At 40.1% G+C, this 144,179-nt stretch overlaps 2 protein-coding genes across 4 annotated transcripts; both read right to left on the bottom strand.

Moving 5' to 3' along the window:
- Window positions 1-62,724: 62,724 nt before the first annotated feature.
- tbx15 (T-box transcription factor 15) lies at window positions 62,725-103,775 on the bottom strand. Its single transcript, XM_069155067.1, has 8 exons — window positions 103,273-103,775; window positions 96,411-96,618; window positions 92,660-92,761; window positions 82,665-82,836; window positions 75,206-75,373; window positions 74,475-74,539; window positions 68,041-68,138; window positions 62,725-64,669 (listed from the first exon to the last, which is right to left on the bottom strand). Exons 1-8 carry the CDS (start codon window positions 103,457-103,459, stop codon window positions 63,843-63,845), a joined length of 1,827 nt encoding a protein of 608 aa, XP_069011168.1. The 5' UTR covers window positions 103,460-103,775; the 3' UTR covers window positions 62,725-63,842.
- Window positions 103,776-108,939: 5,164 nt separating this feature from the next.
- Window positions 108,940-134,252, bottom strand: wars2 (tryptophanyl tRNA synthetase 2, mitochondrial). 3 transcript variants are annotated; one of them, XM_069155064.1, is made up of 6 exons: window positions 134,103-134,252; window positions 121,050-121,310; window positions 116,978-117,058; window positions 115,070-115,152; window positions 113,128-113,246; window positions 108,940-110,201 (listed from the first exon to the last, which is right to left on the bottom strand). In XM_069155064.1, exons 1-6 carry the CDS (start codon window positions 134,250-134,252, stop codon window positions 109,753-109,755), a joined length of 1,143 nt encoding a protein of 380 aa, XP_069011165.1. In that variant the 3' UTR covers window positions 108,940-109,752. The 3 variants fall into 3 exon arrangements, with proteins under 3 accessions (XP_069011165.1, XP_069011166.1, XP_069011167.1); XM_069155065.1 differs by having other exon boundaries at window positions 134,148-134,252; XM_069155066.1 differs by lacking the exon at window positions 134,103-134,252 and adding an exon at window positions 133,978-134,098.
- Between the last annotated feature and the right edge of the window lie 9,927 nt (window positions 134,253-144,179).

Here is a 144,179-nt window from a genome sequence, read left to right as displayed (position 1 = left end):
CAGCATTAGAGATCAAGTGTCAGAGAAACATGACGTCTGCTGTGGGGTTCCACAGGGAAGCTGCTTCGGTCCTTTACTGTTCTCACTCTACATGCTGCCACTGGGGAACATCATTAGAGAGCACAAAGTCTGTTTTCATAGTTATGCAGATGATACACAACTGTGCATTTCTTGTATGAAAGGTGCTACATTTTCTCAACATAGATTTGTTATATGTTGTGAAATCAGCTGTTCACATGTTGTCTATGAAGTGAATGCCCTTTCCACAGCTGTCAAAGGTCTTTTATTTATTTTTTAAGGCTTTTTATTGAACGAGGTCAAAACTAATCATATAACCACAGGCTTCAAGTGCTTTACTTTGGCGGGCAGATACCAGGAAATACTTCCTCATTCTGTCTCTGTCTCCACTGCAGGTGCTTCTTGCCTGTGTTAAAGTGAATAAACACTATTTTATGAAAGTGTCTTGAATGAAAGTACAATATATTAAACAGATGACATGAGACAACAGAGAGGATCTGAGTCTGTGCAAGGATTTTAATTTATTTGTTTTTAATAACAGATTTATGGGGCTCTAAAATCTTTTTCCAGCTCTGAAAGGAAAATAAGAAGGAAGCGTGAATCTGTGAGAATTTTCAAGCCAGCCAAACTGAGAAACATCCAATATGGAGCCAAGTTACAAAATACATAATTTAACTCCAAAAATGCAGATTTAAATTGCTGATCAGCATTTAGCCTCATCACTCGTACTGTGAGCACACACCTTGAGCAGCACTGATATCTATATGTTGAAGTGAGCAGATGTGTCAAGAAGTGTGAGCGGAGGGAGATGTGGTGAGTGAGGACTCCATGTTTATTCCTCCACAGGGAGAGGGCTGTCATTGCTGAATTCCTTTGAATGAAGTATGGCGGCCAATTCCTGTGAGCTGGATAATTCACCTTAGTTATAGGTCTGGTGTATCCAACGTGGACATGACACTTCCACAAGAGTGTTGGAGAATTCACACAAGGCCCGAACACGCAGGGTCCTGTGGAGACACTAATACTGGCAGTTTAAGGGGGACAGTCGTCAGCAGATTGGACGGGGCGGGCTGCGAAGGTGTCGAGTTATTTAGATGTTGTAACAATGGCAGGATCGGCCGAGGATGAATGTCTCTCTGGGGAGCTTTCACTAACAAATTAAACAGGGTAAATATAAAGCAGCACCTGACCTGATATCAGTGTGCAACTGCCATAAAACAACTAGAAAAGATGAATATACACAAGTCCATGAGGGTTAGGTAATATTTTGATATGCCATTTATTTCATTTCCTGGATTACTGCTAAATGAGCTAAGGTTTGCAAATGTTTGACAATCAGATTAATGACTCTTCAGTGATGAACATGTGGAAATGTATGATACAGTGTGTAAACATGTCAAGGAAGAGGTATGCTCTCTCAGAGACTGCAACACTGATGGATTGTGCCCTCATTTGACCATCATGAGTGTGAAAGATGTTAACAACCGCCTCTCATTGGGGAACCATTGACACATTCCCACATCACTGTCATCACTTACAGTCACTTAAGGTTATGAGAGCGTGACTTCTGCTGTCTGTTTTGTATTTGCCAACAATACACAAGCACTTAATAACAAAATAACATCCGTTGCTTGTTTATGTATTCATCCACCCACTTGGTGTGAGGGAAAATAAAAAAAGTCAAGTAGAGACTGTTTGTCAGATTATTTTTGCTGTTGTACGAGGTGTGATCACAAAGTTGCGAGACCTGGTGGACATGAAGCAGAAGACATGAAGCAGAAGGAAGCTATAACTTTGGTTTGTAAGTGTTTCAAGTTATGTCACTTGGTCACCATCAGCACCTGAATTACATGTGTTTTTGTGACAGCTGGTCCGTGAGCATTTGCAATTTCTCCATGAAACTGAGCAAATTTTGTGTCAAACTGGCAACGGAGGCCCTTCAGTTGCTTCAGGAATTCTAAAGCAGTGAAATAATGAGCTGGTCGAGGTGTTTTAAGGGACATTCATGTTTAATGAGGGGCAAGAACATCACTGTCCCAAGACTGAAGAAGGTGCGTCAGGTCGAAAGTGCAACCAGGTGGGTTTTTCTTTTGGGTTTGTGCAGCGTGAATTCCTCCCATCAGACTGTCAACACCAAGTAAATCTCTAGCTCGTAACAAAACTATTGTTGCTCCTCACCACCCCTACTCACTAGATTTGACACCCTCTGACTTCTTTCTGTTTCCCAGAAATTTTAACACAAAATTTGAGGTGCACTGTGGTAACGTTCAGGGTGGTTGTAAAATCACAAATACATTACACTCATACCAGTGGTCACAAAAACGTGTGTAACTGCTGACGTTGATGAAGCTAAATTAGAATATTTACCAAAGTTACAGCTTCCCCCTGCTCCATGGACATATCTATGCAACTGAAATATGTATTTCTTTTTTCAACCTTGTTTTCCACAGTTTCCCTGTGAGAGGAAATCTGTTTTTATAGACTGATAAATTGACAAACGTAAAATAGACTTATTCAGACATGAGGCTGATGGGCCATTGAATGACTAATGATTGATGCTCTGTCACCTGAACGAGGTAGTTGTTGGGATGAGTGCTTCTTTAGGGAAGGCAAACTAAACTGTGTGTAAACCAAAAGTGGTTAGAATTCACATTTTCACACAAAATACAGACAAAAGAATGATTTATGTTTGAGTAATTTTTCATAAAGAGTAAACATTACGCAGGAGGAACTGATTTCCTAAAACAATGGCAATCTGCTCATCATTTGGAGTTTTATCCTTATTTACTGCCTGCTGACAGCCAAGGTCGCCTTAAAGTCACTCAAGCAGCCTCTGTGAACCAAACCAAACACTGAAGATGTGTTTTTGTTGTTACACAGTGTCAGACTCATCATCTTTGAGTCTGCTGCATGTGGAAAAATTTACTTTTTGAGACAAAACATTTATTCACAAACATGTTTTTGCATAGTTTTCAAAAAATATTGGCTGGGATTAAATGCCTTCTGAAATATCGTGTCATGTGAGGACTGATTTTAAGTAGATTTTTTCACAAAAAGAGTAGTTTAAGATGATAAAAAAAAACAACGATATAACTAATATTGAATCAGACTTGAAATAAAAGCTACGTGACTTCTGGTGCTGCTGTGGGGAATCCCCTTTGTGTCTCACTAACACTACTACTATCTAATACAAATGTATAAATGTTGAGGAGTGTTCTCCCTTTTTGTGATTCTCTTACATTCACAAAGACAGCTTCTCTCCTCACACACAGACATTCCATATCAGATATCACACTCGGTTATCTCTGCCGGGTTTCCTGCGGTTTCCTTGGCTCAGAGGCAGAGCGGAGGCTGGATTTCTCGATTCTCCTGCCCCCTCTTGAAGGCCAAAACCTGGAGTTTTAGCTTCCCTGTTCTCTTACAGTTCTCCTAAGTGATTGTGAACCTGCTCAGGTTTTCACCTGCTGTGGCCATGAAACCCAAACTGGCTGTAAAAGTCAAAAAATAAATAAGAAAAAGAACCCAAGAAAAATTATTTTGGCCTCGTTTCCCTCCCTGCTTGGAGGGCAGATTAGAGGTAGTTTCAGAGATGATGTACTGTGTGCTCTCAAACACACTCCAGAAATCCCTCCTTTGCCACGTGCTCATGTGTGGGAGGGCGTTTGGACTGGAAGTGAAGGCGGAGCGCTGCACTTCACCTCTGTGAGGGAGAAAACATTTTTTCCAGTAATCGGCGTACCTCTGGATATGTATCAGTGTTGTTTAGTTTTACGAGGAGAGACAAGGATAGAGTTGTACTCTATGAAAGTTATTTAAAAGGTCTACACCCTATGCTCCCACACACACACACACACACCATCACCCCTTCATCCGTGGCATGTCGGACCTGCAGTGGAGCGTGTAATCGTAACACCATGTCCAAGGCTGGAGAGAACTCACAGGCGAAATTGTCCATGTCATCGCCCGCTCCTGGCTGTGAAATACTGGATCTGACATCATCACCCCTCACGGAGGGCCACAGAGGGACTGGAAGAGGGATGGGTGGGGGTGGGGGGTTGCATAGGACACAACAAGATGTGGGAAGTGAAGCTGCTGGAAATGTCGTATCTGTGGAAGTAGTTACGTCAGATTCCCCAGGCGGACATCTAAAATGATTACCTGGTTCCTTTAACTCTCTCTTTCTGTCTTCCCACCACTCTGCTTCCCTCCATCTTTCTGCTCATCTATTTTCATTAGTCACTTCCTGACTCTGTTTTTTTTTTTAATGTTTAACGTGACAGAAGGACACATCTGGAAGGTCTTGTCAAGGTAGATTAAATAAAGTGAACAAAGTCATTTGCGCTTCAGGTAGCTTTAACTTCCTGTTCCTACACTTTTGTACATCACAAGCAACTTGGGGTTCAGTTTCTTTCTCCAAGGAATTTTTTCTGGCCAGCAGCAGAACCAAGAAAACTAAACCTTCCAACACCTGAGCTACAGCCACCACATTTTAAAGAGAGATATTACCACAACAGCAAACTCTAGCTATTTCTAAAGTTCCATTACATCCAGACTTTTTAAATGCATTTTTTTTTATTCATTAAATGATTGTAAATTAGAATGCTGATATGTCCAAAAAGTACATTCGCTTTGAATTGAGATGATTTTTTTTTCTTCATTTAATTGCGCTTCATTGTCCACATTCAAGCTCCTAGTATTTCTTGTATTACTGGAGAGTTTGCTCGTTTGCAGTTATCTATGAGAACTTGGGCCATGTGTAAACATCATTTAACAGTTAACAGTTAAGAAGGCTGATTGCAACTAAAAGTATTTACAAGTACCGCACCGAAGCTGACTTTTTGCAGATGCCCTCTCTGCAAAGAGTTCCTGTTTTCTTCGCTGCTCCCTCCCTCTCTGTATCTCTCTGGTGTTGGTGTGAGTGCCTGTGTGTCTGTGTGTCTCGCTCTGAACCAGGGTAAACAAAAACCATGTAACTGCTTTTTGGTTGCAACTCATCACTTATCGGACCTTAAAAAAATTCAAAACTGATGGCCATTTTCAAAGAGAAACTCATTGATTCAATGGTAGAACCTGCAGCCACAGCACCAGAGCTGACAGGCAGCCGGTGTGGACACACACACGCAAACAGGCTGCAGCTGAGCAGCACGTGAAAGGAAACGCACATGCCAGGTCGGCAGTGTTTTCCAGGCCTAAAACTATCTTTTACGCAAAAATATCAACATCATTGAGATGGCAAAAGGGTAAATATAGCAGGGGTTTGATTTCAGGTCTTCAGCCAGCACACTCACAACCAAGGTCTTAGAGCAGGCATTAATGAACAGCAAGCCATAGAGTCCACAATGCCGCACTGGCATCTCTTATTGATTGGTTAAGATGCCTATATAACGGATGCGAAGTATAATTAAATTAAGTACAGACAATGATCTAAAGGTCTGTTTGTATCATGTTGACAAATGTAATGTTTTACAAGTTGGTGTCCTTGGTGTACTTCACCTAGCTCATCCCACCATGCCCTGTCTTTTGGTCCTCTGTGACGGCGGTTGTGGATGGGCAGCTGTGACCTCAGGAGACCCATTGGCTCACATGCATCTCTAACCGGCTCTCACTGTTCCTTTAAGTGTTTGACAGGTGAAATATGACAACCTAATCTCTCTGCCCCCCTTAGGGACACAGCCAGAGAGAAAAACATCAGTCCTGACCTTGGAGTTTCAGATGCAAATACATTCTTGAGGAGACAACCAGTCGACCCCCCGGTGACCCCCACAGTTTGCAGCGGACATGCACGTACACACATGTATGTGGTATAGAGGCAATTTCTCAAAGGCAGACAATCACTCATTTCTGTTGAAAAAACATGCCCACACACCAATAACACAGACACACACAGGTGAGTGTGTACATATTGATACTTTTTCATGCCTGTGTAGAAGAAGCACACTGTAATAAAAATTAAAAAAACAAAACACACAAAAGATAAAACCACAGAAACCAAATTTAACTCGTGGTTTATTTCTAAGTGAAGCCTTGTCTTCACATAAACACCTGAAATGTGAAACCCGCTGTGTTATACACAGCCAAGAGCATGTTGCTGGGGAATAAATAGTCCCATCTTCTCTTCTATTTATAAGGTGGTTTTTTTTATGTGACAGAGTATGACTCACTTTAATATATTCAGCTACAGTGAGAGAGCTCACATCAGCGAAGAGAATCACAATACATGGCTATGAAGACAGGCTCTGTTACATGTTGGCCAGTTGACCTGGAAACCCAAGAAAAGGGCTGTGGCATATTTCTGTCTCAAAGTTCCCATAAAATTGCTCCAGTTCTATTTAAATGAGGCAAAAACACAAATCATTTGCTTCTAAAAAACAGTGGTGGAAGTCCTTTGCTACGGAAAATGTATGTCAAAGTATCATCAGCGAAATTTAGCGCTCTTTGAAGCATTGTAAATACAATATTCTCCAACTAATGTTGCAGTTTCCCCTCCTCTCTTCAGGGACTACTATTCCTCTTTATCTTAAGATGACCTTTAATATCTTGAATTATTGCATGTAAGTAGAGCTTTTACGATGGTAGATCAATAAGTTCAGAGAGCACAGCACCCTGACGTGCACGGAGCAGAAGGAAGGTATAACACTAATGTGTAACTGGTACAAACTCCGTCGCTTCATCGTCAGTTCCTGAGTTGCACATGTTTTTGTGAGCAAGTGTTCTGGTTCCGTCAGAAACATCGAGTGACATTCGCATTTCCGAGGAGCGGAACGGAGTGGATTGCCCAAACATACCGGGTGAATGTATGGGTCTGGTCATCCTCTCCTCCTCATCCATGTGGCCAAGAAAATCCTTTCCAGTGGTTGCTTCCCACTGGTCGCAGACCTTGGGTTAATTTTTACATTGGACTGCAACCACTGAAACTACTTTCAGAAAAAAAAACACTTCATTCAACATCATCACGCTGAGCCACACCCACTGGTCGCTGATTGGTTCGCCTTCCGAGTGGCTGAGTGAACATTAATGTGGATACGGTTTCCAGATTATTATCACGGCGAGGAGAAATGAAGGTGTGAGCAACAATCTGGTAACAGCAGACTAGCAGTGACAGTCTGACAGTCTCGAAAACCTGGTTTCAAATAGACATGGTTCCATAGCCACCTAAGGAACCGAACCTCTCAGGCCAGGCAGGGACTGTTTGCATATTCATAGCTACGCATGTACAGTATGAAGCCACTTAAGTCACTTAGGAGATTTTTTTTTTAAGTTGGAAAAAAAAAATCTTAATATGTAATATTGATGAACAGACATGAGTTATTAGAGATGTAATCATTGCCGGGGACAGTACACATGAATGACCTTTGCAAGTTAGTTAACAGGCAATTTCTGTACGAAATGTTTCATCTGTTTAGCTAACCGTTCAGAGATAGACAGGGACAGGGCTATTTATACCTTTGTGTAGAAACTACACTGTAGATACAGCATATTCACACCTTCGATGACCGTGACAACAGTGATTGCTTCACTTAATAGCCACGCCTTTCCTCATCCAAGTCTCTCAGTGGCACAAAAGAATTAACCCTCCCTCTTTTTCAATTAGTTCAATGGTCCCCCCCCTCCCCCCTCCATCTCCTCATGATGTATTGTCTTTTCTGCTTTGTTGTAGTTCCAGTAAATGTTGTTCAGCTCATACATGACTCGCTCAGTTTCAGCCACCAATGTTCGAAGTACACAAAGCTACTGCATAAAAACCCTATACCGTCAGCTTGTGTTTTGGTAGTGTAATTGCAGAGTGATGCATGACACACCAGGGCACAAGTATAAATGCCCGCAAACCTGGCATAGACTCAGAATAGAGCACATACCAAACTATAAACCAGCCTTCAGGCTGTAAGGACTCTATATAGGCGTTTTAAACTGCTTGGAGTTGTGGAAGAACTTTTCATTTACCAAACTTTGGTTTGGTAAATGTCACGTGGTGATAGAATGGGACATTTTCATTGAAGGAATAAGGGCATCTTACACCCATTAAACCACCGACCAATAAACGTGCCCCCGCCCCCATACTCACACTCAGATTAGTTTTTGTGGGTCTGTAAAGCTCGTTGACAAGAGTTTAGGGATGGAAGGCCGGCTGGCTGAGTCAGCTTGGGGCTTGTTAACTTGATTTTTCTTGAACCCGCAACATGAAATCAGGGGAAAAAGTCTTGACATTTCAGGAATTTAGCGGCTGTCGTAAAAAAGGCCATTTAATGAGGAGGTGGGACTTGTCTTTGTGGCAAGCTCTGACTGGTTGTTTGATTGATTGTTGTTTTCAATCATAATGTAGGGCAACACCAAGACAAGGCAAGTTACATATTTTAGTGATGTGAATGAAACCCTTTGGGCAAACAGACATTTCAAAATGAGCCCTTCTTCGAATGTTAATGCAGTCACTTTCATTTAATGGACAGTGATTGTGGCATGTGCCAAAAATGTTTGGGCACCCTGCCAAATCAGTGCTTAGTAATCACCTATTTGGCAAATACCACACCTTGTAAATGTTTTTTTGGAGCCAATCAAGAATCTTTCTAGTCTTGATTTAGAAAATGTCCGCTGCTCTCCCTCACTGATGACTTCAAATTCTGAAATGCCTTTAGTCTGCCTTGCATGTACAGCATGTTAATGCATTACCCACAGATTTTGAATAAAGCTCAGGGCCATCTTGAGTTTGAGGAGGTAGTTCATGATGGATCTGCTTTGGATCCTTGTCCTGTTGTAGAAGCCGGTCTCCTTTTAGTTTTACTTTTTGTTTCCTGCACCAATAGCTGCCACAAAACCCCAAAGCTTACACACCTAGTCTTAACAGTTTGTATTCTTTTCATCAAACAAATCCATTTTTCTGCAATTACAATGGTGATAGTGCCTGAAGAGCTCGGAGCTTAACTTCATCCTCAACAGTACTTGTTTCCAAAATGGCTCTGGCTTACCCAGATTTTATGGTGCAGACTTTTGTGATGATGTCACAGGCAAGGTTTACCTCTGATGACTCTTCCATGTTGCCCTGTGACGGAGTGGTGACCTGTTCAGATTGTACGCTGCTTTCATCCAAAGTCAGCTGGGATAAAGCTGGTACAGATAATGATTGGATGGAGAGGAGGTGACCATCGAAATTTTGAAATAATGGTCAAATCTGACAGTTTCCTGCCTGAGCCTAAAATAAATCCATGTTGACTTTTGATTTTTCATGGACTCCACGCCTGTCTTCTGGGTAAAAGCCTCATGTTTGGACCATCCAATCACCTCTGACCTCCTCCCTATGTGGACTTTGATGCTCTTTAAAGTCCGTCACCAGACACCAAAGGCCACTTTGGGCATTTCACTGTGCTGCTTTGACAGAACGACAGCATTCAATGCCCTGGGAATGAGAAGGGTCTGTTCATTCCCTATGGTTAAATTATAAGTACTATTGTTTTATGTTGTTGTTTTATTGTCCTTGTCTCATAAGTTTTGTACATGAGCTTTTGTGTAGTCATTATAATTGAAATGTCAAAGTATGGATCTAAAAATAGCTGGTAAGAAAATGGATTGCATTGGTGCAAACAGTCAGCACCATTTAGAAATGTTATGCATTATAGACCGTATGGATACAGGTATCATGTGTTTGACAGCTCAGCTTGTGATTGTATTTCACTGGTTCTGCTCCATCTGCCTGATCTGACACAGAGGGGCCTTTTAGAAAAGTCTTGTGATTTCAGGTCGGGTTTGTTTCAGAGAACAGGTGGCGGGCACGTGCTGAGCCGCCGATGCTCACATTGCTTTTTATACATCTCTGTCATCAAAGGAATTTTTGTAAATTAGGGAGTTTCCTTCTTTTTTCTTTAAAGGAAAAACCTGGATGCCGAAGGAGCAAAAGGAAGTTCTGCTATCAGATTTCTATTCGTCATTCTCTTTGAAAATTACAATCTGTCAAGATGGATATAGTGAACATGTCTGTGGTGTCTTGATAGAATTGAACAAGAATGAAGAACGGAGAATGAAAAGGAAGTGGAGAAGATAACAGGAGGCGAGATAGAGGAAAGGAAACAATATCCAATGAGAGATATAAAACATGAAGAACAACTCCCCACTTTACTCTTTTTCTAATGAGGGATGATATCTGAGTGCAGAGATTGAGAGAAATAGTGGGAAGAAGGGAGGACCACACAAAACCTCTGCACAACTCCTGCTTGCCCTGAATCTCAAGGGAACCCTAAACCATACAGTGAGGTAATTCAGACCATCTGCAGGAAGACCCGGCTGAAAGGGGGCCCTCCATTTTAGCAGGGCTCTATAAAACAGGTTTGGGGGGTGAAACTGGGTGCAGTAGCTTTGTGTTGCATATAGACACATCAGACGGAAACCTTCAAAACTTTAGAGAAGATTTCATTAATTTAGTCACAAACTAGAGCTTCAAGAGGGATGACCAACCCACCTCCAGTAACTGAAGCACTGCTGGTTTTGTCCCCTTTTGGCTCAGATTACATTCCTTAAATTATAAGTTTTGTTCAATGAAGGGAAACCATTCATTTTTCTATTCTTCCTTAAAGAGATGCCACATTTCAGTGTTTGCACATGAACTGTCTGTCCACTGAAATTGACCTTAATCATGTGGAATCACTCTGACAAACACGCGTTGTAGTTTCCCTATCACCAGTGCTATTAGGAACAAAGTAGCCAGCAGGTCATACATGCTCACATGATGGGTTTCTTAACGCACAGATCGACAAAGGTTTTTGATGCCTACTTACCATTCATTTGAAAGCACTTTCGGGATTGTGATGACTATATATGTATATGTATATATATTAATCATAATCCCTAAAGTGTTTTCAAATTGTTAAAAGGGAGTATTCCCTTTCCCTCTGTGTGGAGTTTTCCTGTTAAAGGGGAGTTTTTCTTTCCTGCTGTTGGAGGTTTTCTTTCTCTTAAAAGGGAGATTTTGCTTCAAGCTATGGCTCGTGGGAATTGTTTGGGTCCTGTTTTAAATTCCATGTTGTGATTTGGCACTAGACAAAAAAAATCTGCATATTCTGCCCCATTACCAGCATGTAGGCTTGGGAGTCTTGTCCTATCTCCCACATCCATTGGGACATCGCTCTACAAAGCATGAGAATCTAATCACTGAAACTGATTACTCAAACTGTCATTTCTTAAATTATTATTCACCTCTAATCTCTCCTGTATTTAACTACATTTTGTCTTTTTGCGGTCATTTTAAACATAATGATGTTGTTTGCTCTACTTACAAATTTGCCAAATGAATGGAGATAGGATTCTTTTCAACAAGAACTCCCTGTAAATAAACATCTTTACATTCAGAGTTACTCCCAGAGTCACATTATGCACATTTTTGAAGCATACATTTTTTTTAAATGTGTTAACTTCCTCTTAAATCATTTATAAAGTACACATATAAAAAGTATTTTAAATCCTGATTTGCTTACTCTCTTTTTTTCATCACTGCCTTTGTTGGGTGCATTGCTTTCCATCTGGTTTACCACTACCCATTTATCACTGCAATAATGTGGCACTAGATGTGTGCTTGAGCATATGAAAATGACAAATAAACTTAGTTTCTATAATCTTATAAAGTCAAGATCACAATGTCACAGCCATCTTGCTATGTCCTGTTTTACATTATGCCACAAGAAATATAAAAAAAATAGTTGGTATACTTCCACAAGTGCAAATATTATGTGATTTCATGATGTGTTTGAAGTCCTGTAAGTTCATTAAATATGATTATCTTTCCACCTTCTCTCTCACACACACGCACACATGCACGCACGCACGCACGCACACGCACACACACACACACACACACACACACACACACACAGTTGCACAGGAGAGAACAGACACACAGTCAGGCTCACTTGATCTCGGAGCCTATCAGTGCGCCTCATATAGAATGTCCCTCACCGCAGCCAGAAGTCACATTCAATTTGGTAATGATCCGCCTGTGGATATTCTTGGAAAAGAACATATAGTGAATATGTGCATACCAAGTGAAATGCAAGGAGAAGCCTTAATCTTATTTTCAGGGGGGGATTAGTGGTAAGGTTAGCCATGTTAAATTATCAGTCAGCCTTTCTGAGCATCACTTTAGAGTAATGGTGTCTGTATCAGGGCAGTTCTACAAGCTGCTTCTGCCTGAGTCAAAGAAACAAACTCCAACAAACATATCGCACAAATTATAAAAAATAAAAACACCCCCACAAACAACACACACACACACACGGACGATACAGAATTTTTTTTATCTAACATCTTAAAAGAACTCTTCCGAAATCATAAAGTATTTTGAATGATAATTTGATTAGACCATGGAGCAGCTCTGGATGATAGCAGACGTCATCTCAGCTTTCATTTCCTTCTATTTCCAGGCCAGTCGCCCAATCAACATCTATTCAACATTAAAATTCTTCCCGGCAGTTCATAGTGTTTAATCACTTGGTGATGGATAGAGTTCAGCAAATGTAACGTGCAATCAACAAGATGAAGAGTATTGACTTTCAGGTGTGTCTTTGTGAATTTCTGAAACATACCGTATTTAATGCACCTGTGCGACAAAACAAACCCATCTGAACTATAACAATGTTTAAACAAACATTAAAGTAATAAGCATGATTTTTCAAACTGCTCAGAGGGTGTCTTTCTTCGTTTCACGTCGTACAGAATAGTTTTAACGATTTCACTGCAGTTAGTAAGGATGGCCTCATATTATATGCAAAGATGTGAATTAACCATCTTAACAGTGATTTGTAATGGTTTCTTTTCGATAGGGTCATCTGATTAGAAAACGTTTCAATGACCACTTTCATATATCAGATGTGTGTATGACGTGGGTCTACTCAGTGTGTTGTGATAAAACCACGAAACTCTTTAAGTGTGGCAGTTTAAAACAGCGTATCAGCAGTACAAATAACTTAAGAGTGATTAAGTTAAACTTATTAGGCGATGTCAATTACACAGCATTGCTGATCTAAAGTCTGCTTATATTGACTACTATTAGCGGCATGAAAGCGGCGAAAATTCAATCCCCATAAATCCCTGTTTTGGTTTCTATTTCTAACTGCCTTATTCGTGACAACTGAATGTTTACATAACTCTCATTCAAAAGGTATTAAGGCTTAAAATGATGCATAATTAAGGGTGCGTCTGTTTTGAGTGACAGGTGGGGGTGTCAAAGTTGGGTCTAGCTGCCTGCAGGTTTCAGCAATCAGGGTTCATTTGGCCCACCTCAGGTCCCCCTACACACCACCTCTTTGCCCATTTTTGGATTAGCTGTGAATAAGACGGGGTCATGCAGTGCCAACATGGAGACGCCAGAGACACCTGGAACTGGTCTTCAAAATCATTCGTTGCGCAACCAATTGGTGATGTCACAAAAGCTAATGTCCATTTATAAAACACAGCCTGTGGTTGTACCGCACCAGGAAAGGCTTTAGCGGGAAAACCCTTGTGTGTGTTCAACTGAATAAGGGCGTGTTTTACTTCAAATTAACTCATTTCAATAGGAGGTGCAATATTTTATCTTAAAAAAGTTCTACTTTAATTGTTGCCCACCTTCAGCCTGAAATAAACCATTCGGTTAGTAAGTTTAATTTGAATTTATACTTTTGATTCCTCTCAATTTTCAAGTCCCTTCTTATTGTCTGTTCCCACGCTGGTTCACACAGTACCACCAGGCCACCTCAGAAGTGACTGGACTTAGACAACAACAATGAATAAAGACAAAAGGATTGAATAAGATCCAAGCGGTTTAGCACCTGAAACCTCGTGAGTACAATAAACGTCACAGGGATATTTATAGCGCAGTATATGGAGAATGTCCAATTCCCCTCTCCGCAATAACACACATGCATCTGCTAACGGCATCAGAGCAAAAACCCTTTCGCTCCATCCGGGCTGAGGGGGGGAGTTTGGGAAGTGAAAATAGAAAAGTGCATCGCGTCAGCTCATCTCTGTGCCACTGCGCACTTTCTATTAACTTACACTTTAAGCCCCTCGTAACCCAAACCCCAGCCAACTGCAGGCCACACGGCCCTGCAGGGCCCCGAGACCAAGAACTATATATATCTAACACTCACCTTTACAACTGCCAAGAGAGCACACCACACAGCAAGATGTAACTCCATCACCCCATACAAGAGCTGTCCGGACAAAGATCCTGAGCTGAACAACTGCCAGAAACTGCACCAGAAACATTTAATAGATAAAGTACAGCATATCCACAGTCATCCTAGAACATTGAGAACATGATAACCTTAATATAAATTTAAAATGTCAGTAGATTAAAAGAAACAGACATTTAAAACAATGTTTTTTTTTTTAAAGGGAATCCTATGATTATGTCACATGACTAAAGATTGAACCATCTAATCAAGGATGAAAAGCAACGAAAGGAGGACAAAATAAGGAATTACATTTAAACACACAATTTTGCTGCAAAGACAAAAAATGCCTTTAGTAACATAAGATTGCACATCTTTTCAAAATCCCCTACTTTTGTGAAATAACACCAAGGACTCCGGAAATCAAAAGGAAATCAACTTGGAATGAAATCTTCTATCAAACCATAGATTAAAAAAAAACAATGCTATAAGACAGATAATTATACTGATCATGCTCTTCAAGACTAATTCAGCATGTGTCCAACATTAAAATATGCCAACTTGACACCCACATGACAACATAACAGAACAAATTTTATTGACTCTAAATGGAACAATTCAGGGGGACAAAGACAGCAGACATTATCAGTTACAGTTTGTACTAAAACTAACATCTGTGCGCACGAAGGCTTTTGTCTGACTGAGGGCAGCTAATCACCAAACATTGGATGCAACCAACCAAGAGGGGTAAGAGATGATGTTTGTGTTGTGCTGTGATTAGCAGGTTAATTGATTGTTTGAATTCTAAAAGAAATGGAGTCAGTAAGTGTTGTAATGAAGGCTGTCCTTGAAATATCCATTTATATTCACCATGAGAGATTAAATCCCCCATGTTGTGTAAGTTAATGGTACATTCAAAATGCAATTTAAGTTCAGGGCAGGGGAGACTGTAACATGTAGGTTTACTGATATTTCTGTTTATATAAAAGGCTTTTACAATTTGACATTAACCACAGCACTTTTCATAAAAAGCTGAAAAAGGGTCTGTCTCCTTCATTTTCTCCCACGCATTACTTTCACAAGTGTGGTGAAATAAAATAAGTAGGGAGAGCACTCGAAGTTTCTTTCTGAATTTTCAGTGATCAAATTTATAGCAACCAAACACTTAAGTGCAATGAAGGTGTTTGCTGATGCGACGTCTGGAATGATCATATTGACTCCAACCCCGACAGTCAGTGATCAATAAGGGCCATTGCAGAATTTCCCGAAACATTCCTTAAGAAATATTAAATGATAAAATATTCTCAAAATCAAACTTATGCAATGAGTTTTTGAAATGTCCAGGTACAGCGAGGACTTTTCACAGTCATACTTTCCCTTGTAAGAGTTCTTAAAGCTGATGTTTAGCAACTGTAAATTTAAGTTCACTTTGTTTTTCATTAATTCAGTTGGTCTTTGCTCCTGTCTGGCACCAGCCTTCTTTAAAACATTTCATGTGAAGGTGATATGTCTTCATGTTTTCATTATTTTTGCATGATGAGGCAGACTGTGAGTGAGCAAGCTGCTGAAAGGCCTCACAGAATTACGTTTTGGTATCTGAGAAAGTGTGGATGTGGTGTGAACGTGACAGAACTTGGTGTGCTGATAGCGTCGGAGATCCACCCATGGTCTCACTCAGCCTCTTCATCCAGGACATCAGCCCGGACAGACTGCTGTTCAAACCTTGTAGGTGGATACTGTGTGTCCAGATTATGTGTACTCTCATTTCACACCTTCACAAAAACATCTGAAGGGACAACTTGTAATCAGGTTTCATTTTCACCTTCTCATTTGGTTTTGGAAAGATCTTTTATCAGTTGAAAAAAGCACGAGTCAACATCAGTGGATGTTTAGGAAGAAGACAAGTATTAAATATTGTTAGAATAAATCTGGACACCATCTGTTCTGAGTGTTGCCTTTTGATGCCGTGGATCTCTAGATTCTCTTCAGTAGATTAAAGGGGGAGGTTTGTCTGTTTTAACCATAGACTGCATATAAAAGTGGATGTACTGTAGCTTCCAGGTCTGAAAAAGGAAGCCGATGCAGAAGTGTCTTAAGTTGTAACACTACAGAGGGCCACTAACGGCCGGCGTCAAAAAGCCTCCGGCTCAATCAGCTCCCATTCACCTAGTCCCATGAAATTCTATGTCGAAAATATGCTTCAAAAAGATTATTTTGGGGGCATGTATGTTTGATTGACAGACCTGTGGTGCAGACAGGTTACGGCGATCCGGGGGAGGGATGTAGTATCGTCAGATTTCCAATCAGATTGAGTCAGATCCAAAGCTCACTCTCTTCCAACTCATCCAAGTGTGGTCACTTTTAGCTCCAAAACATAGCTCCGAGCTAGCAAGATGGTGCCGGCCGAGATCCGGATTTTCCTAATTTCTCCTAACAATCCAATTGGTGACGTTGGATTGGCTGCCGCTTGTTTTTAACTGGTTTACCTGTTATCCTTGTGGAAGAAAATCTTTACTATCAATAGACCATTCCTTTAACCACTGAAATTAACAATGGAGTACTCCAAGGATCAATTTGAGTACGCTAACTTTGGAATTAGTATTTCACCTTTTCTTAACTGACATGTCTATGTGCAGGGGAACATTGCCATGTCAAAACAGGAGACAAACACAAGCTGTTTTCACAAATTTGGAAGAATATTATTGTGTCAAATGTTTCTGTAGCCTTATTTCATTAAGTGGGACAAGAGACTGAAACATGTAAAAGAACATATATGTCTAAGTATTTGGCCCGGGCTGTACACTTTGGTCCATATAATGCATTCAGAGTTGTTTAGTAAAAACAAAATATAAAGGTTTAGTGCTCAAATAAGGACAGCATATGTTTGGTATCTTTATTACAGCCTACTCAATAACTGCTACAGTTATTTTGGGGTTGTGTGTGTGTGAGTGTGTGTGTGCGTGTGTGTGATGAAGTCAACTGAAACTGGTCTTTGAAATCATGAACAATGACCATCTGCAGATAAATGTAATAAATGCTGCTTTCTCCACACTGTGACCAAACAAAGGTAATAATCTACTTACATTATGCTTTCGACACAGACAAATGTGCAAATCGATTTTACAGTCGAGTGTTCGTATCATGTGCAATTCCACTGCAATAACATGCACTTGTGTTTCACACACACTTGCACACGTCTGTGGGTACGGGCTTTGAAAAATTGCGAGTGTGTGTTTCTGCTGATATAAATCATTTCAGCACAGCTGCAGTCTGCTGCTCTATCTATCCTCAGATAAGCCTTCTCAAATCTCCCTCCAACCATCATGTGGCCTCGCAGCGCTCACAGCCTGGCCACCTCTCAAAGCTCTCCAGTGTGTGTGTGTGTGTGTGTGTGTGTGTGTGTGTGTGTGTGTGTGTGTGTGTGTGTGTGTGTTTGTTTGACAGCATGTGTTTTCCCTTGTGTTTAAGAGAATGTGCAAGTGCACTGAGTGCGTAACAGTAAATGTGGGTTTGAACGTGTTAGTGTGAGTGAGTGTGTGATTATGAGCGTAACTGGTACCTACTAATCCCTGAGAGCTGAAAGCATCATCTGCTCTTTCTCTCTTGGCTTCGACAGCTAATGTGACGACACTTTTCTGACCCGTATGACATTCAACATATCAAATACTTTTAAATAAATGTATACTTATTGTCAGCCTAAATATCACAAATTGATGCTTCATAATGTCTATCGGTTATAATAGAATAAATGCTCAAATCTGGAGGACACGAGTTGGAGTTTAAACAAGAAGCAGTCAGGCTATAAACAAACCAACTGTTTAGTCATATTATTTAATCTAAACCACTTTATTTGGAGTTTATCTAAACAAAAAAAGGCACAAGCAACCTGAGCAACTAAAACAGACTAGCAGATTGTAGAAAGTGTGGAAAAGTGAGAAATGAATATCTGAAGAAAGGGGGTGGTGAGAGAAAACCTGTGTGTGTGTGTGTGTGTGTGTGTGTGTGTGTGTGTGTGTGTGTGTGTGTGTGTGTGTGTGTGTGTGTGTGTGTGTGTGTGTGTGTGTGTGTCAAGGGGGTGCACAGAGGCCACAAAGGCAGATGGAGTTTGGATTTAGGCTCCTGTGGACAGACCTGTCACATTTCATTCTTCACTACTGCTGAGTATGCTTAAACACACATACATATATATACATACACACACACACACACACACACACACACACTAAAAACATGCAAACTCATGCATTCAGATACAACCTACCATGTACTATACACTATACTATTATAAATAAGTGCGCAGAGTATACTTAACTTACATATTCAAAGGTTCTTGCAAGTTAACATCACAAATATGAAACATAAAATATGGAAGAGGGGACAAAACTGTTTTTGTCATTTTTGAGAACAAAAGGTGATATGACATTTTTTGGGCAGTGACATATGGTGGCACTGAGGTGCAAAACACAAAAACAAAAATAAAATGCTAAAACAAGAGAGAAGTCCTAATGTGCAAAACAAATACATACAAAAAGAAAACGCAACCACAAAAATAAGCAGCCCTTTAGTGCAAAGCGCAAAAAGAAAAAGCACAACAACATTAAGGAGGAGTCCTGAAGTGCAACTTGCAGCCCAAAAATTACAGAAATAGCGTCATCAGCTGTTCCGTCAACTCTAGCTCCGTTTCCGGAGGATTTCAGGCAGCAGCACCGAGATGGGAAAGCAGCTGTTGCATCAGTATAACAATCACTTCAGCGGTACCTCACTGCTATGCACCGATCCCTCGTGGTATGCCACTTCTTTACCACCGATAGATGTGCCAAAAGCAAAAATGAAAGCTGGCTGTAGTCAACGGAGATAATGTTAGCCGAGCCTCCATAGACACTCGGACCAATCAATGACAGAAATTCCGTCACAAAAAAGGCTAAAACTTGTATTGATTTTGACACGTTGGCTTTATTAGTAAACATGATCTCACATCACAACAGATAAAACTCCATGTTGCAGAACATTAACCAGGCATATGCATGACATCATATTCATTATTAACCATAGATACAAGGATGGATGAATAATCTGCTCGAGCGCAGATTTTGAGTCAAACTCTGGAAATCAGCAAGGCTTGACTTGTATTTTTTTGTTGTTATTGTGTTTTGCACTTCAGTGCCACTGTAGTGACATGAAGAATGATATCTTTGTTTGGGGGAAAAGTAAAAAAAATAAAATGTATTTCTTTAACACTGGTTAATGCATGCAGAAGTCCAGAGGAAAGAAAGGGGTGTTTTCGATTCACAACGGAAATATGTTACAAAGTTCTTCTCCTGTTAATATGATCCCATTATGAGAATAGGATGTTGTAATGTTGAGAACTTTCTAATGCTAACACATGACTGGTATTGTGGCAAGATCTTGTCTCCGAAAATGTTTACTTTAAATTACCAGAAGCCACTTTTTAAAGGTGTGTTTGAAGATGATGTGCTTCTGTTCATACAAAAACAACACATGATAAAAAATGCTCATGGTCATATCAGTACATTTATTTAGTTTGAAAATGGTGTTTGTGTATCACTTTCACCTGAAATGTTCTTTCCTTCTGTTCACTAAGAGCAACACTGTTGTATGAATCAGTCAGCATTGTTAGTGTGCAGAATACACACACACACACACACACACACACACACACACACACACACACACACACACACACGCACGCGCGTACACACACACACATGCTCATAAACACATACAGCAAGCTGACATATGCTTTCAGTTGAAGCGGCCTGGGTGAGAGCGAGTGGTTTTTGGATGAAGGCCTTTTCCACGCACAATATAGCTCAATGAGGATACATTGGCCATTACCTTCCCAGCAGCGAGTCCCTAATGAGCTGGAGAGAGCTCAGCACCTCCACCACTCATATGCAGTATGCAGTAACACTTTCAAAAGTGCAACACACTTTTAAGGAACGTATGCAAAGACACACATAGCTTTAGCCGTGTGGGATTTTGCAAGGCAGAAAGTGAAAACATGCCTGGGGCAGGAAAAAAGATCCCCACCCTCTTTCTTTTGGTAAAATATATCAATGTAGGTCTTCATAATCTAATAATCTAATCAACAGCAAGTGGTCTAGTGTATTCAAGCTTCTAATAACATAAGGAACACAGTGAAAAAGAAGACCAGGCCAAATAATAAAGTATGGGATTCTGTATCACCAAGTCTCCGGAGGCAAAATAGTGATTCGGAGGAGGACGTTAAGATCCTTTTTTCCATTTGCATTAAGGAACTTGAGCAATTTAGTATCGCACGTTCAGTATATAGAGTTGGTTCACTCAAAGGTATCTTAAAAAAACGCTCAAATCCATCCACCACTGCAAGAAGTTGTGACTTTTAGTGACTTTAGGCAGAATCAAGCTCCAAAACATCTACTGGAGATCAAACATTTCCCATAATGCAACTTCAAGAGCGTTCGTTTTAAAGTGCAATACCACTGAGGGGCACTAGGGGTTGGCTCTGAAAAGGCTCGGGCTCCATAGATCAGACCCGCATTTCGTCATCCAGGGCGGGCTCTCATCACCACGACACTTTCCTGGGGGAAAACATTGACATTGCGTTGCATTGACAGCAACAGATAAATGGAGGAAGTTGAGACTTTTCTCCAAACTTCTGCTTTAAACTAACTGGTTTAAATATTAACAATATGCTGAAGAGTTGCTGCGTAGTTACTTGCACCAACAGTGATGTGAAAAACTATTATCTCCGATTTGTTTCCCTGTTATGTCCTAAAAAAGATCCTGATAGATGGGTTTTATGGCACCACTCTAGAAGGGAAGACTGAAGTTACATGACTAAGGAGGGATAAAATTAAACTTTTTTTTATCTATCTAGCTTGTTCTCTGGCAGGCAGAGTGGAAATATGACCGCTGGACATGGTGCTGTTGTGTCATTTTTAAAGTAATTTTGATCCGTTGGTTTACGACAAGAACGTGTCTGTTTGATTGACAGGCCTGTGGTGCAGTCAGGTTTCTGCTATAAGTGGGCGTGTGAAATGTCCTTGGGTCCTAAGTCAGATCTAATCAGATAATCCTTCGTTTAAATATGATCACTTCTGGCTCGCAATTCACAAACGATTGGGTGACGTCACCGTTGGTACCCGCTTGTTTCCAACACAGCCTTTCTGTTAAACAATTATAGTCCTCCAACATCACCAGGGGTCATTTCCTTAGATGTAAAAAGCTCCTCTATTGCCAAAGAGGACATCATACAGAGGGATCCGTATGATGGGCAGCAATTGGTTGGAGATGGAGCCACTTTTGCTTGAAAACCCATTATAATGAATATACCTTTTTATTGGTTTTTTTTTACCTGACCTGAGTTTGGACTCATCTGTTAAGTCTACTACTAACCCATGATAGAAAGCAATCATTGTGATTTTTGGCATTTTTCAGACACTTTTATTTCCAATGTGACTTCTTTCTACTAAAACACCCCATCAGTATTAATCCATACAATTTCAAGAAAGACGTTTCGTTTGACTGAAATTAAAAAAAATTCACGACATCAAACTTCCATTAAGCTCCATTGTATTAAAGGTGTACAAATGATCTTAAAGATAACATGGTAAGATATAACTAGGAATGAGTGAGAGACTAGATTTTATTGTAAAGTGGGTGAACCAACCGTCAGACTCGGCTCCTGGTACATTCCCTATAGAGCTCCATCATTAACACGTTAGAGACTGACTGCCCTGTTGCTCTTTCACATTTTACTGCAGCTGTGGACAGATCCGCTGGACCACACCTATCCAGAGTTAACACATAATAAATGAACAACTGAATACTGATGCTGGGAACAGATATGTGAATTAAGATTGTTTACTATATGTCGCATTAGATGATCAAGGCCCTTTAAATGTCTGCCGTGACTTGGCGAGGACTTCTTTACTTTGTGGTCTTTCACAGCCTGCTGAGGGAGGGGAAGACGGAAACATCTTCTTTCAGTCTAAACCCATTGAAAGGGATCAGACATGGCTATTTTTCTGAAACTTTAGAGTCTATAGCTTAACATTATTTCCTTTACCTGCATGAAGCTCAACTTAAAAGACTGGCTTAATAGAAGTCCTCTTTTTAGTTCTCATAATACAACATTACACAACACAAAAACACATGTAAGAAGAAGGGAATGTCACTGATCAGCACAAAGTCACCAGACTTATCGCCCCTCATATTTAACCGCTGCGAGCTGCGGGGCTATTTGGTTCCTTCCCACAGGTGTTAGGAGTTAATGCTGGCGGTCATGTGATGGGTCGCTTGGCTTTGGTCCCCCAGGATGCCACAGAAGCTTCGGGGCTGTGAACAACCAGCCCCGCGGCCTTCATCTGGGTTAGGAATAACGGTGTTAACAACTTCTCACACAGCACAGCCATACAGCAGCACTCAAGCACACAACAAGGGAGACGGTGAAGCTGGAGGAATTTAAAAAAAAAAAAGAAACTTGAAACATACTGTGTGTGACTCAGTGAGGGAAAAATCAAGCACTTCATGAGGTTATTTTTTTTTAATTTAGATAATCCTGTGTTTGTGTCAGATTGAGGACTGAATGGATTGGAAGGTGTTGGACAGATGCCTCAAGTTCAGATGCAAATTTCCACAATAAGATTGCTTCAAACTTGCACAATTGTAAACATTTTGACTTTCAGAGAACACCACAGAGCTTCAGAACAGCGCTGATTACAAACAATGGCATGGAAGTGAAATTAACAATGTCATAATCTCCTTCCAGAAATCTTTTTATTCCTGGGAATCTTGTCAACAGTCTTTAAAGGGCAAGTTCACCCAAACCATTAACTTTCCATGTGTTTGCTCAGTGACCTGCAGGTGCATTTGTGTGTTTCTGTAATTTTACACGTACAATAAGTGCCAAAGACTGACTGAGGGAACTGGTTACTGGTTATTCAACCACACTGAACATCACAGATCAGGTGTCAGTAGAATTTTATATTGTATAAATTATACTGTATATGTTCATACATGCCTGATCCTCTGTTAATTCCCTTGTTTCCTCCCTCTCACATGTTGCAGGAGTTTGATTACCTTTTTTAGAAAAATGAAAATGTTTATTATTTGAGCTACAGCTATTCTCTACTGCTTGATTTATACCAACAATTGGGGCTGCAGCAGCCAACTTCAAAAATGTATTGGCTTAGTACACATCTGTCCTCAAAGGTAGCCCTGTTTACATCATTAATTTGTACACAAACAGCTTCAGGGCCGGACTTTTTGAAAAACTATTCTTTTACAAGTAGTTAGTGTTTCCCTCTTAGTTCTATTCTAAGGGTAGAAACTATTCTCAACATAAAATACTACAGTATGTAGATTTTGAGGAATTGAACCTCATCATTGAAAATAAGAAGGATAATACTACAATCATTGTACTTTACTAAGAAATAAACTAACACCACACCTATATATTGGTTTGTAATTATAAACACTTAAAGTGCATTTAATAATGTGGATTTGCGTGTTTCCGGCAGTGTGCTGCTACAATAATACACTGCAGTAAAAGATGAATCTATAATCAAAGAACTTGTATCTTATACTCAGTTTCTTTTCAGTTTTAAGCATCACTTTTCTTGTTTCTTGACTGTTGTGATTCTTGAGTGGCTGCAGGATCCTTTGTTTACCTCTCAATGCTACCGTGTTCGATCATACAGCAGTTTTGAAATGTTTGGCCTTGTCTCACCAGAGTTGCACAAGAAACTTTTTTTTTTTTTTTCGCTCTTGCGCAATTCTAAAAATGAAATCCACTCGGGAGTTGACCCTTGTGAGATTTATACTGTTACATTATTATAGAAATCATAACAGACGTTCATCTTAAGTCTGGAGCAGCTTTCGTCTCTCAAATCTGTCTGTTAACCTTTCAAAATACAGAAATATAGTGTTGTTAAGTTGTTGTACAGAACTTCACATTGTTTTTGTATCTATGCAATCCAGCCATTTCTTCTGTCTAAATTTTGTATGCATCTATGTGGTGATTGTTCAGGATGTCAATTTATAATGATCACCACTGTGGAATGTGCGTGTATCCAGATGTCCTTTCTCTCTCTCTCTCTCTGTGTGTGTGCTGGCCAGAGTCTGAGGGTCCTGCCCGGCCTCAGAGCTCCTTTACAGGCCAGAGGTATACGTCTGCAGAGACACCTCCATGTGTTCCAGCTGTTTAACCCAAACCCTCGCGTCCTCCTGGCTTGAATAGAGGAGGACGAGGAAACTTGGGTTTTGTTCAGCATCTTCGTTCGCCAGTTTGCTCTCCTGCAGACTTTGTCTCCTCTTGTCGTCCGTCTCATTTTGCTCTGGTATTACCGTTCTCTCTGTCTCACATGGTCTGCTTATCACATTCTCAGCTTTTTTTCCTTTTGTCCTTATTTACCTTTTCTCTGTCTATGGTGAAAACATGGTATTAAATTTAGCCTGGAAACTCCATTATAACCCCCAACACAGCAGGGATACAGTGATGAGATGAACTAGATATCTTGGCAGAAGGTCACACTCTGCGTACAAGTGTGTATGGGTGTGTATAAATATGTTACTGAGCAGACATAAATTGTACATAACTCAAAAATGATATCTGAATTCAAATCAGTCTTTACCTCAGCCGAGGGATGTTGGTTTTAAGCCCCGTCTGTCAACTAGACTATGAAAATTGGTGAAAAGTTGGACACAGGAAACTTTTTAAAACATATGTGATGGTAAAATCTTTAAAAAAGGACAATATTTTCATATGAAATAGTATACTTACCACAATGAAGAAAACTGTACCCTATTCTATATATGCTACATGTGCAGACGAAGTTTGCGTGTGTGTGTGTGTCTGTGTGTGCATAGTGCATTCTTTGTCATTATACAACAAACCTTGAAGTGTGTAATGTGAAATATATTATAAACTATGTACACGTCATTACCAAAATGCAAAAAAAAAATATTGAGCTACATTTATTGGTTTACATCCTAAGTGTTGATCAAATTAAGTTGCAATAAATGTCTATTATGATAAATACAAAAATTAAAAAAGGCAACACTGCAATTGTAAACATGTCACTTCCTTACACTTTCTATTGTGTTTCAAGGATGCATTTACAGTGGCAGCCACCAGGGGGAAGATGTGAGTCTTCTTCTGAACTGTATTTGAGTCAGACTGAGAGAACATGCCTGAGTGTGTGTCCCCGTAACGTTTTTAGGGCTGGACTGAGAACTTACAAATGCTGTTTTGTTTTCAACCCGGAGACCACACAACTCCCAGTGTTCCCAGGCCTGGGGTGCACTAGTAAGGGTTTCCACCTCTGCTGGTAATAGCAACCTCAGCTAATTAACCGCAGGCATTTAATTTGAGCCGTAGGAGACCTGAGCCTTGCTCTGAAATGTCCCTGGAGGAAATGGGGATGAGGAGAAAGGCAGAAGGACCAATAAAAAGGAGCGGGGTTTAGGTTCGGGGGGCCACGCCAGAGGTTTGGGCCTGAGCACCTGTCACACACAGGCTGTGAGAAATGAATGCTATTGATGAACCAGGCAAGGTCAGCCCCGACCACACCGGGGCCGCCACTCAGCCTCTTTGGATCTCCGGCGCAAAGCCAGGGGGATTGTTGGACACCTGTCAATCAGGCCGGGGAGGGAAACAATCTGGACTTGGCTACTGTGTCTCAGCTGTAAGACAGTTAAGCTGGCCCAAGGCAAGCTCATGACATTCTCACGGAAACCCCTGTAACAAGATAATGATCTTACAATATTACACCAACATTGAGAAACATTTTGCACACTAGCACATTATGAGGGATGAGATGAGTAACATACTCCCTCAGCAGTAAACAGACTTTCGATTGTCTGTGTGGCTTTTGTGGAGAAAGCTGTGCTGCCAATTGTGTGGGTGTGTGTAAATGATGAATGAGGAGAATACAAGCACTGCACATGACTTAAAAGAAAAAAGAAAAAAGAAAAAAAAGTTATTTTTTTATTCTCAAAACACTGGATACAAATTTATTCAATGTTGAGAGAGAAAAACTCCCTGGTTCCAAACAAACATGTATTGATGAACCTGCTAGTTGATGTCTCAAGTAAACTTTCCTTTAATATGAACATGCAGAACAGATAAGCCATGACATGAGCTCTGAAAATCCACTTTTCTTGTCACAACTTGGTAGTGAGAGGTTGTTCAACGATACAGTATCAAAAGTCTTAAGGAACCTAAAGACTACCTTCAATACCCATACTGACATACTATGTAATATACCAGAAAAAGATATAATATGTCTCAATGCATAAATGCAGTATGCCATTAATACCAGGATGTTGAAGATACGTCACATATACAAAGCCGCCGAGAGCACCTGTTCCATATCACATTATTGTTTCTTTTATTTCAAATGTCGTGCTACAGTTTGCGACGGATGTGACCAAGAGAGTCAAAGTTCAAGGCACATTTTTGTGATGAAGTAGTTTGTCCCAACTGTATGCATACTGCATGTAACGGTACATACTTTGTAAGGATAGCTGAAGTTCGGATTGCAGCTACACACTAGGCCTGATTATAGCCACAGCAGGTGTCTGAGTTGAATTGTCTGAAATGAGGCATGACCACTGACTTCTCTTGTTCTCTGTTTTGTTGTTCAAGTAGCAGTCCTGTACTTCAGAGTTCTTTTTTTTTTTTTTATAGGATTTGACAAATACTAAATATTAATACAGATTTCACAATACCCTGCCCCACACAGGCTTACTCCATAATTGTGCCTGAATAGACCTGTGATGAGGACAATGTGGGCATGTACAATATGTGTTCAACAACTCTCTGACCCTCCTACTATTCTGTTGCACACATTACGTTGTAAAAATGTACATCTTTTACCATCATATTGCATGATTAGGTCAACTAAAAGTAAGACTAGCTTCACCCAGTTTCACCCTGAACTACACTCCAATCATCCAAAATAATGAAAAACATCTGTGTGGGTTTACATGGCTTTTAATAGGAACATCTTGCTTTCTGTCTTGTTTATCTACCTTTCTAAAAAAAAAAAAAAAAAGAGAGAAAAGGCTGAATTGTTGCACACTGTCAACGAACTTCAAAGATATTTCAGTCATGGATCTTTACCTCTAATAAACCTGGTATACTTATATATTGTGTGGGAATTCAGCTTTTTCTTTAATGATTTCATTTTACTGCCTACCTGTGAATTAGATTGTTTCTTTTTCTTTAAAATGCTTTGTTTTGCACAACAGAAACTTTACAAGTTTACCAGAGCTGTTAGATATTAGGCTATTCCAGCAGAAGTGTGTCTGTTGTCATTAATATACACCATGTAAACTGACACATGGCCCATTAAGCGCACAAGATAGAGAAGACCATCCAGGACAGACCTTCAGCACCGGATGAATAGAATTTAAATTGTGGCTCATAAACCAAGATGACATAAATGGCAAAGAAAGCTAATGTTGGAAGCTGCTGTGAGAAAGGTATTGTGACATCATAATGTTCAGGTGTGGTAATCAACTGAGTAAATAAGCATGTTTTTTTTTTATTAAAGGTCCCATATTGTATAACTTCAGATTACATTTTTTTATTATTATTATTACAAAGCAGTTCTAGGTGCTATAAATTAGCGCCAAAATGCTCAGTATATCGAGAAATGCATGCAGCCTGTACTCAGCAACTGTGCTGTTTGGATTTCCGTAAATTTGTGATGTCGCAACCTCACAATCATGTCCTATATGAGCCCTCAGCATGGCCCACTGTCCAATCTTTTATGTAGAAGAAAACATAGATTGATCATTGGGTTAGAAATTTCTTCCAATCAGAAGAGGGGGTTGTTGATATCAAGAGCCTGTTCTTAGTAGAGCTCTAGAAAGAAGCTTAAGAGAAGAGATGTGAAAGTATATTGAGATGGTTTTTGGTACTTGAAAAACATCTTCTCATGGACATCAAGACATTGGCAAAACAAATATGGGACCTTTAAAGACATTCGTCCATTAAGTAAGCAAGCCCTTAATGTAGTGTCTCTAAATAATATGTATCATGTATCTGATTCGAAACAGTTACAATGACATCAACTTTACAGAATGTTCCTGTGTAACAGAAAACACACTGCTGTTCCAGATTTGATATAACCCATCATAGACCTACGATAAAGACAATGTGCTATTTTCTGTGTGCTCACAGGTTTCAGTATGTGTGTGATGTGATAGTGGTTGAATCACACTGGGGAGGTCTCAGAGTTCCTTTCTAGATGCTGGCTAAGCTCCCCTTGGGAAATGGCATTAGTTCAGGGAAAATGTGGGACGTCCCGTGAAACCTGTGGTGATTCCATCTGGGACTGACCTCTGACCTCTTGTCTGAGAGACTGAGGGAGGCATTGGGGTTGTGTTGAGAAGGGATAAGAGAGCGAGAAGGACACCGAGATGATTGAATCTTGTTTTTTGGTTCAAGGAGGGGGGTTTGAGGATTTAGTAAGAAATCAAAAACCCCTCCTCTCGCTGCCTTCTTCCCTCTGTCATCCACAGGACCTTGCAGCTGTCCCTTTTCCCTCTAATTTTTCTCTGTCAGATTTCAGCCTATAATTAGCAGAAAGACCTCAGTGACTCTCCACACACATGTGAGTATTTGCCCAGGCAGCCCAGAACTAATGGCCTAAATCCACCCCCATACACACACTCCTCCTCCCCCACCAAGCCTCCAGATTGCAAGAGTGACAGGTTCACATGTAGAGACTTCAAGCTGAACTTCGTTCTCACTGACCGTGCAGCCTTAAAGGGCAACCCTGCAGAGGTCTCCACCACAGTGCCAAGGGGCATCTTTAAGCCCCCACAGAGTCCTTCACCCTGCTCGACATTCCTGACGTGGCATGGAGCCCCCACCTGCTGCCCGCATCGCATTTAAAGAGCGGTTTTATAGAACCGGCTAAGATTCAGGGTCTGTGAAGTTACAAAGTGCAGGCCGTAGAGTATGTGTACACTCCATGCCGGTGCTGAGAACAGGGCAGCAGGAAACTCTGAGACCTTTTCCATTACATCCCACCTGAGCCCATCCGTATTGAGTTGTGGTTGTGTAATCAACGAGCAAGGTTGTGTTGGTGCAGCTCACCGGTTTGTCCATGACGAGTCGAGGTGCTCGTCGTGCTGGTGCGACTGGGCAGTGGAGGTCAGTCCCCGGCCCTTCCAAGAAATCAATTAGGTCGCAGTGATTTCTCCACCTGTTCCATGCTGCTGCCTTAAGCCAGAGAACACGTCAACACAAAAGCAGTGAACACTGGACATCATATATGCTGCAACCAGCTTCATTATGATCATTAGTCAGTGTGAGACACCTTTATGTTCTCGTTCCCCAAACATATTCAAGCATATTTTTCTTACTATATCAAGTACATGTTCCTGATGTTGTTTTTGAAAACACTTGATATCTACGTTTTCAGATGATTCACCGAAGTAAATCTTTATTTATTTATTTTTTATTAATTTCTTCAACAAAATGAAAAACATCATAATTTTTTTAAAGTGATATCCTGTTTTGCTGCAGGATGAGTTACAATTTATTATTATAAACAGATTTGCACAACTCCAACCAGATCTAATAAGCCATGTAATAGTGCATCATGTGCCTATTCATTTAACTGTAAAATTTAACTTAACTTTATATAATATAATGTCTGTAGGAGAGTGGGAGAGGTAAAGAGTGGCATTTATAGTCGATTTAAGTTCAAGTAACTAAAAGTAGTACTCAAGTAGTGTTTACTGCTGTAAAGTAAGGTAGGCATGTAATCATTGATCAAATGTTGTTACCACACTGAAAAACAAATGCTTTGTGCTGCAATATGTCTCCAATAAAAATAGTAACTACTCCTCAGAAATCCTCCGTTGCCAATAAACATGTGAGTGCAGTTTATATTTAATGGAAGTGAAAGAAGTTCAACGCAACATCGCAATAGCCTGAAATCCAAGCATAACTATTTCCAGTGTAATACCAAAGCTTAAGTCAGCGTGCAAAATGAGACAAATGCCGGCCCGCATTTCGGACGCGGCATTATTTCCGAGGAAACATGACACTCATCCTAGAGTAAACCGTGTCGTTAAAGGTATTACAAAGTCATTCTTTTCCCCCTTTTTCTCACACTTCATTTGGGCATTACACTAGTTTACGGAGGCTTTCTGTGGTTATGGTGGATTTGTGTGGTTTATCAAGTTTTCCTGGCTTTTACCCCTGAAAGCCACAACACTAAATCACACATTTGTCTAAACAGATGTGGCTTTTGCTCACTATGACTTAAGAATTATGCATAGCACCTTTTCAGTTGTTGTTACACGCAAAGTTTTGATCGATTCAGTAGTGTGGCACTTCTCACAACTGCGATCTGTCCCTAAATTTGACACCAAAGCAATCATTCATTCACAAATGCATTTGGCATTCGGTCTTAAGAACAAGTTCCTCCCCTTTGCTTCGATTCACTCTTCTGTGTCTCACAGCCATGTTTTAATAAGAGCAGAGGCATCGAAAGTTAGCAGAAGAAAATTGTAAACAAATAAACACTGTTGACCTGATGAAGCAGTGAAACTAAAATGCTTGCAAAAAATTCAAAATGAGGTTAGCAAGAGAAGTGTAGGAAAACAACAAAACAATAAAAACATCAAGTAGCTGCAGCTTGATTGACAAGTTCATGTGGGGAGATCTTTACCATAGCAACATAACTTTGGTTGCTAGGAATAACACGAGCAGATGGATGGACCGTCTTATTTTCCGCACTGACCAACAGTACGAGACGGCATCTGCTAGTGTGTTTATTTGTGTGCGTTAGCATGTGTACTTGCATCTGAGTTTGTGTGTATGGGAGCGTCCATAGGACCATGTGTAAGTGTGGGGGCCGTGATTCTCCATGTGATTCTCCATGTGATTCTCCATGTGATTCTCCATGCCCGGAGAGTTGGCACAAGGAAAAAGTATTAGATTTAGGGGACCAATAATTAACTGACATCAGCTGGTGAGGTCTGGAGAAAGGTTGCGGCTACAAATATAGCCGTTTTTTTTTTTCCTAATAAATCATTGCCGTCGTAGGCAGAGGCCTTTGGATTGACAGAAAACACTGCCTGGCATTCACTACAGCCCTGATTAATGTGACAGAGAGGTCTTTCAAGTGGGCACTGAAATAGAACATCAAACGGTTTGAACAACAGCAAAACAACGTTGTCTCGACCAGCAGGCCGGCCTGATATAACAGGACAATTTGTCTGGTGTCCTGCCACAGTGGAGGACACAAGGAGTCCCGCAACCTCTTCGGTTTTTACTCAACAGAACTTGTCTTCACAAAGCAGTGTGTTATGTTATAACAGACACTGGTGGTTGAACAAGACTCCTGCCTGATCATAATTATAATGCTGTAAAAAGTGTGAAAGGATTTCGTTTTTTGTTGAGTTTTAAATGTATTAATTTTTTATTCAAAGTTTAAAATGACTATTATTTTTAGTTATTGTTTTAGTTACAGTGCTTCCATGGGCAGAATTCTACAGTCTGCTGTTAATTGACAGTCCCATGACACTGTAGGGTTGATTTCTACCTAGTTCTTAACATTTACAACAATAAAGCTTTTTTGCATTTTTATGGCATAAAATTAAATGTTTAACATGTTCAAAATGTTGGAACAATATCCGAAGCGAGTCTTGTGATATTTCCTTCTTAATTCACTGTATAAACATAGTCATACAGTAGTCATTATTCCAAAGAGAATTCAATCATTTAAAAGGTTATCTTTTTTAAACATTGAAAAGAAGCTGCCTTTGACTTTTATAAATGTTACTTCATATAATATTATAATATATAATACAATAATTATAATATAATATTCATATCATATTTTGTAATATATAATATGTTTGTAAAATATATTAGAAGGAGGGCATCAAAAGTAAAATGTTTTTATAGGAGCTTATAATTTTGTCTCAAGTCACAACATGATAACCCTTGGCCTATTAATTGGTCTATGCTTCAGCTCATCTGGTCGTACAGGAAATTAAATTATGTGTGTACACGTCTAAAGATTATCAGTAGTAAAAGTTAGTGTGTGTGCTCATAGTAAGAGTGCTGATGGAATGGGCTGCTACAGCAGTTTGACCTACTGTAATACACGTGTGAAGACTGTCAGTAAACACCTCAATGTATTAGGGTGTTAAGAGACAGTACCGAGGTGGTTGGGGCAGTCAATTACCGATCAGTAACAGGGTGATATGAGGGAAGGTGTCAGGGACCCCATGTCAGCATCTCTAGCACCGGAATCACCACAAGCCGGGAAAAGACGGGCAGCCCAGTTTTCCCATCGGTTGTACCGGCACTGAAATCTTTTGCATATCTGTGGGTTTAAGTGTTCTGGTGTCATAAAATTAGCACCTTTCTTAAAAAAACTGAGGGTGTTGTTTGGAGACGAGCCGGGCAATACGACGAGGGATATTTTGGCAGCTGTTAGGCCCGTGTTTAATGACGAGGCTGATGATATTTCTGCTTTTATTGACCTGTCAGTTCTTATCAGAGACTGTCTGTGTAAACAGCCATGTAGCTATGGCAGGATTTTAGTCCCTGGAAAAATGAGCAGAACTGAGGTGGTGACAGTGGGTGTCTCTCAATCTCAAGAATATGTCTTTGGTAGGACGGGTACTTCCACTTCAAAGGGTTGGCAGGACTCCTTTCTATCATTGGGAGGACACAGAACAGTCTGACGAGTGGGGAGGTGTGCTTCCTACTTATTATTCTCCATTTCAATGACAAATTGAAACCGGGAAAAGCATTATCACTACTACCAGTGCTGTGGTTCAGAGTCCTTATTTTCTAGGTGTGTGTGTCATTGAAAAGGTCCTGGCTGTATATGAAAGTGGACGTACAGTATCTTCCAGTCCTGTCATTATGGTGTTGTTAGCTAAAGTCCTTCTTTCTAATTCGTATTCTAGCTGTCCATCTGAAAGTAATCCTGTCATTAATTAAAATGTATCCTTCCAAAGCCGTGTTTATCTAGGTGTGTCAAATTGATTGACAGGCCTGCGGTGCTGTAAGGTTTTCGCTATCTGTGGGTGGGGCATAATGTCCTCAGGTTTCCAATCAGATCGAGTCAGATCCACCGCTCGCTCCTCCTAAGCTTGTCCAAATATGGTCACTTCCGGCTCCAAACCATTTTGAACTAGCAAAATGGCGACAGCCTAAATCAGAAGTTAAGGGGTTCACAGCAGCCATTCACAAACCAATGGGTGACGTCACTGTTGGTTACTGCTTGATCCCATGCAGGATTGTTGGTGCTTTAAGGACGCCGAGGATACATCTGATGAAAGAATTCTTTGAACGAAGTACTCCGTCCTCAGTAGAATTTCGAATGAACGGTCCTTCATGGGATCTAATTTAACTGCATCCTAGAAAGGCAACCAACCAAGGACTCAACCTTGAGACTTAGAAACACTCAGTATCTCACTACAGGTGTAGCAAAAGCCATTTCACTTCTGAAGCTCAAACTGCCGTGCTAATTAGATTTGCATTCCTCTGACTGTGAGTTAAATCAGTCAGAATAAATTTCGATCAGATCAGAGTTAAAGGCTTTGGTCATCTTTTGGCTCGTTCTGCTGGCTAAATATACACAGCTACTGGAATCACAACTCTTAGTAAGCTTTTTGTAATTATATCAACTCATGGCCTTTTCAGATTTGCTTCAGAAATGCATCCATCATTCAGGTAGAGTCTTGCCAAAGTCAGCCTCTTTTTTCTTTTGAAAAATGAAAAAAGGACACATGTTCTTACTCATAAAAAACCTCCTTTACAATTTATACAATACAGTTTCTACTTATATGCCCAAAGTCAGAGACACAAACAGGCCTGCTACACACTGTGCACACACACCAGTTCACAAACGGGTTACGGTCTGTAAACAAGGTACAAATGCTGACAACTTTGCACACAAAGTTGAGCTCAATTTTAGCCTCCAAAGTAAACTATCATTCCTGGTCCAGCACATGGCGCTCACAAAGGCCCACTGTAGTTATCACCTAAAGTGTGAACGGACTTCTCTCTCAGCTTCTTTATAAACAATGTGGACAGCCAAGAAAAACATCATAATTCTATTTATTTACTTTGAAAAAGATGTAATCTCTGGCACTGGATATCTCTGAGTGTATCTTTGGCCAAAACAGGGTGAACTTTGGTGCCGCACATTTCTACACACCTCCGCCCACAGCCCCACTCTCTGATTCCTCAATGCCTTTATTTGATTTTCACATTCCTACACAGCGGCTGGCTGAGATTGAGACGTTGGGGGCAGGGGGTGATAGCCTAAAGGTTAGAGAAGCAGGCTTTTGACCAAAATGTCGATGGATAACAGCGGGATGGGGATCATGAATGAGCCTGCAGTAGCTCTGAGGCTAACAGATGAATACTATGGCTGTACTGTGCAGATCTTAGGAGTGAATAACTGTAATTGTGAAGAGGTTTGGAACACTTCTGAACAGCAGCAGTGACAGATAAGTTTAATACAAACATGACAGCTTATAGCAAAATTGGTTTAAATTGATCGGGTAAATGCTACAGGAAGCTGGAAAGAAATGAATAACAAACCAGCAAGTTTTATTTATTCCGATAAATCTACCAACACGGTATCACGGCAAAACGTGAAATAGGCACGCCGGTCCACTAAAGTAAAACGTAAAATAGCCACGCTTTGGCCTGTCTAGGTGTAACAGTTACACGTTTTCCTGTCTTGGGCGAAAATTAAACCTACTGCATGCATAGAGGCATGTGATTTACAGGAAAATGAAACTTATGGCTAAAACACGTGGTTGGGGTTACTAAATAAGCACTTGGTTGGGGTTAGGGGAAAAAAAACATGGTTGGGGTTAGGAAACAAAAACCAACTCAACAAAAACATTGTCCCTTCTTCGTCTTACATGGCAGCCTGTGACTAATGCCACCAAAGAACCCCCCTGCCTCCTAATTCTGCCAAAAAAAAAATCTTTTGTTGCCTCTGTTGCAGGACCTTGATCGCATGACATTTGCGCGTGTAAGTTTCATGCTTTTAAAACGTGTAACTGTCATGCCAAGACCGGCCAAAGCGTGGCTATTTAATGTTTTCTGGTAGTGGACCAGCGTTACAAATTTAGGGGTCAAAACATATTCTACAATGTATTCCATATTCTGACGTGGCTGTCACACTTCAGGACACACTAGGCCGGAGCATTGTCAAGCAGAGCCACATCTCAGACACACACACACACACACACACGCCTGCTGATATATGCTGCACCATGATTGATGTGTGCAATGAGGAATCTTCATGTGATGTGACGATATCCGGAACATGCGGTGGCTGCCCACCCACATGCCGGGGGGTCGCTGCCCATCCTGCTTTTAGATTTCCACTGGCCTTTAATGTGAAAAGCCCACCCTGCTGTAATTTGCGCTCCTCTAAGGCCCGAGAAGTGACTCAATGACGGTAAAGGTTGCACTGACCCTGTGAACGGCCCCGCCGGCAAAGTATTAAAATTCAACTGACCCAGAACGGATGCGTTTATTGCAACGTTAGGTGTTCCTATTGAGGAATATGCCACGTAAGTACAGTTTATCTTTTATCAGTTTACAAATATGATATTCATATCCAAATATGAAACAGTTATTATTGTATTAATATCACGAAAGACAAACCCTGTTTTCAATTACTTAACTTTGATGGACTGCCCACTTCTAAAAGAGAAAGTTCGTTACGAAAGTTGATCAGCTTTATCATTGTATACCTGATTGTAAGAATACACTCAGTTATCTTAAACATGCAGTGAGTTACGTTACAATGCAGTCTTTCTATTTATACACTGTGTGTATTGTAAATATGCTCTGTACCTTGTGGTCTATCTATATCTCCATCTGGTTGAACAGGTGCAACCTTACATGCAGCCAAAGCGTTCTGGAAATGTATCCCCATAAATCAATTTAGATATAATTACAGACAACACTATTCATCAGTCAGCATGAGCTCATATCAGGTCTTCTGAAATGATTATCATAGCAAGCTATTTTCACTGATGGGGCGATCAAATCACAAACTACTTTGGTCCTCTTCTCTTTCATCTGCTATCGCGTCAAACACTTATGTACCTCGGAATGTTGAGTCAACATTAAACAGAATATAATATTAGGTAAACTACTATGTGTTAATGCTCAAAGCACATTGTGTTCAGTACATTGTGTACAGCAGAGTACTGGAATTTGTTCGACGTTAATATGAGCAGGATTAGAAATTACTTCTTCTAATACTAAAATGAATACTTTGCTCCCATATTGTTTTGTGTACATAACTATCCAACAAATCATCTATTTTAGGATGTTGTGTGATCGGAAATCTGACCATGACCAACAAACATGCCTTGAAAGAAAAAAAAAAAAAAATATATATATATATATATTGGCTGCAATCAAACCAATACTCAAACATGACGTTATCCGTCGGTTTGTGAACTGCCGCTCTGAAGCCTTGAGTTTGGTAATTACAGCTGTATCCATCTTGCCCTTTTGGAGCCAGAGAGAACCATATTTGGGCGAGATGGGGAGGAAGCGAGCAATGGATCTGATTCGATCTCCGAAGACACTATGGCCACCCACATATAGCGGAAACCTCACTGCACCACAGGCCTGTCAATCAAACAGACACGCCCCCAAACATGTCTTTCTGATGCCAAATATCAAATTAATGATGGGGTTTTTGTTTCCAGATGTACCATCAGAAAATGAATAAGTGACTTTAGCGAATAACATAATAATGACTTTATATTTCATTAAATGGGAGTCTGTGCATGTGTACATATTTAATAAGTAAATACCAGGTGTCCTGTAATGTCAAAAGTAAGTCAAAAACAAAAGGTCTAATGAAAGGACTCATGTACAAAAAACAGATACAGAAAAGGATTGTATTGCAATACAGCCAACCCCATTGGGACTCCATCCAAATGAACAAAGATGGATCACACTCTCATTAGTTGACAATCATAAAACTACTGGTTGCGCTCTACCGTGGTGATGGACTGAACATGTGTGACATGTAGAACCAGGGAAAGTGCTGATTAATTAGAAGCCAGCTAATTGGTGGTCGTCTGAAATAAACGTAACGACCTGCTGACACACAGTATGAGCAGTGTAAACGATCGGGCTCATGGCATTGTGACAAGGAGGTGCGGGAGGGGGGGCAGTGGAGAGAGGAATACTGTATAATATTACATTTTATGCACAGATGACTAGTTTAACGGGACCAGCAGGCACATGATCCGCTGTCGATGGATGAGATCTGTCCTCAGACCTCAGGGAGACCTGCTGTAGTTTGATTTTAGCTTGAGCAGAATACAGAGAATTGGCTCAGTAAGCTTACATGCTATTCATATCACTGAGCCTGACCCAGAAATTACAAACAGGTTCCAGCTCTGACTTCGTCAGCTGTATATATGGTCAGCAAACTGGAACAGAGAATTAGTCTCAGTATTTATTTGGTTTGGGTCAACAAAGTATGTGCCTTTGACATTGGAGACTGCAGTTTGCATCCCACCTAAAGCCAAGTGTTATTGTTTTTTGGGGGGTTTTTTGGTTGTTGTTTTTTTACCAACACCCCAAACCAAGTATTTTTTTTCAACATCAATCTAACTACACAGAAAGGCTCCCAATTATACTGAGTCTCTTAGTGTCTTTCAGGTCATTGTTTTGATTTCATGGCTTTAAATTATGTTTTTTGGGGTTTTTTTTCAAATCTCTCTGCTCTTACTGGTTTGAGCCTAGAAAGCTCAAGTACACAACAGAAACAGATGAAAAAGTGACCAACAGGATGGCGAACATATACGCGAGCTGAACGGTCAGATACTTCCCTCTGAAAGTGGTGGAGACCAAAACAGAACTAAAACAGTGAAAGTTAGACTTGTGTACAAAATGAGTCCGAATAAATGTTAATGTTTTTATATCTGCTGGATGTGTAAAGGCAACTGTTTGTTAACACATTCACCATATCAACTTGAGAAAATTGTAATACAGTATGTCAGTATCTGCTCCATAGACGGAATATAACAATTTAAAGTGACGCCAATACAGAAGTCCCAATAACTGCAATACCACTAAGGGCCACTGGGGGCTGGCTTCCAAAAACCTCAGGCTCCAATAGGCTCCTATTCAAAAAACATGAACTTCTCTCATGAAATATAAAGTGAAGAAAGTTTTTCAACAAGTCATTATGGTGTCATTTGCTAAATTCCTAAAAATTAAGAGAGGCCTGCTTTAATCGACATGCCTGGGGTGTGGTCAGATTTCTAGCACAGATGGACGGGCATGACGTCTTCAGGTTCTCTGTAAGATTCACCCCCTCTCTCCTCCCCAGCTCGTCCCAAATATGGTCACTTCTGGCTCCAAAAAACAAGATGGTGACAGGCAAAATGCCAGTCAGTTCATAAACCAATAGGTGGATTTCAGTCTTGCCTGCCCCCATGTGCACAAAAAAAATAATCTGTTTTTAGTGATTTATTCAAAGAGGTGGCAGCAAAGAAAACTATTATTGTAATGACTTTGAAATTTACTGACAAACAATGTTGTTGGCATTGTGGCAGCACATAAAAAATTAATATGGGTCTCTTTGCATGACAATGACAAGCAGCCTGTGATGTTTATTTCGGTGGACTCTTTGTGGATATTGCATTTGTCTCAAAACCTAACTGCGAACTAAATTTACCAGTCAGGACCACAAAAATGTTCAGGACCTCTCAAAAAAGTGCAGTCAGTGCCAGTTGATAGGAACTTGCTCTGACGTTCTGAAACCTGGCTCGGCCCAGTGATGGTAAAGTAATCCTGGGGTCCACGCTCTCTCTCTCTCTCTCTCTGTCTGTCTTTCCCTAGTACTGAAACTCTATATCTGCAGCTCAGCCATCGCTGAGGTGATTAAAGCAGATCTGAGCCAACCGAGTGAAATGCAGTCTGCAGGAATGTTCCACTTGACCATCCAGAGCATACCAAGTGAGAACGAGAGGTGATGTTTGGGAGGAGGCTTGTGTTTCACGAGACCTTCTAATGTTGTAGCAGTCAACAAAACATTTAAGCTAATAAAAAATTGGATTGACGGTGACATTGGTCAAAATAGCTAGTTGATGTGAGAATATTAACGAAACTTGAATAGCATTAAAGGAGGAACATAGAATAGCCTAAATATATCTTTATTTGTTTAGCTATTAAACAAATTATGTGGAGAGCAGCCCTGTGTTTTGATATCAGGGTCTGTATTGGCAACTGGTGGGGGTAAAACATGAACAGACAGCTTTCATGCAGATAATAGTAACAACACTGTAACTTTCAATACTTTATATTTTTTTGTTCCAAGAGCAACAGAAGTGTAAATAAATCTTCAGGCCGACCAATGCACTGCACAAGTCAAACCACAGTAAAGATGAAGTCTTGTGTGATGTGGTTCCATTAACTGATTCAGAAAATGTGAACTGTCAAACCTCAGTCCATCTGTGTTTATTGTTCTCCAAGGTCAAGAAGGAAAACTCCAGTAACATTCAGTAAAACTAGAGGGTTATCATGGGTGGCTTTCAAACGGAAACATCTTGAATAACATGTAAAGACCAAAAGTTTTACCAATGCATTTCATTTTAAATTGATTTAATTACACACACACATCAATTACATTTTTCTGAATAAATTACTTTATGTCTCATCTCAAATGTAAAAATGCCCATTGCTGCAAAGGGAAATCCAGGTTAAACAAAGCCACTTGATAGATAGCTTTTCCAATGATCACCAATGCTACAGAGTAAAACAGAGCCTAACAAAGCTAAACATGGTTTATGATACATGTCATAGTTCCCTAGCTGATTCAAAACAAACCAGTACTAACAAATACACCACTTCCTGAGCACAAGTGAATTTCCAAGTGTTTAGAAAAACAAGTAGTTCAGTTTGTTCCCATAGAGTTTCTGTTGTTTTAGTCTGCGATAGTATTTTGGAACCATCTTCTCATTCAAAAAACCTTAAGACAGTTCAAAACAACAATTCACAAGTTATTTCTGCTCCAAATGTATCCTAATACAAATGTTTGTTTATTTATGTACTAAGTGCCTATTAGAGAAGTTTGCTTCATGTCAGGTTTACTTTCAGAAATCACCCTTATGTTGAATATTTAACTACAAACTAAGTAGAACAGCATATAACTGATAAATGAATACCAGACGTAACTTTGTCAGCTGATCATCCAAAACATCCATATAAAATCTTAGCCTGATATTTTGGGTTAGGGTTAGGGTTAGGGTTGCTCTCTTATATTCTTACAGCATCCAGATTTAACAATCGGACTGTCATCTGAAACCACATCTGTCACCAAACTCAACAAAACAAGCTTTCAGACTTCCTAATATGGTGTGGTCTCAACTCAAGATTAAAGAAGTGGTCCTAAACTGGTACAACTGTCTGTCATTACTGTGAACAAAAAGTGAGCACCTGCTTCTGCACACAGACAGAACAGGCACACCCACACCACACACACACACACACACACACACACACACACACACACACACACACACACACACACACACACACACACACACACCTAACATACACACGGACACACTCACCTTCATCCTGGGTTCAGTCACATTCTTTAGACAAAGACAGATCGCAGGTGTTCTTTCCCACTCACCCCTCCTTGCGTGCGCACAGACACACACACACACACACACACACACACACACACACAGGCACGCACGCACACACACACACACACACACACACACACACACACACACACACACACACACACACACACACACACACACACACACACACACACACACAGGCATGCACACAGACACACACACGCACATGCACACCACTAACTGTTCTTTTGCCCTCCCGTCTGAGCATTTATCATTGCAGTCCAGGAGAAACACACATAAAGAACTACTAAAACTACTAAAAGTAATATTTTTAAAAGATGACAGTAACAGTTTTCCAGTTTGCTTCTTCACAGAACAGCAGCTGTGGTCAACTTGGATTTATTTCTGTTGCTAAAGGATACAACAGTATGGATGAAATCCATGGAAACTTGACAAACTGCTCTTGCAGTGTGATCCTTCTGTCTATCTGTTTGTTCAGAGTGCTCCAAACAGTAATTATATTACAAGAAACTAGCAGATACACAGTTTTCAGATCATGTTATCATCCTTCCTAAAGCTCAAGAATAGTCAATACTCCAGTGATTTGGATGGAATATTAATTTAACCTCCCAAAGAGCAGGAGATGATTTGGAGAAGGATAGTATTATTATCATTATTAATTAGGTTATTCATATTGTAGGTATTTAATTATTTGTATGCAATTAACAGGCCATAATAATAACAAACAGTATATATATTGATATATTTTCAAAAGAGGATTATTTTAACATTCCAGCAGTCCTGAAACATCCGCTGCGCTGCTCTTCTCCCACCCACATGAAAAGTTAATTAGCAAACACGACATCTCCAACCAAGACATCATGTTCTGGAGGCACCCAATGGCGCGGAGAATCAAGGTGTTAAAACGGGGAACTGATTTATTAAGCTCTAATTGTTGGTGTGGATGTCTCTCCGTCAGACAGGGGCTGAGGTTACTGACAGACTCCGCTGAGTGCTAACTTTTGTCAGCTGGCAGATTCATGGCGGACGCTCACGAAAGCTCCTGCCGGGGGAAAGAATATTTTCGAAAAGTTGCAAAGTTTTTGCCACCACTTGAAAGTTGCCCCTTGTGTCCTGGAGGGGGTACTGTTTGTTTTTTTCACCTCCAGCAGGCAGATGATTAATAAGAGAGAGGGAACGAGGAGGGAGAGAAGTAGCATGGGAGAAATAGGAGAAAGAGAAAGGAGGACAGATAGACAGAGAGCAGGGGGTTGTGGGACTAAAATATCCTGGCGTGGGGGGTTGGCCGGGACAGCAACGGGGGTCACCGTGCTTGCCTGTGGGCAAGTGTGTTCACAGACCAGCACGCATAACACATGACTTACTGTAGATAGCAGGAGATTGCAGAGGCTCAAAAAAGTGAAGCTTGTCTGGCTGGACTATTTGTGGAGCAGAAATTCTGCTCTGGACACTACTGTCATCCAATGATGGATCAGTGGGAGAGGAGTAGATCAGATGGGAGGACAGGACATCTCGTTTCAACACAGGGATTTTGGGGAAAACATATCTCAGCCATCCAGCCATGTGCCTGCCAGGCCATCAAGCGTTGGACGATCCCAGACATTCAGCATGATCACAGCCACAGTTTGTTTTCTTTGGTCTGAACCACAGACGGAGAGCTGACTCTGTCTGTCGGTCTGCTGCCACGTAGACTCACAAGCAGCTCGTTCACTTCTTTCCAGGTTAACGATTCAAATCAAATCTCACTCAAGACGTGTAGCTTCATCTACGTGTGATCACTTCATTCGCACAATTTTCTATAGTTGACCATCTCTGGTGTAATAGCAGTTAAAACTTCATCTTAGCAGCCATTTACAGTATTTGCATTTAGCTTGCCTTCTATTCTACACATTGTCATTTCTGATATGGCAGACATGATGCATACACCCTACACACAAGTCATATCCGTCCATTCTCCGCCTACCTGTTCTGGCTTTGACTTGACATTTTGTTTGATTGGCTCTGTTGCTGTGAATACCAATACTCCAACGGTACATTCCAAGCATCAAACAGACATAACTAGCAAGTAACTTCAGAGAATGTAAAGAAAATGGAACATTTTTTCCTTTGGTTTGGTGGAGCCCAAAATCAAGCTACAAGGAGAGGAAATACACTGCTCAAAAAAAAAAAAAAAAAAAAAAGGGAACACTTAAGCAACACATCCTAGATCTCAATGAATGAAATATTCCAGTTGAAAATCTTTATTCATTACATAGTGGAATGTGTTGAGAACAAAATAACAAGAATGATCAATGGAAATAAAAATCATTATCTCATGGAGGTCTGGATTCAGAATCATACTGAAAATAAAAGTGGAAAAAATCAGATCACAGGCTGATCCAACTTCTGTGGAAATTCCTGAAGACAAGTCCAAATGAGTCTCAGTAGTGTGTGTGGCCTCCACGTGCCTGTATCACTCCCTACAACGCCTGGGCATGCTCCTGATGAGACCACGGATGTTCTCCTGAGGGATCTCCTCCCAGACCTGGATCAAAGCAGCAGTCCACTCCTGGACAGTCTGTTGTGCGACGTGGTGTCGGTGGACGGAACGAGACACGATGTCCCAGATGTGCTGGATTGGATTCAGGTCTGGGGAACGGGCGGGCCGGTCCGTAGCATCGATGCCTTCATCATGCAGGAACTGATGACACACTCCAGACACATGAGGCCGAGCATTGTCCTGCATCAGAAGGAACCCAGGGTCCACTGCACCAGCATATGGTCTTCAATGGGTCTGAGGATCTCATCCTGGTACCTAATGACAGTCAGGGTACCGCTGGCTAGAAACATGCACATTAGTGGCCTGCTGGAGGTCATTTTGTAGGGCTCTGGCAGCGCTCCTCCTGTTCCTCCTTGCACAAAGGAGCAGATAGCAGTCCTGCTGCTGGGTTGTTGTCCTCCTACGGCCCCCTCCACGTCTCCTGGTGGACTGGCCTGTCTCCTGGTATGTCCTCCGTGCTCTTGACACTGTGCTGACAGACACAGCAAACCTTCTTGCCACAGCGTGCATTGATGTGCCATCCTGGATGAGCTGCACTACCTGATCAACTTCTGTGGGTTGTAGACACCTCATGCGACCTCTAGTGGTGAGGACACTGGCAAAATGCAAAAGGGACCAAAAATCATCCAGACAGGATGAGGACAGAGAAATGGTCTGTGGTCACCACCTGCAGAACCGTTCCTTTATAGGGTTGTCTTGATAATTGCCTCATTTCCACATGTTGTCTGTTCCATTTGCACAACAGCAGGTGAAGTTGATTCACAGTCAGTGTTGCTTCCTAACTGGACAGGTTGATTTCCCAGAAGTGTGATTGACTTGAAGTTACATTGTGTTGTTTAAGTGTTCCCTTTATTTTTTTTTGAGCAGTGTAGTTCACTTTCATTCATTAAGTTTTTTTGAGACACAACACATTCATGAGAACATCATCTATTTTTTTCTTCTGGGTTTATTATTTATCACCTGAAGTAGCCAAAAAAGAAAAACAAATGTTAATGCAGCATATCAGCTGTTTTTAATGTTTTTGACATGTTTTATAAATTTGAGTTATATTCCTAAAATAGGAGGGTAAGACAAATAATGTGTTTACATTGAAAACATGTAAAATTCTTTAAAAATCTCAATTTGTATCTGAAATATACATTTTTAAAAGTTTGCCTTTTTTGTTAAAAAAAACAATAAAATCCTTGAAAGGCAAGAAGGACTTGATAGGATACAGTAAACATGATAGACAAATTATTTATTTCGGGCATGAAAAGTGCACACATGTATGATCAGGGTCAAAAAAGGAGGCCCTCTGATGGAGGTCATGTGAAGTAGTAAACAGAGTGATAAAGCCAGAGTAGGGGGAAGGTCAGGAGTACTTGGATAGAACAAACACAGGACTTTCCCCCAGTTGACCGGTGTTGGAGTCCAGCAAAAGACAGTGTAGAAAAGTACAAAACATAATGTAGTTAAGTATTGTAAAGAAACTTATGTATGTAACGTTACTTTCATAAAAATACTTATTTTAACCTAAACTCTGATCTATTCCTAAACCTAACCATGTGGTTTTTGGTACCTAAACCTGATGCACATTCATTTTCAGGTCTCGGCTGGGCAAAACATGACACTGACACGATATCCTCTAGTGGACTGACAGGTGTATACATGCTATGGTGTGATATTGGGTTGCTTATTAATATAGAATTATTTTTGCAGTGTACTGAACCAATTAAACTGAATTTATTTTTCCATAGTTTGGGGACCTGTTTAAGTCCCCCCATTAGTACAGTGACACCTTCCTCCCCCTCCTCTCACACTCTGCCCTCCTCTTCCCATCAGTGGTTGAACAGCTCGACTAGGTTTGGAATAGCACCGGTGACCCTGGGGGCAAAAGTCTGCAGATCCCGTCATGGCCCCCCCTGAGCCCACTGTGCCCTGTGATTTATATATCTGCTCTGAATTTACAGCTTGTGAAATACTCTCCGTTAACAGCAGGACGAGAGAGGATGGAAAAGCAGGGTGGTGCAAACTGAAGGAATCATGGGCCTTTCCACTGGGACACAAATTTGTGTGAATATTTATTTGTATGTGTACCTAGAAGATATATTTAAAGTGTTACTGTACGTGTATATAATCATGTTTTATACTCTGTGTGTGTCAAATATTCTAAAAGTGTATTTATGTGTGTGTATGTCAGCGGCTGTACAATTGTGTTTTAATGTGAAGGTCCATGTGAATGACACATGTCTGCACTGTAAGTGCATATCTGTGTGTGTGTGTGTGTGTGTGTGTGTGTGTGTGTGTGTGTGTGTGTGTGTGTGTGTGTGTGTGTGTGTGTGTGTGTGTGTGTGTGTGTGTGTGAACATTCCCCACACAGAGCACCTGGTGCAGAGGAGAGCTTATAAATTCCCACGATAAGGAGAGGGGAAGTGTCACATAGCTGGGTGTCATTTTTTTAAGATGTGAGGAAATGCCGCCCAGCTTGATTTCCTTTTGAAATACAGCAACACTGAAAATACTGCTAGGTTTCCCATGCTGCGTAACATTTTTACTGAAGCTAAAGATGGTGAAAGATTCTGCGCGTGTCAGTCATCAATATCAAATCCAATCATTACTCACTGTTTTAATTTTACAGTTCTGATGCTCAGAGCTAATGAATCTATAACAGAGGTTAAAAACAATCTCTCATTAAATTCTTTGAGTTGTTACAGTTGTGTGTGAGCAAACAGTTTCAAATCTCACACTGTGCAGAAACAATTGTTTTTACATCCACCTGATAAATGACGTTTCTAAATTCACTATAAGTTCTGTTTTGGTCTCAACCCAAAATATCTTTATCTTAAAGTAAATGGTCCACTTTCTTAACAGTTAGTCAATAACTCTATATGCTTTGAGCTGCTGAGCAGGTACAGGGAAGCCCACGTAGAAAACAAAAGCTTAAGCAGTCAGTTTAGCTTCCACTGGAAATACAGTTGTACAATTTATGACTGTGACTTGTGGGCTGGAAAACAAGTCATTGAAAAAAAACTAAATCGAATTATTGCAAAATTTGCAATAATACTCTTTAAACCTCAAAGAGAGCTGCAGAGCTGTCTGATAATCTTCGGATTCAGCAGTACAGAAACACAATTTTTGCAATACAAACATTCATTGTTAATGTAAGAAATAGAATTGTTCTATTTCCAGTGACTCCCAAAACAACATGTTATATAAGTGTTTTTTGTACAATCAATATGACCCATACTTACTTGCACCTTAACGACATGATAGCTCATTTGCCAAAATGACATACGACCACTGGACAGTACCGGTGAGGGATGTATCAAGCCTTCATTGTTATGGTAACCATGCGGTCGCAGTTCAGTATAGGTTTCGGCACCAAAAATACTTGGTTAGGATGAGATCATGGTTTGGGTTCAAATAAATATGTTACTTAAATTAATTTATAATGTAAGTTAAAAAAGATATGTAAAAAAAAAAAAGCTAGTGTTGTTGCTAGTGAACTATGTCACTCTACGTCACCTGACTTCCTCCTTTGCTCCCACCATAATAACTATGGAAACCACAGGTTCCAATACATGTAAATATGGGTCTCAATAAGCTGCTTGCATAGACAACCTACAGTATACGGTCATGTTTTAAGGAAGGATGACTGGGTTGAATGGGTTTAAAAGAAAATTGACTGCCTAAAAATAAAAATACTAATGCTGGATAAGTGGAAAAAAAAGAATCGATTGTGTTCTGAAGTATCTACCAACCAACAACCATTATAAGTGTGAGGCTATGTAAAGGCATGAATATATTAATTAATCACAAAATCTGATCTTCAGATACACGGGTGTTTTAACGTTTGCAATGTTGTAAAGCACAACCACAAAATCAACCCGATGGTTCGATGACAGCACGGTGAAACCGAACACTCTGATCCCGGCCTTGACTTTGTATTATGAAATCAAAAAGTTCAGTGATTTCTCAATATGTGATTCCTGAAATAACTCCTCCCCCAGTGATCTGCCTGGATGTCTCCGTACATAACTGCACTGCCACACAACCCTCCTGGTATTGATGACACTCTCCTATTAAAAGAGATGTTCCACACATAAGCTCCTCATTAATTGGTTGTCAGGAGAGATATTTTATCATTTCATTTTCCGGTCGAGTGAGACATGTAATCTCTAAATGAGACAGTTTATCAGAAGAGGTTTCTTTGTAAAGGATAGATTTACATAATCTGTATTATTTGGATGAGTGGGGGCAGTGGGTGGGGGTGGAGTAGATCAGAGAGATCAGGGGCCACTGGAAAAACAACCCTTCTCATTACAGCTAATTATAATGTACACCTGCACAGTTGTATGCAAATAACAGGCTCCACTCAGAGGAAGCAAGTCTGCCTCTTCTTTGTCCCCACATATTATAACACATATCGATGCGTCCTCTACCTGTTCAGGCTTTTGAAACTTGAGACCTGTGCACATTTGCTTCAATGTGATGTACAGTATCCGTGGGTACGTCCCACACTGGATAGTGCTGCACCTAATGGTTTACATCCACAGTCATGCTTTTATGATGCATAGTAGAGAGTAATTGCTGGACTCCACAGGGACTGTCTGCAACGCGGCTTTCTGTCTTTGTTTAACCCTAATTGCAATATGTAGACTGCAGCTTGCACTTGTATTGAATTGATACCGATGTATGAAATCAATCTTGCATTAACTTGTAGTGTTGGCATTTGTTTCCTTTTGTGGTTCTTGTTCTTGTTGTGAGTCCTTCTTAGCTTCTAAGATGCGGTCTTTTCTGGGACCATCTACACATAAACATTGTCTCATCATCATTGTCTCAAGTGTGTAACTACAATGGGCACATTTGACTTTAAAGAAAAATGCAGTCAGAATTTGCAAAAATTTCAAAATCTTTTACAGTTTCTTTGTATAAAAGATACTGAAGTTTCTGTTCCCTGAGTGCATGCCAGCTAAAGGCTGAAACTATAAAATGCTAAAATCACACAACCCCAGAAATACTGTGTTCAGCTGTTGGCCTGGAAACGGCTGCTGGTGATGTTTAGCAGAACCAGGGCTTCATGCTGATTTTAATGTCGCAGTACCTAATGTACCTGAAATGGGTTTTCCTTCATTTCCTCATTCGTAACCAGAAAAGACTCCATTTTTTTCCCAATTATTTGAGAAATAAAGCAGAACTGGTGTTGAACAAGCTAAAAAGCTAAACCAACCCCAACAATCTATAGTAAATCTCTGAATGGGTCTCAAATGCATCTGTAAGTTTTATTAATAACAGAAATTTCAAGGAAATGGAAATCTCTTTCCGTACTTCCTGATGTTATTCAAATCATCTGGGGTTCAAAAGGGGGTCAAAGATACACAACTGGCTAAAGACAAGGCAAGACAAGATGTGGGCTGGGTGTTGTGGCATGGCGCATGTTGGTGTCAGAAATCGATCCTTTGCGGTGAAAGTAAGAGGTAAACAAACAAACAATTTTGCCGAATGTCATCGTCTCCCTGCTGGGTGTTTGTCGGTGGGGGTCAAAGGAGTAGAGGGGAAAACAGGAGTGGAAACGTCATAAATCAGAAAGATTTTAGAATCTGATGACAAACCTAATTCCTGTCTGAAAAGAGCCGAGCCGCCCCCCCCCGCGACTGTCATCGAAGCTGGCCTATAAACATCGCAGCTGTCACCCAAGCTCGCCCGGACCGCGAAGGACATGCCATCGTGCCTCTCACATGCTCTTTCCGTGGGCCAATTCTGGACTGGAGGGGCCGGCGAATTCCACTTTGCATTTTGTCACATTCGGCCGGAGTGGGGGCTGAACCCAGACCCCAACAGTAACCCCCCCCCCCCCCCCACACACACACACACACACACACACACACACACACACACACCACCACCACCACCCGCTATCCCCTGTCATGTCTGGCCATCTGTTGAAGGGCATTTACTCCTGCAAAATCACTTCATCCTTCTATCACTCCCAAAACAGTTTGTGAAGACTTAAAAAGGGAAATATGGGTGAGGGCGAGGGTGAGAGGTGGGGACAAGGGAGGGAGGGTGGTGAGTGGTTGAGAGGGGGGGGGGGGTTGTAGCACACAGTGCTAAATGTTGTCACTGCGAAAGGTGAGTAGAGGAGCTTTAGAGGCCATTTTCCACTCAACGAATGCTCTCCCCACCACGCACATGCAAACACACACTCCCACACACACAGGCAGCGGTAACTAGATAGCTCCCAGTGAGCCTGCACTGTAACCTATACAACTAAAGTTGGCAACACCCTCACTAGAGGTAAAAAAAAAAAAAAAAACTATAAAATTACACTGGGACATCCAGGCATTTAAGGAGCATGTCTCACTGTGCCAAAACTGTTGTGTTAACTTTAACCTAAAGCAAGTGAAACTGGGGATTGTTCAGAGGCACCAATAACTTGACTTTAATACCTGTTTCTGATTGGTGTTTTTTTCGACACCAATTTTTTTTTAAATCCGTCTCGTGAGGAAGAAAACTTTACTTTTCATGCAGGTTAGAAGGGAAGAGAGAAACCAGGTTATTTTCTGTAGCAACAATTTACAGACACCCCTTAAATGCATCAAGCTATCTGTAGACGCAACAATTTACTGATGTTCGTCACATGCTATTTGCAGATGCTAGCTCACTGTCTGTGCATTGAGAAGCCAAAAATGTTCTCCTTAAAGAGTGAAATGAAGCGTCCCAATGTAAGATTTACCCACATACCGTGGTTTTATCAAGGCGGGCAGGCAAATTAATGCTAAATACTGCGCCACTGACACTGATGAAATTTACTTCTGTAAACTTGACAGATAAGTAAAGTATTGAAATTTGGTGTCCAATGAAAAGGCATTATATGATTGTTGATGCTAACGAAGCTATTCAAGCAGTTTATAAAAGTTCGTTACTTAGCCATAGATGAGAGCCTCTACTGCTGTATAGCACCTAGTTATCCTAGTTATGGGGTATGGCACCTTAGAGGTCCTGCTGACACTCATTGAAATATCAAATCCATTCAAATATTAGACCTCAAAGGGCAATGATTAAAACGATGTAATGTAATGTTCTGAGCGTTGCCAGAACAACAAATAATGCATTCTGCACATTGACATTTAAGATATGCTATGGTTAATATTTTTGGTAATTCACGTTCAAATAAAGTAAATTAAAGGACAAATGACAATGTTCTGATGCCCTAGTTGGCAGGACAACATCATTTGTCTGTGCCTTCCAAAACCATTAAATCACTATTGAAAAATGTCTGTTTTAGTTGGATTTCAATTTAAAATCACGTAATTTAATTTGTGCCAGAAGATAGCCAACATTGACTGAGACATTTTGTTTGTCCATCCACCCACCTCAGCATACTGTACATGGACCTTGTCACTCTAAATGCATGTCATCTGGCTTCCTCAGATGTCACTACAATTATAATTAGTACAGCCACGACAGGCTTTTTCACTTGAATGTAAACATAAAATATGTAGTTTTTGTTCACTTGCAGAAAAGACTGATGCCCATTAGAGCTATTTCCAAACTATGGGGAAGTAGTTGAAGTCACCTTTTTGCAAAACAGGAAACATTATATCATCATAAACAAATGTAAGTTCATTGCCCAAAAATCCCAAATAAGATGATTCTTAAGCTTTTGTTGTTGTTTTGATGCCCTTTACTGTAAAGGAGTGTTTTCCGACCAAAGAGGTTGAAATTCCTGACTAACTGCTGCCCTGAATTTCCCCTTCTTGGATGGTTTAGATATAAATGGCCACAACACATCATAAATAAGAAGAATGTCATAGAGCCTTCTTCCTGTATAATTAAATCAACGTGTTGTACTATATGTGATGCTAGAGAACGCCTGCATGTGTGCTCACCATATGCACCATTAGACACACACACACACACACACACACACATGCACACTCTGTCTTTGTCCCTACTTTCCTCACACACACAGTTGAACGTGTTGTATGAGTTAACATAAAACAGTTTCCGTATCTCTTAATAAAGAGGTTCACATCCAGCTGCTGGATTTATTGAACGCCATCAGCAATTATGGGAAGAGCCTCTGCGGCTGTTTGTATTTGGCTTTAGTTTTAAAAGAAACAGGCATTATTCATTTGTGACTAAATTAATTACTCACTAACCAGATTTTAACAAAGCATGTTTTAATGACACAATAATTGTTGTGTATTTTTTCACCATCACAATTACAATTAGAAATTCAAATTAAATCACAGATTCAAGTTGTAATTTGTTGATTTTGTTGGTTTTTTTCTGGTGTAGCATTACTTTTCATGATGTTGACACTAATCTGAATTCAGACTGTTGTTACTTCAAAATTATCCGCAGTTTGGTACACACCTTAGTTCATAAAAAACTTCACTCAACAGCGTCAATGTTAAAATAATTGTATTCTTTAAATGATACTAATGAGTATAGTCATTAATCAGTAATCAGTCCAGCTGACTTGATATTTGTTCATTCCTTTATTGAAACACTCCAAATCCTGGGTTTTAATCAGTAGCATAATATGTTATTGGTTAAGTATTACCGGGCTAAATATGACGATGGAGTTTTACTTTTAAGAAAGGTACATTTGCGGTATGCTCAACTTCACCTTTACACAACCAAAACAGAGCATATATTGAGTGCGAAAATGATTTCTTCAACTTGAAAACTCCCAAAGACCTTGAAATGTGGTTGAAATTGAACTTTTTCCTGTTTTCTTGTTAGTTGGTTGTTTTGTTTGTTTGTACGGCGGCATTTTCTTTTATTGTATGTATGTATGTAAAAATCATTTAAATACTCTTAGATATCATAAAACTGTATGGTTTCTGTTCAAGATGTTTTCCATCCTTCAAAAAGTGAAAGATGGTTTTTAATATCACTGCACCACAGCAGGTAGACTGTCACTAACCATAAACCAGTGGGTTGTTGCTGGTTAGGTTCCCCTAATGTTAAGTTTCTGCATGATGTCACTAAAATAGCGAGGCGGCAACAGAAAATATATTGTTGTATTGAGTTGGGCTTTGGACTTCAAGGACTGAACAATGAACAGGATGTTTATTACTTTGTAGACTCCGTAAGAACATATTATGTTGTGAATAATGTGAATCTCAATGGTTCCTGATATGTGTGTATAATTAAGTAGAATGTCAAAGTGTTGAAGGGGTTGATGTGTCTGACCATCTGCCCTTTGACCATAAACAGACCCACAAAACACTTTCCAAAACTCATTTAGCTTGAATAGGAACTCATCTGTCAACACCTTTTGCCTCTGTAGCCAAAACAGTGATTATCTCAATCACTGCGGCTGTGACTCATGGAGATACCAGAAACACAGTAGAGAGAGAATTGAGTCCAGAGCCGAGAGGCAGGCAGGGAGAGGAGCAGCGCTGAGGGCCTGCCCTGCTCTCTGGTTCCCTCAACCACAGGCTCTATTGTCATTTTCAGGAAGGCGATCCCAGTAATAGTCTTGTAATTGGCTTTAAGTGGATTAGGTGGCAGGCAGGGCAAAGCAGCTCTGGACGTGCAGTCCAAACACAACCTGTTGCCCAGGCGGGGACTGAGTGTGAGGTCTCAATCTGGACAACAGACATGGCGGCTTGCAGTGTGTGTCCGAGTCACTGTTCATAACAAAGCCTATTGCTCCAGTCTATGCTTCTTGCTGAGTCACTTCTGAAGATTTTGTTAAATAGCCAATAAGAGCACACCTGTGTACACTAAACTGTCAGTTTACTGAAACACCACATGGCAACCACTTTGTTTAGCTTCTGTTTAGCAACTACACTGTGGACCAGAAGATCAAAAGTAAAAAAAAAGGGGTTTTATAAAATTCTTTAGATCATCTGAGAGCATGTCATATGATGATATTATTATCGAGTTCGGTCTTGACAGGAGTAATATGGACTTTTTAGCATACAAAGCTAAAACACAATGCTGTGAAGAGTTATCAGGGAAATTAACACTTCTGTGGTAGTTAAGATGGAGTTAAGTTGACCAAAAAGTTTCAAGATTGTTACTGTTGTGTACACAGAGCGCAGCACTGTGATGTGCACAGAGCAGAAGAAAGCTATAACCTTTGTGAGTTGGTATTCTAAGTTAGATCGCTTCATCAAAACCATCACCATTTATGTGACACTGGTACCTATGCATTTTCAATTTTAACATGGACCTCAAATGTTAGCAGAGAGCACACATCAAATTTCTGGGGGAACAGAAAGAAGTCACGGAGCCCACGCCAGTGAGTAGGGGTGATGGGGAGTGACGATTGTGTTGTTGGGTGCGTTGCCATGTTGGCGAACCAAAGTGAGAGTTGAAGTCATTTGCTTTGAATGTTTTGCCTCAGACGCCTCAGAACGTCACAGCAAAACTCAGTGTTGACAGTTTAAGCCTGGGGGACAAATTGATGGTGCACAACATTACATTACAACACATCCGGTTGTGCTCCTGACCTGACGCCCTTTCGTATTAACCCAACTTTCCTGCACATATATGAATTTTATTGTATTATATTAATTTATTATAAAAAAAAAAAAAAAAACTATGAATATGTAACACCAAAGCATTTGGCTAATGAATTACTCTTTCTTGCTCTGATGAAGGTAAAACATCGGAGTAACAGTGCCTTTACTTTCGGACTTCGTAATAGTTTACAGCTCATTTTGATCAGGCTCTGTCACACCATTAAGAAGTAAATGAATAAACTACAAGGATTAACACTTAATTTAATGTAAACTAAAGTGATTCACACAACGGTGTTGTGCAGGCCAAACGTCACAGTCCTCAATTAAAATCCTCTTTCCACTGGGACTTTACTTGTGGTTGTAAATTTAACTTGGCGTTCCTTTATGGAGCAGGTGTGAGGGATTAGGCTGACAGGAGTGTTCACAAACTGTACATGTTGTGAGACATCTGAACTTGAACTCTTTCACACTCAGATCGACTCACATACTGATGTGCATGAAGACCGCCGCAGGTTAAAGATACATTATTCACTGTTCACTATACATGTTAAAGGACAGTTATGGAAAAATTGGCAACTTTGTAGCACCATGACAACAGACGTTGCTCACAAACATTATGGTAGATAGACATAAATTATATAGATTGAGAGACAGATACTGATAAAGAAGTGTGTCAGCTCCTTGTTCTTTCACCACCTGACATCTTTACTAAGAGGTGCCGCTGGTGGCGACAATCTGCCTGCTGAAACCTTTACAGTTTCCTTTAAAAGTTGAAGGAAAGCTGCAGATGTAAGCTGAGTATCCACCTGTCTGCGTATCCATATAATGAACTCCTGAAAAGCTGGGAACAGAGTCATGAGTCCAAGCTTCCATAACCTGTTTTTCGCATCCAAAACTAATTGTTGCATCAATATGTTTCAGCAGAGATTCGCAAATATTATAATTGAAGTTTGTGAACGGCCATTATGAAGCCTCGAGTTTTGATTTCGGACGGCACCATCTTGCTAGTTCGGAGCGCTTCGGAGCTGGAAGTGACCATATTTGGAGGTCAAAGCATTTTCGCATCTGCCTCATTTTTCAGACACAGAAGCTACGTCCACTCTTATATATAGTCAATGACTGAGACAGAATTTGCAACAATTCCTTTTTCAAAACAAGCACTTGTTGTCTAGAATATAAATAAGATTCTATAAATAATCTTCACTCCACAACACACCCACAAAGTGCCCACAAGCAAAGTGTTCTGATCGAGAATGCAAAGAAGTTGTCTTTGATTTACACGGAGCTTACAGCTCCCGTATACTCTCACTCCATGGACTGTTTGCTATTGTGTGTCCACGTATGAATACTGAAACTTAATGCTGAAGCCACTCACACAGTACATTCACCCACAGCCAGCCTTTGCCTTCCAGTTGTGCATTTCAGGGACTTAAAAGAGGGTTTGGCCGAGTTCAAGCAGTTGTTCAGTGTAAGTTTTTGACACAGGTTTCAGGATCTCTCTGAACATGTGCAGCCACTCTGAATTCCAGCAGGCGAAAGAGAGAGGACCCCGGCTTCCTGTTTTCCTCTCTCAGCGCACGTCGCAATGTGACCCAGCCAAGCTGCTGGGCAGCACAATGAGCGCGGGTGTGATTCAGCTTTCAACAGGCGTGTTACCAAGGATTACCGCAGCGTTGTTTAATAGTGTTATCCGGACCACAATAGAATGTTGGTTTATCAGCGTAATAAGTCAGACACTTTGCTCACTGACGGCTTCAGAAATGTCACCGTGAAATTTCTGCGAATATGTCCCTGGCCTCTGCCCAGTCAGTGCAGGTGAGGTCCATGAGAGAGCGCAGCTGCCACCCTCAAACTTGCATTCAGACACGCACTAGCAGGCATGTATGGCCCCCATAGATAGATTGATGGTGAGGGGGGGGACCAAGAGCTGCATGGCTGTCCTGAAATCAGGCCAGCCTTAAAACAGCGGACACGCTCTCGAGACCTCAGTCGTGGTAACATTTTATGTGACAAGCATTATAAAGGTGATTTATAGAACGCATGTGTGTGGGGCTGAATATTTTCCAGAATATTTAGCCGGGGGTATTAGCTCTGCTTTTTTCAAATCTGAATGGTTGTTCGCATCGTCCCTTACATTGACCGTTAAACAAACTTCCTGTGAAAGTAATGAGCGTAGCGAATGGAAAACCCTGACTACCCTCTCAGAGGACCTGACAAGGACAAAGCAGGCACACCGTTCCAGGCACACACTTCTAAGCATTGTTTTTATGAGACGGCCTTTAATGTATGGCACTGACCTCTGGCTTGTTCTCTTTTGTACTCTTACATTCAGAACAAACCTGGGACCTAGAGACGATACTACCTGCCAGTCCAAAGGTTGCATGTAAAATGCATGCAGATCCAAGTGAGAGAAGCTTAATGGAAGCAGTGTGACTTATCAATCACTCTATGATTTACTCAAATTACTTTGAAACGCTGTTTTGCTTGTCTGAACATTTCTTGTGTCATGCTGTGAGTACAGTGAAACCTACAGGCAGTATTTCACTGCATCAAAAGTTCAGCTTTTGGAATATTTAGGAAGCACATCTGATGTGTTATCTTTTCATTAATTTCCATCTGAACCAAAAATATTTATAGATGTTTAGAATCAGTGTGTCACTGGACAGTAAGACCCCATATGACTTAAGACAGCATACGTTCTGCTTTAATAGCTATGGTGCCAGAGTTGCCGTCTATTCCAAATTTACATGCAGTGTAATAGGAAATATGCTGGAAATAGAATGATGAAAGAAAGATATACATTTACATCAAAATCTCTTTGACCATCACTCCCATTCCCGCTTCTAAAAAAAAAACGATGAAAAATGTAATCACACAAATAGAAAATGTTACACTGAAGAAGTTGTAAATCCTGAACTCGTATTTTATTTTCAGCTGTTGACAGGGTCAGATATTGTCTGAGGGGAGAAAATTAAACTGTTCTTAATTTTCAATTCTTGTGCCTGAGGCCTGGACACACCTGTTTCACTGTATCTAGCCCCACAGTACAACCATCACTAGTTGTCCCTCCCCTCCTATCATCCCACCAGCCAGCATCTGTGTGCTGCAGTTTTTGGAGTGAATGTCTGCATTGTAAAAATGAACTGTATTTTTTATACAGTGGAAGAAGCACAGACGAGGGTTGCAACCGTATGAGTTTTTCACAGTGTGAAAATATCACAGGAGCATTATTAATAATATAGTCATCAGACTGTGATTTAAATAACGTTTTATCCACTATTATGATCTCTCCTTTATTGAATTAAGTTTTTGTTAAGTATTTGCTTATTAGATAAGTTACATGTTATAAAACTAACGTCAACAAATTAACGGCCGTGCGGGAGGACTGTTGTTGTTGTCTGTCAATATAGTGATTATTATAATAATAATAATTATTATTGTTTAACAGCACAATGCCCTGCTCTAACTGGTATGACCTAAATTAATCATAAGTGACTTATTTTTGTGCTGAGCAAGTGTATCTCTTCCTTTCACCACAAACGTTGCCACGTCGAGTGATATCACACCTTCTTCTTGGAGCTCTCAAAGACCTCAGACTTTCATAGAGAGATATTCCCAGTTCGACAGGCGTTCAGGTGGTTTCTCCCACTCGGAGGTCGGAACTTTCCCACTTCCCAGTTGCTTATGAACACACCATAACATTGGGTGTCCAAGTTGTAAGAAATACATTCTAGATTTGATGGGATGAGATGCACAGCACAGGTGGAGGTTCCTACACATGGGAGAACTGTAACAGGGCCAGGGCGTTAGAACAATTGACTCAATAGCATCAATATCACGACTCATCACAGGCATAATTGCAGGTGTTATGAACTATGTAACCTGGATGATTAGCTTTCAGAATGTGATTGTTGGCACTACTCTACAACTGGTAAACAAAGTGCCGTTATCTAAAGTTGACATTGGCATTATCTGTTGCAGAACTACAATTACACCAACGATTTCTGCCAATTGATCCCGCTACATCCTACACACCTTTAAAAGCTGTTCAAGCAACAGTTACTGTATGTATAATCTAGACTCCAAAATAAAAGATTTGTTTTTAACGAAGCCATTTTTTACAAATGTATCTAAATTGTCTGTTTTACCTGCAAACTGCAAGTTATTTCTTCCTTTTTTTTTATCATCACAGTTTCAAACAGTCCAAAATGCAGTTCATATATCGCTTGTGTTTTCAGAAGCTCTGCAAGAGAAAGAAAGAAAGAAAGAAAGAAAGAAAGAAAGAAAGAAAGAAAGAAAGAAAGAAAGAAAGAAAGAAAGAAAGAAAGAAAGAAAGGAAGAAAGAAACAAAGAAACAAAGAAACAAAGAAACAAAGAAACAAAGAAAGAAAAGAAGAAAGAAACAAAGAAACAAAGAAAGAAGGAAACAAAGAAACAAAGAAAAAGTTCTCAATGTAATACAAAGAAAAACAATACATTTTCATATCTGACAAGGTAGAGAAAGCTAATTTTTGCAGAATAAATGTATTGATGCCATAATTGGTTATCAGTATTCTTAAATTAGTTTTAAACTATTCAATCACTTTTTGTGGTCGTCAGCGAACAGATTGCTCAACTATGCTTCAGCACAATTGGACGCTGCTTGCTTTTACAACTGCACACTCTTCTGACACTCCACCACTTAAGTTCTCACACTCTAAAATCAACCTCTTTGGGGGTTTCAGTATCCGGGTCACCTGCCCGGTCAGTCACCCAATCTGCTGGCTCTCTGAAGACCTGACAGCAAACCACCACATAGCACCGGACCTCTCTCATTTAGACCCGGGGGGCTTTCCAGCGGGGCGTCTTTGTTCTCAGCAGGCATTGCACCGTGGGACAGCCGGGGGACGGGTCTGTCTCCATGTGGGCCCGGGGTCTTTATCAGAACCACCTGCCTGGGAGGGTCGATTATATCTCAAACATCTTTTTTTCCACTCCCGAGAAAGAAGAAAAATGTTTTTGACTGTTTTCCTGTTGACCTGCATGCCTGGCTGAGGCCCTGCTTTCTGAGCGTGTGAGGATATATTAGTGTGTTTTATTTCTCCTCTCTCCGCATGTCTGTGTGTGGATGACTGCGTTCAGATACTGAGTCGGCCAGTCCTCTGCTCTTGAATCTGTTTCGGGTTTAAAGTTTTAGTTTGGTGTTAAACTAAGGATTAAAGTTAGTTTGAAATTTTAGTTTGGGTTTAAAATTAAATTAAAGGTTTTCATAAAGGGTAGAGATGAAGATACAAATGTAGTCACAACTTTTTTTGTAACTAGCATGAAAAATGCCCCTCTATTATATTTTACCAAACATTGGCAGCTCCATTGCTAACACATGTTGATAAGCACTTTTTAAAATCAGATCACTACTTTGATTGTATAAAACTCAAATACCATCGACAAGTCAACTTTTTTTTTCTTTTTTGCACAAAAAATATTGAATACTTAGAAAGTTAAGATAAAGTTGCAGCCATAAAATAACACAAGAACCACTTGGATTAAATATTTTACTAAATATAAGTGTATTTATATATATGTATAGCTTCGAAAAAAGTTTGAAAAAAAAAGTCTATATATGATACACTGCATGTGTGATATTTTTATACAGGGTTAAAATATTTTGAACTTTATGCAATTTTTCTATATTTTCTCTTTATTTTGTGGTCATTAAACAGCCATGAGTAGACAGCATTTATGAAGATACAACTTTAAGGGATATGGTTTCAATAATTACAACTTTATGAGAATTAAATATTACACCGTTATGATACATTCCATTTTATTGTCTCAATATACGTCAGCATTACATGTATTCACAATCACAAATATTTTGACATCTAATAGTAATTCGAATAGTTTTGAAAACGTATCCAGACATGTATCGAGGTTTAGGTTGCAGATTTGCATATTATTAAAAAGAGGATTATTGGCCTTGGCGAAGGTGTCCTTAATAATAATATTATGATGTGACCCCATGCATGGATATGTACAGCATTACAGCACATGTGAATTCTTTGTATTTACAAGATTGGGTCATTTACTGTGTTACAGTACATGTATGTTTTTTTATGTTCTGAATCATTAAGACCAACCATCACAACTTGGCCTCAGAGGTCTGTACTCCTGTGGCTGTGGAGACTTTGGCCACCAGAGCCTGTATGTTTCTTTTTTTAAGCCTGACGTGTGAATCATGACTTTATCAATCCTGAAATAGCTTCAAGATGTTCCTTGAAAGGGAAAATAACTTTGGTGTAAGGCAGCTGAAGGTATGTGAAAGCCCTTTTCAGAAGAACAATGATTTAGTGCTTCAATATACGTCAGGCGAACTGTAACACCTCAGAAAAGTGGATCTACATCTCCTGTCAGCCGTAATTTACAGTGGGGATGAATCCAGCCAAAGCATATCAAGCAGAAGAGTGGAATAAACACAAGAGGGCAATAGTTTACCAGGAATTTTTGATTGAAGTGTCTGATAGAAACTCACACTCTGTCATATCAAAACCAGACCTGCAGATCCCAAAAATTAAAGCCGCATTTTTTTCCTCTCTTTTTTGCACATGTTCACGGCCCCCCTGCGGCCGGACTTGCATCCAATAGAGTTCCCAAGAGGGCAATTTCGGAGTCTTTTCAAATGTCTGAAATGTGTTCGGACGGACAGATCAATGGCTGAGAGAGGTGGGATTATGGGATAACTTCCAGTCAGCGTGCTGTCACTCAAAATGGGCTCAAAGCGGCATCTCTGTCAGAGGACCTCGTTAAAATACCCGGTCCTGTATCCCCGATTCTTCTAGTTTCATGTTTTACGGCGAGCCGGCCACACTGCGCCATTAATCAATCAATGGAACTGTTTGCATATTGTGTTTCTAATGAAAGACGGAGTGTGGCTCCTACTCAAGCCTGGCCATTCTTTTCCACTTAAGGACCTGATGGATAGTTTACGGCACGAAAAAATGGACCTGCTGTGCATTATGTCATACTGCTCCTCTTTACAAATATGTCTCCTAATTTAACAGGCTCTGAGGTAAATCTGCGGTGAAGACTGGCGGGGGCAACAGGGTGAGTTTTGAATGTTGCTGGAACAAGAGCGAGAGGCGCGTATCAGACAAATAATGTGAAATAATTATTGGAAATAATGTCCAGATAGATGGAGTGGAGCCAAATTGTGAAATCATACGCTCTCTCTGGTACATCACCCGGCTCATTATTTGAAGTCATGCTCGGAAAAACAGGTGTTTCCAATACTGGGGTCGCTGTCTCTACGGTCCTGCACCCCCTTCGTTTTCTGATGATGGTTCAGATATGATATTTCATGGCTGGAGCTGAACACATGATAGGAGGTGATTGGGGAGAGCCGCTCAGAAGACATGCGTGTAATGGATGCTGATTGGCCCTGGCTAAAGCCCCTGGCGTCTGTGCCTGGGTAACAAGAGGGGAACCACAAAGCTGGAGTAGGAATGATCCCGAATGTTTTCCCTCTCTGAGAGGTTCGAATGATTACAAGGGGATTTCTCTGTCTCTTTAAACAGGTGCCATATTTATGTGCATCAAGCAACAACAGTGGTGCAGCTGAGTGCGGTTGGCACAAGAGCTTTATTCTTCACTCATTATAAACAGAACCAGCAGGGGAAAAAAATGGTCTTTTTTTGGGTCTTTTTCTTCCAGTTTGGTTTATGATCGATGCATTACGTCAGCGTTTGAAGCCCAGGCCTGTGATGTGGAGCACAGCAGATGTGTGTGTTTTATAAGTAGAGACCACTCTGCTTATGTGATTAATAATCATGTCATTTGCTGTTATTGTGGCTGAGACGCTTTGACCAACTGGTAAATCAGCAGCCACAGTTGCAATTTTAAGCTCAATTCAAAATGGCCTGTTTTTTTTTTTTTCAATAATGCTTATCCCTCATTTCTAAAAAGGAATCACCAGCTGTGAAATACAGAACATCCAGTGAGTAAAAGCAGAATTTGTCCTTATGATTATCTATTGTAAACACTGTAATTTGTTTTGCTCATACACAACTCCTTTTTCCTCTATAGTTTGGGGATCTTTATGACGTATTACCTATAAAAACCATCCTTTCTCATTCTCTTGATTTAGAGAACACAGTATGCTGTAATGGTGCGTATTTCACAGTCTGCATGCCAGCATGCTTCACTGGCTGTTCTCACCCACAAACCCCTGTGCAGCGGAAGATACGTCACATCGACTGAGCCACAAAGAGAGTTGGTGGCACTGATGCTCCGCTTGGTAGCAATTTGTAAAATAAATTAGAAAAAGAAGAGGAGACATTAAAAAGAAGTTCCATTCATTCCAAAGCAAATTCTTTTTTCTCTCACTTTAAATGTCGCGCTACAGATCACAAAGGATATGATCAAGAGGGTCAAAGTTCAAGGCGCATATTTAATGACAAAGTAGTATGTCCTAATTCTATGCATACTGCATTGCACCAGTACATGCTTTGTAAAGGTATCTGGAGTACGTACAGAAAGTAAAAAGAAAAAGTACCTGATTTGGAATACAGCTTTGGTTAGCCTAGTATACCAAGTTTTCCAGCGGTGTGAAATGACGTAGAGTATAAATAATGATCTCCTGAGCTCCATTTCATCCCTGCGTTGTTTTTTATGGTTGATGACAAGGTTATTTGTCACTTTTTGGTTTTCTGACAGCAGAAATAGAGCACATTTTCTGGGGGCGGCCATTTTTGTTTGCCTGTTTGTGGCTGCACTCAACTGGGAAGTGGGACGTTCCCAGATGGAAAACTTCCCAATTTCGAGCTCCCTGACTACAATTATTTTCCCCAAATAATTCTCCTTAAATATTGAGTTTAATTTGAAAATCTACATCTAGCAAAAGAAAAAAAATCCAATCCAAAGTACATGAATTAAAACGTTTATTGAGCTTTTTACGTGCTTGGCACCTGTATTTACATTTTTTTTAAAATGCCTCAAAAAGAATTCCTTTGATATTTCCCTTTTGTCACACATTTTTTTTAATAACACATTGGCCTGTAAAATTGCTATATTGCTCAGCACTTAAATACACATCTCTAATACACACCACAACATACTTTACTCTCTTTTTTCTATTGCTTATTTTATAACTTTTCACACGACAACTTTTTAAGCTTATGTTATTGATTGCATTTGCCATCTTATATATATATGCTTAAAAACATAATCCACTCCAAAATAGTGAAACTAATCCCAGTCTATGAGGCAAACAGGTTGATGAAGTTGTGTGGTGGAGTCCTGAGCTCTCATGCTCAGGTCTGCTGGAGGTTTTCAGGATGAAGTTCCTCAGTAAACCCAACAGTTTACAGCACCATGTGTGTGTTCATTGTCTGGCACGGCAAGCGGCCGCCACAGCGTCCAGATACTTCATCTCTTGCACGTCTGTGGAGCAGCGAGTCATTCACCGATCTCGTCCGGTCGTCCCTTTTATTTCCGGCTGAAACTTCCGACCGTGACGGCGAACCACTGACCCTGTGACATTCCTAAAGCGATTTGGCACAAGTGATGCTTAAAGTAAAAACTTCTGGATCACAATGAAGATTCTTTGGTTAGAGGATGGCAGGAAGACCGGACGGCCTTTTGAGTCCCCAGACATCAAGGATGAGTCACTTGAAGAGGCTGTTGTTACTATTGCACCAATACATATTCATGACTGATAATCCCTTCTGAAGCAGAGCATGTGAACGCCTCCTCCTCCTCGCCCTTCTTCCACTGATCTGAATTTGTTGTTTCTGCTGTCAAACAGTAAAAGAGTCCCGTTGCTGTCCTTTTCTTTTTTAAATCATTAAAACAAAGATACTTAAATAATAGTTTTAACTCCGTCTATGATGCTTTATGAGTGGTGGAGTGTCTTTAAAAACTAAAACATGACATGATATCCTTTTCTGAAAGTAAAAACGTTGGTTCAACATCAACACCAAACCCAGTACATAGATTTGAGATTTGCTTTTCGGCTCAAAGACTCGTGAAGTTTGATCCAAGTTTCTACACCATGTGCATGGACATCTGAGAGGGGGGGCCGTACTGACGTCCATCACAGGAGCCGCTGCCCTGCTGGCCGCCGGGGGTGTTGCCGATCATGTGCATAGTGTCCATGCTTCCGTTGGACAGGTACTGGCGCTCGGCGAAGGCCCCCGCTGGAGCGGAGGAGCAGAGCAGCCCCCCCTGCGGCTTCTCGGGGCTGGCGGCCAGGCGAGGAGAGGTGGGGAAGTTGTATCCGTACAGGTTGTAGGGGTTGTGCAGGGAGAACGCGTTGTAGGAGCCCTGCTGCACGTGGTGGTGGCTTCCGCTGAACATGTGGGCGGAGGAAGGGGAGGATCCGGATGAAGAGGATGAGGCAGAGGTGGAGCTGCCTCCGGCTTGCATCACGTACTGAAGCTGAGAGGCCGGGAAGGAGCCCAGCTGACCGCTGTAGGCATCCATCTTGCCACCGCTGCCGCTGCCTCCGCCGGTAAGGGAGGCATGAGGACTGCCCTGCATGCCAGCAGCAATCAAAGAGGGAGTCCTCTGCGGCAGGAAGGATTCAGAGGGCTGAGCAGAGGCCACAGCGCCTCCTGCAGCCTGGAGGCGTCCGTAGGAGCTGTCGGCCAGGCCGCCGTAGCCCTGCAGGGCCGCCATGTTGCTGCGGGCACAAGCTGGGTACTCCGACAGGCCCAGGTTGCAGAGTTGACTCTCTCTGCAGCCCACGTTGAAGGTGTTTGGGGCCAGGTGGAAGGTGGGCGGGGAGCAGGAGGGAGACAGGAGGTGTGCCGCACCGGAGGGAGAAGGAGTTCCTGTGCTGGAGGTGGTGGGAGAAGTGCCCGTGCTGCCACCTGGAAAACAGACATGCAGACAGAGTGAGTGAAACACATCGTCATATGACAGGCTCCTTAATAAATATGCTTTAAAATCACTTCTAAGACCAAATCTGCTTGAGTTAGAGTCAGGACCAGTGAAAAAATGTTAAAATACTCAAAGAATTCATGAGCTAGAAACCTTTCAAGTACGGATGTAATCTGGTAAAGTATCTGTTAGAATCTGACAATAGTGGATGAGACTCAAAAAAAAAATCCTTTAAGAATGCTGGAGTCCGAAACAGAATATTCAAGGTTTCAAAAAATGATCAATTGTAAAAGAGGTGATTTCATGTCAAATTAAACATGATTTTTTTTTTTTTGAACAATGAATAGTTACGTATTATCTTTCCCTCTTAGTGTTCAAATCATGATCTTGGTTCTTTTAACTAATACAATAAAATTATATGATGTTTTTGTTCTTTAAAATAAAACCACTATACAAAGTGTTTTGTTTGCAGTATTTTAACATAGGATCCCACAATTTTGTTTTTTGTTTTTTGTTTTTTGTTTTTTGTCAGAGAAAGTGACCTGAATCCCTGCCTGCCTACCTCTGACCTCGCTAAGAGGTAGCCAGAAACAAACACGGTTTCCCTCTGGGGAGGTATTAGTCTCCTGTTGCCAGACCTCCACATCCGTCCTTCCTCAGTGGCAGCGCAGCAGAAATCTCCTTCACTGCTGGTCTGACTGTGTGACTTTTCATTTAAGACCAACAGTTTTCACCACAGCTGTCATGTCTCTTGCGCACAAAGTTTTTGGAAAAAGTCTTTATCACGATGCTATATCTACTTCAGCTTGTGTCTTCCTCGTATCTTTCTTAATAAAAAAAAAGCAGGCCAAAGTAAAGTGAAGTGTAATCACCAGTGGGAATGTTTCCAATTTGTCCACAAAGACAGAGTCAGGCTCATAAACTAAGTACACAACATTATGAATTCACTCATTGGTTGCCAGTTTCATATGTAACTTTGTTGAGCCACATGGACTTTTTTTAAACTCCTTTCGTCAACTGCTTTACTCTTTGAAACAGCGCTGAATACGAGATCATGAGCCATATTGTAAAACGCTATGTGGAAATAAATATGGATTCAGTTTGATGTCTGTTCAACACAGCCACATACAATGTATATATATTCTGTATATATATATATAAACTATATAAATTTGTTGGCACAAATAATCTCCACAAGTCAAGCCTTTCAGAGTGAAGCGATAGCTGTGGGATATCAATCACATTCTTCTCTATTAATGAGAATTTGGCCCGCGTTCACATCACTGTTGGAGAAATTCAGTTTGAAACCAGGAAGAGGAGGAGGCAGAACTAAATAATCCAGGACTCGCTTGGCTGAGGCTCTGATTTTGCACCATATGCATTCGATAATATCACTGCAGTGCTCTCAAGGAGATGGGGGGAGGGTGTGGGGTCTTGCTAGGAAGGAGAGAGATAGTATATGAGGAGAAAAGAGAAAGAAGAGAGAACGATAGTTTGGTGATGTCATGTTTTCCTCTGGTTCGAGGTGCTTCAGCGCCGAGGGAGGATCGCTGATTACTTGAAGGGTAAAGGGGGCCTGGTGCCATAAGGGCAAAGCTGCACATGAACATCCCTTTAATACACTGCACACGTACACTACAGTGTCCTTACAGGATGACACAGGGTTCATTGGCGGCGCAAGGACTTTAATTAAATCCTAATCACTACGGAGGAGTTGAAAGATAACAAACACATGTCAGCCTGCTCACACAGAATGCAGAGCATCACGTCATGCTGACCTCCGGAGGTAACCGAGATGGGGTCAGCGAGGAAACAGTCGTCTTAAAGATATGAGCCATGACTAAGACCTTGTTGCCGGCGCTGGAGCTGAGACAAAGGGAGGCGACCCGGCTGACGCTGACTCGTGTCGTGGAGCCGTCCAAAAGCCACAGGCTTTGTTTAACGATTTTATTTTCGAAGGCTGCGCGCGAAGTGAAAAGTTCAGCAGACGCGGGTCGAGCTGCCAGAGGAGCGGTGTATGGCCAAGCTCAAGCGAAGGACAACCGTGGCTGATGCAGCGTGTGGTGATATATGCAGGGAAAATATGCAGAGGGAGAGTTCAGGTTGGGACAGCAATGCGGCAAGGTCACGCGAAGTAGCACTGCACACTCAGCGTTTATGTTAACTGTGCACTAATTCAACACTTTATCTCGTAAATAAGCTTAAATATTAACTCATGTTGAAGATTTTGCGAACTTTTTCACTGAAAATAAATTCAGAACCAATAAAAAAAATCTAAATAATAAATGAAGTGTATAAAAACAGAATGGCACAGGGTAAAATGGACGTCATCAGGAGGAAGTCAAATCAACAGCTTTGAATTTCAGCCCTTCAAAATAAAACAATTCTTCTTATTCTTCTAATTCTTGTTGTTTCTTAGGGCTGGCAACGACCAGTGCCTACTCTGCAAGTAAAGGATCTGACCCAGAGCTTTTAGACTTTAGACTTAGAATTCTATATATCTGTATCTAAAAAAAACAACAATAGGAAATCCAAGGGAATTGTTTTAAAAAGAAGAAATCTGAGGTAGGCAGGAAAGACTGAAGGATGATTTTAAATAATAAAGAGGAATTCTCTTGTTAACTGCACTGCACTTGTTTATACATGGGATATCTGTTGAGCAGGTCACTGAAACCAAATCATTGGGTGTTAAGTTAGATAATTTATCATCATGGTCTCATTGTTTCCATGATGAGTAATGGCAAAGCAATTTCAAGGAAATGTTCTGCATATGTTTCATCTTCTGTTATGAAAAATGTAATTCGGTCACTTGTTTTGTCACAGCTGGAGTACTGCCCAGTTATTTGGTCTCGTGCAGCAAAAAAACATCTAACAAATAGTGAAACTTCACAGAACAGAGCAGATAGGTTCGCTCTTTATTGTTCTTTCTCTGCGTGAGATGCAGAAACGATGATCATTATCATAAAATCTTGCCTTCTGTTCATACAAAAGGTTATTTGGAAAAGTACACCCCTCTTCTTTTGTGAAAACTATTATATACAGCTTTTTGTCATGAGCATAATACTTGTTAAGTGAACACTGGTCATTTGGTTGTGATGAGTCCCTGAGTAAATCGTACGATGAGAACTGATCTTTATGGAGATTCTTATGCTTAGAATTTGCTCCCTGTGAACATCAGATGGATCAAAAGTAAATTTTCTTTTAAAAAGTCACTAGAACAAAAATTATTGATCTCACATACTTGTTACTGTAGTTATCGCTGTCGTTGAATCTTTGATTGTGTCTGCATGTATGTGAACGTTTGTTTTTTGTTTTCAGTGTATTCAGTTTTTTTTCTAAAGTAATAAGTGTGTTTACACACCTTGTTGTTTTTGCATATTGGTGAAGTCTTCAAACGTGAGCGTCCTCACTGGAGGTCTCCAGAAAGCATATGTTTCCATGATCGCCTCCAGGCCAGTCCTGACAGAGACAAATGGAGAGAGATATTTCAGGACATAGAAAACTTAAAAAATAAAAGAAAGAAAGGGAAAATAGGACAATAACAGCCTCTGAGTGTGTTGACCAGATGACATGAACAGAGAAAAAGAGTTTCATATTTATTGTGGACTTTGATTGATTTTAGGATTTTATTGCTTGTGTTTTAAGCTTGAAATGAACAGACTTTTATATCTACAATTTGTTAGGTCTCTACAAGCCTGATCATGAAAAGTCATTTGTAGTTGCCTCAAAATCTCCCCTTGCCACTAACATTGACCAGACCTTTCGTAGTGCAGCTATAGAACTTTCTGTCCAAAGATCTCAAACAGCCAATGGTAGAGTCTGCTGATCTGATTTGTATATCTTTTTTTTATTTATTTATTTTTTTATTTTATTCTTATCACATTTTTATTTTAATTTATTATGCTTGTTGTATTTTGATACTTACATTTTGTTGGCATAAAGACTGCAACATTAAATGACACACAAACAAACAACAACAATAGATATTAGTTTGGGAAATACATTCACATTGTTTTCATCATTCATGCAGTCTAATCCAATACAATTGTTTTACTATAAAGTCTATTCTATGATACCCTTAACTCTTTTTGTATAATCATTTTAATCAGTTATATGTTTTATATACACTTTTGTGATGGTTTGGTACTGGACTGCAGGATTTTCAGAGGTGTTTCTAATATGTGTTTATTGGCAGAAACACCTTTGTATATACACAGTATTGCATTCCAGTACAACAACACCTTAAACTTTGACCTCGGTATTAAATATAGAATTCATTTTACACGTTTCCGACAATGTCAACAAAATCTGAACTTTATAAACTTCATCAAGGTTGAATTTATGGAAAATCTTTATAGGTGTCCCTAATAAAGTGGCCACAGAGGGTAATTTATGACATTGGTTTTGTAAATAAAAGCTATTTCATATTAAGTCATAAAACATGTGACTAGTGCACATTTGATTGTGTGAGTGAAAGACCGAAAGAGTATGAGTGAATAAGTTTAAGAAATAGTCAATAGGTGAATTGAACAGAGGGGGAGTGATAGTGTGTCAGTGAGAGACAGACAGACAGACAGAGAGAGAGGGGTTGGTTGTAAATGTCTGAGTCTGAAAGAGACGGAGAGGCGGGGGAAACGGAGTCCTGCTCGGGAGGAAACTGGGGCCATTAAATAGGAGCAGGTTTTTACTGTGCACATAAATCTGAGGTGACGTTTCATCTTGAATCTGTACACGGTTCTCCTTCCTGCTTGATTTACTTCCCTGCACGCCGCTCGGCCCCCGTCCCGGAGAAACCAGCGCCCGTCGCTGCTCCCCGTGTTGTTTTAGGGCCACTAACTCCCTGGCCATGGCAGCTCGTTAGTGTGCCATACTAATCGGCCCGGCCCTCACCATCACTGCGCTCATTCATACGAGTCGCACTGCTGCGGGACCAAAACCCAACAAATGAGCTGTATCCCTCCGCTCGGCCATAAAGCCTGGTCACCAGACACAACTGACGACACCGCCATAACTTACTGTAGCGCTTGGGAGAGGTCTGCATTAAGATGCAATAAGAAATTCAGAAAAAGGAAAACAAGTGGGTGCTTAATTTGAGAATTAGCAGCGCAGGTTTGCCCTTTCTTTTAATTTGGAATTTCCCCTGAATGTGGAATTAGTTGGTCATGATCCATAGCAAACAGGCTGCACAGTCACTTTACTGCTCAAATCCAAAGAAAAGTACCTCAGTTTTTCTTTTCACGACTGTTTATGCCACTCATATCCGATACTAATATAAACTGAGTAATGTTTAAAAGACACACGTGGCAATAATAGCTAAATATATCACACCTGTTTTTATGTTTGCAGCTTCTTGTTTCCAACACTTAAAGCTGCAGCTGCTAGCTCCAACTTATATATTTTGGCAAAACTGACCACAAAAAGTGAAATTCAAAAAAGTCATAATGTTTTATTAGAGGATGTTTTGGAGGTTTTCAAGCTGCTCTTTGTTTCAATGAAGCTGATATTTATTTATATTGCATTAAGAGATGCGAGGAAAGAACCGGACTGAATAACTATCAACACTTTAATCAGTCAGACCAAGTAAGTCTCTGTTTATTTGTTAATATAGATTATAAAATGTTTTGCTCTGTGATAGAAGGGGATTTTTTTTTTTTGGCAGTGTTGAGGCATCTCTGCAAACAACTATCAAATTAACCAAGCATACTCTGGCAAAAAAAAAAAAATCAAAGCTGGTGAATGAAAAGATGTATTAGTTGTCATGGTAACAAGTAATTTCTATTGCAAATTCAGTCTGGTACTCTGTGCTCACTTTCAGTTCCATGATATACATATGTTCAGTTTCTTTTTGTCGATTGTGGTTCTAATTTTGACCTTTGACCTTTTAGACACCAGTCAGGATGTCCATCATTAGTTGATGTTAAAAACTGTTCAAACCTCTCAAACTTACTTTGGTGTAATTTTGAGATATACAAAATTGAACTCGACTGTTCCATGTGATTTAACTTTGCAGCCAGGATGAGTATGAAGATGATGCTTCAGCACACTCTGCATGCGATGCTGTCAGATGAATACGGTATCAAATACCATAAAGTGTAATCACTAAATAAAGCAGCTGGAGCATTAAAACTCCTAGAAAGCTCATTTCAAAATGTCTGTGTTGGTGTCAATGCACACAACCATTTGTTTTAGAATACATTTTGTTGCTGTACACAGGAGCCAATCACAAATCAGATTACCCTTTATTACCCCAACCAGCTGCATGCAACCAGCACCACTGAAACACCACCCTGATTGTGTTAGTCAGAGGGATTATTTTTGCTTTATTTTATTTCTTGAGAATATTAAATAGTTGTCTCTTTTTATCTATTTTTCCACATTCCTTGTAATGCTTTCACTTATTTTACCAGCTCACTATACTACCTGTTAAAAATATAAATCAAATGTACTCATTAGATTTCAAAATGACCAAATATGAGGCTCAGGCCCATAATTCAAAATGCAATTTGTGCTACCATTTGATTGTCATCAACAATGTTTAATACCAATAAAATAGCTTCTGATCGACCTGAAAATAAGTATGATATTCTTGATTAAAATTCAGATTTGAGCTGCATGTAGGGGAAGAAAAAAATCTAAACTTTTAGCTGTGATGTGAAATCCATATAACAATGCGCTAAATCAAATCTACATTTATCCAGAGTGACTTACAATATGTGACCAACTGAACTCCTAATCATCATAATTATGCCAAAACAGCAGCATGAAGGTCAAAGGTCAGAGCTGAAGCTCACTAACTATATTCATGAAGGATCAAAGAAGAAAAAAAGCTACTTAAACACAAAGCATGAAATTCAGGATGACTCAGAGGACTCTTAAGGTGACAGAAGCAGACTTCTGTGTCTGAATGCTCTGTGTCCTTCTTGAATCTGAACAAAACTCAACCCAGACCGGCCGAAGGGACGAAACACCGAGCAGTACGTGAGGATAAATTAATTTTCTCTAGCTGTGAAAAAAAATATCTCCCTCTCTGTTATCTTTTCATCTGTAGCTTTTCTGCAATGAAATTCTAATGCCAGTTCATAAATCAAACGGCCTATTGTTTGAAAAATGGAAAAAGATGTCTCAAATATCTGTGCCAATAATGCAGACCAGATGAAGGGGCTGCTTTCATGTGTGGAGGGGTCTGGTGGTTGAGCACACCCCCTTTTCTTCCCCCTCTCCCCACTAATGTTATATATGATAATTCAGAGACACAGAGAAAAGGAGACAATCAAGCGAGAGAGAGAGAGAGAGAGAGAGAGAGAGAGAGAGAGAGAGAGAGAGACAGACAGACAGAGAGAGAGAGAGAGAGAGAGAGAGAGAGAGAGAGAGAGACAGACAGACAGACAGAGAGAGAGAGAGAGAGAGAGAGAGAGAGACAGACAGACAGAGAGAGAGAGAGAGAGAGAAGGCAGAAGGAAAGGAAAAAGGTGAGACAAGGAAGAAAGAGAAAACAAACCCCAATATATATTTAAAAGTATTATTAGCTTGCATAAAAAGTTTGAGATGACTAATACAGTTTATGATAGTTAAGTGTCAACAGCCAATAGGAAACGCCTCTCTGGCTGACATCACAATGTAGTGACACAGGTGATGCAACAGCTGACAGAGCAACAAAAGAATCTGCCTTTCATGGTCATAAATGTATGTTGTGTGATCTGCCTGTCTGCCTGCCTGTCTGTCTGCCTGTCTGCCTGTCTGCCTGCCTGCCTGCCTGTCTGTCTGTCTGTCTGCCTGTCTGCCTGCCTGTCTGCCTGTCTGCCTGCCTGCCTGTCTGTCTGTCTACCTGTCTGTCTGTCTGCCTGTCTGCCTGTCTGTCTGTGTCAGTAAGAGGAGATTCACCATATCTTGAAGAATCCTGTTTGAGTTGTATAATGACTGACGCCGCATGGTTTCCCACCTACATTTAGTCATATAGTGTGTGGGAATGTGGAATAAAAACAAAAGCATGAGTTCAGACAGTGTTAATAACTCTGTGAGCATGGACGTGGTGATTTGCAGGTCAAAAGATGTCTAGACGTCTAGGTTGAAGTGGGCTAAATTTGGTTACATGTTGCCATTATTTCAGCAGCATTTTATGACCAGATTTCAGTCTGAAGCAGGTCCCAAGGACGTGATGAAATTTTTACAGTTTTATGTAGCTAAATGTCTAAAAAGAAAGAAAAAAAACAGCCTGTTTTTAAGCTATAAGGGAGTAATGAAGGAACGCATCTCAAACTCAACAGCCTTCACAAAACGTGAGCAAATTCTCAACTTTGCGAACAGCTCACTGTCCATGCTGCAAACCCAGAAAACTTAACTTAATGTACTGGTGTGTTAGTTGGATTACAATGTAATGGTCCATCATATGCCTGGGCTGACCTGCACATTGGTAGAAATGTAACCATAAGTAGGCCTTTCATAATTACTAAATAAATATTTAGCATATTCCCAACAAACATTTCCACTTATTTGTATGAAAACAGCAGGATGGAACTATCAGATATGTCATATTTCCATCACTGTTTCCTTGAAGCTGTTTTAATGACATCATCATGTTGGGTCCCCTTCTTCTATTATATTTTAAAGACATGAGTGGAAAATTAGTACCATAAAGGAATGCTGTTTATTTTAATTAATTGGTTCCCGTCATTATCTGTAACTTCTTTGTAGAAGAACAGTTTCGTATTTCAGTTGTTGTTTACGTCATATCTGCCTTGTGCAATTAAAGACAAACAGAAACACATATTTCATTCATATGTTCCACTGTTCTATGCTAATAAATGGCTCCTTTCTTCATAAGATATTTGTGTTATATTAAACTATTAGGCTTATTTTATCTCAGTGTCCAAAAATGAACACAAAAAGACAGTTAAATTATGAATCACAATTAATCGTCAATTAAAATTCCATGATAGTGCCAGCCCTGACTACAAGTTGGGGCAACAGCGGCTGCAGAGGTTAGAACTGCTTGTTTTTTGTTTTGTTTTTCCAGGAAGTCTTTGATAAAGATTGTTTTTAATGAAACAACATCAAGAGAGTTACAGTCCATCTTCACATGAGACCGATCCAAATAAAAACTGTTAACAGGATTTCTTTGGACTATTTAATTCGAACATGCCGTGGCCTGGTAATATACCTCACATCTGACCATGTGTCTTGTGTTTTGGTGGTAAAACTGCCATCAACAGGTGAAATGCATTGATTCATTTCTATTTCCGCTCTCAACATTTTTAAGCGTGACCAGATTTGTATTTTGGATCATTTCATTGGAGGAGTGAGACAATTATGGTCAGGTGACTCTGTCTACCAATCACTGACCGCCTATGCTGCAGATCTGAAATGTTCCTCTTCGCAACAGACAAAGACAAAGTATGTTTTTTATATGGAGCACCATATGGTACTCAGCGCTATCCTCTGAGGAGTATTTCCACATTGAAGGTCACACAGAAAGAAGCAGCAGGGCCGCAGCAAAAAAGGTTGTGAGTTGGAGTTTCTGCTTGTGCCAGTGTAGGTTTTTTCTTTGAGTGCTCCAATTTCCTCCAACAGACCAGAAATATGCAGGTTGGCAGGAACTGGAGACTAAATTGTGTTGGTGTGACTGTGAATTTGAAATATTGTCCTTCTCTGTGTGTCAGCCCTGTGATTGACTGGTAGCCTGCACGGATAGACTCCGCCCCCTCACGACCCTCTATATATAAGCGTGTATATTAGATGGGTGGAGCATGAAGACACTGTAACAGGCGAAATTATGAGGCTGACGCTGTAATAATGTACCTGTTTCTGCCCGAGTCCCGGAATCCTTTGGCAAATGGGTTGCGGTCGATCTTTAGTCTGGTGATCTGCGGAAAGAAAAATGTTGAAAGGGTTACATTTATTTTTATGCTTAAAATGTACATTCAATGACTTTTGCAAAACGATAGAGATAAGATGAAGAGATAATTAAAAAAAAGGAACTTTCTTGAAGACAATAGCCTCCCTGTGGTTAAAAGAAATTAAGACTGAGAATCAGTTGTTAAAAATGCGACTCAATTTGATCATTTCTGCAGAAAAAATTACAAGGATTTTTAAAGAAATTTTACATTTGTGGAGGACTGTTTCAACTTTCATTCATTCTTGCAATTGCAAAGCTTGATTTTCTTGTTTTATTTAACTGTATTTTACTCAGTTTTATCGACTCAAACTACCCACTTTATGTTTTAAGGCTTTTTATATAACTTTCTTACTTTATATTTTTGTTGATTTGAATTCATCTTTCAGGTTATCTTCCCTAATCTGACAGTTAAATGGTTATTTATTAGCTAAACTGTGGTACAACCTCCTCTCTGTCAGCTTGTCTTATTGCTGTGATCCCTGCTCTTGCTTTTATTTTTCTTTGCTTTGTAATTGACTCAATGACATTGTAAATGAGGGTGAACCTTGCTGATATCTAGAGTATAAATAAAGGTTGAATGAATGAAAATATGAAAAAAGGGTTTTCCTGTGAGGACAGACTGAGAGCTGCACACCTGCTGGTTCTGGTAGGCGGTGACAGTGGTGAAGACGGTCTCCGGGAAGCTGAAGGTCTTCACTCCCTCCCCGCTGGGCACCGCCTTGTTTGGAGACAGATCGCTGCTGAAGTCCTTCCTGATGACGTGAACACGAGGCTGATACTTGTGCATGGAGTGGAGGATGATCTGAAAAGAGAGGGTCAATATTTCTTCTGTCAATCATCCAGCTGGTATGAAGTCTGGAAAAAAGGTTTCGGAAAGGGTTTGGTTGTTTGGTGGGTTCACAAAGTGAATCTGTGTGTGCGTGTGTGATCGGTGCTTCAAAATGTCCTCTCTGCAAACATGCAACACACATATTCTTCAGAACATCAATTAGCTGCACTGATTCTCCATCAGAGCAACGTGACATTAAGAGGAAACTGAGTTCACCACGCAGTGACGCTTGCTTGAGGATTATTTCACAGCAGAGGTGGCAGCATCAGACGGTGTCGGCCCCAGCTTCGCCTCGGGGCCTCGGTCTGCTCTTGATTAATCTGAGAGTGAGAAAACCTCCCCAGAGCCAAACAGCCGCGACCCCCTCGCTCTGCTACAACACAGAGGGTCATTTCCAACCAGGGCCGCGGGGGGGGGAAACACCTCTGAATATCAAAAACATTACATTCAGTGTTCCAGACCTCAAAGTCACACACCCAGGCACTCACTCACTCACACACACATACACACACACACACACACACACACACACACACACACACACACACACACACACACACACACGCATGTCGCGCACACACACACACACACACAGTTTGAATCATGGGCTGCTGCATGGAGACAAAAAAAACCTCTAATCTTTCTTTAAAAATCACCGTCGTTGTTGTTTAACATTAATTACTGTGTTTGGGCATGCACTGCCCAGAGATCACCTGTCAATCAAACTGAGTGGGCGGACCTGTGGTGTCTATTTACTCTGAAGATGTTGCAAAATTTGTATCCCCAATTATATCGTCCTGTCTGCGTGTCTCTGCATCAGTTTTACCTTCTCATTTTGTGGGTTGTTTTCATTTCCTTAACTTGGTGAAACAGCATTTTGAAAATAGAAATGAAAGGATTAAAGAAGCCCATCGGAAGTAAAAGTATGTGAGTTACATGAGCAAAATAATACTTGAAGTATGAAAAGTAAAAGTATGCACTGTGCAGAAAATGCTCCATGTCAGTTTTTTTTTTTTTTTTAATTTTCATTTATGGTACTTTTAAATGAATATTCCTGCTGCATTAATGTGCTGTTAATTAGGTTGTTGCTTGTCTTAATGTACTATTTGGTAGTTTAATCAGAAGTATTGGAACATATTCTGGAAGTTCTTCATAAATATTTTTTCTGTTCTGTAAGAACCACGTCTCTCTAGGAAGTCAACAAACCCAGGAAAACAATGCAAATCCAAGTAGGTTTTCAAGTCTATCTTATTTTCTCAGATCATAGAGGAGCATCTAATTCTTCAGTTTATCAGAAAAAAAATCTCATTAAAAATCACCACATTCGGACATACATGGTTTTTACTGGACAGGAAGGGTATGAAAAAGTGTAATCTTAAAAGTAAACAGTAACTAAAGCTGTCAAACAAATGCAGTAAATGGAGTAAAAAGCACAATATTTGCTCTGAGATGTAGTGGAGTGGAAGTGTAAAGTTGCATAAAATGGAAATACTTGAGTTAAGTACTTTAGTACAGCACTTGAGTAAGTTCCACCACTGAATGAGACACACCTCACTTCCTGCATATCAGATGATTTTTGCTAGAAGACAACAAGTATTAAAAGAGCAAATAGGTAATATTTTATGAAATGCACGTACAGGCTTAATCATGTTTGAGAATTAGAGATTCTAAAAGAGGCACACAGTTCTGCCTTCGAGGCTCTCTTCAGTCCGAAGTGACGTCCAGTCACAAGTCGACATGCTGAGCTCAGAACAAACGACTCGGGGAGCAGCCAGAGGACATTAGCTGACAGTTGTTCACGCTCAAATGCAATTAGCTTAATAATAAGAGATGTTTTCATTTTCATGCCAGGTAATGACGTCCTTTAAGTCCTCTTTGAAAATCTTCTGGACGTTCACACAAGAGACTCCAACACATGCATGTAACAGATGTTGTGTGCAGCTCCACAAAGGGAAATCGAATAGGTTTTGTTTGTGAAGTACATTTGGCCTGAACTGATTTTTAAACGTAGTTAAAAACAATTTAATGACCATAAAAAAAAAATTTCATCAAAGCAATGAATTACACGGACTGCAGCTGAACTCCTGTGATATAGGCTATAAAAGAACATACTGTTACAGTACAGTTACAGAGAACAATGGGGACTCTCAATGTGGGTCATTAGCAGTAAGTATTGATCACAACACACTACGATACTGCTGTCATGTGAAAAAGTTGCATCTCTAAAAGGTCACTATTTAAACTATTTTTGAAGAAAACCAGACAAATGTTTAAAGCATACGAGGCAGAACTATTTTCTGAACGATCTCACACGGCAGCATTGATACATTATAATGCAACGCATCATTAACGACGGAGAACAAAAGAGAAGCAACAAAAAAGAAAAAAATGTCTTGGCTCATCCAGCCTGCTTCAGAGTTTTATTAGGTTTTTCCCAGAGACCAGCGAGACGGGAAATAGACGACAGAGCAGAGTGACAGCATGAGGCGGATCTGAAGCCACGAGGCCGAAGCCTGAGGGTAATGAGTACGTTCAGGGAGGCGTAACAGAAAGCTTTAAAGTGCTGGTAGCTTACAGTATGATGTCCTCTCTGTACAAATGACACAAAAAGGCTGGACGGACAGTTTTGACCACAATGTTATTAGAACTTAAAATCTACAAAAGCAAACATTGGTGTAATGAAAGCACGGTCTAGTATTTTTTTATGTATGAGGCAAAACACAATGACTTAGCATAACTATGTAAAAATGTATAAAATAAACTTTTTTATAGGCTTTTTTCATTATTTTTTATTGCTTAATCTATGAGGAGGAATCACTGATGGAGTATAACTACCGACTGTACTTAAGAGAGCTTTTAGGCTACTTTAAACACACTTCCCACACTTTCTTGTCTACACTGCAGAGGAAACATGACTTACTTTATTCCACAACATTTCTTTGGCAGCTGAAGTGATAATAGTTTAATATTTAACATATGCAACACAATATCAGATTTTAAACTACCCAACAGATTAATTACATAAAATAATTAACTTACAAGCAGCTACATATAAATTAAATTTTAAAAACAATGCACCATTAATTTGTGCAATACTTTAATTTTTTGTAAATTATTTTTTGAGTTAAGGATCTGGAAATTGCTTCTATTGCTGACCAAAATGGAAATAATCCATTATGCTTAGTTGGGTTTTGCAGAGTTGCAGAATTAGTAGAGTTAAAAAAAAAAAAAAAAAAAATCAACCATAAAATCAATCATAATCAGTAATGTAGAACAGTTTATGAGCTGAAAATGTGTTTGTGTGTAAAGCTGAATAATCAGAAAAAAGAAAGGTTACTATAGTAACATATACAACATTTCCAAGTGAAAGTGGAGTATTGGTATTCACAGGGATTTAATTGACACACTGATACTATCTCAAAGTCCCTTTAACCAGTAAACATTAACAGAGGATAAATCCAAGACATTATCATCTGCCATGACAGATGCTTCAATTACAACACTTTTTAACTAATAAAAAAAGTCACTTGTGTTCTTTTTTAATGATGAGTGTTTATGTGCCACAAACGCAGTCAACAGTTTAACCTGCAAAATCATCTTAAACCCACAAACTAGTGGAGACACTGTTTGACGATGTGCTGCCTGCAACATATTAAATATTGTTATTTCTCACAGACCCTGCTTCTGTTGTGCACTGAGATGTCTAATGATTTGTGACATATACGGTGTCTGTTTCTGATGAGGCAGACATTTTCGCAACACCACAAGTCAGGAGGATGAGCTAGAAGTGATGAGGTTTCCCACACAGGAAGCTCTAGAATTAGTTTCCTTTGGCCGCTAAATCTCACTCCAGGGCAACAAAGCCCTTAAAACTGAGCAGCGGAAGAGGAAATACAGCCTCCCCTGACTCGTACGTTGTAACTTTTGTCATCACTGAGCTGATGTGACCATCCGCAGAGCCGTGACGGAGCAGGAACCTGCTGGCACCATGCAGAGCACTGCACAAAACTAGAGGCAGCCATTTTGTCGCAGAACTGGAAATGTCTGTCATGGCAGCGTCATTTCACAGCTTTTCTGATCATCACATCACCTACATCGGGCAGTGGTGCGCTTAGAGGAGGAAATTATTTCTAGAAGCTCCTGAGGTTCTTTTGAAAAGTATCTCAGACTACAGCAATCAAAGCAGCCTCCTTTAAAATAGTTTGACTGTCAGGAGGTATCGTACCATCTTCCCAACTGAAATTGATGCTCTGAGTAGTTTCACATATTTTGTAGGGGATATTTTATTCAGTAAAGGAAGCTCAGTGTTATGGGTTACCATCTTTCATGACTTTAAATGCTAAACGCTGCACGGAAATGTATTTTTTTTTTGTAAATATCACGTGAGATAAAATATTTAGTAACACTCAAATGTAAATTCAGTGTGTTCACAGCATTACCTGAGAGTTTTAATCCAGTATAGTTGGAATCAGTAATAAAACTACTGAGCCGAAGAGCCGAAATGTGTTTCGAGATTCTTTTTAGGGCTGCATTAATCAATTTCTGGTCACTTGGAGGCAGAAGAGAGTGAAAATATAGCAAAAAAGTTAATCAAATACATCCACCATATTGTAGGGTTTTAAGGTTGTTCTGGGTAACATGTTACCAAATGATTGCATATATAAATCCAATATGCACTTCCCTTTTGCTCTGTTTTGGTCTCCAACTCCTGACAGAAAAAAACATGGTCTTTCACTTGCTAACGCTGACAATATTTTCCACTGTAAGTGTTTATCAGAGCTTTTTTTTACCTGGGAATTGACAACGGTTTTGGCTGCAGTGCTGCTACACAAGTAACTTATATGGTCATTTTTGTATTATCCATTTTAATATTTTGCTGAGTATCCTGCAGGACTAAACGTGAGAGGCCATTCAAAGCTAATAGCCTTCACCTAATTTTGTCCCTTCCCCAGAAACCCATTTCTAACTTTTGAAAAGTATGAAGTGCAAATAAGGGACTCACTTCAACTAGCTGCCCATTTGCTGATCATACATAAGGATGGCTGTAAATCAAACAAATTGTGGTCTAACTTGTTGCATTACAGTTAAATATTTCACCTAGGAAACCCACATTACAAACTTAAAGCAGCCAAGAACCAATAAGAGACTTACTTTAGCTCACCACCTCTGTTACTGACTGGATACAGGCAAGGCAGTAAATCACAATGATTGTGGTCAGACTTAGAATTTAACTCAGTGGTGTGGCAGCTGGAGCGTACTACAAATCAAATCCAATCATTAAGTGCCTTTAACAAAACCGTTTTATTACAAAATGCTTTACAGTGCCATGAAGGAAATTAAAATTATATATTAAAACAAGGGCTCTGCTTCAAATCCCAGACTTCTAATATTTTTTTCCGGGTTAATCCTCAAAAACCTAAATAATATTCAGTCATAGTGGACCATCTTCAAAAGGAAAGCGTCTGTGTGTGGGAGGGCAGTTTGTGGCCGAGCAGACAGAAAATCAATTCTGAACAGGTCCCATGGCTCTGTGAGTCATGACAGCATGAAGTCCATGAAGAACCGTGTCAACTTTCCCTTCAAGCTAACGCATCACAAACATTACAATCCAAGAAGTGTCGCACAGCTCTGAGTGTGCACTCATTTCTGCAGCACCATTAAGAGACGGGAAGTTTAAAACACAAAAATGAAAGTAATGAATCACAGCTTGAACACTGAAATCCAAATTATTTCAGCAAAAACAGATCACTGGGTTTTTGTACTGGTGGAAGTAAAAATGATTTATGTTTCTTTCTATTCTGTGTGTGTCGCGAACATATGCAGAATATGTACCTATATAGAATGCAGCTGTGTGTAGTACCCAGCTCCCTTGAGGACAGTAAAATACAATCTATCCTATATTTATTTCAGGAAGACACGATAGTGAGCACTATATTAAACTCTGACATTTGATTGGTCCGTGGGCCCTTAACATGATTTCACCAGTTGAAAAAAGTGACTTGAGAGCTGCATTAAATCCCACAATCACCATTACAACATATGAAACTTTAAACTCATTGATCTGCTGAAGTCATCATTTAACCTCGAGTTGTTTTGTCAGTGAAAAAAATCCCTCATATCTTATGCTGCCTTTAGGTGATGTAAGATATCAGAACTAATTGTGCAACGCAGGAAGAGGAAATATATGGACTTATTCATAATACAAATCCGAACAGATTTATTTTTTATTAAGCAGTCTTTTGCTATTAGTATGTTATGCTAAGATGTTTTAAATGCAAATGAGCCTTGCACAATTATTGAGGGAGCAAACTGAGAGTAGCATAAAATAGTGTGGAGTTACAAGTTACTTCTGTTACAAAACAAAGTGTAAATTATCACCATTGTTACCAAATCATGGGAAGGTTTAGTATATTCCTGTCATTCAACTTTAGTTCCTCAAACTACCTAAACATAGCATACTCAGCAGTGTTTAGAGGGTTACGTTTGAGATAGATTACAGATTGATAGTTGTGATAAATTGTGTGACTATTTTAATTAATTCACCAAAGTAATTTAAGTTACTGTCAAGTTCTTCAGTATAACTTAATTAAGATTGAAATGTTTTGATTTTAAAACTCAACCCTTAAAACAAACAACAAGTAGCTCACAACTGACTGCAGTGAAGGAAAAATGTTCCCAGAACCTCAAACATTCAGGTCGACTACATGCTGAGTGGTGATACAACTATCAACAGGGCTGGGTGCTGTTCCCAGGTTTTTGACAGTGGGTTCCTGAATGACTCCTTAAATAGTCATCCTCTGCAACAACATGGTGAACCTCCTTGATGTGGCTTCCTATAGCAATGGACATTAATTTGATTGGGAGACAAGAGGCGGCACAAATTCAAACAAAAGAACCAATCAGAGACTCAAAATTAGAGTTCATACTGCCAAATGAATGGAGTCTGTCTGAACGTAGACGGAAGGTGAAAAGATTCAAAGCAACCGAGTCCATATTATATTCTACACATAAGCGTTGTTGAAAAGAATATATTTACATGTAACCCCTTTGTAATCACCAAAGTTTTTAGTAGTAATTGTATTTTAACAACAAATTTTTTCTCAGTAACTGTAACCAATTACAGCTACATTTATTTTGCAATTTAATTACATGTAACTAATTACTCCCCAAAACTGGCCTTGAGTCACATCGACTCAAATACAGTTGCAGTATGTTAAAGCACTGAGCAGCAGATATGCTGTAAAGATAAAAAGAACAGACTTACGTGTCCCTGGTCGTCCAGCTCGTTGTTGGTGAGCTTGAGCTTGTCAAAGCTGACCACCTGCCTCATCCAGGTGTCTCCTGAGGCCAGAGAGTCCGGATGGATGTAGACCCGCGGAGGCACTGGGGAGTCTGCGTTTCCCGCCACCATCCACTTGGAGCTGTGGTACACATACCTGGAAGACAAGACGGGAAAACTACCATCAGCACCAGAACATGAGGTGCAACAAGAATGGCATCATCTAGACATGAGAAGAACATGAATGCAAACAAAGGAAGGTCACACGCCAATGGTAATGTGAAAAACGTCACTCGACTGAGGTAATCAGAGGAACTACCTAATGTAAGTAGGTCGAAGAGATGGTGTCATCATCTTTCATCCAGAAGAATGGGGTTTGAGTCTGGGAGGTAACTGTGTGTGGTTTTTTTTCCTAACCCTAACGACATTGTTTTCCACATGGTTTTGTTTTCCTAAAACACATGATACTGATATGCTTTTCTCTAGTGGACAGGCGTATGTAATACATGCAGTGAGGTGGTACCAGGTTGTCCATATACCAAGTTTTGAATAAATGGTAAATTCACCACAATTTAACACAGGAGGAGAATGGGATGTCATTCTTCAAACTCAAATTTGTAATATTAAAAAAGATATATATATAAAATGTTGTCACATTTTCAATTCTTTTTGACTTTTAACATGATCAATTTGCAGGAAATCAGGCTCAACTGTTTCTCTATTCCCAATATACTGAAGGAAAATGGTGCAGACTTTAATTTGAGTTATTTTAAATGTTAATGCAGACAGGACAAGCATCCTACAAATGTCATCCTTCAGAAATGTTGTTATCTTCCTGTTCTGCAGGCTTCTCTGGGATTTCTTCTGGTTTCAAGTGCATTTGTTAATCATGTTTTTGTTCCACAGAAAGGATTAATATTCCCTCATCACTTCACTGTTTTCAAAACTCATGTGAGGTTACTCCAGGGTTGAGTGGGTTATTATAAAGCCTGTTTGGATTTCAAAAAGTCTGCAGTGCCTCTGATTTTTTTTCCCCACTACGCTGGAAAACAAACTCCAAACACTCATCCGCGTTGCCACAACACCGGCTGTTAAAACTCATCTGTTGTTTCTTCATTGTGCTTGAAATTTCTAACAAGCGCGACATAAAATATTCCATGTGCAGTCACACGCTCGGCTGCATAGTTTCAATTAAGCACAGCCATAATATTTGATGATGTTGTGTGTGAGTTCGGATACAACAGGGCGTCCCACCCATTAAACAGCAGGGAGGGAGAGAAGAAAGAAAGAAAGAAAGAAAGAAAAGAAAGAAAGAAAGAAAGAAAGAAAGAAAGAAAGAAAGAAAGAAAGAAAGAAAGAAAGAAAGAGAGAAAGAAAGAAAGAAAGAAAGAAAGAAAGAAAGAAAGAAAGAAAGAAAGAAAGAGGGAAAGAAAGAGAGAAAGAAAGAAGGAAAGAAAGAGAGAAAGAAAGAAAGAAAGAAAGAAAGAAAGAAAGAAAGAAAGAAAGAGGGAAAGAAAGAAAGAAAGAAAGAAAGAAAGAAAGAAAGAAAGAAAGAAAGAAAGAAAGAAAGAAAGAAAGAAAGAAAGAAAGAAAGAAAGAAAGAAAGAAAGAAAGAAAGAAAGAAAGAAAGAAGGAAAGAAAGAAAGAAAGAAAGGGGGGAACAAAGAAGGAAAAGAAATGCATGGAAATAGAAAGAGAAGGACAAACATCACAAGACATAAAGAGAAAACTAGTGAAAGAATGTCAGTAGACTGAGAGGTAAAAAAAAAAAGGTAAAATGAAAGAGGAAGAGGAGACACTGGGCGAGCGAGGCTGAGGGTAAGTGGAGGAGAGAGAGCCCGGCACAGCTGTTTGCCTTTAGTTCAGTTGAAAGTGTTTTATCTGCAGCGTCTCTGCCAAAGTCATCACTCACTCCTGAAACATGGACAAAACTCTCATTTGGTCCTTTTGTTATTGCCTCGAAGGGCTGCACCAGCCCATTTTACAAATACTCATTCATATACAAGAAAGAAAAAAAACACACTTTAGAGCATTTATAAAGCATATCGGGGGACATTTTTGGGAATCATGGCAAACGCTGCTATTTGAGCTAAAGTCAGCTTGGTGAACACCAGAATAGCAAGTTTCTGGCATTACATTAGTAAATACATTTACTTTATTTGACTATTCGGATTCACTGAATGGTCCAATAGGCATAAAAGGTGTTTAGGCCTCAAACTCCTCAGAGGAATCAGGTCTCACACTCTCCATTGATTTTCCCAGTCAGATTGGACTCGCTGTGGTTCGTATGGACATTAGACAGAAAAGGAAACTCAGCTAAACATTAATCAGTGAAATTAAACAAAATACAAAACCAAAATTTGGCTTTGTTGGTGTCGAGACGTTGCCTGTCACTTTAAAACCATTTAATTTTGCCTCGGCTTATGTCCAGTGGCTTCTCATGAGCAGTATATGACAGTTGGACAGTTATGATTCATCATTACTTAGCATCATCACTGACAGGTGTAGATTTTTGCGTCAATGAAAATGTATAACATTGTAATGTAAGACTCACAATGTGTCATGCAGGACTCATCTACCTTCAGCCATCTTCACTGATGGCCATTTTATTCATACTTGTATCCTTTTTTGCCACACAATCTCTTACAGGTAAATGTTGTACCCCTAAAGAGGTTTAGGATGTTGGACTAGTTAAAACCTTTTCAATTTATGTAATTAGAGGTTTTATAGAGTGGTTTGGACTGGAGGCCCGCACCAGAATCAAACTGGAGGCTACATCTGCAAATGCTCTGTGTTAACAAGCTAATGTTTAATGCAGTCCCCAACCACACAACTAAAAGTTTCTACTGATATTTCATTCTTTCTCTGTCCTACTTCTTGTACTACAAACTTGTAATCATCACAGGAATGCAGTTTTCAACAGATCTTTATGATTGAGTTCTGCACAGATAGCAACAACCACATAGTGACATACCGAATTGTGTTTTTCACTCACCATTATCTGAGTTTTGGACAGATATTCTGTGATATATTTTTGTTTGGTTGTTTGTGCAAATAAAGACAGACAATAAGCTTTGAGAAATAACTCAATCACCCATACATTACATTACATTTCATTTAGTTGACGCTTTTATCCAAAGCAACTTACAATAAGTATTGGAAGTTGATGAATATATAGTAACAGTCTGCTGTCTCAACTCAGTCATGGTGGGAGTTATATGAGATGTCCACTTCCTTCTACTTTATCTTTCCATAGGTGTGCTTTTTAATGCGACATTGCAGCTGCTTCTGCTCATGCTGAGTTAATTTCAAACAACCTGGAAATAAGAAACACACACTTCCTGTGTACGAGGTAAACGTGACCAGACAGCAAGTCTTAAATCTGGCAGAAATTATGTTTTTGCTACTTATGGGAAGCAGAAGCAAGTTGTGAACATAACACTTACGTACCATCGTGTTTTAAGTTGATATGACAAAGTGTTTGTCATAAGTTGCTTATTTACACATCATTCATTTGTTGTAGTATCCCTGGCTGCTTGGCAAAGTCCAATATCACTTTCTTTTAGCTTCGCTTTTGGTGTCCTCCAACTCTTAAAGGAAATATGTGGCTCTTTAGATTTTTAAATGCTTCACAGTTTTTACCAGATTGTCTCTAACTGTATGTCTTTGTTAATTGGTGCTGAGCAGGTAGATTGCAAAGTTTAGAGAGCTTTTTTTGATGAAAACAGGTGCCTGCTGTGGCTGGTTATGAAACTATAAGAGCAGCGAGGGTAAACTAGAGCTGTAAAGTTAAAGCTGGATCACTAAGCTAGGAGCTCAAAGTCACAACAGAGCTGAGTCAGGAAGGAGCAGCAGATAGCTTCTAATTACACTATAACACTGTTTTCATATTAATATTTGATGCACTGTCATAAAGGTATCCATTAGAGCCATTTTGAATTGAAGGAAAAGGCTAGTTAAGTCAAGCCAAGTCAGTTTTATGAAGCCCAACATCACAAATCCACTTCAAATGGCTTTACAATATCCACAGCTTACAACACCTTCTATTTATGAAAAAAAAAAAAAAAATCCTAGAGTCGTATTGAAAATTGTCATTTATTAAAACTAAAATGTCTTTGCTTACTGTTAAATGCTGATACATGGGTCAATTAACTGCAAAAAGGAGCACTTAACCATGTTTTACTATATCTAATACCAAGCACAACCCTCCACACACAGCCCTGACTTTTGACCTTAACACACACACACTTACACACACACACATTCTCACACACACATGCATACAGACCCACATAGGATGCCCGGTGTTTCTGTAATTTCCTGTTTGGACTGCTGTTTAGGGTTATGCTCGGCGTAGCAGGGAAAGTGTTAAGGAACTAGGAAACTTTAGCCCCAAACAGGACTGGAAATCTGATTAGTCCCTCGCTTTCATCTTCCATAAATCTGCCATCTGGCACCGGCACGATCAATAAAGACTGGACTTTATGTGACACTCTTACTGGACAGATGGGTGGGGGGGGGGTATGGGGGTCTTTCTGCCTTCGCAGCCAACACCAAACTATACAGCTGACAAAACTGAGCAGCAATGCACGCTCTAATTCTCTCTTTATTTCTTTCTCACACATGCACACACACCCACGCACACATACATTTGCACACACACACACACACACACAGGGACAAACACCCGACAGAGTATGTGTGTGTGTGTGTGTGTGTGTGTGTGTGTGTGTGTGTGTGTGTGTGTGTGTGTGTGTGTGTTTTCCCAGCTCATCACACATACACTCTAACACAGGCTTGCATGCACATAAAAACACACATTTACATGCTTGCAGAGCCCGGCTGTATATTGGGTTACTGTACTGGCAGAGTAAATATTGCGATTGAATTACCTTTCAGGGTTGTTGGTGTGTGTGTTCTGAGCTTGTGAGATAAGACCAACAGCTTTGTGTGAGCATATGTGTGTGTGCTTTAATTTCTAGACTTATAAGGACCAAATGTCCCCACATAGATGGATATTTTGCTGATAATCTCTCCAACAGAGAGCCAGTTTCAGAATGTTTAAATATTAGAATGACATTTGGTTAAAGTTGAGCTAAATTTGTTTTGGGGATTTTAGTTCGGGTTAAGATAGGGTGAGAGGATGATTATAGTCAAAGATTGTCCTCATAAGATGTGTGAGTCTCATTTATCCCTTTAAGAAAATATTTATTTTAGTTGATACATGTGTGTGTGAATAAAACTCTTTTTCTATCCTCACAAGTACCAAATGTTCTCACAAATATCGTTTTAAAAGAAAAAGTTGGAACTAGGATTAGAGCAGGTTTAGATCAATTTATATTAAGAACTTGAGTTGTGGAAACGATCTGATTAGAGTTCAGGGTCGGGGAATGGATGACTACCCTCACAAATTTAACAGAGTCCTTGGATATGTTTTTATGTTTAATGCTCAATTATAGTGTTATTAATTGTGGGTGGGTATCCAGGTATATCTGTTCTTAAAAAGACCAGACATTCATAGAAATACACACAACAGAATTCCAAATATGAAATTGATTTAAACTTGTTTCAAATATTCATTGGATTAAGGTTAGAATTAGGATTAGGTTTACATAAGGGTATTACTATAGAGTTAACAATTTGGGTTTGAATGATCATAAGGTTGGGGAACAGTGATCGGAGGAATAATTATAATTAATGGCTGTCCACATAAGTGTTTTAACAAAAATGCCTTTGGTTGTTTTTGTGTCATTTATCCCATAAACGTGTATTTATAATTGTAAATGGGTACCTATAGGCATGTGTGTCTCTTTCTATAGGCTACTTAAGACCAAATGTCCTCCCAAAGATGGAATAATGATGTCATGTTGACAGTCTTCACTCACACTTGGGGTCACTTTTAGACTAGAGTTGGGTTTTCTAGTAGTAAATTTTGATTCAAGATTTAATTTGCTCTGGTAAAAAGTTAATGGAGGGTGAACAACTTGGGTTTAGGATTCAGATGATGTGCAGAGTATACAGTTAGGGGAACCAGTACATTCAATGGTTGTCCTCTCAAATGTAGTAACACAGATGCCTTTAGGTATTTTGTATGTCATAAAAAACATTACTTTTTATCAATCCTCACATCTACATCATGTTTCATGATAGGTGAAGATTTCTTCTTTTAAAATTAACAACTTTGGTTTAGAGATAACATAGGGATACGTTTATAGGTTAGGGAAACCATGATTGTCCACGAGTATAGTGATGGTATTGCCTGAAAATGTGTGTGCAGTTTATCTCTGCAGAATGTATATTATACTAACTTGTGAACTTCCTCACAGAAATCAGAAAATGTCAGGTCAGACTCAGGATTATGTTTAGTTTAGCTAAAAGTGTGGCTTTGAGGCTTGAATCGGATCAGTGGAAGGGTTTGGGAACAGTTCAGTTAGTAGGTGTTTCATCCAGTTTAATGTTTCTAAATGCGTGGGGGTACCTGTGTGTGTGTGTGTGTGTGTGTGTGTGTGTGTGTGTGTGTGTGTGTGTGTGTGTGTGTGTGTGTGTGTGTGTGTGTGTGTGTGTGTGTGTGTGTTAGAGCAGCGCTGCAACATCTGTCACACACTCGGAGGAATGAGGTATGTTTGAGGAGCCAGACAGCCCCCACGCTCAGCGGCTCGAGCTCGGAGCAAACCGAGCGACTGTCCACATAAAAGAACTATAATATATGGAGATTTAATGAGGCCAGTACCAATGAGATGTTCCTAAAGAGGGGCAGGAAGCCCAAGTAAAGCAAACCCATTCCAAAAAAGACCATATTTCCAGACCCCAAAACTCCCCAGGACTGTGAGACACAGCAGTGACAGCTCCCAGCTCAGTTTGCAAAGCCCCGCAGTAAATTCCCCAGCCAGGAAGAAAATCCTATTTAATTTTACAAGATTTTCTGGCCCCTAAAACTCCTCCATGATGTCTTGGTTCGCTGCTGGGAGAGCAAGGAGAGGCAGCAGGGCAGAACGCCTGCTGTACGCTCGGGTGCACAAACTTTACGTTAATAAACAAAGATATGAAACAAAGTAAGTTCAAATCAAATGCATTTGTTTTCATGCAGACTCCGTTATAAATAAATCTGACTCGACACGAGGGGGGACCTTCTCACTGGTAGATGTTTTGTTTTGCAGAGGATGGGGGGGGGTAATATCTGTGGCACAATCAGGGTCTGATCGAATATTCGGTCTCACATAGCAACACGCTGACACAAAACTAACTCCCTGCAATCATCTTTTATGTCATTGAACTTTGTGCTTTAAAATATGCTGAGCAGCTGCAGGCAGGCCTTCACAGCACTGCATATACTTGATACATCACTGAGAACACACACACACACACACACACACACACACACACACACACACACACACACACACACACACACACACACACACACCACAAGTGAACCTGTTACACAACTGTACGCAACAAAGTCTATCATGTTCTTTTTTCCCCCTGAAATAAAATCCACACTCAAAGTCAAATCCATAATTTTTTATTTAGGAATTATTTAATTATTATTATTAATATTTTTTACAAATACAATAGAAGATTGTGACTTTTAGATTTAAAAAATAAATATATTATTTTTTTTAGTTAAAAACATCTTATTACTAAACTATTGATTTAGCTATTCTTATGTGTTGAACAAGTTGTTGATCAAATGTAGAAGTTCTGTTTCTTTTATATTTAGAATTTTGCTCATATGGTGACAGTTTTCAGTGATGCGAAGTATCTTAAATTTGTACTTGAGTGATTAGTCTGCTGATGTTTAATACATTTCTCCTATTGTCAACAAATCTCGTATTAATCCTCTGCGGCGGGCTGTTTTTGAAAGCTATTAAAAGTCCATTGTTAAACTAAAGGACTATTTATTCTCATATGATTACTGTCTTCTAAAAGTAGGAAATTACTAAGCCTTTTTATAATTCTAAATAATTATTTTGGAGATTTATGTCTTTAGTAGGACCCAGTGGACAGACAGACTGACAAACAGGATTTACTCTTTGTTGTAGTTGGCTTTTTTTATGGGATTTTGTGACAAAAACACAAGTATAGTGTACAGGGTTCGAGTGTAGGAGCTCTGTCTTCCAGTGCGCACCGCCAATAAACATGTCACATGTATGCACACGTGCACATGTACCGCAGCGAAGTCACTTGCAGGATGACTGCAAAAAAAAAACATTCTCTTTCTCTGTTAGCTACCTACCTGCCGGCCTGACTGCCTGCCTGACTGCCTGACTGCCTGCCTGACTGACTGACTGACTGCCTGCCTGCCTGACTGACTGCCTGCCTGCCTGACTGACTGCCTGCCTGCCTGCCTGACTGCCTGCCTGCCTGACTGACTGCCTGCCTGCCTGCCAATAAGTGATTTGACTGCAGCGCCATCACACAGACGGCCACAGCAGGAATAGACACATCATTGTGATTATCAGTGGAGACAAATGCTCAGAAATTGGTTTGTAATGATGGAACTAACACACAACAGTGAAGATTATTATTATTAAAGCTATCATATATTTAAGGAACCTTATTGTTCAAAATTGTAATCAGACTACAAAAATGGACGATGTTTTAAATATCTCAAAGTAGGTTTTCAGGGGAGCTGAATTTAGGGTCCCCCATGATTCAAACCATGATAGTATAGATAACCAACTGCATCCTTTCAGATTACAACACCTTTAAAAAGAGGTTCATCTGTCTGCTTCACTGTCCTGTCATTATTTAAATGTTGTTTAAGTGTTTAGATTTTGGATAAGTCACGAACATCAGAAGAAGAACTCTGATGCAGCGATGCAGGGTCTGAATTATTTGCCTCATTTTCACATCATCAAACACAATGACAGCCTGTATCAACAACAATATCATGAAAAAAAAACAACCATATGCAGTCCCTGTATATGCAGGTGAAAGCAAACCTCTGCAGTTGACCACTAGAGCAGCAGGTACATGTGCAACGCTGCATGTTCCCTCCATTTCTACCCCATTCCCCCCCCCCCCCTCTACATTTCCATCATTATACATGAATGTTGAGCGTTATCCTATTTGCAGGCAGCCTCTGGCTCTGCTGCTTGGCCTGTGGGATGATGAATATATTTCAATCTCCTCTCCCTGGCTCTGACTTCAGGGACTAAGTCCGTGGGCCAGGATATCAGTCTTATTGCATATCCAGAGAGATCCATCACATACAAGCCTTCCTCCAGTACATGCACTCTTTAATCACTTTCACTTCGCTCCACCGATGCAAATGATGGGAGAAACTACTTTTCTCTGTGTAGTCAACAAGAAGACAGGAACGCCTCCAGTAGCAGTTATGAAAAATCTGAAGTAGGAAAAAAGCTGCAATATCTTTGTTTAATCGAAACTTCGTTACTCTGACGTGAGAAATATGACAGTGAGAGTGATCCAAGTAGGTCAAAATGTTTACGCTCAGTCTGACATTTGAGAATTGTCCAGGAAAATAGAGTTTTTAGAGAGATGTGGCTGTGCATATGCATATTATGTACCGCTCCGCATTTAATAAAAGGATTTCTGAAGACTAATGCTGCTATTTTCATACATAAGAGAAGTTTCTTTCTTTTTTTCCCGACGGACAGCATCTGTACATTTGGTATTCTTTCATGACTATGAAAAACTACAATTAGTCCGCGTTTTCTCCTCAGTTGAATTCTTGTTGTGGTTGAAAAGCATCTAAAACAGCATTTAGACCATCATGGCACATTAAATTTCCCACTGGAACCCGAAAGAATGAAACCGTTTTAATTTAACTCTGGGACGCAGTTCTGCATTCAGAAGGAGGAGGAAAAAAGGCAAGGGACATAAATAAAGACAATTACGTTTTATGTCAGGCTTTACACTGTTTTCTGTTACTTTGTCTGCAGAGGAACTTCTGTTATGGACATGTTGGCACAGGTTTTCACTCCCTTTCATGTGTTAGTGTGTGAGGGAGGTACCTGTATCTCTTGTTGTCCACAGGCACGATGTCCATAGCGATGTAATACTGCTGATGAGGGTCCAGACCTGCGATCTTTACTCGCATGGCAGGAAACATCCTCCTGGAGGCGAAGAAGCAACAGAAACAAAGAAACTCAGATTTCATGTCAAGTTCATGCAGTTGTGGTCGGGGAGGAACCTGAAGTACTGAAACTTAGTAAAATGATTTCATTTAAGCAAACGCTTCCCTTCTTTTCCCAATAAAAGGTTTTGACAAATATTAACATGAAAACTGCTGTGAAATACATATGCAAAGGAAACCACAGTATATATTTATTATTTATCCATATTTCCAAAAATTTTAAGGTATTGCAGTTGATGCTTCCACTTATTTTTAAGAGGGAAAAAAAGTCATTCTGTTCCTGTCACATGTAAAGCAAGGATAAAAATGTGAACTAAAAGATTAATAGATCCATATAGGCCTTTTTTTTTTATACCAGGTCGATGCAAAAAGTAGCCTAATAAACCCCATAACAAAATCCTGACTAACAAAGACCACCACCATCAATCAAAGCACCGTCAGTGACCGTCTGTCACTCTAAATGCTCCAGATATTTTTTTAGAATGTAATCCTGTTGATTGTCAAAGACGATCCTCCTTCAGAAAAACAATCCAGTAGGTTTTTTTTGCGAGCAGCTTTTTACGACCCACAGTGACATTTTAAAATTAAGCGACCTCTAGCGGTCATGAATAAAGACAATCTGGTGTCCTGGAGACGTGATGCAGTTCAGATGGTGTCTATAAAATGTGTGTTTCCTTGTTAGAAGGAGGTGTATAGGTGGAAGGTTTGACACAACAGCAGACTTGAGTGCAGGAGACCTGTTCATTTCCCATCATGAGTCTGGGGAATTTTTTTAAGACCACATTTACTGTTGCCATGACGACAGGAAGTAGTAACTTTAACAACACAGCTCATTTTAATCCAAATCATTATCTTTTCCTATAGTTGTTTGTACTAAATATAACAAGGAGCTCTAATTTAGGAAACACTCCTGAGGGACTCATGTGGTCATCGGGTTGGAGGACTTGTTGGATTGTGCAGTGAAGCAGTGAGCAGGCTGCATCTCAGATTTACTGATAGTTACACAATAAACCGTTTCATAATCATAACTCAGTTAATTGGTAAATGATAAGATTGCAGGGCTACAATCCAGTTCAGTGATGAAGAGCCGTGTCCTCATCACTGGACACAGAACAGGATATGCAGTACGCTCACTGAATAGCAAACTAGCGAGATTTTGCAATAAGTTTTGCCATTTTTAAATATGTAATTCATTCACACAGGAAAAGTTGTTTTGTTTCTACTTAAGATCAGAAATCTCTTTTTGTTCTGTCAGTTTTAAATCTTTAAAATAAGGAGCAATGGTGTGTCCTCATCATTCATTTGAAAAACATCCCAACGGATGTAAATACAGGACACAGGAAATATACATTTTTAGACTGTTCATCTATCAAAAACATGTGAGCTAAAAACATTGAAATCAGTCTGGAAATTTGATTCTTTGTCAAAAGTTATTTTTAGGTTCCTCTTTTTTTATATAAGTGGTTTTACATTAACTGGTCTTGATTGCTACTTTAATTGAAATCTGTTCAATCAGGCCAATTCTCATTAAAAGTCTCCTCTCAGAGTGTTTACCATCTGAATAATCCGCAGCTTTTTGATCAATCAGAGTCCAGTATTTTAAGGACAGAATTATCTTAAGATTTATTATAAAAATAGAAATAAACACATTTATGTAAAAGGTTTCTTGAACATCACTATCTATTAGCTCTTTTGATGAAAGTCTGTCCAGCTCCTGTTATACCTTTAGTGTTTCTATAATTGTCATCATTTCAGTGGAGAGAAATCCACAGTGTATCAGTAATGTGGTCAATCCCCTCTGACCTCTGACCTTTGGTTTTTATTCTGCAGTTGCAGTCCTTGTGTTATCACTTTAAAATAGTCCAATTGAATGATATTTAGATACTACAAAAAGATTTTATTTTATATCTAAAATATTTCCTGCCACTCTTATTCTGAAGCTGCAGCCTGTAAATTCTGCGATTTAAACTGATGCAACCTCCATGAAAATTACAGTCTAAAATTAGAAAAAAATAAACTGCACCTATTAAATAAATGGAGAGGGAGACATTTCAATTTAAGTCCACGTTTTGCGCTTCAAACGCTGCATTTTCATTTAAAGGTCGTAAATCCGGGCCAGCCTAATGAGAAAAGAGGGCTGTTCTCTTGCTTCCCTTCTCTTCTGGATTTATGAGCTTATTATGAGCAGGCCGTGAAATACACACGGCGACGGTCGTGTCCGCCTTCACTCTGCTTCGGCGCAAACCGATTGTTGCTCTGGTTATGAGCTGATTCCCAATTTAAACCCAATTCATAAAAGCAGCCGAGTGTAGTCTGTGCAGTCTATAACGAGAAGAGGAGGTTGGACTCTACTTTCAATCTGAAGAGAAAGAAGGGCTGAAAAACAGCTTTAGACTCATTTGACGCATACAAATAAGTTTAAAAAAAGTAAAAAAAAGTAAATCTATTTTACAGCCTACAATACAAATAAATACAAACTTACCTGTTAAACTGAAAAATATACCATTAAATTATAGTCTGTAATATTTTATCAGATCGGGCCAACGAGATTTCCCGCCAGCCTGAAAGGGGGTTTGGATAACTAACACCTTCCTTAAGATTGATTGCTAGTTTTTAGACATTTTATAGTAAAAAATAGTCCTCACATAAAACGCGTCATTCGCCAGAGAAAAGAATAGAGCGCGAACCAGTTTGAAGGCAAATTTTAAGAAGTTCAAAAGCATTAAATAAAAGGCCTAAACAGTTGTTGTTTTTTTACTCGTTATTAATAACTATAAACTAAAAGAGATCCCCGTTTCACTGCTCTTACACTTTTGTCCTGAAAATATCTTTCAGACTACCCTATAATCAATGACCTTTTGATCCAACAATGTCTGGAATGTAAAGAATGAAATCTTTAAATATTCAACACGATACAAATACCTAATTTCGGGGGGTAATCTGCTGTAAAATTGAAGCGATATCAGTGCTGCCGACTGATGTGCGCAGAGTGTGTGTGTGTGGGGGGGAGGAGGGAGGGGGGGTGTGCTGCGCTGCGGGCGCGGAGAGCGGAGCAGGCTGCGGGGAAAAGGTCCTTTCCTCCAGGATCCGCAAGTCAACTTCTGTGCTCGCTCTGGGTTTGGACTGTTGGCCCGAGAGAGCGAGAAAACTCAGAACATGTTAAAGAGAGATTAATTAGAACCAGCTCTCTCCTACAACATCTCGACTAACCTGCCGCGTCATAAAGGCCCGAGCGCAGCGGAGCGGCCTGCATGTGCAACACATTAACACCCTGCGAGCAGAGCTTAGAGGTGTGCGCGTGTCTGTTTCTTTTTGTTTTTTAAATGACGCATTTGTGTGTGTTGGTGCGTCTGCAGACTTTAGGCAGTCTGCGCCTTCATGGGACGACCTGAGTCTGAGCTGTCATAATCTTACTTCGAAGGAAATTATTTTGAAAGGCTTGTAATAAAATGAATAAGGAACTCACTTCACTGTTTGTCCTGATCAAATTAGGGGGGGAAGCTTTTGCGCGTAAAAGTTCGCAAATCGCCATTTATCCTCAATCAGACTGCGCCATGAGTCCGCCACAGAGTTGCAAACGTCTGAGCTCCTACCAGCAGATGAGTGTGAGAGTGCGTTGAAGTGCCTACCTGCCCGCCTTGGTGATGATCATCTCGGTGCCGATGTCGTGGAAGCGCTTCCACAGGTCTGCGCACTGCAGCTCCACCTGGATCTCCTCCATGGAGGCCGGGGGAGACGGGTCACAGGGGCCGGGTGCCAGATCGGCAGGTGAGTCGAAGGAACACGGCGTCCTCTCGGCCAGACCTTCTCCGTCCGAACCGGGACTCGCCTCTGAGTCTGAAGGGAAAATGAGTTAGATGATGAGCGAGCAGCTCCGAAACAGTGGAATTAATGCGCTTTTGGCTTTACACAGGAAACTTGGCAGGGCGACGAAGTGCAGCGGTTCTCTCAGCTGACTCCAAATCACCTGCCGTTTGCAGCTTGGAGAGAAGCGGCCGAGTTTGCCTTGCTGGCCCGGCTCGTCATGGAGCTTTGGGTTGATGTCAAAAGCAGAATAAATGCTGCGTAACGCCTTTGAAATGCGATGTAGAAAATATAAAATTTTAAATTAGGGCCACACAATGCCATAATTCCGAGGGGAGACTTTCAGAAAATTAAATTTCCCCTCAAGTGCTCCTTCTGGATCAACTTTTACAGACTGACCATTCACAGTCATCAATACAGTCACAATGTCAGAGCAGACAAAACGTTCCTTCCATCCTGAACCACATCCAGACCTACAGGAGAGGTTTCCATCCGCCTGAGCTCCAACTCCCAGACACCAACCAGGGTGACCTCAGCCTGCTGCATATTAGCATTATTATCTTTATTTCGAAGCAGCAGCCCACATAAGCAGGCCACAGTATGGTGGACAAAAAACGGGGGACACCTGACCCTCTAATGCTTCCAAAACTCTGCATGACCTTTGTGATGACCTCAGTCTGCAGTCATCCAAGTGAATCATTCTTTTCTCTCCTAATAATTACACTTAAACATCAAAATCCACTTTGACATGAAGAGGCATGCAGACTTTCTCCATACAGAATTATTGTGCTTGATTTTGTAATATTATTTAAAATGCTTGATATCATTTAAAACCAAAATGAGAACCTTTTGGGGTTAAACGTCAAAAAGCATCATAGTTTTTCCAGCTGATATGTCATTTTTTACTGCTCAGCGCTTCACAGCTGTACTTTATTCAGATAAAACCTTCCTAAGATTCCCACTGCTGGCTCTTATTTAACTTTTCTCAGAAATAGTTTATAGCTGAATATTAGAACACCCCCTCAAACGCCACCACCAGTATCCAAATAAAAAAAAAAAAAATTAAAAAATAGAATCTAATAATGTATTATTTATTGAGGGCCCTGACATGAGGAGGTGGACTTGGCAGACTGAGGGCACACAAATATGGTTATGCAAATGCAGAGCTGCTGAGAGACTGGAGAACGTCCCAGGCAAAACCACCGCAGTGCAGGCCGAGCCAAGCCCGCTGGAAACAAGAGAAGGAAGGGGAGAGAAGGAGATAGGAAGAGCAGAGGGAGGAGGAGGAGGAGGAGGAGGGAGAGGGGGGGGGGGGGAGAGGGCGATGGAGTGTGATGACCACAGAGAGAGACAGAGGAAAATCTTTCCATCATCTTCTTGGGAGATCCTTCCAGTGTCACTGCAGCCGGAGAGGACACCCAGCCCCTATTTTCATTTGAACTGTTCACACACATACAGATTGACACTCAGTCAGTCAGTCAGTCAATCAGTCATTCAGCTGTACCTCTCACACTTTACAAACACACTCGTTACACAAGCTGCCAGTGTTAAAGAAAAAGGACAAGACTGACGGCTCAGCCTCAACAAAAAACAACAACTCCACCTCTGTACTGTTGTCATTCAGCTGGAGGTCAACAAGGTCAGATCAGGAAAACAAAAGGCATTTGATTTGAAAGGGAGAGCAGCGACACCTGACTTACAGTTACACCTTTGTTTTTCTTCCCTGTATTCCCAATTTTTACCACAGATTTGATATTTTCATGAATTGTTTAAAATATGTTGCATGTTTTCCAGAATCAAGCTGAATGCTGCACAGATAAGGCAGCAACACTCTGATCTAAAAGTTTGAACTGCAACAAAACTGGACCAAAGCTGTTTTGTAAATATGTTATTATAAGTCTTTCATTAAATATTAGCAGGTCAATATCATTTACAGATATACTGCAGGCTTCATACTGCTCAAATCCACAGACAAAATGGTTTGATCCTGAGCGCAATTCATTTTTTTCATGAGAATAGGTACTTGTGAGTATTTTATCACGTAAAGGCTTAAAATAAGAAGCCTAAACAAGGGCATAAATTACACCAAAAAAAAAGGAATTTTGGGGTCTTCTAATGATCCAAATGCATCTGTGTTTCCACAGTGACAGGAACAAGATTCCACACAAAACTTAAACAAATTTGACATTTCTGGCCTCAAAATGCAAAGCTGCCTGAATATTTACAGCAAACACAGCCTGAAAAGCCACATTGAGCGAGTTCATATCTAATATACGCATCTGAGACTGGATGTTGGTGTGTGAATTAGAGGCGTTCAGAGGAAACAGATGCATTCCAGACAGCAAAAAGCAGCCCAATTAAATGAGATAATTTGGGCAGGATCGCCTCCAAGATGCAGAGGAGGGAAACGGCGGCCAAGCAGGAGCCTGTCGACTCCGCCCGGCCGCCCTGTCATCAGGCTGAAGGACCTGTCCTCCGCCACTCAGCAGCCGCACAAACACGGGACCAAACACAGCACAGCTCTATACAAGGCCAAAGTCAAACATCAGATCTGGAGTCAGTTCTTCTCCAAAGTTTAAACACTGAGAATTATTTTTCAAAAAATATCAACACAGGAAACAACCCAGGTCAGTTTAGTCCAGAATCCCACAGCATCGAGTTTACGTGAAGGGTTTGTTTCAGTTTCTCAGCTGAAGCTTCGATATCAAATTGAATGAATAAAACCTGACATTTATTGATAAACAAAAATGTGCCCACTCAGCAGGACCCTGTCCACACACACACACACACACACGCACGCACGCACACACACACACACACACACACACACACACACACACACACACACACACACACACACACACACACACACACACACACACACACACACACACACACACACACTCGGGGCCTGTATATCTTGCGGTTCCCGATCAGCTCATGCCAGGCCTCATTAAAATGAGACCAACATTCATACTCGGCCACTAATCTGAATTTAATCAAGTTGGAGCTGTACATCACGTTGTCCTCTGTGTCACATTTTGTCAGACTCACATCAGTGGGTGGAGGAAGGTGGTGGGGGTGAACATGGCTCACCAATGATAAACAATAGTTCTGCACATATACATTAATGAAACTTTGCAGAATGACAATTAAAGTGTTTTTTAAGAAATTATTAAAAGGATTTGAAACAATCCATTATTGTTGGGGTAGTTCACGAGAGCATTATAGATTAAATTTGGAATTTATTAAGGTGTAATTATATTTTTAACTTGAAGTAAAGATACATTTTATATTTAAATATTAGTGCTTGATGGCAAATTAAATGAAGCTGTATAAAGGTGTTGTGTTATAGTAATCATGGCAATCGCTCTTACTATCACCCTGATCTGCAGCTGGGATTTTTCCAACATTTCATTTTTGAAATGTTTAATTTTCTTCTCAGATATCTGTAACAAAGACAATTAACCTGTCAAACCTGCATGGAGGTGTTTACATCTTGACAGCCATTTTTTTTTTTACAGCAAGGTATTTTTTATTTTTTTTTTATCGACAGAAATTGACTGTGAAAAGTTCAAAACTTCAAAATATGTAAAGCTGAAATTTGGGAAACTGGTTTAAAATTATCTGCAATATTTCCACTAATTTTTATTGTGCAGTGATTTAAAAAACAACAACACTATTCTGTCTTTGATTATATTATTTGAGAGTGCTCAGTATTCTGTATGAGGGAGAAATTCAGTGGGAATGTCAAGCGCTATAAAGGTTAATAAACCCGAGTGAATTTGCACTTCATTTAAATCCCATATAGATGTTTATCATCTGGTGAAACTGTCCTTCATGAAGATGATCTATTTAATGAAGTTACAGCAGGTTTCTAAAGTGGACAGTAGCAAATTGCCAACCATGAAATCACAGTGAAGAGCACCTGTTTCCTCGCCGGTGGAGGCTTAGACACGGAGGAAGCAGTAAAAGCTTCAAACCGGCTGGTATCAGCCTGCATGCTCTGACTGTGAAATGACTTGTCATAGAAATAATGACTGGAAGTGTTTGAATAGTTATGTTGATAGATTTTTAGTAAAACGTCAGGTGTTTGTGGAGGATTATTTTTGTGCGCAAAAGTCAAATCACAGTTTGGGTCAGGCCTTTAATAATTGAATTAAATATGAATTTATAGATGTACTTTACCTTGTTAATGATTGTATAAATGGATACACATTATGGATGCGTGGTGGTCGTTTTGTGAGGTCTAACAAAACTGTTTTTTCTGTGCTAACTGAACTGTTGAGCTCTCACAGGCTGGCTGTTAAATGCGCGCCTGGTTCAGAGCCTGAGCGGCTCTCAGTCCTGCCCTTGTCTTTGAGGCTAATAAACGTGTTATACGACCAGGCAGCTTCCAGCCTCGCCTGGAGTTGAGTAAAAATAAAATCACTCCGTTAAGGATTCCTCTAAACCACATAATCTGACCACAGAGACTCGCTGTTCTCGGTCACCACCGCCGGCGCGTCAAAGCGGAGGCTTTAGGACCCGAGTAGGACCCGCTGAACCTGCCAGGAACTGGCCTGCTAATGAGAAGTGGGGGGGGGAGGGGGGAGGAGGGGGGCAACTGAGTTGTTCATTCAGCCACAAATCCTGAAATTATCCAAGATAAAACCTTGGGAAGAGGAAGTTTGGAGACTGGGCGCGTGGTTCTTTAAAGATGTTAAATATTTGTTGATTATCTATGCCTGTCTGAAAAACACACAAACAAGCTGCTTGCAATTAACTTTTAGTTTAATCTCCTTCATTTAAATACCACGCTGACTGTTCTGAACTTTCATAACAGCAACAACAACCTTCTCAACCTTCATAAACTACCCTCCACAAATCCTCAAGTAAGTTACCTGTCCTTTTTTAAGTTTTGCTTTTCAATCACTTTTGAAGCACCTACAGAGCGGAGAGGAGCGCTGCGTAAAGGCGCTGCGCCCCGGAGGTCGGACTGGTGCAGGCGGCGGGGCAGCCTCGGCCTGAGAGCCGGAACGGTGCGCAGAGGCAGGAAAATTTGACTTCTGCCTGCTACAGAGATTTAATGAGCTGTGATGTACATTAAACATGACACGATGTGTGTATTTCAAGGAAACTAGATATGCGAAAATTAAAGCTTCATTTTAAACAATACTCACGAAGATGAACCACGTTCACCAAATCCTCAAAATACTTCCAAGAGACTAAACTTAAACGATGTTCTTTAAATTATTTGGACTGAATTACTCTGATTTACCAACAAAATGATATTTGCAGCTGTGACTGAAGCGGTAAAGTAAAAATGAAGAAAAAAATGAAGCTTTAAAAGGCCTGAACTCAAAGTTAAGTTTGTTCTGAAGGGTTTTTATCTGCGATCAGTTCAACTCTAAACACTGAAATCTACAGAAGGATGAAAGCGCCAACAGCCACAATAATTCACTACACGTGCAATTTAAAAAAAAAAAAAAAATGTTTTTACTGTTTAATAACACTATCGTGTTAATATGTTAAAAACGTTTGAGGTTAAATAACGGTTAAGTTATATAATATATAGTCATTGATCGCATACAAATTGTAGTTGTAGCAAAAATGGCCTGTTTTGAAAATTGCCTTATTTCTTGCTTTTAAGGGGAAAAAAATATATATAAAATGTGTATAAGAAAATGTTACTACTTTTCATATCATGGTGTCCACAACCTGTCGTTTACTTTACTAAACGTAAATAAATAAACAAAATCTTCATCCTTCTTTGTTTCGGTTATTATTTGTTTTGTTTTTCTGTGATTTCCTTTTCTTGCACAAGCCGCCCATTTCTATTACCAGTGTCAGATTGTTGGTTCCCTTACAAAACTTATTCAAACTGCTTGCGCGTTTTCCACGAATGCACAAATCTGTTTCTACCTTAAAAACTTCTCTCAGCGCCCTCAAACCTAGAAAACAGACTACTGGATGTTCTGCGTGTGTCACAACAATGACATTTGTATTGCTATTTGCAATTTTGCACTGGAACCGGGGTTATTTCTTTGCAGATGACCATACAGAATGATTTAGAATATTTGAAAACTGTTCCTGGCGCATTACATGAACTTTGTGAAGCGAGCCGAGGCCTCCGTGCAGGCCTGCAGCCAAATTTATGCTGAAAGCAAACACATTTGAAGCAGCAACACAACTTTAAACTTTGACTGAAGATGTATTTTAGATGTCTTGTGTATTTTACAAAATCATCCACCAGTCCGGAGTCAAAACTTGGACGAGCCAACCCACTGTGACCTAAAAAAAAAAATACGTTTACCTGAGTACTAACATATTATGTTTGAGATGTTTTGGTCGTTTGCTTTGTTTCTAATGTAAATCAGCTCCTTAAAGGCCATGGCACACACTCTGTTGTCTGCTCTGTCAGTAAGACGAAGACAGGACACCATAGGCCTGCACGTACCAGCTTTATAAACTACATCTACAGCAGTAAAGCTGCAGCGGAGCGGAGTCACTGAACGGCATCTTTCACTTTGCTTAAAGAAAAATGACTCCAGATTCTCACTGGAGTCTGTGCACCCAGTCGTGGGTTGGGTCATTGAACGTGGAGCCATGTTTTGACTCGGGACTTGTGGCCTCGCGTTGTGCTGCAGTGATCTAACGGAGATCCGGACATTTGAGCGGTGTTGTTGTGCATATCTGCGCACTGACCCGGGTCCATATCCAGACAGTGCGCCGGGTCCTCTCCGTCCGTGGCGAGGCTCTCCATGGACAACTCCAGCTCCTTCTCCTCCCAGCCCCGGAGCTTCCTCTTCTTGTTGGAGCCGATCAGGGCTTCCACGGAAAAAGCGTGGGCTCTCGAGCTCAGAGCTGCGGCAGATCGCCTCCTCTCACTCATTTCTCTCAAATCCACCCGAAGCGGGGACGCGGTGAAAAACCCGCTCCGTCCGTCCGTCCAACGCAGTGAAGCAAAACAATCAAAAAAAAAAATGTGCACACGTCAGTGTTTACTGCGGGGCGCAAACTCACCAAGTGTCCAAAGTAATCCCAACTGTGACTAGAAACGCCGCGTCAAACTTTGGAAGGCAGACTGTGCCATCCTGGCTGCGCGCGGGATCAAGTCCAGATTGATAGTTTTGATGCGGTGAACCGCTTGACGCGTCTCTCCGTCCTTCCAGTCCGTGTCTTTCTTTTTCTCTTTCTGTCCCCCTAACTTCTCTCTGATTGATACTCACTTCTGGAGGAGTTTTTTTTTTTTTTTTTGCTGGCGCAGAGGGCGGCCCTCCTGCTCTCTGTCAACCCCGCGCGTCCAATGAGAAGTAAGGAGAGACGGCTAGACAAAGTGTTTTGTCCAATGGCAGCAGAAGGGAGACGCGCGTCCTGGAAGAGCAGCCATCACCAGGACTGCAGCAGCCTAATGAACTCCCTCTATAATGAATCTTATGGAAGCATATATTGGCTTTATTTCTTTAGATCTGCATTGAAGGCACATTCCTCTGCAAAACGATTGTTTAAATAATAAATCTTAGCAAATTCTCATTTTAAGTTTAATGCTGCATTTATTTACTTGTCCAGCCTGCCGTCTCACTTTTTACACTCAGTTCCTGCAGCTTCACTTCAGCTTTCCTCTGATGGTTGATCATCCTGGTTTAGTGGAGGCCGACGCGGGCGGCCTTCACCTCGTGTCATTTTAATATTTGTCATTCCATCATTACCAGGGATTGTAGAAGAAAAATGACAGCGTCATCGTGTGAGCCAACAGCCCGAGTAGAGCCGCAGCAGGACAGGTGGGCTGATCTCAGACCGGCGTCCTCGGACACTAAAAGGAACGAGAAGATTAGCGAGCTCGCTTTTGGGCTCATCTCGGCTTGTTGAGCGTTTATTTGAGCGGATGTGCAGGTCGGTAACAGAAAAACAGGTTTACACTCGTCACAATAAAACTTCTGTGTGGAGGGAACCAATTCAGAATTCATGTAATAATTTATGAATAAAAATTTAAAAAAAAAATCGACTTCTACCAACAGCTTGAATTTTTCTTATTATAAATTTTCTGGTGATGGATTTTACTCTAAAATGTTTCACCCAAATCGCCGGCGTACATGAGTAATAATGAGCTCCAAATGACATCACTTTGTTGATTATTCGATTAGTAAAGTAAACTTTATTTATAAAGCGCCTTTAGAACGAGGTTCTGTACAAGAAATGAAAGACTAATGAATTACTAATGACTGATGACTGATTAAATGACTCATTAATTAAATACAATTTAAACTGTTTTAAAACGAACTAAATTATTGTCTTAGCTGTACTTTGAATACAAACTAAATATTTAGTTTTTGGCCCAAAGACTTATTAAAAGAGATTCGTCAGTAAGTATGCAAACACAATGCAGCTGACTACATCTGTGACTAAATATTAAGACAAATACAGGATTACATTTATTAGATTATTAGGAGCCCAATAGAAGCGTTTTAAAAATGAAAATGCAGGCGGATCATAGGGTGCTGTCGGACAGCCTCGCACAGATCATCGGTTTACAATGATCAAATGTTGCTTTAATAATACCAAAAAAATACCAAAAAAAATTCAAAAGGAAAAAAAGGCTGATTCTTTTCTCTGAGCTGCACGCCGTGGCTCTCCTGATGCTCTGTGGAGTCGCACTGGTCAGAGACAAGAGGCTGATCACTCTCTACAAGCTGGGGGGAAATGCTTCACACATCTACCGTCAGAGGCACAACGGCGGGATCGAGGTTGGGAAAGAGCGGCAGGAAAACGGCGCTGGTTTGATCCGTCAGAGGGGAGACGGCTGTCTGCTGCACCGAGAGGGCCTGGACTCAACCTGCGCCTCAAAAATGAAGCTTTCCAAAGGTTACTGATGTGCATTTGTCATCTTAGATATTTAAGAACACAACCAGGATGACTAAGCAAAAGTAACCGTGGAAAAAAATTTCAGAACATCAAATGATAGATAGATAGATAGATAGATAGATAGATAGATAGATAGATAGATAGATAGATAGATAGATAGATAGATAGATAGATAGATAGGTACTTAACCAATCGGAGATTCAGAATGGAATAATGAAATAGGCTATATTTGGATACATGATGTAACAGTACCAGTTTCAGTGAATTATTGGAGTATCTTTTAGTTTGGATTTATTGATGTAACCATACGTCGCGGTTTTTATTTGCTGTAACATTCTGGATGGTCTCGTGCGCAAACTTCTTCCACAGTATGCAAGTAGGCTAAATATTCCGCGTGCGCTCGCGTGTGGAGGGTGATGGAGTTTTAATCCTGTGGGAGGAAACTCGTTAAACACGAGGAGTAAAAAATGTTTGCTGTTTCGATCCCAGTTATTTCCCTCATAGCAACTCATTGACCCAAAACTGGATTTGTTTCTGTTTAACTGAATCTTAATTCTTAACGGCTCTGTTCCTTCAAATATTTTCTCTCAATTTCTCTACAATGTATTATGTCCAGAAGCTATGTGTGCTACGTTGAATTGTTTTCATAATTTTTTCCCAAAAATGAGGGCTGCTTGGACGCATAAAGTACAGTCATAAACGCGCTGTGTGACGTCACCCGAGCAGACGTGGGAGGTGGGCGGAAACGGACAAACATGCTGCTGATATTCAATTAGTCAAATAAAGCTTTTGACCCCGCCTGACCCTGCGGGGGGAGGAGGCATGCAGCAAGCAGTAAAGCATCCAAAATGACAGCAGGTCTCGGGTTGGTTCAGCACCTTCCGCCTCAGGTCGACGGCTGCGCTTCCCCACGAAGGACTGAACTCTCTAAATACTGTGGGGAGGAAAAAGTGAAGGAGCGACAAACACTGACAAAGTCGAAGAGGTGAACATGAAGGCTGGTCAGTGTTACGGACCTGTGATCAACAAACCGAAATTCACCTGAAGCTCGTTTCTGGCCTAAAATAGGAAAATGATCAATTGTGCTTTCAGCTTTCATCCCAATCAAGAGGTCAGAGTTCATCCTTCTAAATCTCAGAGAGGATGCATGGTCGATAAATGGTCTGCTTTGTGTGAGGAAAAAAATGAAGACCAATGAAAAAAAATAAAAATAAAAATTATATATATATATATATAAAGAAGCTCTATGGGGGGGAGGAGCAATTAAAACCAGGAATAAAAAATATACACTGACCGTGATTTAAAAGGTCAATTTTGCGCATTTCTTTTGTTATGTAAAATGTATAAATCTCAAACGAATGTCATCAGATGATTATTAAATGAAAAAAGATCAGTCAGCTATAAGTATATTGTGGGCTATAGGTATCGTTGTATTCCAATTATTTAGCAATAATCAAACTAATTAAATGAACAGATAACATTATTTAACATGTGGATTTTTTTTGTTTCTTACGCAATTAAATAAGTTCCACACGTGATGTAAACACTTCAGCTCCACTGCTCAACTTTAGAGTCTAAAAGTGCCGAAATAATCCAAAAGTACGGTGTTAAAAATCACAGCTGATGTCTCTACTGTGTTGATATTAGAGCCGCAAATAGGCTACAACAACTTGATAAGACACAAGACTCCAGTATTATCAAGTAAAGTATTCTACATACACACGTTTGTATTTATGTTTTTGGAAGGACCCCAATTGACATAACGCATTCACTATGACACGTGTCCAAAATGTAAACCTCAAACAGATCGTCCCAAAGTGAGGAGCGGCCATAATGTTATCTATTTCCAAAAAGTACTCCCTCTGATGGTATAAAAAAGCACATGTTTATATTAAAGGCTAAACTGTGCATCTATATACTGCATATGACTTTCAAAGGTCACCAATAAAAATGTTTATAACTTTTAAATAATGTTTTTCTTGTGTCGATTTGCGTAAAAGCGCGAGAATATTAAAATAATATCTGATTGGGTTGTTTTTAGAATCCAAAAAAAGTTTGATAACATACCTTCATGAGTAAAAAGGTTATAATGTCCGCCGTTTAAGAGGCTTAAGGTTTACCAGTTTCCTATTCTGCTCACTGCGTGGACACCCTCGAAGATCAACACCAATAAAATGTCTCCTTTTTTTACATGTATTTTTTTTCTACCAGGTCTGTAGTTGTTTCCATGTGACACGATTTCCATTTACCGCCATTTCTTTAAAAAGTAACATTTATTACGACTCTGTTAAAGTTTTTACTCCTGCGCGTAAAACGGTTGAGTTACGGTGTCGCTTTCATATTAAAACACACTACTTAATACACCGCAGCTCTATCACTGCTGTCCCATTTCAAACAGAAACATAGATTTGTCATAGCGCTGCGCTCTTAGCAGCTCGCTGTGATTTACAGCCTGCTGCTCTGTAGTCCATAATTTTTTTTCTTATTTATATTCCGTCAGCTGCTTATGCCAACAGAAAAAAAGGGACCAAAAGGGAAGTAAACCAAGCAAGGATCCGGCCTGTTCCCAGGTAAACACAGAGATGGAAACTCTGCAGCGCAGTCCAGCTTCGTAATATCTGTGCGTGGACGCGCGAACAGGTCGGAGCGCGTGGCGCGAGAAATATTAAAGCACTACAAGTGCATGTAATTAAATTAGTGAACGCGTGATCTCACGAGAGCAGAAAGTTAAAACTGTAGCAGAAAAAGCAACAGGAGGAAGATGAACTGTAAGGAGAATATAGATATAATGGAGACAAGAATTCATGAATGCCAGGATAAGAGGGAGAAATGAGGGGAAAACATGAGAAAGGGAAATGAAAAGAAATAACAGGGGAAAGAAGAAGAGTTGAAGGAAGCAGATCCATAAAAAAAGATAGAGAGAAGTGAAAGAAGCAAACAGCAAAAAAGAGGTAAATGTGGCAGAAGGAGGGAGGAAAGGATGGAAGGAAGGTTTGTGGTATTAAAATATCTTCACTGCTCCTACTGTAGTGCTACAGCTACACTATATATCCTTACAGAAGTATTGCAGGCATATTATTGGAGTATCTCTCTACTGCACAGCTTCCTTAACAGTAAAATGAACTATATGGGCGTGATCATGTGTGTATAAACAGTGAATCAATAGCAAAGTGTTCAGATGAGAAAAATCAAGTTCAAACTGGTGTGCCGGTTAAAGTGGAACTACCTGCATATGCACAGTTGTATCCTTGAGTGTAATTTAATCAGTCATGTGTTGTGGCTGTTAATGACCTCAGAAGTGTTAGAATGAAAATGTGAAGAGTGAGCTTTGATTCACATTGTGCAAATTCATTAAATATTTGTGTCCCAACATGTAAACAAAATCATTGTTCATGAAATGTCAAGGTTGAAAAATTGCTGAGCTAAAAATATACAAAAACAGCGTGTTCCAATTAAACTCTACACCCCACAAATAAAAAAGACCAAACAGTGAAATCATTTAAAGGGAACTTTAGTTGATTATCCACCACACCCTCCACCTTCACCTCCAGTGCTGGCTTTCCAGTGTGTACCTCTGAATTCATGCCTTTTACATTTCGACTCATCATGACTGAATGACATCAACTGGCGAATCTGAGTCATGTTTCTCTACAGCAGAGATGAAAACCAGCAGAATGGACAAATATTCAGCTTCTGAGGCCATAACGAGTCAAAGGCTTCCTTTCACCGTACGAGACATTCAGGTGACCGCTGAGAGAAACAAAACAAAAACTCAAAAAATGGACAAAAATATTAAAGAATATTTATTGCTGTAGCCTTAATCACAGAAGCACTTTTGTCTCAAAGTTGAAATTTAAGATGTCTTCAGTAAGATCATTCTTCAGATGTAATTTTCAGAAGTTTTCATTATTTTGGTGGCCCGGCAGTTTGGCTTGGGACTGCCAGCGTTGAGGGCAAGAAGCCAAAATACTGTAAAGAATATCAAAAAATAGATTGTGTGGTATTTGGAGAAATAGATACCGCCAACGGTCAAAGGCAAATAAATAAACTGCAAAGTATTAAGAATGATTATGTAGCACATGTACAAAAATAAAGAAGACATGAGAGACACAGCTTCCTCATTCATTTGAATGAGAGAAATTGACCTGCAGTCAGTCTGAACTCTGAAGTTGAGTCTTTTCCAAGTTGCTTTCAACACATTGAATAAGTTAAATCCTTGAAAATCCTGAAAAGTGAGCAGTCGTTGGAATAAACTTGATATCAGTTAAACAGTGAGCATTAAAAGCCCACAGATGTGATGTTGTTTTCCAACCTCGCTGCCTCTCAGCAGAAACCAACTCTGTGCCTGACCTCTCTGAGGACCGGAGCAGCCAGTTCCCGGGCCCTGCGGGTCCCCTGAGCCAGCACCCCCTCCAGGTGAGCCCGGTCCGACCCCAGCCTCTCGATCTCCTCTCTGATGGGCGTTAACCTCTGGATCACCACCTCGGTTACAAGCTTCTTATAGGCTCCGGTGTCCAGCCCTGTCGCCTGGGACACCGCCTCCTCCACGCTGATCATCGCCATGGCAGCGTGGATCGTCACCAGGTTGGACACACCTGGGCGTGTCTCCGGGTCAAAGGTCACCTCAGAAGTGAAGTCGGTGACGGAGCGGCGGATCTTGAGGGCGATGTCGTCAGGAAGGTCTGTGATGGTGATCGTCGCCATTGCTTGGGGGTCGGACTTGGACATTTTGGCCGAGGGGTCGCGGAGGGATTTGACCTTTCGTGTAGAGCCTGTGGAAGGAAAGGGGGAGGGTTGAGAAATCCATCGGTAAGATAAGGAATAAATGTCTCAAAACAAGACATTCACTTCAAAACAAGACATTCACTTCAAAACAAGACATTCACTTCAAAATAAGACATTCACTTCAAAATAAGACATCCAGGAGTGGAGGAATTTCAGCCATCGAAAAATTACTTATCAAAGTTGGGCACTTGATCGGACTGGAACATTTGTATATGTTTTCTGTTATATTTACCAAAGTCACAAAGCTGAGCATCACTGAGCAAGAGTGTAGAAGAAAAAATATGATGATAAAAAATATGCATTTCAATATATTATTTTAGACTGTTCGCTAATCCGCCAATTTCCTGACTTCTGATCAGGTTTCAGTCGGTCCTTCTGAAGAGAACTCCATAAATAATTACATAGAAGGCCTCAGAGACAGGCACTTTTAGAGTCGCTGGGTCGTGCTCGTCCCCAGTGGCAATCTGTCATCCAAATAAGGTCTGTATCCAAAAACAAAGACGACAATGCTAAAAATATCAGACTCGGGGCTTCAAATTAGCAGCTGACAAACCAATGGATGGGTTGCCGCCTGATTCAGGCCAGAGTTTATGATAATGACTAAGCCGTCCCTTACTGCCTTATCTTTACTGTTCAGTTCTGGCATCTTTGCAGAAATATATGAATTGTGCTTCAATATAAAAATGTAGATGCAGAGCCCTGAGCACTGTCAGCTAATCTTCCTCTCTGGCAGTGTTAGACTCCGACACCCTCCACCAATCAAACTGTGGAGCAGCCGGTATTCAGCAAGACCAGGGCAAAAAAAACACCAAAAAAAACCCACCAAAAAAACCCACAAAGCATCCACTGTTGTCCCTTAAGCTAAAAGCTAGAAGTGTTTACAGTCATAACTGAAAGAAGTCAAAACATGTGATCGACTCAACCTTCTTCCTCTTTATTTTTCAAACTGGACATAAGGACAAGATGTTACAGAGATTTTAGCAAGTCACTTAAACTGAAATTGAGGACAAATAAATGGATTTCAAAAAATGTTAACACACGTACCCACATCTTAAACAAGTCCCTTTCAATCTGACTTAAAAGAAGAAACGAATTCACATATTTCCTTAGAAAAACATTTTGATATATATATATTTTTTTATATCAAGTGAAGTATATCAGATGGTAAGTGTTATTTTTTTCATTCTTTAAATTCAGATGTGAAGAGAGGTAGGGATGAATGAAGTTTACATTGCTGACTGGTAGGTGTGTGTGTGTGTGTGTGTGTGTGTGTGTGTGTGTGTGTGTGAGAGAGAGAGAGATAACGTCCCCCTGTGAAGCAGACGTGTCTCAGTGTGAAGTGATGAACAGACGATGGGAGCCGGGATTTCCTTTCCTCTTGTATTCATCAACCTCATCCTTCCGCCATCTTGCAAGCGGCAACTCTTTTTCTGTCCCATACGAGCGGCCCACATGTGTCCTGTTTATCAATGCAGACGTCCTTGTTTCAAGCTAATTAAAAAGGCCTTGGTTTGGTTTCAAAGGGAAGGTGCTGACTGGCAACGCTGCTCTGCCAAAGACGAGATATGAGGTCGGGATCCACCAGGGTGAGTTAAATGTTACTGGAGTACTGGCTGATTATATAGAGCTGTGTTGAGAGGGAGAGAGAGACAGAGAAACAGACAGAGAGAGAGAGAGACAGACACACACACACACACACACACACACACACACACATTTTGGGAGGATGTCATCTTGAGGACATCCTCCCAAATCTATTATCGCTCTATTATTCTAATACAAGAGGAGGAAAATATTTCTTTAATCAAAGCTTCTCTGCACACATGACTGACTCCATCTTGTGCTTTTATGATACTGATAATCAGGAGTCAAACCGGGAGGTGGGTGGGACTTTTGAACATGTTGGCCATGTGTGTGTATAAACTGAGTGCATGATGAAATAACGTCAAAATAGAACAGGAATAATAATGTCATCTTATATGTCAGATCTTTGTTGAATGGCACAATATTTCCCTGAAGTGTAATTTGTGATCGGCCACTCTGCTATTTAACCTCTGATGTTGGAGACCTCTTTTCAAAGGAAGCCTGCAGGCTAAAGTGGTGGTTCACTATACTTGTTCCCTCGATTTACTTTACTTCTATTCCAAGTGGCCGAATCAGAAAAATACAGTGTTTTCAATTCACTTCTATCAAAGCCCCGTAAAAAAAAAATAATAAAAAAAAAATACACATCATGTCATCTGAGGTAATGACTGTAAAATCTATTTAAACTTCCAATCCCCAAGTCTCAGCTACTGTTGCAACCAAAAAATGTTGAAAACAGAAGTATAACCAGAAAGTAGGGCTCAGCGATAGAGACTAAATCAAATCAAACTTTTTTGTTCCACATACCTCAATCTTGATATTGCAATTATATGGATATCTTTTGGTCACAAAATATTTACACAATGAGATCTTTCATTTCTATTAGAAGAGATTGAAATATTCCGACAACACTGGAAGATCTTTTGACTTTGTTTCAATAAAATAAAATGGGCACTCAATTAAGATGGACTCACAAATCAAAACTGCCTTCTCTCCACTTAAATGCACAACTTACAGCTAAAATCCAACAAGGTCATACGCCAAGAAAATTTGAAGGAGCGACACATCATTTAAACAGCTGCTAAGTTGAAAGATATTTCTTGAGTGTCTGTTTTAAAGGAGTTTAATGTGCAATGATAAGTCAACTTAAATCCACTTTTACCAAAGGAAAATGAAACTTTGTACAGAAAAATGTAGTGCTGCTGAATTTTGGCCCCGATCATCAGCTGCCAGACAACTACTTATTTAGGAGAAGCTGGGCTTTAAAAGCTCATGTATGCTAAAAACCCGATGGTCTGTGTATGTGTGTGCATATGTGTTTATTCTTACTCAGCAGAGCGCAGGGTTCAGGGAACAGGTCACCGAAGCGGTTGTTGAAGATGCGAGCGAGATCCTGAGCCAGCTCCAGATGCTGGACCTGATCCTCTCCGACGGGGACGTGAGTGGACCTGCGAGACAAGAGACAGACGATCCCGTGACACAACACAAGCCTCCTAAACAACTGTACACACCGACAGCACAGAAGGTCAAATACACAGCGAGACGCGAGCGCAAATTGGAGACACTCGGAGTCACTGCTGGAGCCCTCTTCAACATCTGTTTAGCAACTTTCCATCTGTCACTCGGGAGGAAGCGATACATTAATTTCCTCTTCAATGAAATCCGGACAGCATTAGAGATGAGGTTTTCTTTAATACGTCACCCTTTTTTCAAAAGATTATAGGTTTGGACTGCAGGATTCTTCAAATAGAAACAGCTGAAGAGAGATTTGTATTTGGAAGCTACAATAACTAAACCAGCAAGTTATATTCCACTGATGCAACGGCAGCTGACAATAACTTACAAGTCATATCGAAAAACACAACATGTTGCCTCAGCACTAACATCTGATACTAATATTTACAGCATATTGATCATAAGCTATTGGCTTTCTCCCTTTGTAGTATGCACTGACGCAGCATTGGTGTTTTTAGAGCTATCCGTCTTCTGTGCCTCCATGCCGAGAGGAATTTTGTTATGTTGCTAACAGCATTAAAAATGATCCAATTCAATAGCAATTTCTCTTTGCAGAAACAATATCACCATTACTCCAGAAAAACCAGAGGACACCATGTTAAGTTTGTATAGCAGTTACTTTATACTGAAGAAATCTTCCCGATGAGAACAGTTGGTGTGTGTGTTGTGGATTATCAGGAGTAACGCGATCTCAAACAATCTGTAGTCAGATATCACTGGAGGCGAGTAGATAATAAGTTTTTCCTTCTTTTCCTTTGCAATATGGGTTACATGTCCCTTTAAATTGTCTTCAACTGATTATATTGGCCAATCAGGCTTTTCTTCAGGAATCATTTGTTCGATCCAGATTGTGACACTTCTCGTGATTAAATGAAGGTATACTGGAACAACGTATGGCATTCACTGTGTGGATTGGCACCTCTGCTCTTTTCCCCTTAAGGTTAATGGTTTATTTCTCACACATTTCATTCCTTATTATATTAGTAGAGGTTTCTATCTTTACAGTCATATCTGTGCAATAATGCAGTGCTGCAAATAATGTTTCCACATATTATCAGCACCAAAAGTAAGAAAATAAAAATTAGCAGGTCAAAACTACAAGCACAAGAAACTATAGTATTGTGGAAGCTTCTTTTTTTTTTAAACTCAGACCTCATTGAGACATAGTTTAATTGTCATAACCACAACCTCAGCAACAAATCAGCCTTTTAGAAAGTGACGTCTCTCCGCCAGAGTCTCTCTGAGATTTAACAGGCAAATCATTTTGGCCTCCAAATAATATAATAAATCTGCTTTAGAAACACAGGATGGTCGCACATGTTTGTATGTTGTAACAAAGACAAAAGCTGCAGAGCATTCTTATAGAAAGGATATAATGCTCCCTTTTTTTCCCAGCTTCGTATGCAATAAGCAAAAAAAGGAACCTTGACAGAAAGGACAGTAACTGATACCGAGAGGAGGAACGCATAAATGATAGGAAACAACATTTTTATCGGTTTGGCTTAAAAAACAATGAACCCTTTTCTATTTAACAGGCCTCAGCAGTCAGTTTGAAAGGCGTGTGGAATATGATAAAAAAAACATTTAATAAGTGTTCTTTGAAAGACTTTACGGCTTCGTGGATGAAGCTCCAGAAACAAAGTAAATGCTGCAAATGATGATGCTTAGTTTTTTATAAATGCATGTAATGGCAACATTTATCTGGAAAACAAACACACACACACGCACACGTCATTCACTTGCATGGAAATCTCACTTGTAGAGAAGAATATCGGCAGCCTGCAGGACAGGATACGTGTAGAGGCCGACGCTGCCTTCGTTCTTTAGTTTGCTCTTTATCTGGAGGAAAAGATGGAGGGAAGCATGTTGAGAAAGAAGAAAAAAAGGAGGAAAGGAAAAAAAATAGACGCTCAAAACAAGCAAAAATAAAGCAGACGGGAGGGAAAGACTGACTCAAGTTGACTTTTTCTTTCCCCCACAAAGAGCCATTTTCACTTTTACGACTCATCGACTCTCAGACAAACGGCGCGGATGAATTCACACCACGTTTTCCACTGTGTTTGAGATCAACTCAACTGTTGGGTAAACAAAAGGTGTTTTCTATGTGGCAACAGAGACCCAGAAGACTCAGCAGCGGGCTCTCCGGCTCCCCCTCATCATGTGTTAACGCTGCATGTGGCCGAGGGGATACAACTGTAATTATATGACTTCAGAAATATGGCAGGTAGAATCGAAAAACAAAACGATAAAACAGACAATAGGGATGCTGGAAAATGCAGGATATTCAGAGGGAGTGGACAAAGGACGTTTTAATTTGCAACTATTAGACTGAAGGTAAGTACAGACGCAGCGACAATTAAATCAACATGAGTCAGGACCAGCGAAGGAGGACCAGGAGGTTCAACCATTGACAATAATATCAACACAGTATGTAATTTCTGTAAAAAAAATTTTTTTTAAAAACTCTTGGTATTCAGATTACAGGTGGTTTGATGAAGAATTTGACTTTAGAAAAACTACTTTGGTCAAAGATTTAAAGGCTGCTTTCTCATCTGTTCAATTACATTCAGCTATGATAAATATACATTTCACACAGTCGATGATATGGTGAGAGAAGAACGACTTCATAGTTGGACTCACTTTGATTTTACATCAGACGACACATCGTATCTAAAAATAAATCAAAAAGTAACTTAACAGACAATGAATTTATCCTTTTTTTTTTCTTCTTTTTTTAACATTGTCATCATGGTTGATATTCATTGCTATTGGTGAAAAAAACGAATCATTGTTTTTGTCTAATCAAATGGTTGTATTCAATTAAACCTCAGGGACTTTCTCCTTTTGGTAACATTTTAAAACATTTAATACATTAACACAATGACACAGGCAACTATTAGAGCTTATTATTTTTTAGTCATTGTCACCAATTGTGACTTCTCCAATGAAGAAAAAGTTTTAATAATTATAACTGTGTTTTACTACATTATCATTTAGGTGTTAAATACAGCAGCTGGGCCCACAGCTAAAAGTTACTAAGAAATACATGAATAAACACTTTGTGGTATAACATTTATGAACTTTGTCAGACTTTAAGTGTTGTTCTCCTTTTAACCTTTCAAGTATTTTCTGATTGGTTTAGTTATTTTTATTATTTGGTGATTAATTTGATTAAAACAAAATAGTAAATATTGATTGTCAACAAGTAATAATATAAAAATGCAGTGCATGTTTGAGTTAAAAATACCGGACATCAAGATGTTTCAATATATCATAATAAAGTTTTAAATTGCTTCTCGTCGGACTTGTAAGCCATTAATGTACTGTCACTAGGCCACAGTTAAAAGCTGATAGAAGCTTGTTAAAAGAAGATATAAATTTATAGCAGAGATTTATGTGTAATTCTTTATAATCCCATTTAGAATAAATGACAAATGAACTCAGTTTGCACCAAAACAAAAATAAAAGGAGGCAAGATTTGTACAATGTACCATCAAATAGTGTCGCACATCATTAGAAGTCATAAATATTCCTCAACACTCACCAATAAATATCTAATTATAGCTACAATGAAAATAAACGGAGTACTTTGTTTCACTTTGTCACTGCTCCATCAGACTCACTGCTCATTGAATGTGTGTGTGTTTGTATCCGAGAGTCTGACCTTCCACTGCGGTAGGTGACGCAGACGGGGCATGCTGGTCAGACAGCCGAGGATCCAGGAGAGCTCAGCGTGCTCGGACACCTGCAGGGGGGAGAGAGAAGTTAGAATGAATTGGAATATTCCTGTCTGAGCTTAATGTAATTCATTCACAAGCATCTGAAAAATCGGTTGGCTCACCAGTTAATACAAATCCTGATCCTTCAAAAATCTGGATGCAGGAAGTGATGTCTTTGATGAGCGTGTATTAGAAACCATCGCACAATGTGCGATCTCAAGTCAAGATTTGAGAAGCAGTCGTTGCTGCTGTAGTATGAATTTGCTGTGCATTGTTTCTTCTTTCATCTTCATGTATATACATTCAAACACATGCAAACAGCCTGTTCGTGTAGTCCGGTTATTAAATGATACTCATAACGTCACAGAAACACTCAAGACAAACAGTCAAGATTAATTAAGCAGGCAGATTAAACAAACAGATGAATGGATAAAATGTCTGGTGTGGGACAGTTGTGGTGGAGGAAGAGGAGGGTAACTCCCTGGTGCCTCCAAGTGGACGAGATGGGCACTTTCAGTCTACACTTCTCGAGCTGTCTTACACCTCTCACACAGGCAGGTGCACCCACTGTTTACAGTTTGGGTGGATGAGTTTGAACTCAAATTATTTCCTGATGTCAGTTTATAACAACCTTTTTCTGCTCTGTTGTTGTCTTTGCTGTTTGTTTTAGATTTTTATTACATTTTGTGCATATTAAAAAGATATTAGCTTTCCCAACCAAGCAGGCGCTGCACCCAAGTGTGTTTTCACAACACCCAAGCCAAATAAACATGAAAAAAAAATATATATTTTAAGTGCTAAATATGCGAGGATGAAAATAAATGCAGCTCTAATCAATTGAATCAAATCGATTCACAAATGTTTTGTAAAAATGACTTTTTTAGGGCAGCGTGTGTTTTTATATTGTAATGATAGCAGTCCAAAACTATGTGAAAACACATTGTTTTTAAGCTACCCCGTCACTTCTACCACTGAGCACCTACGTTTTCCAGAAACCATAAGAAAAACCCTGAATATGAATAAAAAAATAATTTGATGACGACAATTCCTTCACTATTAGAACTTAAAAAAAAAAAAAAAAGATAGAACTATCTATCGCAAAAACAAAACCTTGCTTACACTTTTAAATGAGTGTTGGGGTCACTAATGATTCAGACATAAAACAGAGCCTGGACTTTGAATCAGCTGTGGTCACTTAGAGGGTGATTGGTGTGATTATTTGAGGAAAGTCAGATTAACAAATACAAAGCCCTAAAGTTCAAACATTTTTGCAATGTTTTTATATTGTTATTGTTCCTATACTTGAAGAGTCTTAACCTTTAATCGCAGTGTGTTTGTATGCTAAAGTAAACACATCCATTTTAAATTCTTTATGCAGAGCAGAACATAAGAAATTGAAATGTGTTCTTTAAGTTGTTTTTCTACTTATGCTAATGGGGTAGCATTGTTTAATAAATGAATGGATTGGGTTGTTTTTTTTTGTATGTGGCCAAATAAATGAATAACATGTTGTGAAGCGCTGAAGGGTGCAGTGTAGCTGCTGCATCTGGCAGAGGGTAAATTAACTCCAACAAAACATACCGCTTTCATGGAGGCTGTCCTTAGTGTGAATCAGAGAGAGTGTGTGAGGATGCAGGAAAATTCCTTCTGCTCCAGCATATTAAGGTTATTAAGGCTTATGGATGCTGGCTGTGCTGCCGTCCTCTGTGTCGCTTGCAGCTTGAAAAGCACGTTGGGGAGCATGACGTCAACGGCAGACAGCGGGGGACATAAACCAGGATTTCAGGCTAACATGTAGGGGGCCAGTATTCATTACACACTGCAGACGGACAAGAGATGGGACAGATGTCGATGACAGCACAGAAAGGGGATTGATATGGTTTGAAGTGCAATAAAACTCTTGATATTTAAAGGCTTCGGGAGAAACAAGGCGTCCATTCATGCTGCATGCAAGAATGCACCGCAACAACAGATATGCTGATGTTACGGCTCATATCGGCATTACACTGATGGCGACTTATCATCTAGGCATGGAGACTGTACATAAAGGATTTCGAACAGTTGTCCCTGCACAGTGAAGCCACTTTTCTCCTCAATAAAAACTCAGTGGTATCAAAAATGAAGCCAACGGATCAGCACATGCACATATCCTCAGCTCGTCACCAGTTCTGTTCATTTTTTTTTTTCTTTCTCAATGGAGTCAAGTATTTTCTTTGGGCGGCAGTCTTATTTTTACATGTGGAGCAGGCGTGTTCAACACGGGGGTCGCCTCGCTGCCAAGTTATGTGGCATGAAGCTAAACAGGAATAAAAATAGGACTGCATGTGGGTGTAGCGGAGGGGGGGGTGGCAAAGAAACACAGATGGACTGAACTTAACTATTTCACACTCTTTCTCTCTCTGACACACACACACACACACACACACACACACACACACACACACACACACACACACACACACACAGGGTGTCAGGGGAGAAGCAAACAGCTGTTCTGTCTCTCTCTGACCTCGCTGTGAATTTAAACCGGAGATCTGGGATGTGCTGAAGTGCTGCAAATGTTCAGACTGTCGTTATCCGTCTCACCTCCTTCATGTGGCCAAAGAACGGCTTGATGGTGGTTTATGTCAGTTTGTGTTTTTACTCTGTGAATTTGCAGAGCATGCGGCAGAGATAAAAATCAGGAGGACTCAAACAAACGTTTTGGGGCCTGTCGGCATGTCAGCAGGTAAACATCAGAGTCGACAGCAGGAAAATAAACACATTTCCCCTTTTGACAAACTTCCAGAGAGAACAGAAGCTGTCTGCAATAAAGAGCCTTATAAATAGACACTGACCTACCTTCACACTTGATAACCACATTAAACGTGTGAAATAACATGCGCAGACATGAGCAGAAAACCTAAAGGAAATGAAAAGCATGCAGAAGCAAATATGAGGCAGCAGCACATGATCACATGAATACTACTTTCTGCTCCTGTGAGGATTATTCATCTTTCTATTTATTTCGAAAGAGCAAAACACAATATCGATGCATTCTGAGGGAATTATTAAAATAGAAAAATTACTCTAAATAGTAAAACAATTATATTTCAAATGTACAGTACATAACATGGGGCTGAATTAATTAACTGACATAATTCAATGATTAGTCAAATGTCAGAAAATTTATCTGCAGCTACTTTGATGGCTGATGAAATGTTTCAGTCATTAATAAAGTTAAAATGTAAGAAAAATGTGCTTTTCTTTAAGGTTTGGTTCTGTTGTTTGGACAACTATTTGAAGTCATCATCACCTTTTAACATTTTTGTGACATTTTATAGACAACATTATCAATCACTGGCAGATGAATCATTTGTTAAAAATAATTAGTTGCAGCCCTTTTATAATGTTTGTGTTCATAAAATAAATCTGCGACATCATAAGTGGAAACTGCACATCTGTCATTCAAAGTGTGACAAAACAATCCCAAAGGTTGTCTGTGCGAGCAGCTAATTACGACCCACGGTTACGTTTTAAAGTTAAGCGATCTCAAGTGGTTGCCTAAATAATGACAATCTGGTGTCTGGAGAATTGATGCAGTTCAGTCTGTATAATGGGAGTTTTTCCTTGTCAGGAAAAGGCGGGAATGAATGGATAGTCGATAAAACAGGAGATTTGGGACCAGGAGGCCGCTGTTCGCTTCTCGTTTTTAACCAGGAGTTGGAACCGTTTTTTAAAACCAAGTTTACTGTTGCCATGTCAACGAAGCAGGCATAACTTTAAGGAAGTAGTAACTCTAACACAAATCAAGTCATCATTGTAACCTAATCTATTATCTCTTCTTAACCAAGAGGTTTTAGCACCTAAAGTTAACCAGAGAACCATTTAGAAAACACTCCTGCTGGGATCGTGTGAGGATCCTGTTTTACATCAAGTTTTTTTCAACTGCACCACTGTATCAGCAAGAAAAAATGAATTTAAATGGAACACAGCAAACATCAATTCAGTAATCCATCTTCACCCTTTCCAACCCACCTGGGACTGCTGGAAGAGTATCGTCTTCTCTGGGTTGATGCCACAGGCCAGCAAGCTGGCAGCCATGTCCAGTATGCTGCTCCTGAGCTGGGTCGGGTCCTGAGGTTGGGTGATGGAGTGCAGGTCCACGATGCTGTAGAGCACCGAGGGGTACTGGTTCTGCAGGGCCACCCAGTTCTCCAGAGCACCCAGGTAGTTGCCCAAGTGGGGCACTCCTGTTGGCTGGATCCCAGAGAATACACGGCCACTTCCTGGAGGCTCCTGGAAAAGAAGGGGCACTTTGTAAGTTAAAGATACCCGATGCAAGGAATTTGAATTTCATTATCGAATGAAATGTGAATCAAGATGTTTCGCAGCCCGTATCTGAAGGTGAAAAGGGGAGAAAGTCACAACTAGAAAGAAGCCAGTAAAGACTGAAGTGTCAGTGTTAAACTATTGGCAGGTTGGAGGCCAGCAGCAGTCATGCTTGTATTACTGCGATGCTAACTCCATGGCTAGCACCTCTGTTCTCTCCCAAACACATCCAGTACAAAGAATGCATCACCTCACTGGCCAACAATATCACTTAACATCCATCCAACCAGATTCAAGGCCTCCAATACCACAACAGGGAAGGACACTGGAAAAAGAAGAAGGGGAGGCAGAACCACAACAATACATCACATATATCAATACAGAGTACTAACATTAAAACAAGACCCTTATTTTACAGAGTAAGAGCTGACACAGCATTGAGGCCCTCTACTAGAATAAAAGGGAGAACCCTCATTGGGTTTGTATTGTTGGACAAACACTGTTTCTCTTTCTGCAGAGCCCGCCTGGGAGACACTGCCTCATTTCTTCTGGCATCGCTGGCCGGGTCGCTGGCTAGAAAAGAGTCTTGACCGCTGCTTGTGGCACAATGCACCACATGATACAATTAGAGGGCAAGCAGAGCAGCACCTGTCATGAGACATGAAACCACACTGGCAAACAGAAAGTAGGGCTTCTTTGCCAAAGCTGTTACACAGTAGATTAAGACTGTGACAGAGCAGAAAGGCACAAAAACACAGGCTGGAAATTTTTGTTTTTGTTGGGCTGTTAGAAAGACGTCGGGCTCTATTTTAACTATCTAAGTGCACGGTCAGAAGGGCATGAAGCAAATTCATTTAGGGCGTGTCCACATGCTCTTTTGCTAGTATAACAGCAGATAATCTGAGGGCAAAGTTATGTGCATTTGGTCTGAAAAGGGTCCTAAGAATTTGCACTGAAAAGATTCAGGGTGAAAAGAAGGAGGTTCAACAACTGACAAGTCAATCGTACCCAAAGCTCGGTTGAGAAGCGGTTTAGCAACTGTCAGTTCTACAGAATATCAACTTTTCTTGTTTATCATGACCTATTTAAGCTCAAAATTACAGCCATCAAGTATCTTATCTCATTTACCGTAATGACCTCAATCACATTCAAAGAAAACAAGTTGAGCTGGACATGTGATGGTGTTGATGGGTTGTAAACAGCAACACCTGGACATTTCAACAGATGAGCTTGTTTTAAAACTTCCCCCGCAAAACCCACGGGATTTCTGTGTTATCACCTTAAATCTGACTGCCGATCATATGTTCCACGGCTGCACTTTTCAAGGTTATCATAACTAATCATTAAAACCTGAAGCTTTCAGAGGATATCCTCTTCGGTCGCTGCTGAGAAATCGCTTATCTTGACAGCTTGCTGAGCTGCATCACATTCAATCTGACTGAGGGACAGGCTCAGCACAGCATCTGAGATCAGATAACAGCTGCACTCTGACCAGCGTGGTCCACAAAGTCTCCATCTACTGGCCTGAGGGAGCGGCTCGCTACCCAGCAAGAGAGAGGCAGGAAGGAACTGGGCGCTTATGTCATTACCGACGGGGTAATTGCGCTGGAGTGCCATTGATGCTGAGAGCCTCTTAAGAGGTGTCAGGATTGATTTGGGTGCGGATGGGGCCCCGAGTCTGGCTCATGTGTGTTCTCACCTCGAGCTGACACGCCAAACGCATGTTCCCCCTCTGCTCCGTCCCCCAGGGGAGGCCATTAGCCATGCAGACATGGTAATGGTGTCATTTGAGCCAATCAAGTGTCAAATGAGAGTCAACGCCACAGCTAACTAGCCACTGGGCAATCATGGGCTATCACACGTTGCGCTACTTCGCCAGACACCTCTGTGTTGCTTTTGGTTGAAAGAAAGTGTCTTTAAACACGTGCCCGTATAGCTGTTGGAGGAGAACATTTTACACTAGGAAGTAAATCAACTACCGCATGATGACAGAGGAGACAGCAAATGTTGTAAAGCAATTAATGTTTGTAATGAATACTGCACTGCAAAGCCAACAGTAATAAAATATTATCATCTTGCATACTTTTGCCATGGACTATATTAAACGGCGCAAGTTAATTCATTTACTTGTGGAATACTTGTAGAGTGCTGGATTTCACATCTTAGAGGTGAAATGACACCATGTGGCTTGTTAAAGACTCCAGGAAGATAAATCAAACTCAAACTGAAAACTTTATAACCAGATGTAAACACCTTAAAGACCTGAAACCATCAAAACATAGTGGCTAAAATTTACTTTGCACAAACATATTGGAAATTTGGAGTGCCTTTATTTTTCATTTACATTTTTTTTATTGATCTCCTTTTCTTTTTGTTTCTTTCTTTCTTTCTGTGTTAAATAACATTTTGGATCAACTGAGTTGTGTTTAAAGTGGCGTATAAATGGCACACTGCCCGAGGGGCAACACACTTGAAAGCATCAGTCCAGCGTAGAAGATTTCCATCCTGTGACACAATGTTGAATTAACCTCTAAGCAAAGAACAGTTACACAAGGCTGTACTTAAGCACAGTGCTTTGAGATGCATGCTAATGTCAGCAATGCTAACATGCTGATGTTTAGCAACTATAATGTTTAAAATGTTCACTATCCTAGATATCAGACTGCAGACATTTGTTGACCAGGAATACAATGTTTGCAGATGTTTGGTTAGAATCTGAAGTATTCAGCACATGAAAGCTCAATGAAAAGTTTACCAACGTTATTTCTGTTCAACCAGGGAGGGGCATGAATAGCTGTACCAAACATCATGACAATCTATCCGATAGTAATAGAGATATTTCACTGAAATTCACAAATTTTAGCCCCCCGGTCATGCTATACAAAAAGTCAGGGGCCGACCAAAGTCGTAAAGGTTTATCACAGGGGAGCCATGAATGTCTGAACAAGATTTTGTGTGGGTTCATCCCATAGCAATTGAGATATCTCGGTCTGGACAGTCGCAGTGGACCTGTGGCCGACCAATCAGCTGACAGAACAACATTGCCATCCCTGAGGCGAGGCCATTAGGGTGGCTAAAAAGAAGTCACAGTCTCACAACTGGAAAAACTCTTTTGAGACACGAATTTGAGCAACAGCAGCGACGACTCAATCCTCAGCTAACAGGAACAGCAATTCCAATTTCAATCAAATACCGTGATGGGCTGTGCTATCTGTCTTCCCCTATTGTCTCCTTACTTCTCTGTCTTCCCCGCTCGCTCGCTGTCATTGGATGCCTGCTGATGACACGTAGCAGATGCGGGAAACGCTGCTCGTTCTCTCCTCATATTTTACTCTGACAGGCACGCCGCTGTCGTAGTACACCGTCGCAAAGGTGACGAAAGCTTTCTTCATCCACATCTGCCATATGCTGAATACATTACGCACCATGTGTGTGTGACATTAACGGCAACAGCTAGAAGGTTACATACACTAAAAGGCCATGTTTTCACACTCGCACTACCTTTCCGGGAATGAGTGTTCATTTGTCTGTGTGTGTGGTAATATCCATAGGGATGGAGGTCATGTGAAAACATAGTCGTATGTCCGCACGTGTCGTAGTCTTTGCCTACATCAACATCGGTGAGGCTGTGAAGGTGTCTGTCCACGTGAATTTGACAGCTCACATCGAGGATCAACACCGGTGGAAAGAAAACGATCAGACAGCCCATCAAAAACCGGCGGCCAGATCTTATGCACGAGCTGCGTCATTAAATGGAAAGCAATAGTCAAGTTGATTCAAGTCATTTATTTTAGGACAAACAGATCAGTGCTTCCCACAAATTCAGAGAACATCTCATTCCTGGATTCAATGACCCTTTTCTCTACAGAGTCTTCCAGAGTGTTGGAACGGCATATTGGGAAATGAGAAATGTTGTTCTGGTAAAATAACACCATTAAAAGGTGCGACAGTTACGATTTTTAGTTTAAAACATTCCAAAATTAACTAAAATTATCCACGAAATATAAAGAAATAGCAGTTTTGACATCATGTGAAAGACTGATAACTGCAGGGCTGAATTTCTTTCCTCCACCTGCGTGTTAATATGTGAAGTTAACTTTCTGTTGATACGCCGATCACATCTGTTTGAATATTAGCATAACTAGCTCAATTAGCACATCATCGAGCAATCCACCAAGTTGAAGCTATTTTATGTAGCAAACAAACTGTGCATATTGACCTTGTTGGGACAATTTAAAACAGATCTTAACTGCAGCTCACGACAACACAAGAAGTTCCAAAAGACATGCTAAATGGCGTCCATATATGGTTTTCCCGTGGCTGTTTTCTTGCTACCATGACCTTGCTAAAAGCAGAGATAAGCAAGCTATAATGTAAATATATATCAGGACTTAATCAATCCTTTTTTTTGTGGAACAACTATCGGGTCAAATCAAACTACAATCAAACTTTAAAATCATCACTTGTAAATAAGGCCAACTACTAACTAATAGCAAACTGCCGAAACTCTGCTGCTACAGTGACTGCCGATCCCCTCGTAACGTATCAAGAGGTATCGCAAGAAACAATTACATTTTTACATACTGCACCTTTAAAAAAAGAATATCAGAGTGACAAATAGTAAAGGGGTCAGGTGCATAAAAGTACATGCACTGAACTTGGTCTTGAACTTTCACAAAGAAAAAAATATTCATAGACATTTTTTTTTTGCCAGATTTAGAAAACCTTACATTTGGATTATTTAAATTCTCACATTTAAGCCTTCTTAAGGCATCTTTTTCTTAAATGTGTGTCTTCTATGCTCACACACTGAATATTATGCTCAGTGGTTTTACTCTGTTTCCTTCATTCAGTTGTTTTTTACTTCTTGGCCCCTGATCTTACAGCTGTTATCCCTATAAAATGCAATAAAGATGTTGCTAAAGCAAAATATGTAAAGCAACAATGTTCAAAACCAATCTAAGATTCATTGGTATCATTATTATTATTATTGAACGGTTGTAGCCTCCAGTCTGTCCCGGCCTATGGGCTCGCTCTGCTCGGTGTTATTAATCACTGGTTTTGGTTGATCTAGAACTCGCAAAACAGCATTTCTCTTCTCAGATCTGCTCTGGGCTGCTTTTCAGGGCTCATACATCATATCAGAGCCTCAGTGTCCCGGAGTGGTCCACTGACATCTCTCTCACCGAGGAGCTGACGAGCAGGCACGACAGTCGCCGCCTTTTTACCGCGCCAATTTCAACACGTCGCCAAACCACCTCTGGGAGCGCCGCCTCCTGCCCCGCTGTGAATTACCATCAGCTCTTTGTGGGCCAAAGAGCTCCAGATCTGACTGTCTGCGGAGCGCCCGGATGGGGCTGCAGATGGAGGATTTTTGCGGCTCTCCCGCTGGGTGTCTGACACACAGGGTCCAGTGTTCTTCTTCTGTCCTGGGCACCCCAGGCACCCCATTAACACCGACATCATGCTGAAATACACCTTGACGTACCTTCCCCCCCATTCCTGCGTATCTTTCTTCATCTCTGTCTTTCACTCAGTTAGGGACCTGTTAAAGCAGGCGACCAACAGAGCTGCACTTCAGTGAGGTATCAAAAAGGAAATGGGGCTTACTGTATCGCGCCCCCCCTTTATCCCTAAAAGTATGTGTGTGTTTAGCCAATGTGGGGACACACCACAGCTTGAAACAAAGTGCATATGACCACAGAGAAAACATGCACACACAAGAATGCAAATAAAAACTCTGGTAATAAAATCAAGAAACAGCGCAGTGGATAAAGCAGGACAAGAGAAAAATTGTGATGGAAAAAGCAACGTGGTAAAAAACCCAAAAAACAAGAATAAAAATTGTGACTACAGTCTAGGCAAGACATGGACGTTTTTTTCTTCTTTTTTTTTTCCACCCATTGAGTGTGTTGGAGGGGCAGCCGAGGGGAAGGTCCAAAAGGAGCGTTTGATTAAATCTGCGGTTGACGTGTGGGACAGGTGAGATTGATGAGGTTCCTCTGAGCTTCACACTGTGCGGAGAGCGGGGGTACAGGAACAGAACGCTGCAGTGTGGCGGGCCAGGGCTCGGGGCCCGCTCGCGCCGTGGGGTCCCTCGGCTGATTAATGGGACTGGAGGCCCTTCAAAAACAGCACTCCCTGCAGACAGGGCCCGACGGTGCTCCAAAAATAACCGGGCAGGGAAGGCAGCCCCCGGCCTCCTGCCCCTAACACGCTGCAGCTTCTGAAGGAACCAAACTTCAATCCGGCCTGGGGGGAGATTACCAGGAGGAGCAGTGCCTACTTAAGACAGGAAACTGTGATCTGGCTCATTAGAAACGAAACATTTAATGACGTCTGTAGTTTATGGGAAGTCACTAACACTGACAACTGATGGTGTATCAGTGATAGTATAATATTACATCGTGATGTTGTTACACACAACACATGTGAATAATAACCAACCCAATGAAGAACAAACTTAACACCATGTGACTCCAAGGTTCATAATAAAACATCCTACTAAAACTGATTTATTAGCTTGGAATAGTTCAGACTTCCCTTCCATGTTGGCTTTAAAGTTGAGAAATAAAACTGCTCAGAGAAATGGAAACTCCACCAGTGGGTAAAATCTCCATCTGCTGAGGAAGCTCACAAACAGCTACTAAATGGAAGTTGTATTAAAATCGTTTCCTGTTGTTTGCAACGGACAAGAATTAAGTTAAAGTTGATCTTGAAACTGTTGTAAAAACATCAGAAAGTACTAATTTACGCAGCTCAGGCAACAGTATGACATTGTACTGGAAATAAAATCCAGGAAGTAAACTTTGAGTAACACTCAATGAATTTACAGGCTTATCGTGTGCAGAAACACTGCAGAGTATGACAGGATGTTACAGGCCAGATAACCTCCATATAATGTATAGGGTTGGGGAAAAAAATGTAAAACATTAAGTTAAGTATGATGATTCGGTTTTTCAATTACCACTCACCTGAATTATTATTTCATTTATTATTTACACTGAGTGTCATAACAGCTATCAGCAGTTAGCCTGTTAGCTTTGGCGGGTGAACTGTAGTTTGTTGTTAGTTTGTTGAAACGGCGTTAGGAAGTTGTGGGTTTCCGGATAACTCCGTGATTAAACCCTCACATTTAACATCGCTGACCGGAACAATATCAACTTCTGCTAACTGTTGTTGTCCGACTGTCTGCTGACCAGAAGCTTCAAATTCACAACAACTATATCAACACTTCTGGTCCAAGACAAACAGGGTGCTTCAGAAGAAGTGTTTTTTCTTTAATTCATTTTATTATGTATTATGTATAAAATTATTTAATTTATGTAACAAGTACAAGCCTTCTCTATTGGCCAATGGCCCACACAAGTGGTATTCCTAAAGACAGATTTTCTTGTTAGCATGACTTTAAGCCACGGGGTTTAGAAACGACGCTGCTGAAATAAAACTCTGACAGACAAGTGATGTGGATTGTTTTTGGATGCAAAGTCTCTATAGTCTCCTATAGAAGCAGATGAATGAACTTTTTCCCCATGGCATAGAGTTGTTTTTAGAGAGTAAACAAAAATGGCAATAAATTACATCAAATCGCAATACTTGAAATCGAAATTCAGTTAGTTTCAGCACCAAAAAACTGTGATAGGAAACTGGGAGGTAAATATATCACCACAGCCCTAATTATTTACAACCATTTTTTATTTTGTTTTAATTTCCTTGCAAAAGGACGGACGAGTTCAAAACCAGCACTGACAGGCCAGACCCGCTAAAACCAAACCAGTTAGTCTACAACATGTCCAGGATCGCATACAGAGCAGCTGGATAAGCCCAGATAGCATAATTTATATGTAACCATTTCACCGTTAGATCAACACACTCATGCCAGAGCTACTTGTTTCCATGCAGTCACTCTGTTCAAACTGCTTCGAGTATTTTCATTAAACCACTTCCCCCTCTGTCTGTGTTGACAATGGACATGTTTAATTTGGTTTCACTTGCAGGAAACAAATGACTGACAGCAGAGCTGATAATAATTTATAATAATAAAAAAAAAACACATAAAAGTCACAACACAGCAAAAAATAACCTGCAGACACTTCATAAATTTATCAATATGTAATTATGGTAACACTCAGGGCAAAGCTCCACATCAGCCTCTGAAGAGGGCAGTCATTTCCTCCTGCAAAGGCAGCGTCTCTTGACTCGAGGGCAGCTCAAAAGCACAATATCAGATACGGTGTATGTTTTAATTAAATATGTCAGATTCTCAGGAATAGGCGCTCGATCCGGCATTAACTAAAACATGGGAAAACTAGTAAGTCTCCCCGGGTACCACTGAGGGTGCATGTCTATGGACTGATTCTGTAATTCGACTTGATTAATAAAAAATAAAAAAAGAATATGTTGACATACGGGTTTGTTTTAAGAAACGGGCAATTTGCTCGGCATCCGAGTGAAGGCCCTGCCAGTAAATGATCACGACAGACATAATTACACAGAAGGGACTGCTCTGAATTAGCAGCCCATTTCTGACAGTTGAAAATAAATAGGGCAGTTAATGAACATCCTCAAAGGGGCGACCATGTTCCCATTGCTCTCGCCGGCCGCTCCCATGTGGTGCAGGAGCGGCTTTAATGGTTTTAGCTGACACCTGAGTACGTGAATTTGGAGTCGAGGAGAACAGAGAGGCAAATTAGAAGTCACTTCCTCTTTCCTGGAGCCGGGGGCTGACATGACTGATATCCGCCAATAACGGGACCACAGGCGAGGGACGGCTGGACGTGGAGCGACATACTTACAGCCGACACAACGCTGGAAGTAAGCGGCAGTAGGTTTGGTCAAATTAAACCAAACACGGGAATGAGAAGAATTGAGAACTCAAGACTAAAATGAATTTATGCCACGTGGGAATTGTCTAGGAACTGTCTCTAACAAGAGATGTCACATTATTAGCAGGATAGCTATAAATTCAATTAAGATGACAAGTACTACATACACTAATCAATAATAACAAGAAGTGGGCCCCAATCGAGTACAAACCGTTCACCTTCGATGTCGTTCTCTATGGAACTAGCTGGAAAAAAAACACGTCTATCTTTTAATCTCCCAGCCAGTCACGACTGTAAAAAAAAAACAAGTAACCACTTTGCAGTTTTGAACCTTGACAACTGCTTGTGTTTCTCTCTTTTCCTATTAAGTGATGTTGTAAAATTACTAGAGGTTACCTCACTGATACAGAGCGAACATTAAAGGCAAATTTTAACTATAAGTGACAACATTTTAAAAAGCAAACCACAGCTGACAAACAATTCTCTCAAAATTGGAAGCGCCTGACAAAAGGTCACACTTCATCTCTGTCAGTCGGTTGAAGCTCAGCGACTTTTAAAATACTTTTTCCAGAACAGAACAACCTCCAAAAGAGGTCCTCGTTTGACGCACATCACACCTCGCAGCATTGTGAGCGTGCTGGTCTTTGCACTAAGCCGGCCACATTTGGAGAAAATTAAAACAAATGAAAACCAACACTTCATCTCTGATGTTATTGCTGGTAATGAAGCACTGCTGTGATGCTTTTTCGAGTCCCCCCGCTTCCTCCCCTCTCGTCGCACACCTCCGCGGCCTCTCCGGAGACTTTGTCTTAACAAAACACAGACGGGACGGCAGTCAACGTGCATACTGTATTACAGCTCATACATCAGCCGGCTGCGGGGCTTTGGGCAGATGGGTGAGGGTTTAAACTGCACCGTAACGCAAGAACAGCTCGATATTCAGCATCGTTGTTCGACTGAAACAAACTGGTTACACTTATGTGTGCCAGGGGACTCGTTGTTTGCCTTAACACCCCATTTGCTTCTCCAAAGCAGCCGTGCAATGATAGAAAAGCCTAAGCAGAATTATAATAGGTGCGTTATTGAATCCACTGAAGCAAGTTACACTGCTACTGAGGATATGATGTCACATGCCAGACGGGGAAAGTAAACCAGACAGAAAAAACTCCAGACAGACAAAAACAAAAGTTTTAGTCACAAGTCATGAGTGAATAATTAATGATCACAGAACATTCTCAAAACATAGTAATCCAAACAGTTCAGATTTAATTACACAAAGAAACCATAAAAACAACAACTGATAATAAAACCTAACAATATGGTTTCATAGATCTGTGAAGCCTCAGTCAGCCAAGTCAAATATATAATCAAGGTATGATATTTAATTCATGTGATGACACGCTCCAAGTGTTTTTATGTGGGAGCACATTTTGCTTCAACCAGCCCCGTTTAGTTCAACGTCCGTTTATGATTTCCTCCATTTCCCAGAATGCCTCTCCCCAAGGGATTGGGTGTAGCCATGTTTGCCTTCATCTGTATTTCCCTCTTTGATTTGGAGCAACTGACACCGAAGCTGACAGTCACCGCTGAGGTTTGAAGTCTCTGAAAACACTTTCTGCTGTCAAACTAAGTGCAGCTGTCGTAAAACTTCCAGCTGCAATTCCTCTCATGTTCTCTACACATGTTTGCATTCTAAAATAGCATCAAAAAGTAACAATAACACTTTGAACCAACAGTTCGACCTGAAAGATATGGACGAATAGATAAATTATATAAAAGGGCTGCACTTTGGCTCGCTGCCCAGGAGGAACTTTGAATGATTGAATTCTTGTATTCAGCTGCTGCGTGTCGACTCCACACAATGACCATAAACACAACACGCCATTTAAGTTGTCTGGCTTCAAACTGGACCTGAAATTTTTCACACATCATCAGCAGGTAGTCAATCACCAATGACTTTTTTTTTTTTACAACTTATGACCACACTGCAATTCGAATTTTAAACATGTTTCCTGCTGCCTTAACAGCAGGTTGATTAATTAGTCCAAAGTCATCTTACGATATTAGTCAAAATAAAATGACATGCACATTATGGCGCAGATGTTTTGTTTTCATGCAGTGTCGAGAGGGAAACTGTAGGTTATTGTCTGAAACTACAATTTGCAGATGTCCACTAAACATATCACATGTACAATTTACAGATGTTCCTTAAATGCCTTATGTACATCGATGCAATTTACAATGTCCCCTGAACACCTCGCCTTCTATTGCAGACAGGAGCAGGCCAGCAGTGTGAGGAGCCTCTTCTCCGTAGTTACTGCGGTGCACACAACTCAGACAGGTCTGTGTCTGGTAATTTAAAACAAGGCGTTTCTATGGAAACATTTACTCACCAAAGTTGAAACTGAGTGATTTTGTGTAGATCGGCACTGATGGCCAAGTAGAGCCTGCATATGTTAAATGCTGCATCGGCTCCCTGACACTGATGAGATGTACTCCTACATAAATGGAGCGGAGGTTGGGGCTTTTTAAAATGGAAACCTATTTGGATCGAGCCACGGTATTGAAAGTCGGTACCGAATCACAAAGCATTTGTCAATACTGTTGTTTCAAAGAAATTTTGTTGGTGCCAAAAGAGAATAAACATTTGGTATCCAGCCCGAGCGGCAACCAACAGTGACTTCACAAGTTTGGTTTCTGAACGGCTGTCATGAAGCCTCCTGTTTGGATTTTGACCGGCACCATCTTACTAGTTCGGAGCGGTTTGGAGCCGGAAGTGACCATATTTGGACGAGCTGAGGGGGAGGGTTGAGGAGAGGGGGGGGCATCCCGCCCACTGATAGTGGAAACCTGACTACACCATAGGCCTGTCAATCAAATGGACATGCCCCCAAAATACTGCTTTTTGAGGCTCGTTTTCTCATTAATGATGGGATTATTATCCTCATATAGCCAGGCAACACAAACATCCTCTTTTCTTTGAACACTTAACATTCATCTGCACACACTGTGAGCGAACATGAACACAACGGTTCACACCGACGTTTTAGGAAAACAACAGTAGGCTACCATACCATGGTGTAAACAACTAGATATATATAACAATAACAATAACACTGTTGACTGTGTTTCTTGGTTGTTTGTATATAATATATATAGATATATACTGTATACACTGTGCATTTTATATTTTATATCTTTTACTGCTATTTACTGGTATTTTATTGTTTTTCTATTATTCTATTATTATCTTATTGCTTCCTGTATGCTGCTGTAGTGAAAAAATTTCCCCTCGGGGATTAATAAAGTAACTACCTAACCTACCTAACCTAACCTAACCTACCTAACCTAACCTACCTAACCTACCTAACCTAACCTACCTAACCTAGATATGCAAACTTTTACTTCAGTGTTTACAGAAGCAGCAGAAGAACTTGTCCTGCTTATTACAGTCATCCATCCATCTGATCAGAGATGTAATAGATTTAACAACAACACCTGACAGAGCACCAAGTCCCTCTTTCATCGTGAACTTGTTTTAATGGTTTTAACAGAAGAAGGATTAAAACGACTCTATCACACGTGTGGAGGTTGTGCCTCTCAACTCATTAAAACACCAACTTCTTTCTCCAACAGAGAGACAGAAGAACCAGGGCCCGAGTGACTATAGACTCTTTATGGACATTAATATCAGTATTTACCACTAAAACTAACATTTCATAATAGGGTTCCCTTAACCGCGCATGCGCAGCCCTGGAGGACAAACCAGCCAGCTGGTAGTAACAGTGTGTAAATGACCTTCAACACACCTTGTTGCTCCTCAAACAGCTGGTGGCTGAATGTTGTGTTGAATGCATTCATTAAAAGACCTCCCGTCGGTTTCCCTTCACGGATCAACACGAATGAAACGTTTCCGCCTTCACGACTAACACACCTGCAGGCTCGTTTGGACGGCTCGTCTTTTCACCGCAGCACTCACCCTTTTCTCCGGACAAGCTCCAGAGCACAGACCCCTTTTCGGGGAGTTTAACTGATGAATGAATCGCAGGAGATGTTTAAAGTTAGTCCGCACGGGAAGCGCCATCTTGGACGGTGACGTCTTGCTACGGCGGCTGTGTAAGGACAAAAAGGGGTTTGCTGCATGTCAGCTACTCAACGAGGATAAACGGCAAAACGACAGAATGAAGGTAAAGGTTTGGTTTGATTCATCTTTACTCAAGCCATGTTTATTTCCAAATGTCCTTTGTCCACCATCTGGTTCAGTTCCAGAGTTTTCATTGTGATTTCCGGACACCGCTTGCTTTGTCACCAAGTGTCTGTCAGTGAGAACAAGATGGGAAGAGCTCGTTATGGGATGAGCTATTGTTTGGTCTGAATGGGTGCACAAAGAATAACACAATACATGTTTTTTTTTTTAGATTTTTGTAATTATTAATGAAACACTCAGGGAAAACAAAAAACAGAGGATTACTTTATTCACCCCTTCTTCTTTACTTCTCTATATTATAGTTGTGGTTGTGATTACCAGTGTGGGAGAGTTTCATTGGATAGATCAGAGATGTGTTACCGATTGATTTAACAATATTATCAGGTCTTGCTTTACAGAATTAAAAAAAACAAACTATGAAGTTCAATGCAAACAGAGTAGCTCTTTGCACGAATGAAATGGAGGAGAGATGGAAATAAACAAGGATCTTGTGGACATTGAAATTAAATTCATGTACAGTATCCTGTGAGGAAAAACTCCACCGCTGAATCGGCCAACTGAAAACAATACGGGACTTTGTAGTTTCTTTACTGAACTCTCCACCAGCTGCCTGCTCATATGCAGCCCTGAGCAGCCTATGGAAGAAAGAGATATGCAATTACACCCTTACTCCCAACCACATGTACAGTGGGCTATAGAACAGTGTCAGACATGTGCGGTTTCCTCATTGTCTGAGGTCTCCATGTTAATTGGGTGGTGTTGTGTCTGGCTGCTTCCTTAACAACTGAACTTTCCCTGGGAGCAGCTGCAGATCTCCTCGACTCCATCTATACCTTCCCTCATTACAAAGTGGAGATATACATACTAGAAGTGATTATACTGCATGCTGGGTAAGGTTACAATATGTTTGCAGGGCACACTGGCAGCTCACAGTTCCCGAGAATTCATGTTTCTCAAACATCTGCTCTTGATTTTAATTTTTTTTCTCCACCTTTTGCATCTGGTTGCATTTGCAGCACAAAACAGAGACTATCATTCCATATTCATTATTATTTCCCGAGGCGCTCAGGCTGAGCTCTTTGGTGCGTCTCATTCAGAGACCTGAGTCAGTATGTTCTCTCACGCCTGGGTGATGGGAGATCTGGTTTGGTAGAGCAAAGCGTGACTCCGTGTGTGTGTGTGTGTGTGTGTGTGTGTGTGTGTGTGTGTGTGTTGTGTGTGTGTAGAAACCTTCAGCTCCTGTTTCCTGACCACCCAGTAAAGCTCTGTCCTCCTGTGCTTCATCTCCTCTCGTCCTTCTCTCTGCCTCCTCCTCCTCCTCTTTCCCTTTTTTGTTCTGAAAGAAAACAGTGATATTATTCTCCATTTTTTTACTTTGAGTCTCATAAATAAAATATCAATTTACACATTATGTGGCACAGAGCAGGAGGGACAAACATTGAATTCCTGCGGAGATCATCAATAATAAAACATTAACTCCTACTCAACATGGTGATCTTAGGCCACGGCCTGATTAACCTACTCGGGCCCCACAGAGGCAAACATGAGCCGCCTTGTTGGTTTGGTGTGTGTTCATTTTATAACATGTTATTTTAATTTTAAACTAAAATAATGAAGGTCATAAAACTAGTTTCTGACACAGAGAAAAGGTCTCCAGATTAGAGAATAAAGCAGGCCTGAGTTTTTTCACAACATCTTTTCAATCAATAGTAATCATTTGTCACAAAGTGAGTGTGATATTTTTGTGACCCCTAAAGTTTTTGCCTGCTTCTTTTGTTCATTTTGATCATTGTCTTAAGGAGCACACTTTGCATGTTTACAAAACTGTAAGTGTCTGTGGCGCTGTTAAAATCATTAAATAAAATGTACGAATATATTAGAAAATCGAAAGTAAAATCTGAATGATCATTAATATAATATTCCTTCATGAGAATTTGTTTCCTTAAAGCACGATGAAGATATTGATTTTGATAATACACTAAAAAATGTAGATTGAATGTTGGAATATTTCAAAAACAATGCATCAATTAAATGAAACAAACTGCTTTTATATTGATGTATTTATAAAACAAAAACTGAACATTAAAAAAAGAAAGAACAGAAGATACGTTTTTGTAAAAAGAAATTGTTTTAATGTGACTCTAACACATCAAATGAAGAAATTTACAATTTAAAGACAGTAACTGTTAAATTTAACGTATGTCCTTCCTTACTTGTTTTAATTATTTATTTTACTTTAATAGATCCACAGCAATGTTTACAATGTGTGTACCATGTGACACCAATATCAGAAATGTTCAATGTGCTTACATTAACTTTAAACTAATGTTTAGATATATGTAAATAATAAGAATATTATCCTTGCATGGCAGAGGACAGAGAGCAGAAAATTATTGTTTGAATTTGAAATCAGACAAATTGACTCCTCATCATCTTGATAATGATCTATTCTCATTGAGTCGTAATCATTTTTTATAATTCCTATGATAATGCAGCATGCTGTCACTCATACATGCACTATTGATTGAATTGCATGTTTTGTAGGAAGTAAACGTGATTATTTATTTTTGTATTAACGTGTTAAAACTGTCCGTCACTCAGTTTGAAGCAGAGAAGAAGAAACAGGAACTCAGCAGTCGGATCTCTAGAGAGGAGCGAGAGGCCGTCCAGGTGATGAGTGAAGACTTTGCGCTTTCATCACAGTTCGCCCCTTTTCACCATCACAGTGATTCATTTTTCATCCCAATCAGGCCCTTTGCACCTCCTGCTGCTCCTCCTCCTCCTCCTCCTCCTCCTCTTTCTCCCACCCAACAGATTAAATTCTTCTCACATCTCCGTCTTGGTAATTGTCACCAATGTCTTCCTTCTCTTCCTCAGTCTTGTCCAACTCTTCTTTTTTCTCTTATTTTCTGTTATGCACATCATAAGGCTCATTCTTTATACTTCTCCATCACTTTCAATAAAGCCAGGCTTATGTCTAAAACATTTAAGTTTACACATACACACTCTTTGTATGGATACATACACACGTATCAAACACACACACATACTCCCTCAGCTCAGGAGAGATGTTGGCAGGAAAGTCCAGCTGGTGGCGTCCGATGCTCCACCTGTCATAATACAGCCAGGCAAGGCATGATGGGAGGGTGGAAGGGCTGCTGAGTGAGGGGTCGGAGATGTGTGTGTGTGTGTGTGTGTGTGTGTGTGTGTGTGTGTGTGTGTGTGTGTTTTCTGGACTCTGGATCCTGATGCTGAAAGATTGGATCTCCCCTCTGACACTGCAGGCATTCGGAGTACACAGGACACATCCACCACCCAAGTGGATAGATGGATAGATGGATGGGTAGATAGATGGATAGATGGATGGGTAGATAGATGGATAGATGGATAGATGGATAGATGGATGGATGGATGGGTGGATGGGTAGATGGATTGACAGTCAACCAGCAGGGTGACAGTCACTTTGACAAACAGAAGATGTGTTAGCTGAAAAGACAAATCATTGATGGAGAACTCAGAAGGACGGACTGACAAACAAAAAAACTAAAGTCCAGATGGATTAACAACCAACCAGCTCATGAGTTCATCACTGGAGAGGTACAAATTGGCAGAAGGGAAGAAAAAATAAATAAACCTAGAAGTACAGTGCAACACCAAGAGGTGCAGAGGACACGTCAGTGATTGAAATGTCGGACTGACCGCACACAGCCTGCAGCGCCTCTCCCTCACTGGCCCGCTGTTCTCCGAGTGAGGAGCCTCGGCAAGCATAATAAACATCCAGGACAGAGTATTTTGTGTAAAGCAATGTTCGCCTCCCCGAGGAGGATCTGGGTTTCATTACTAATCTGTGTGGCTGTGAATGTGAGAAAGAGGGAGCATCTGCCAGGTCTTTTGTGTCTGTCTCTCTTTCTTCAACACAGCGACCACCAAAAAGTAGTTGGGACAGTTAAACTGTTAGCAAACTTCCATGAGGCTCATGAGATTATTGAATAAAATGTTAGATAAAATGGTGAACAAATATTTTCTGAAAATAAATAAATCCGGGTTTCACGAGGTTTTCTTGATTTCAATCCTGATGCTTTTGTTGACCTTTAGTCAATGTTGTTATTAACCCGTCTAATTAACACCATCATGTCTGATGTAGTGGTGTCTAGTTTTAATGTCATGAACTATAGCCAATATTATTCCAATTAGGATTTAGGAGTAAATCCTAATTTAGAGTTGAGGTAAAAAAATAAAGACCCGTGTACAAATACACATACACAAGCTATATACACTAAATAACTGAATACACATTTGACCTAAATGTCAGTGTAAATATTTCTGAATAAATAAAAAACTAATTATTATTGCATGCAAGTGATAAAAAAATATGTTAATTGTAAATTGCTCAGGATATATTGCATATGGCACAGATATTGCACTTGTTGTATTTTACTACACTATAAATTAGTGTGGAATTAGTTGGTTTAAAGCAACTGCATACATAGCAAAGACAAGTGGGATGATCTCAGAGCAAAATAAAAACTCCATTTGGGTTTAATGTCAAATAGTTAAAGGTAAAAATGGAGAACTTGTGACTGAGAACAAACAGGTTGATCCACCAGCAGATCAAAATAGCATGATTGTGAGAACCATGGATCACTTGAAAGATAGACAAGAATGATGAAAGGAAGTCAGGTCACAGTGCTGTACGAATGCAGAGAGAGAGTGATGCAACAGAAACCCTTTACAATCTCAAAGAATAAAACAGTTGGATTCAAATTTCAAAATAGCAACACAGAAAGAGAGAGGTTTTTGGACATGTGTGTTATTTTCAGATGAGACCAAATTCAAGCGCCATGGATTTGATGGTAGGAGGTTTGAGTGGATAAAGTCAGGAACAGAACTTCAGCCAAACTGCCCTGAGGGTGCAGTAAAGCATGCAGGTGTGAGTTACAAAGTCTGGGCCTGTTTTTCTCAGTGTTGTGGTGAACTTGTACCTGAAGAAATCAGCCCCCCAAAAAAATAATTCCAGCGACAGAAGTGGATCTCTCAGAAGGACACTGATCCAAAACACATCAGCCGACTGCTGAAATAATATTTTGCCCAGGAGGAAACCAAACTGTTAGAACGGCCCTTCGAGAGCCCCGACTTTATCCTACAGAGCACCTACAGGATCCACTGACAGCTTCACGGGCTGAAACATGGAGGAAACTTTCACCACGACTGTTACAGAAGCTGATTGACTCAATGCACATACTAACGCTGGGAAATTGTAATCTTTAGTGAAGCTAATAGTGGGAGTTAATATATGTTTTCTTGATTTTGAAATCTATTATTTATTCATTTTAGACCTAACAAACTTGTTTTTGTTGACATGGCATTAAACAAGAAAATACAGATAGAGGAATTCATATATGTGTGTGTAGAAGGATATACACCGATCAGCCAAAATATCAAGACCACTGACATGTGAAGCATAAAGAGCCCTGCAAAAAAAAAAATCTCTCTTCACAAAGATTATAATGTTGATTTGTAATTTAATTGAAAAGAGAGAAGTGTTGATTTATTTTAATGGTTGTTTGTGTTGCTGTTAGAATATACAGGGCTCAGAGGTGTTCCTAATATTTTGTCCCCCATATTTAAATGAATTGGGTTGACTGACGTGTGTGTATTGAATATGATCACTGTCGTCCAGCTTTATTATTTGTTCATTTTCCCAAAAAAATCTCCACCCTGTCAGTGTGTGTGTGTGTGTGTGTGTGTGTGTGTGTGTGTGTGTGTGTGTGTGTGTGTGTGTATGCAGTGGGGGTTTGGGGGTCCCTCAGGGAGCCAGTGTGTTTCAGCACCTTGTCTCATTGCCTGTTGTAGTGCTGACAGGACAGCAGTGAGGGGCAGACAGAGTGAAACGCTGAATTACAGGAGACCAAGAGGGCACCTCCTCAACCTCACTGTGATTATTGTCAGGACTATTACTCATATGAGTGTTATTATTTCTTTTATTGTGTTTTCAATTATTGTTTAAAAGCATTGTACAGTTTAATAATTGGCTATCTGACTATAATATGTATTGACAGCAGACACAGATTTTTTTTTTTTAGTCATGAAATTAATGATCACTATTCCTGTGAGATTTCACAATAAGCCAATAAGACAAAGATGGAGGTAAAACATCAAAATAGAAACCTGGATTATCAAAATTTTAAATATACTGCAGCACAGTGGTAAAAACTATTTATACTTAATTTACATTTGCTGATACTTTATAATCAGACTCCAAAACACGTTATACTTTTTATTCCTATTATTTGACATCCTTAGCCAGAAGTTACTTTGTAGATTCAGATTAATGACAATAATAATAATAATGACCATTATGATGATTTATTATAGGTTAAGATAAGGTATGAGTTAAATAACCGACACCAATTTTTTGGTAGTAGTAGTTTTGGTATTATAATATATTATGATAGCCTACCAAAACTATGATTATTATAATTATAATATATTATTTTATATAAAATATATTTTTCATTGTAATACTTGTATGCCTTAACTTGAAATTATGAATGCATGGCTTTTACTTTTTAAAAGTTTTTCTATACGGTGGTGTTTCTACTTTAACTTGATTAAAAGACTGGAGCACTTCTTCTAGTGTGTCAGTTTAGAAATAATGTTCTTCGAACTCTCTACACAACAAAAGGTTTTCACCGAAACTTCTCTAAACGCTCGAAAAAGTTCTCACCGTCTCACCGTCACTCAAGTATGCAGATTAGTCGGAGTAAGTGGACGCTTTTTCTGAATTTGTTTCAATGAACAGGACAAACTGCTCCTTAAAAAAAAAAAAGACGCACTTTTAATTTTTACTTCATGTACCCAGACAAACGCAAATCTCACATGAGTGATGTTGTAAATGCGTCTTAAAATTACAGACACATTTCCCATATGGCTGTAGCTTCCTGTCATGAGGAAGATGTCCCTCCTACACCAGTGATCACAGCTGAGTAACACAAAATAAACGTCACAACAAAAGCCTCTCCGCAGGAACAGTGTACATTTACTCAGATGATAATTTTTTGTCTCTGGAGTATGCTTAAAAGACATTATAGGCATTTGTCACAATAATACATGTAGCTGAGAGCTTTGTGTGTAGTTTTCTGGGAACCCGAGTGGCTGTGTGTTTCGGGAGTTTCCACCACACAGCATCTGACTTAGCCGAGGTCGGAGGGAAATTTTATAACTGATGAAGACAGCAGAGTGGGAGCGAGTGCATATTTAGGAGTTCAAATAGAGTTAAACCCACATAAAAGAGGATCTTTGGCGAACTTCAGGTTTACCTGAAACTTCCCAACAACTAATGCAGCTATGATATCCCTCTACTTAATGGTTCTTTCCCAGATCACCTATTGTCTTGGTCTAATACACACTCTACATCTTTAAAACCACTTGAATCATTATAAAAACAAGCACTTAAAAATTTTGATCAGAAGACATTCAGATTTTAAGCCTGGAAAACTTCATCAAATAAAAAAAGGTCTGCCTTGTCTACAAGATGATGCATTGTTTAGCACCTCCTCCTCTGTGTGGCATCATCAATTTCAAATATGCGCCAAAAGTGGTAGGTGCAGCCTACAGAGCATCACATCAATTGAAACAACAGTACAACTATGCATTACGGAGTCCTAATCGTATTATTCATTTAAATGTGCAAAAACATTGGTGACACGTGCTTATGTCATGTCCCCATAGCCTTGGTACAGCCTTCTCCCTCCTTACTGTTGTGGCTGTAAACTGGTGGAAAAATAAAGTTTTGAACATCATAACCCAACTGAAATGATTTATATTACCATCAGAGTATGTCTCCATTCAGTCTGATTATATTTGGAAAGTCTAGAAGTGCTGCATGTCTGAATTATTGTATCCCAGTTTCAGTTAGCGTACGCCTAAACTGAACGTGAGTCTGCAAGGCCGGTGGAAGTCTCTGATGTGCAGGTTCTGTCCATAGTAAATGCTCAGTTTGTATTCACCTGGCCAACACGGGAATGTCTCACCAGACACCAGATTAAAAAAGTCCATATGCTGTAAATGACATTTAGCATTTTGGTAACTAATTTGGCAAAGGCTTTAATGTAACAGATGTTACAAGTCCAGCACTATAGATTTAAGTATAAATTTGAGAAATGATGTATTGAGAACCAACAACGCTGACAATGATGCTGCTTTATCTGCCATCAACATGACTGTACTCACACTATATACTAGTATAATTTAACTGTACTGCATACTGGATTTGACTGAATTATGTGCTTTTTATCTTTACTGTATTATCACAATGTTTGATGTTTTTATTATAGTACTTGTTACATCTTTTTATGGATGCTCAACATCAGGCTAAAGAACTGCTGATAAAAACAAGCATTATGGTGAACTCAGTTAACTTAATATCAATTTGAATGTGGATTCATTTATTGTCCCTTTTTCAATTAAAAATAAATATAAATTATATTTAAATCACTATGCGTGTGAGTGGCCATGCAAATTATCTGTATATGTGTTTATGACCCACTTCCAAAATAACAAATGGATTAGTGTGCTGCAGTGTAACTTGTTCTCAGAGCCAGATCCTACAATCCATCAGCGCCGGGGTCGATCAGAAAAAGAGTGACATCGGTCGACGGATACTTTGTCTTGATTCCACCGCAGCAGAGACGCTCATTAGTCACACTGACAGCGTTCATTTATCCCCTGTGAAATAAAAAACAATGTGTCATACATTATAAACCCCTCAACCCAAACAGCCCACCAAAGAAACTGAAAGTCACGCAGACTAACTCAATTTAGATGACGGTTTCTCCTCGTTTTCCCTGTTGTGTAATTCCTCGAGACTGCACTGATCCCACAGTCAGCTGCCTCTCGATTCACTCATCTTTTCCTTCTTTCATTCACATGAAGTAAAACTAATGTGTATCATTTTTCAGTGGGACGCCCCCCACTATACTGTCATACAGAGAAACAGCTTTGATTGAACGTTTGGTTAGTCTGTTTTTTTTTAAATTTAGGAAGTGTATGGAGCTCTGCAGCACACACACAAACATCACCAGTCAGCTCATGAACAAACTCATACATAAAAACCTCACTTAAACATACACATACACAAATCCGACTCATATGAAGTTGTTTGGTTGTCGGCTTATTAAACAAAATAACTCTTCATTTATCGTCAATAAAGAACTTCCATGTTTCCTCTCATCAAAACAAACCATGTGCTTGCTGACTGGAACAAATGGAAAAACCGAAGTGATGAGAAGTAAGAGACTGCACTTTGTTACTTTGTTTTTAGACATACAGGAGGCCTATGCGTTAAATAAATATTTTTTTATTAACCATTTAAAGCAGTTATTTTTACAGGAGGTAGCCTTCGTTTTCTGTAATACAGCCAGAAACTGAAACTACATCACTAGTATGAAGTATTGAGTCGCATGGTTCTCAAAGTTAAAAAAATACAAAAAACTATATGAGAATTAGAGTATTTCTGTGATGTGCAATACGCTTATTATCATAGGAAATGATTACATTTGACCCTTTGGTAATCAGCACATTTTTTAATTTGAGGACAAAAACCAAACAAAATGTTATTACAAAAAAAATCACTTCAAGCTCTACAAATTCTGGAGGGACTGTCTTTATATTTATTTGCATCTTTCTGTGTGTTTGTTTTCCAATGAGTTAACATTGCATTATGCACGTGGTCTTTAAATACATCTTTAAACCCCCAAAAATGGAGTTTCTAACCAGCTAATGCAGTTCACAGGTTACAGTTGA

This window comes from Embiotoca jacksoni, unplaced genomic scaffold, assembly GCF_022577435.1.
Source record: "Embiotoca jacksoni isolate LCO1_2020_lvr unplaced genomic scaffold, fEmbJac1.0.p SCAF_2, whole genome shotgun sequence".
Taxonomy (NCBI): Eukaryota; Metazoa; Chordata; class Actinopteri; family Embiotocidae; genus Embiotoca; species Embiotoca jacksoni.
This window is presented reverse-complemented; position numbering and strand designations above follow the sequence as displayed.

Excerpts from the sequence above, each read along its gene's own strand:
- wars2 (XM_069155064.1), bottom strand. The coding sequence starts at position 134,252 with ATGGCGCTTCCCGTGCGGACTAACTTTAAACATCTCCTGCGATTCATT. Across the intron at positions 117,059-121,049 it reads TACTCTTCCAGCAGTCCCAG|GTGTCCGAGCACGCTGAGCT; the intron begins GTGGGTTGGAAA and ends TCCCCCCTGCAG. Across the intron at positions 110,202-113,127 it reads TGAACCCTGCGCTCTGCTGA|GCTCTACACGAAAGGTCAAA; the intron begins GTAAGAATAAAC and ends TTCCTTCCACAG.
- tbx15 (XM_069155067.1), bottom strand. The coding sequence starts at position 103,459 with ATGAGTGAGAGGAGGCGATCTGCCGCAGCTCTGAGCTCGAGAGCCCAC. Across the intron at positions 96,619-103,272 it reads CTGTCTGGATATGGACCCGG|ACTCAGAGGCGAGTCCCGGT; the intron begins GTCAGTGCGCAG and ends TTTTCCCTTCAG. Across the intron at positions 68,139-74,474 it reads CGGGACTCGGGCAGAAACAG|GACTGGCCTGGAGGCGATCA; the intron begins GTACATTATTAC and ends TGTCTCTGTCAG.